At 46.1% G+C, this 144,179-nt stretch overlaps 1 protein-coding gene across 1 annotated transcript; it reads left to right on the forward strand.

Moving 5' to 3' along the window:
- The first annotated feature begins 17,989 nt into the window (after positions 1-17,989).
- LOC146833210 (aquaporin-2-like) lies at positions 17,990-91,233 on the forward strand. Its single transcript, XM_085600865.1, has 4 exons — positions 17,990-18,349; positions 64,081-64,245; positions 65,453-65,533; positions 88,077-91,233. Exons 1-4 carry the CDS (start codon positions 17,990-17,992, stop codon positions 88,290-88,292), a joined length of 822 nt encoding a protein of 273 aa, XP_085456991.1. The 3' UTR covers positions 88,293-91,233.
- Positions 91,234-144,179: the final 52,946 nt, after the last annotated feature.

Genomic DNA, 144,179 nt, shown 5'->3' on the forward strand with positions numbered 1-144,179 from the left:
TAGAGTGAAATGGAGTGGGGTATATTGGAGTGGAGTGTGGTATATAGGACTGGAGAGCAGTATATTGGGGTGGAGTGTGGTAGATTAGGATGGGGTAGAGTGGAGTTGGGTAGATTGGAGTGCGATAGATTGGGTGGCTTATACTAGAGTATATTGGAGTGAAGTGGGGTAGATAGGAGTGTAATGGAGTATATTGGAGTGAGATAGATAGGAGTGGGGTACTTTGGAGTGGGGTACATTGTAGTGGAGTGTGGTAGATTAGAGTAGGGTATATTGGAGTGAGGGAGTGGGGTAGATTGAAATGGGGTAGATTGGGCTGAAATAGATCAGCTTGGGGTAGGGTGGGGTAGGGGGAGTGGAGTTGATTGGAATGGGGTAGATTTGAGTGCGGTAGACTGGGGTAGAATGGAGTTGGATATATTGGGGTAGATTGGAGTGGAGGGGCGTAGACTGCGGAAGAGTGGAGTGCAGTGGGTTGAGGTAGTTTGGGGTGGGGTAGATTGGAATGGAATGGGGTAGATAGGAATGGAGAGGAGTAGATTTGAGTGGAGTGGGATAGATTGAGGTGAAGTAGAACTGATTGGGTTGGAGTTGCGTAAACTGGAGTGGAGCGGGGTAGAGCGGAGTGTGGTAGATTGGAGTGCAGTAGATTTGAGTGGGTTAGAACAGGGTAGAGCGGAGCAGGATATGTTAGGTAGAGTGGAGTGGGGTAGACGAGTGGGGTAGACCGGGGAAGAGTGGAGTGGATGCATTGGATTGGGGTAGTTTGGAGTAAAGTGGGATCATGGTAGGGTAGATTGGAGAGAAGTGGATCATATTGGAGTGGAGCTGGAGATTGGAGTGAGATAGGAGTGGGTTAGTTTGGAGTGGGGCAAATTAGGGAAGATTGGAGTGGAGTGGGGTACAATAGCGAGGCATAGATTGGAGTGGATTTGGATAGAGTGGTGTTGGGTAGATTGGAACGGGGTGGGGTGGATTGGAATGGGGTGGGGTAGATAGAGTGCGGTTGATTGGGTTAGGGTAGTGTAGATTGGAGTGGATTCGATTGGAATGGAGTAGATTGGGGTAGACTGGAGTGGGGAAAACTGGATGGGGTATACTGGAGTAGGGTAGTTTGGGGTGGGGTAGGGTAGATTGGAGTGGGATGTAGTGGGGTGGATTGGGGTGGAGTGAGTTAGATTGCACTGGAGTTGATTTGGGTGGCATGTGGTAGATCGGAGTGAAGTGGAGTAGGTGGATTGGGTAGAGTGGAATGGAGTGGGGTAGATTGGGATAGAGTGGAGAAGGGTAGATCGAGTGGATTGGACTGGGATGAGTGAAGTGGGGTAGATTAGGGTACAGTGGAGGGTGGTAGATGGGAGTGAAGAGGGGTAGAGTGGAGTTGGATAGTCTGGAGTTGACTAGATATGGGAGTTGAGTGAGCTAGATTGAGGAAGAGTAGAATGGAGTGGGTTAGATTGGAGTAGGGTAGATTGGAGTAGGGTAGATTGAAGTGAAGTGGGTTGGGTTGGAGTTTAGTGAGGTGAGGTAGGGTGGGGTGGTGTAGATTTGCTTTGGATTGGGGTGGAGTGGGATAGATTGGGGTAGACTGGAGTAGATTGGAGTGGAGTAAACAGGGGTAGATTGGAGTGGGATAGATTGTGGTGGGGCAGATTGGGGAGGGATAGATTTGAGTAGGGCTCATTGGGGTGGAGTGGGGTGGGGTAGAATGAAGCGGGTGGAGTGGGTTAGATTGGAGTGGAGTAGGGTTGGTGTGAGTGGAATGTGATAGATTGGAGTGGGGTAGAACGGAGTGAAGTAGAGTGGGGAAGATTTGGGTAGAGTGGAGTTTGGTAAAGTTGAGTGGGGTAGATTTAAGTGGACAGGACTGGGGAAGATTGGGTGGATTGGAGTGTAGTAGATTGGAGTGGAGTGGGGTAGAGTGGAGAGGAGTTGGATAGACTGCAGTGGCGTTTGGAGTGGAATGGGGTAAATTGGAATGGAGTGCGGTATATTGGACTGGGGTAGTTTGGAGTGGAGAAGAGTACACTGGAGTAGAGTGGAGTGGAGTGGAGTGAATTGGGGTACATTGGAGTGGGGTAGATTGAAGTGGGTTGAGTGGCGGGGGTAGATTGGAGCAGCACGGGAAAAATTTGAATGGAGTGTGGTAGTTTGGTGTGGAGTGGGGTAGAGTGGAGTGGGTGGGAGTGAATGGGTTAGATTGAGTGGAGTGGGGCAGATTGGAGTGGAGTGGGGTAGAATGTAGTGGAGTGGGGTAGATTGGGGTAGAAATTATTTGTGGAGTATAAGATTTGGAAAAACAACCTTACGTGTGAAGTGCACAACTTTAAGACATTATTAATTGAAAAACATAGTATTGTGAAAACAACTATATGTAACTTGTAAACAGTCTGTGCCAATTGTATTTTTAGATTGGGGTAGAGTAGAATGCAGTACTGTAGATTAGAGTGCAGTTGAGTGTGGTGAGTTGGGGTGGATTGGATTGTAGTATAGGGGATTGGGGTTAATTGAAGTAGAGTGGCGTAGATTGAAATGGGGTAGATTGGAATAGGGTGGGGTAGATTGGAGGTTGGATTGAGGTGGGTAAATTGGACGTAGAGTGGAGTGGTGTGTTGTGTTGTGTTGTGGAGTGAGTGACGTAGTTTGGAGTGGCGTGGAGTCGAATGGCGTAGCGTGTCGTAGAGTGTGTGAGAGTGGAAGGGCATGTTGTAGAGTTGAGGGGAATGGCATAGAATGGAGTAGCGTGGCATAGAGTGGAAGGGAATAGAGTGGAGTGGAGTGGAGTATGAATGGTGCAGTAACGCATTACCATTAGACACAATACATTCTCAATTGAAATTCCCATTACATTTGCACCGAAATACGGTTTTACTGCATACAAACGATAATGTGTTCAAATGTCATCACCTTGCGTTTTGATGTGTTTTGATCACATTCAAATATTTGTTTCCACCACACATCAGAATTACAAAGTGCTTCATTTGCACTAATTCTATTATATTCTGAAACATCAGCAGAGTTCATTTTTGTGTGTGTGTGTGTGCTCAAAAAGAAAAACATCCTACACCCTCTCTGCTTACATGGATACTCAGAAACATTGCCACATAAAATCTCTCACTTTGAAATAAGAAAAGAAAGGCAAACACCAAGCTCCCTCAGAAGAGATAGCTTGACATTTGACCTCAGTCTCTGAATGCACAGCAAATGTGACAAGAAAAGAACAAGATTTAAAGGCGTGTTTGCAGAAAGTGAGTTTGTGGAAGAATACAGTAAACAAGGTTTGGGCAACAGAAGGGACAAACTAAAGCTTAACAGCCTAAAACAAATAAAGCCAGCAAATAGAAAGCCAGAAAGTGTGAGTTACAAACCACAAGGTCAATGATAAGCAAGAGGAGGAATGCATTTCTCGGTCAGTTTTCTGAATATCCCCAAGATGTCTTTAAACCAGACAGCTGCTCTGTCGGGTGGCACTCACGTACGTTTGCTGGCATACATGTGCAATTAAGCATGCACGCACACACGTCATCACACATGTGCATCCCTACAAAAGGACAGGGTGGCTGCACCCACATCATTACATCGTTTTTTGCTTTTGTTTTCTCTGAGCCAACCAGCGAAACATTGTGCCAATGAGTACAGTATTGCCAAAAGGCATTGTCAAATACAATTGGTTCCAAAGGTGAGACGTATTGGTTTTGCCAATGTTTTTTTCTGTCATCAGTGCATGAGCATTTAGAAACTTGTACTTTCCAAGTGATCTACGAGTGAAAGAGCAGAGGTCTGCATAAGGTCAGCCAAAAATGGCTTTCAAATGCTAGATCCGTTTCTGTTAGCTTTCACTGTCTCAGCAAACCACAAGCTCATGAACTGTAAATAAAGTAGACAAATCAACTTACAACCCGTTCACCTCCTACACACATGCAAAGTGGGAAGCATTAGGAGAAATAAAAGCATTTCTCCTTTTTAACTCCTGCTTCAAAGAAGCGTTATTTTTTGGCGCAAAACCCTGTCTACTAATGTTAGTAGATAGAGTTTTGCATCAAACAGTATGGGTGGTTGTATGGAAACGTCCATGTACCACCATAACGCAAAGCACTGGGAAGTAAATAACAACCAAAAAACCTTGGTGCTGGTTTATGTCACTTTTATGATGTAAAGACAGCACAAAATGTTCGTAATTATGTAACTAGGAGCCTGTGTATGAGCCGAGCCATAAAATTATATTTGGCAAGAAAATCATGCAGCAAACATCAGGTTAGAATATAAGATGTCTTTAAAATTCAAAAAAACTATTTCTTTAACAGGCAGAAGCATCTCACCTGGTATATCAGATTATATCACTGTAATGAGAGCATATATTAAAAGTGAGAGTTTTTAAACATGCGCTGTGAAACAATTCGGCCACTTCCCTGATGACAATGCTATTAATGAACTGAGAGGCAAGTTAGTTGTCTTGTGTGCCCTTTATGTGGCTCGGTTGATACGCATTAACCAATATTCTAGGCTAATAAATTGAACTGAAGAGGGTTTTGTTCAGCACAAATCCTGATCTCATGTTTTTGAAGGTGCTCTTATCTGTGATAATGAGCAAAAAAGGAGGATAACCAAAATAATATATTTGCCAGGTCCCACCCAGTTTGGTCAAGCAGGGAAGCCGAGATTAGTCCAAGATCTTCCAGTCTCATATTGCACAATACACCCACTAGATGGCTATCTCTTTCTGATATCAAAGGTTAATATTTTGTCCTTAACTCTGGTAGGATGAGATTAGAGAGTGGCAGAATCCACATTTTATTTTTAGGAGTTTACTATAGCGTGAAAATTGCCCAAGAACTGAAGCATGTTTCAAACCAAACACAGAATATGTTACACTTTTTCTTTGTTCCAGCACAGGGTGGATTCACAGGCTGGGGAGCCGGGGACAGTTGCGAATCTGGTTCCCCATGCTGCCTGGGCAGATCTGTAGCCACTAGCCTCCTAAGAAAGCTCAGCTCAGTTTGGCTTGATATTCCAAGATGAACTTGAGCTGGACCCAAGCCATGCCTGAATGTCAAGCCTGCTTCTAGCTTTGAGTGGCTCACCTACCTCTACTCTGCCTCCCCTCACACCTCTTCAGCTACCATTGGTGAGTTCTGAAGTCAGGAGGATGGTCTCCTTCAGTCACTCCCCTTTCCTTGCAGCCCTTCCAGAATCTTGGCAGCAGGTCATCTGCACCCTCACCTACACTTAATACAAAGGGTGCATCCAACCTACATGCTCACACATTCATACAGTAACTAAAAACTGAAATCTTCTCATAAAAATGGCCTCATCAGTGCCACACTGCCACCAGGCCGCAAACTACACTGCAGAAGGACCTCCAGAGCCCCATACATTGAAAACAGGCAGGGCACCACCCAGAATTTGAACACTCTCACTCAATAACCCCATACTGAGTAAACACTTGAGCAACATGTGCTACAAAGACCTCCAGATGACCTCCTGATGATAAGATGCTCTATTTTTAGAACAAAAGTACACAGCATGAAGCCCTTGCACACATACAAAATGCACACTAAGCACTACCAACTTTGCAACCTTTGCTTACTCTGAACTTAAGCTAAGCCCTCTCTAGAAACACAGAACATTTGGTTTACGTAATTGATAACAGAAAGCTGTGTGCTCCATGCTACAATCATGCATAGGTGCTACAGTGTAGTTATGCATAGGAACTGCTCTCGAGCATCCGTAGTATGGGCTTCCACTTCTCCATTGCTGTACCAGGGATACTTCCCCATTTACAACTTTCAATTCTTATGGGGAAATATTATTTACTTATCCCCTAATAAGACAGGAAAATGGTATACTTTAAATGAGTTTGCTTGGTTCATCTCCTTTAGTATGGGGCTTTTTGCTCCTCCTTACAGTATCCCACTGTTGAGGGGAACCTCAAAACAAGCAATGATAATACCTTCCTTACTGAAATGCCATGCATTCTTGACCAGCGTGGGGGGAGGCCTAAAGTTGACATAGGATTTGGCAGGAGATAGGTTGGATTAGTTTAACTTAAAACATGTAGGGAATGTGCTCCAGACGAGAACCATTGCTGCAATTTGGAGATCCCTGCACCTTGTGGCAAGCAGGTGTCTGCCATGGAGTGCTGGGATTAACAGCGCCTTCCATTTCACTATGGGAGCATGTATTACGGACGGTTTATGGTCGTAATGCATGCTCCCATAGTGAAATATAGGAATGTGATCGAACTGTGTTTGGTCGCATCCTAATGGGGCGGTTGGGACCGACGACTGGGTTTTGGTCAGTCCCGCGACCGAGCCGGTGTCAGGCAGAAGTGATTCCCGACATCGTAATGAGCCCCTGACTGTACTCAACAAGGTTAAAAAAAACTAATCAATATAACGCTGATAGAAAAGAAAGCAGACGCATTACAAAAATAATTTTACAGGTGTCCCTTCTCTATTTTTACTAAATGTCTGTATTCATTGACCTATCAAAATGGCTGCCAAACTAACCATGAAAGAAAAAAACATATTTGTAAACATTACCTATTAAATATAGTTTTTGTCAGAACTAGGTTCACAATTAAAAATGCAATCCAAATCATATTTTGTTTTAAATTACCATTCACCACACAAACACTTATAAATGTAGCCGTCCCCCATTTTGTGCTCAGTGGATCACTGACTTCCGTGGTGTCCACATGCATTGGAGTGCAGAGAAAAAACAGACAGATCACTTTTGAACACTGCCACCTACAGATCAAGTAAGTAAAACAATTACACACCTACAGATAATACACTAAAACCCCTAAACATTTAGTAATAATATATATTTTTTAAATCCACAGACTTTCATCTGACTCTCGACAGGACACTCACAAAATTAAGTGTATGTTATTGAAATCGATTGGTATTAAAAAAAGTTTTCGATTTTTTTTTTACTTTAAACACATCAGCTAAATTACTGCAGTGGTTTTAAAAAGTACTAATAGTATGCCAGGGAATGTCCTTTAGAAAATGTGTTCTCAAAATTTACCTCAGGGCAGATGCTGGAAAGTGAAGGCAAGCTAAATTACTAATCCAACTCAAACAACGGTTTACCTCATGGATGGTGCGGGATAGTGGTGGGGGGCTAAAACTGTTATTCCTACTCCGAAAGGTGTATGCCACATGGAAGGTGGAGGATGGTGGTGGGGGCAAAATTACTATTGCTATCCCAACAGGTTTTTGCCTCAGGAAAAGTACTGGATGGTGGTAGGGGGAAACATTTGTATTCCTACTCCGACAGTTGTTTGCCTCAGGGAAGGTGCTGGATGGTGGTGGGGGGTAAAATAACTATATCTACTCCGACAGGTGTTTGCCGCAGGGAAGATGCTGGATGGTAGTGCGGGGCAAATTTACTATTCCTACTATGCCAGGAGTTTGCCTCAAGGAAAGTGTTGGATGGTGGTGGGGGGCAAAGTAACTATTCATACTCCGACAGGTGTTTGCCTCAGGGAGGGTGCTTGATGGTGGTGGGGGGGCAAAATAACTATTTCTACTCCAACAGGTGTTTGCCTCCAGGAAAGTGCTGGATGGTGGTGGGGGACAAAATTACTATTCCTACTCCGACAGGTGCTTGCCACAGGGAAGGTGCTGGATGGTGGTGGGGGGGGCAAATTTACTGTTCCTACTACGCCAGGTGTTTGCCTCAAGGAAGGTGTGGATGGTGGTGGGGGCAAAATAACTATTCCTATTCCAACCGGTGTTTGCCTCACGGAGGGTGATTGTTGGTGGTGGGGGCAAAATAATTATTCCTACTCCAACAGGTGTTTGCCTCAGGGAAAGTGCTGGATGGTGGTGGGGGACAACATTACTATTCCTACTCAGACAGGTGCTTGCCTCAGGGAAGGTGCTGGATGGTGGTGGGGGGCAAATTTACTATTCCTACTCCGCCAAGTGCTTGCCTCAAGGAAGGTCCTGGGTGGTGGTGGAGGGCAAAATAACTATTCCTATTCCGACAAGCGTTTACCTCAGAGAGGGTGCTAGATGGTGGTGGGGGCAAAACTACTATTTCTACTCCAACAGGTGTTTGCCTCAGGGAAGGTTCTGGATGGTGGTGAGGGCAAAATAGCTATTCCTACTCCAAAAGGTGTTTGCCTTACGGAAGGTGCTGGATGGTGGGGGGAAAAATTACTATTCCTACTCCAGCCGGTGTTTGGCTGAGGGAAGTTGCTGGAAGGTGGTGGGGGGCAAAATAACGATTCCTACTCCAACACGTGTTTACCTCAGGGAAAGTGCTGGATGGTAGTGGGTGACAAAATTACTATTCCTGCTCTGACAGGTGCTTGCCTCAGGGAAGGTGCTGGATGGTGGTTGGGGGCAAAATAACTATACCTACTCCGACAGGTGTTTACCTCAGTGGCGGTGCAGGAGTGTGTTGGGGGCAAATTTACTATTCCTACTCCACCCGGTGTCTGCCTCTAGGAAGGTCCTGGATGGTGGTGGGGGGCAAAATAACTATTCCTATTCCTACAAGTGTTTGCCTCTGGGAAAGTGCTGGATGGTGGTGGGGGGCAAAAATAACTATTCCTACCCCAACAGGTGTTTGCCTCAGGGAGGGTGCTGGACGGTGGTGGGTGTAAAAATAACTATTCCTTCTCCAACAGGTGTTTGCCTCAGGGAAGTGCTGGATGGCGGTGTGGGACAACATTACTATTCCTACTCAGACAGGTGTTTGCCTCAGGGAAGGTGCTGGATGGTGGTGGGGGGCAAGATAACTATTTCTACTCAGAAAGGTGTGTGCCACAGGGATGATGCTGGATGGTGGTGGGGGGCAAATTTACTATTCCTACTCCGCCAAGTGCTTGCCTCAAGGAAGGTCCTGGATGGTGGTGGGGGCAAAATAACTCTTCCTATTCCGATAAGCGTTTACCTCAGAGAGGGTGTTATTCCTACTCCAACAGGTTTTTCCCTTACTGAAGGTGCTGGATGGTGGGGGGAAATATTACTATTCCTACTCCAACCGGTGTTTGACTGTGGGAAGTTGCTGGAAGGTGGTGGGGGGCAAAACAACGATTCCTACTCCAACAGGTGTTTGCCTCAGGGAAAGTGCTGGATGGTAGTGGGTGACTAAATTACTATTCCTACTCCGACAGGTGCTTGCCTCATGGAAGGTGCTGGATGGTGGTTGGGGGCAAAATAACTATTCCTACTCCAACAAGTGGTTGCCTCAAGGAAGGTGCTGGACGGTGGTGGGGGTCAAAATAAATATTACTAATCCAACAGGTGTTTGCCTCAGGGAAGGTGCTGGATGGTGGTGGGGGCACTAAAAGAAAGTATTCAACTGTACTTAATTATAAAAAAAGAAAGAAAGCATGAACAGGAAATAATACTCACTTTTCTTTTCTTAATCAGAACTGCAAATGTTTACCTTTGAAATTTAAGGCTTTAAAAACACAGCATAACATAATACAGACAATCCAAAGAGTTTATGAACATTGAAATATCTCAACAGGTAAAAGATTTATACAAGAAACTCTTTCATTCCATAAAGTTTAAAAAATGTCCACAATATAAGAAGGGAAATATAACATCACTCCTAATCTAATCTCACTAAACTAAATTAAAAACATATATCTGAATAAATGAAGTATATAAAATATAACCAGAGAAAAAGACATTGGGCTTCATTAAGATTTAGGTCAGAAAGGCTCTGAACGGCATTCGGTTAATCTGAATCCGTGTCGGAACCCGCGTTGCTGACCGACACTGAAACATTTCCGACCGACTGATTATGATGTTAGGTAACCATTCAGTCCTACCAACCCAGCATTTGGAGCAACCCAGTTGGTCGGAGCCGACTCGTACTGCTCAATGGACCGCGTTTCCGACTGACATATTACGATGTCAGATTCAGACAGCCTTTCTGACTCGGTTTGTCCGACACGGATCGGCTGTCGGAAACTGACTTCGAGTGCCCATAGCAGGCCCCTCTTCACCCAGAGGCCTCTGGTTCGAGCCCATTGGATACTCATGGGACCACCTTTTGCAACCATTAGTGGCCCACCACAGGGTGCAAGGTTTTCTGCAACTACACCTTTCTTCAATGGGAGCCTGTGTTTTCGGTCGGAACACCGGCTCCCAAAGAAGTCAGTCAGACTCCCCGAATCTGATTCGGTCAGAAACCATTCCAACACTAAGTTGGTTGGAATGCTTTCCAACCGACATCGTAATGAGGCCCATTATCTCTTTTACAGGTCTAATACAAACCATCCATCCGCTGGAAAATGAAAAAATAATATACAGCCATATCTTCACATTTCTCTATGGATCAACCCATATCACACGACCAGTGTGGAAGAACACATCCTCAAAAAAAAAATCACTATCAGAAGTTGCTGATCACACAACAAGCCAACCCATTAAAGGTAAAACTGAATTCAATCACAGTTATCACCAATATTATCTTTTCACAGCTTTAAAGGAAAAAACTTCTGATTGCAAACATAGCATGGCCTAATGAATATGAACTTTATAATCAAAAATTAAAATGTAGAATCTCAAATAAATAATTTCTAAACATTTTCCCTTGCAGGATAATATTGAAAGAACATATGTAAACCAAATCATGAACACATTTTGCTTTATTTTCCTTTCTCTACAGATCAACCCATGCCACACCCCCTATCTAGAAGAAAACAATCTCCACCAATCCAGAAAAAAACACACCATCATATTTGAAAGTTACTTTTCACAGAACTGAGAAACCCATTCAAGGTAACATACAATAAAAACTCAATTATCACCCAAAATAATTTCTTTTTCACAGGGATCAACCCGAAAAAAAATTACAGCAAACATAGCAAACCCCAAGATAAATGACCACTGTTATGAAAAAGAATTGTAGATTGTGAAGTCAGTAATTTTAAAGTGCTTTTCCCTTCCAGGTAACATTTTACAAAAACGCATTCAGCAACCAATTCACTAAAACTTTTTTTATCTTTTTTTCTTTCTACCAGCAGATAAAGAATGACAGCAAGAAAACAAGCAAACTATATTAAATCAAGCAGGGGAAACCGACTACTGAGCTATGGTGGCTACCTTTACAGAGGGATTATTCTTGATACACTGTTGAAAAAACAACGGAGCAGAACCACTCTGCCACTGCAATGGAGTTTGAAGTTTGTTAAAATATTGAACAAACGAATCCCTTGCATTCAGCTCCAATGAATCGTGGCTCAGTTTTGAGAGAGGTTTCCCAAAACATACCTATGCATGTAGCAAGTTCTATGCCTACTATTCCTGATCTACGTCGTATTATACAGAACCAAAACAGGCAAGTAACCCTCAACCTGTAACACCCCCAACCTACTCAGATATCAACATAGCTAAAGAATTGACAGTAAACCTTTACTAACATCTTTCCTTTTGCATGACTACAAAAAACCTCTAAAACTAATACTAATTCCCCCCCCCGTAACCATGCTTAACTGGAGAAAAGTGATATTTGGATGATGGAGGGTACCTTTTAGTACACCCCTATTCCTTCAGCAAAATATACACTATTCATCCCAACATTAATAACTACACTGTTCCTTTAGTGTACAATATACTGCCTAATAAGCAAGCTTCAACCTATATTGAATTTTTGTCAGTAATAAAAAATAAAACTCTAAATAAAAGTCCTAGAAAAGTGATTATTGATTTTGAATTATCAATAATTAATACCATTACTAAATTATACCCAGAAAACCAGATTCAAGGATGTTTTTTCCGCTTTTCACTGGCATATTGGCAAAAAATCCCAAAAACATCCTTAGTTGAAGACTACATATCAGACAGTGAACTACAATATCAGTTTAAGAAACTAACAGCCTTATGCTGCGTGCCACCTAACAGTGTATAGATGAATACTACCCAGCAATTACAAAATCTGACTACTTTACACAAAACGATAACAAATTGGGCACCTTACTAAATTATTTTGAAGATACATGGATGGGACATCTAAGCAGGTCAGGTCGCAGTAGGAAGCCAAGGTTCCCAATTGATTGGTGGAACTGTTACATGACCTGCTTAGAGGGTGGCGCTAAGACTAATAATGCCATTGAGGGATGGTACAACTCCTTCAACAAATCTATTAGAAAAACCCACCCAAACTTCTATCATTTTTTGGAAACCTTGAAGAAAGAGCAAAATGAGAATATCACAACCTTTCACAGGTAGTCTGAATCCACGAATTTCTCATAAAGTAAATAAATGTCAGAACGAATATTGGCACAAATGCAACAGTTTATGTTGTCAATGGATTCACACTACCTGGAAAATATTGCAAGCATACTACATTTCTAAAACAAGCTAACCCCTTCTTCTAACTTATTTGCCTGTTTTAAAAATAAAAAAATAATTGACATTTTTTAAATTATTTTTGAAAAATTATTAGGAATGTCAGAAATCCTACCTGCAGAAGTCTTCTTTCTTCAACTTTTGGTGATGCTTCAATTCATCCTGTCACCAAAAGTCATCTTTACTCAAATAACCCACAAGGTTTAACCATAAATGTCCAAATGTCCCGATCAAAAATGTAAAACACAAGTGGAGTAAACCCCAGTACCAACAACTTATTAGTTGGTTTAAAAATCTGTGTTCTAATTACAAAACACAAACCCAAAACAAAATATAAAAAACCCAAAAACATAAAGTTAAAAAATAAAATGGCAAATCTAATCCATTACTACGATCCAGGTTCCATTTTGAATAACAAAGGTCCAAATCCATCCATGTTCACCCATTTCCAAAACGCAGTAATCCATAAAAAAATCTGTTCCAAAAAAAACCTTCTTCACCCTTTTGAAAGGCCTGCATCTGAACCCACGAATCCTTTTCCTTCTTTTACAGACATAACGTGTATTGTGGACAAAACTCAAAACAGTGCTAAAAAAACACGCTATTATTACAAATATGGGGCTCATCATGATGTCGGTCGGAAAGGCTCCGAACGGCATTCAGTTTTTCCGAACCCCTGTCGGAACCCATGTTTTCGACCGGCTCAGAAAGATTTCCGACCGCCCGATTATGATGAAAGGTAACCGGTTTTTTTTTTTCGACTCTGTTCCGAGCGGTTGGAGCCAACTCGTACAGCTCTATGGACCGTGTTTCTAACCGAGCTATTACGATGTCAGATTCGGACAGCCTTTCCAACTCGGTTAGTCCGACACGGATCGGCTGTCAGAAGCCGACTTCGGGGGGCCTGTAGCAGGCCCAACTTCACTCGGAGGCCTCAGATTGGGGCCCGTGGGGGTACCCATTGGCCCCCTTTTTACAACCATACACAGTGTTGCAGGCACCATGGGGTGCCCGCCATAGAGTGCAAGGTTTTCTGCAACCACCCCTTTTTTAAATGGGAGCCTGTGTTGTCGGTCAGAACACAGGCTCCCATAGAAGCTACACGCACAGGAAGAAAAATGGATTAAAATATACATAACATTCAAATTTTAAACTAAACACCTTCCAGCTACCTCCCTTCTCTCTCCTTACAAAAAAGTTGGCCACCTACAGCTTTAAATTTAAAATATTAAAAATTCTTACCGGAACGCAGCTCTCCCTTAAATCCAATCTTGACCGCAACGCTCCACCGACTGTAGAAACAGACATTCAACCGCATACGTCAAGGCTAAAAGTAAAAATGAAAAAAGGACAATTATTACCATTAAATATAATAGAAAAGTGAGGGGAAAATATGTTTTTACTGTTTAATAAAATATTAACACATGTTCAAAATTGTACAAACATTTTAAAAAAATTACATAACTATCTTTATTAAAAAAAAATATTACTAACTTTTGAAAAGTGTATTTCATTTTTGTTATTATTTATAAAAGCTATTGTTTGTTTTTAATGATTAATAAAATATATTTAATACTTTTAAAAACTATTAGGTGTTATGCTTCATTTATTATTTTTATATTTTTTTACATGTTATTCTAAATTATAAATGTTTTATGCTCTTTTTCTATTGTTATACTATTTCATATTAAACAAGTAATCTTAAAAAAGTAATACCCGGGTATTAAAATGAATACCTGAGCATTAATACACTTCCCCAATCATCACCCCCTAAATCCCTCAAGCCCTGTGCCTAAAGGGTTATGTTACACACCCTTTTGTTTTTATAAATGATTTAATTTGAAAAAATATAACATTGTATGTATTACGGGCATTAAAATTAATACACAGATATTAGAATTAATACCTGAGTATTAATACACGTCCCCACCCATAACCGCTAAATCCCTCACATCTTGTGCCTAAAGGGTTACTTTTTTTCCTCAAAAACATAAGTGTAAACATTTTTAAAAATCACACACTATATACGCCCACCTGATAATATTACAATAATTATTTTTTAAAAAACAAATTATTACATTAAAACTCACCTGAACACTTACCTTACCAATAATTGCGATGTAATGGCATACACTGTAATGGCACCCCCTCGCTGAGCCATTTATAAGCTCCAGGGACTCCATCCCCCAAGTCCGATGTAATTATTTGAGGACGGAGCAAGGTGCCCTCCTGCCTGAGGGCCCATTTCACAAAAGTAATCTGAGACAAAATCCTAACTTTACGACTTTCGGTATTCACAAAAGGCATTAGGAGTACTAAAGTATTGACAAAAGGCATTAGGAGTACTAAAGTTAGGATTTTGTCTCAGTTAAACGTAAGTTTCGGTGTTACGTTTAACTTAAGACCAAAACTTAAGATTAACTGAGACAAAATCCGAACTTTAGTACTCCTAATGCCTTTTGTGAATACCGAAAGTCGTAAAGTTAGGATTTTGGCTCAGATTACTTTTGTGAATCGGGCCCTGAGACTTTAAACGGCCCCTGGGACCCCACCTCCAGGGCCAAGGTAAATATTTTTGGGAGGGGGGCGAGTGACCTCCCTCCTTGAGCCATTAAATGGCACCAGGGACCCCATTCCCCGTGATCAATGTGAAATTTCAGGAGAGGAGTGTGGGGCCCCACTCACCAAGCCATAGCACAGTCCTGGGGACCCACCCTTAGGGCATGAAGAGAGCCAGTGTCCCAGGGACCACATCCCCTTGGAGACTGCCCTGTTCCCTGCCTTAGAGAGAGTGCAGGATTACAAATCCAATTCCTTGTCTGCAGTCTTTCGGCCAGGGAACACAGGTTTACACCTGCCCCAACGAAGCAGAAACACAAGCTGTTCCAACCTAGCGGGAGCAAACCAATGGAGCTGCCTCCCGCCAGCACCCAGTGTTGGTGCTGCCAAGGGAGCCAGCAGGGCCATAGAGGACTGGGTTGTGACAAAAGAAGCATTGCTGGCTTCTGCCGGTACCCAGCATGGGGCCATGGGCCTCCCCGCTACAGCCCCTCATGGTTTAAAGTAGGTGCCAGAGGTGTGACACGGGCACCCTTACAAACATTGTGTGGCCGGCTCCTGCTCGCTGGTGAGTGGGAATCCTGTTGGGCCACAGGTGCCTCTGGCCTCCCCCTTGGCCTCCAATGTATGGATTAGCTCTTGAGTACCCTGGGTGGGACTGGGGCACTCAAAAAACTAGCTATAAAACAAATTATTTTTAAAATACAGGGAGGTCTCCGAAATGGGCAGAACAGCAGCTCCTTTCATAATCACTATTCCTGGCAGGGAGTACACCATAATGCCCTGCAAGGGCTATTCACCTATATTTATAGATCCTTTTGGGGACCCTAGAAGGGGAGGGGCACTATGTAGCACGTTATTAAACGTGGGGGTCTGCATCAAGCGCAGCAGCCCCCTAGAAACATTTTTTTTAAGTTGCAGTAAGTCTCCTGGGTTATTGAATACTTGACTCCGGGAGAGCTTGCCTTATATTCTATCAGCACTCCAGGCTGAAGCTGTACTTTTTTCAACCAGAGTACATGAACACTATGTGGTTGGTACTTAGGCTACAATTTGCGGCATGAAGAGTGTAAAAAAAAAAAGATTCAACACACAATTTTGGATTATCTTGAATTACAATACTTTATTTAAACTTATATTTTTTAGACAGCAATAATTATTAATCATCGTAAAGTCATATATTTGAAAATACATGAGATTATATGGTTATTGATAAATGGTTGTTGTAATTTCTTGACAAAACCAATAGGTCTGCTTTTAAAAACTCAGAAATTAACAGAAAGAAAACAAAGGTTAATGTCACTTTAACCTTTGGTTATTTCAGTGATTTTTCCACATGCACACATAAACACACACACACACACACACACACACACACATATATTAGATATACATGTATAGCCAATCATTGTAAAGTATATATATGAAGATACATGAGATTATAAAGTTATTGATAAATGATTGTTGTAATTTCTTGACAAAACCAATAGGTCTGCTTTATATAAATTGCTGTGTTAACCAGTTGCTAAAGCACTAGACCATATTTTTATACTTTTGTGGTCTGCCTTACTTAAAATGACATTATATATATATATATATATATATATATATATATATATATATATATATATATATATATATATCCACTAAAAAACAAAAGTTAAAGTGGCATTATAGTTAGGTCTGGCAGGATCTTATATTAGGTTGGGAAAACAAATGAAATTCACTGAAAAAAAGGTGAACGTAATGTCATGGTTAGGTCTGGTGATAATGTCTTACTTAACATTTTATTTTTTAACTCAGAAATTAACAGAAAAAAACAAAGGTTAATGTCACTTTAACCTTTGGTTATTTCAGTGATTTTTCCACATGGACACATAAACACACACACATATACTAGATATATATGTATAGCCAAATATATACTTAAATATAATTAACATTAAACTTTAATGATGTGAAGTAAAGGCACTCCCAATGTAAATACTCCTAATGAAAAGGTACTCACAATGTACAAACTCTGAATTAATGATTCATGATGTTAAAGCATGCAAAGTAACGACCTATATTCATGTTCGGGCTGGACAGTTCCCATGAGGAGCAGGGTCAAGACTGATTTGCATATGGCTGGGTCCAAACTGGGATGATGTGGCGAGCAAAATAATGGTGGATTAAACCCAGCTCTGTGACTGGGGGTGAATGTTTGAAAAGTTTAAACACTCCGCCCATCTTTTTATTTTGTGATGTTGCTATATTCATGTGGCTGCTTGGTCCCTTTCGCCTCTCAACTCACTGTCAACTAGAAGGGTGTCACTCTCCTTGGACTGATTTACTGTACAGTAAGTAATTAGCTCCTACTAATTTTTTTCAAAGTTTCACCCTTGTGTAAACGTTTTCCTGCTCGTAAAAACTGGCGATTTCATTCACTTCAAGGGGCTCTCGGTTCAAAATCAAAACCAGCTGACCATACCATCCTTGCCCCCTATGGTCTCCCGCTGTGTTGGCATGTATCTACATGCCCTCAGAAGGTTAAGAATGAAATGCTCTTGGTCAGAAAATACCTCTGTGTGGTGTGTTACTCTGACGAAACAGAAGAACAGACGGCAACTATCAATCAAGGAAAAGTGAACTATTACCTATTGCAACACCAGGTTAGCATGGTGCAATCAGATATCACAAGCTTTATTGCAGTTATTTCCCTACATTAAAATGCAAATTAGCACATTTTTCGGTTACGGGTGATATATGCTGATTTTAAATGTTTCTGCTCCTGTGAGTTGCAGATACCAAAGGGTAGAGGAGGTAAGGGCGGTAGTGCTTCATGGGAACGAGGAACGGTGAGGGGGTTCAGTGACTGGCAGAGGAGCGAAACATGCATTATCACGAGAATGCAGTTCATATCTTCAGATCTAAAACTGTCCAGGCCTCAGGTTTCTGAACATGAAAGCCCGCCTGTTGACCCTGGGCAACCCTTAATTTCCCTAGCACGCCTATATATATATACACATATTAACACAACACATTGCAAGGATAGAAGAAGGTAGTACTGCAGGCAGAAAAAGATCAAACAAAGGCCTGCACTCCTCTGGACCATGCCAGCACCAGCCATGTGGGAGCTGAGATCACTGGCCTTTTCCCGGGCAGTGGCTGCCGAGTTTATTGCAACGCTCTTCTTCGTTTTATTCGCCCTAGGGGCGGCACTGAGCTGGCCAGCCGCTGCTCCCAGTGTCTTACAGACCGCCCTTGCATTTGGCCTGAGCGTTAGCACCATGGTCCAGTCGGTAAGGCACGTCAGTGGCGCGCACCTTAACCCGGCAGTGACGTTGGCCTTCCTGGTCGGGTCGCACATCTCCTTCCTGCGTGCTGCGTTCTACGTGACGGCGCAGCTGCTGGGCGCCGTGGCGGGGGCCTTCCTGCTGCACGAGCTCGTACCCTTGAACGCCAGAGGAAACCTAGCGAGGAATGCTGTAAGTATTCTACACACAACCTATATTCAGACGTGACGAGACAATCAGAGCCAATGTATAGTTGGCGTGTTACTGCAAATGACTCTTCCTCCTCTGTGTAATTTTGCACTTTATCTGATTTTGGTGGCAAAAAGTGTGGTGTGGACACTTCCATGGACATTGCATCTGGTAGTTTTTTTCATTCACCAAATGCCATGAAATGTGGACAACTAATAGGCCTGACACCACCGCATGGCCTCTACAACATGACAGTGTCAGAGTGCACCTACTTTTGGCTACGCTTTTTGGGGTCAACATTACAATACTTAATTAACACAACGCCACATTGCTTTATCTTCTTCCACTCAGTATTCTAGCATGTTTCTTACAGCACTTTGGGAGGATATTTACAATAAAATGTCAGAGCGGGGTGTTACGCCAAAATTGGTAACGCTGCGCTCAGACATTGTTTGAACGCAGGGATGCGCCCTATTTACAAAAATATGGCGTACCGCTGCGTTTCCCCTAGTGCTGGCGTTAAAAAGCTGCCTAACGCCAGTGCAGGCACCCTTGCGCCATGTTGCACAAGTGCCTGCGCTGCAGGGGCGATAGTTTATTTGCAGGAAGGGACATCTTCCAGCACATTAACAATCTTTAAAGGCGATTTTCTGTTTCTTAGTGTGCTGCAGAATGAAGAAAGAGCAAAATATGAAGAGAAATTATTAATTTCTCCTCGTATCGCCATCCTAAGACCAGGTTTTACCTGGCCTTAGGTTTTTGGCACTGCCCCATCCTTGTAAATCGGAGGCAGCATCAAAAATCAATGGGTGTTGCGGTGGAATGCCCACAGCAACACCCTTTGCCCGCTCCTTTGCCGTCTGCTACGGCAAGGAACATATTTATAAGGTGGTGTTAAGCCATGTTAAGTGGCTGAACCCAACCTTGTAAATATGGGAGAGAGAGCAACGCTCCAGAGCATCAGAAAAAGTGATGCTCCGGTGGCGTTTGAGGCTTGTAAACATGCCCCTCTGTTATTGTCCTTGGGTGTAATATTGCGCCTTCTCTCAACTCAGTATAGATTCTTCCCAGCATTGAAGCCGTCAGTAGTGCACAGGTGCACTGGCTCAGTGGTCCATGGGCCTACCCACGAGCATTCAAGCGGTGGCTGTATATTACTAGCCCATTTATGCCATGGGGACAAATTCTTTGCTTGCACTAGGGCCAGTGGCACCTTCGCTACGCCACTCACTTTTGATATTTAACTCACCCTGTCCCTGGTCTTTGTTATGCTTCATTGCCGGTCTCTCTATTTTCACAATGTGAAAATGGGACATAGAAGGCTCTTTGAATGATAAATGTCGGTACAAAGCCTGTATGTGTTTCAGGAATGTGCTGCCGGAGATGAGCTCAGATGGACTGTTTCTGTCACGTTCTGTGTAAGTTGTACTTTCAGATAGTCCACTAACTGGTGACATTTAAGGGCGGTTTTGTTTGAGCTTGTCAGTGTTTGGTTAGAGTTTAAATGAGTCGCTCCGTTTGTATTTTTTTAATTTTTTTTGCAAATGGTATGTACTAAAAGGATTATATTCAGGGCCTCTGGGAGGACCAATTTAAGCGAGAGGGTTGGCTGAATTATGCTACCAGAAAAGGCAAATTATGCAGTGTAATACGGCACATTTTGTGATAAGATTACTTAATTTATTTTGTCATTTTTGCACATAAAGACATTGTTTGAGAGAAGGTTTCACTTCATTAGTACCAGTTTAACACCCAAATACTGTATTAAGCAACCGAAAGGTGACCAGTCAACCTTCGCGAAGGGTCTTCTGCTGCGCAGCAACGTGTACATCCATGGTTTTAGCAGCTTTTGATCTGTTTGGTATAGAAACATTTTTTTGGGATGTGGATTAAGAGTAGTTACTGGGGGCTTATTGTACCCAGTGGGAACAGCATGAGTTTGAGCATGAACGTCAATTCACCTAAGTGCCAGGGGTCGCAGAGGTGACATTACATGTCATGTAACCTTTACTTTCACTTATGCAGGCATGCTTTCACATACACACACATTTACTCATACACACACTCTCGTTCTCACGTGAACACACTCTCACCCATAAGCACACACAGCATATATTAAAAATAATGTTTTACTTACCTCTGCTGCTAGGGAGGGCCATATTCCAGCAAATTGTAATTTGTTCTTCATTACACTATGTGTGAATAATAAAATATTATTCACTATGTGTGAATAATAAAATATTATTCACTGTTAGTGTAATGAAGAATTGACAAAGAACAAGGAACGTGGAGCTGCCCTTGTGTTTTTGGCACTGATTTTGCCTCCTCTGATGCCAGGAGTCACAAAGGCAGTGCAAGAGGTGTCAAGAGGCAAGCCAGGAGTCGCACCTGCAACCCCTGGCGACCCCTAAATGACATCCATGAGAGGGAGCTTCCCTCTGGAACAGTCTCAATTTGTGTGCATCTCTGTGCATGATGGTACTGCGAACTTCTCTCTAATACAGTGTCACTGTGGAATCTTATGTGGGTTCAAGATGAATACGTGCATGTATCACACAGTAGCACAACGTGACACTCTCCACAAAGAATCACTGCAGGTCGTTGTACAAGTGCACAGTCTTATTGTACAAAGAAAGGAGCACACACAGGCTTGGACCCAGTGCTTTTTTTTTTTTAAATGCTGATTTATATAGCGCGAAGTCGACCCTAAGGAATTGGAGCGCTTTACATGAGTCCCAGTTACGTTACACAAGGACACATTCAGGCACGGGGCATTACCTCCTCGTTAGTCTTCCTCGCCACATGACTAACAAAGTGAGCTTCAGCTCCACAACAGAACCCTCCAAAGCAAAGCAAAAAAGAGTCAGCATCCCATGCCTCCCATCCCTTCCCAATATGGCCGACCCAGTCACCCATGACCCCTATAAGAGGCGGGCCGGCCCAACCCAACAGCCTGTTTTTTTTTGTTCTGCACTCTCTCCAGAGCGCATCAGGTGAGTGGTGCCTCCGTCTTGCTTCACTTCGGGGTCGCCGGCGTTGCTGTGTGCGCGCTGTTGTTCCTCGCGGCTGTGGGCCGGCTCGGGGTCCCGGGGGCGGGGCTTCGTTGTTTGTGTCTCCCGCCTTCCTTGTTCGCCGGAGGTTTTTCTTCTCTGCTGTCTCACAGCCAGGCTCTGGCGGGAATTTTCATTTATCCCCCAGGACGGCGGCGGACCTGTGTACTGAGTTTCACGTTAATGGGGACTCCACACAGGGGACTTGTGCATTCGTTGCTTCAGTTGGCGCGCATTCTTTTGGGCCCCGGGTGGCTTTGTGTGATGGGTGCTTTTACTGTTGGTCTCTCGTACTCATGCTGAGTCCCCGTGCTCGGGCAGCCCTGCTGGGCGAGTTTTGGACAGCCCTGCTACTGCAGGCTTTTATGAAACATTTTGCAGGTGCAGTTTTCTCGTCGCATTTCACTAAATGGCTTATTTACTGCACGCGTTGATAATATGCCGGTGTAAATGAACTCTTTGTATGCAGCACTCTATCTACATACTGTTATTACAACTCCACAGTAGCTGTACGCTATGTATTAGCTCCCTGGTGGCCTCCTTGGTATATAACCAGTTCGTTCTGTGATTTTCTTTTTCTGAAACGGCTCCTGCTTGTATGTTGCCCTGCTCTAGCGGTGCCCTTGGTAGATACCTCTGAAGCATTTGATGTCAGAGGCTCTAGGACACGAGTGTGTGTTCACTGACCTGCCTTATTGTGGCGGGCGCTTGTGCCCCTGCCGTGGTGCTCCCGTTCCGTTGGGTCGCAGTCGGGTGTGGGGGCTGCGGGCGCGCTACTCTCCGCCCCAGTCCCGGGAGTGGCGTCCTGTCACCTGCCGCTAAGCCGGCTCCCTTGGCTGCTGCGCAACCGGGACATGTATCATTTTGGGGTTCGTGACCCATTTTTTTGGCCGACTCCTGTGAGATCGTTTGTTGCACTCCAGTACCGTATGTTCTGCACCGAGGGTGTCCTGATGCGCCAGCTTGCTGTGCTCGCTGTCTGCAATTATGGCGGTGTTTTTGTTTTTCCTGTCATGCTACACCTCACCATGTACAGTGTGCGCTTCGTGTCTCCGCTTCGCCTAGGCGCTTGCAGCGCTGGCCCGCACTGTTGGTTTTGCCACGGTGCTCGCGACTGATCCCTGTGGTTCCCGCCACCCCTGCTCCTTGGGGCGTTTCTGCCTGGCTCTGGCTGGGGGGGCGGGATGGGCGGGGGTGGGCTTGCCTTCCTGGCCCGCTGCTGCCGTTGCCTTGGTGGTTCCCGGTCCCAGGGGTTGCCACATGTTCTCCTGTTCCTATGGCCTTCGACTGCTGTTTCCCGCTCCGGACCGGCTCGTTGCCCCGGGGGCGGGGTTTGTTTTGTCCCTCAGTCGCTGTCAGCGGCTGGCTCTCCATTTGTTTCGCTGCCTCTTCTCTGCCCAATCGGGGGGGGGGGTTTGCTACCATAGTCTTGTGCCTCTGGTTTTCGGGGATCTCCCGGGTCTGGGTTCAGGTCCCACATGCACTTTGTCATTTTTTGGCATACTTCACACTCTTCTGGGTCCGGCCTGGTGCGGTTTCTCGTTGTTCCGTCCGGTGCCTTGGGTTGTTTCGACTCTCCGGTGAAGGGTTTGAGTTCCGCAGTCGCTGTCAGCGGGTCTTTGGTTGCATTACTTTCATTGTCGTCTTTGTGTTCGCGCATTTGCTGCTTGGTGTCGTCGTTTTACTGCCTTTCTTGCTCTTCGCTTCATGGTGAAGTTTGTTGGGTGCTGGCCTCGCTGCTTGCCTTTTTCACGCTGCGGCTATCCCTGGACTTACATGGTTTCGTCCCTCTGTGGGTGTTGTAGTTGTTGTTTTGTCCTTCTTCTGGGGCTTCTCGGTTTCCATGGCTTGCTTCTCTTTGCTGGTAAGCATGTTCTGTGCTGGTGGTTGGGGGTGCTGGCTGGGTGCTTGCTCTTCCTCCTCCGGTTCTGTGTTGCTCCGCTGTCATCCTTCCTGCGCACAGGCAGTTTGTTGCCTTCTACTCTGCCCCATTTGGTTGTGGGTGTCCCGGGTGGTGGCCCCACCTTGTCGGGCTCACTTTCTCGTTCCCCCTCCTTCTGGCCCTCGCGGCCCTGCCCTGCACTCCCCCCTCCCCCGCCGCCGTGTGCTTGATGCCCTGCTCTAGCGGGCTCTGGGGTTTGGGTTTTGACGTTTGGCTCCCCCTCTCTGTGGGGGCGGCTGTGGGCTTCTCTGTGCCGGTGTGCGTGTGGGTCGCTCAGCCCCCTCTGTTGTGGCTACTTGCCCCTTCGCGGGCTTTAGTTGCCTTTCGGCTTGCCGACAGTGTCCGCTCTGTTGGTGTCACTCTGGCCTTATGGTTCGGGTCTTAGACTCTTACCCTGACGTTTGGATGTTCAATCCGTGGTCTGTCGCTGTCAGTGGGTGCTCAGTCTCAAAAGTGGGCAATGGCCTTTCTTTCAGTGAGGTTGGGAGATGTGTTTTAATGTTCCCGCGGTTGTTTTGCAGGGTCTGTCCCTGTCTGTTGCTGTCCATACTCCGGGGTTTTCATGGGGCTGTGGGGCTTTCGGCATTGCCTCCCTGTCTGCACCTGGCCGAGTCTGCTTTCTGCGGATGTGCAGGGTCGGGTCTGGTTGGTGCCCGGGTGGGGTGCCACCTGGGACTTCCGGGTGCTGTGGACTATGGGGTCCTTCTTGGACTCGCCCTGTCTTATTCGGGTCTGCGGCTTAGCTGCTCCTTCCTCGTTTTTGTGTTGCTCACTACGGCTACACGTTTTCTCCGCCTGGTGCGATTCTGTGGCGTTTGGCCGACGCAGGGGTTACTCGCACTTTCGTGTGGCGTTCCATGCAGTCTTGTTGCCTGGCTGTTTTTCTTCTGCCAGTTGACTCTGGTCCTTCCCTGGCCCGGGCCCTTCCCGCTCCTGTCCTGGTTCGGCTGGGGGGATCGGGCTCTGGTGGCTCTCTGGCCTAATGCGTCTCCTGCATGGGTGTCCGGGGGTGCCGCCGTTGGTGGGTGCTCGCTTCGACGGCTCGCTTGGTTCCTTTGGGGGCCGGTTCGGTCCGTGGGGTCTTTCGGGTTCTCCGCTTTCTACGGTGGCCTGGTTGAGTTCCCTTGGTGGCCGGGTCTCTTCGGTGTCGTTTCCGTCACCTTCCTGGGTCTTTTTGTTCCGGCCTGGGTTCTCTCCTTGGGGTCGCGGTCCCTTCCGGGGGGTCATTTGTGTGTCTGGGTTTTCTTTTCCCTTTCTGTTTCTCTTCAGCGCCCCTTTTCCTTGTTGCCAGGAGCTTTAGCTCGCTGGTGAGTCTTGTGACTGTGGTCATGATGGATCTCACAGGTCGAGGGTTTGAGTCTCGCATTCGCTGTCGCAGTGTCATTTGTTGGCCTACGGTCGCGCTCTTCTTTTAATGCGGTTCTTGCCGGTTTGCTTCCGACTGGTTCCGCTGCCCCGTTCCTCTGGTGGTTTCGGCTCTCTCGCGGGTGGTGTTCTCCCTTGCGGGGTGGTTGTGTTTGTCACACTGCGTCTCCCTTTCTGTTGTGCCTTGTCTGTTGGGTCGCTGTGGCGAGGTTGCCCTCTGTTCCTTCGGTTTTCCTTTCTCCTGAGGGGGGTTGATGCCCCTTTTCGGAATCTCCGTTGGCCGTTCCTGGTGTGTGGGTCCAGCGTACTGTCTGGGCTCTGTTTTCTGTGGCGTCTGGTCCGGAGCTTTTCTCTGTCCCCCTTTGACCTTTGCTGCGGCTGGTTCCTGCCGGCGCCTCGTGTCTCTGGGGTCCGGGTTTTTGTTTTTCCCGGTGTCGTTTGGTCCCGGGCTGGTTTTTCCTGCTCGTGGTTGCCTCTCCCCTGGGTGGTCCTTCCACTCGTTCTGGCCTGTTGGGTTTTGCCCTCTGGTTTGTTGGTGTCTTGTGAGTTTCCATGACGCCGTTTGGCTTTGGTATGTGCTCACTTTGTTAGTCATGTGGCGAGGAAGACTAACGAGGAGGTAATGCCCCGATTACTTACCGGTAATCTTCATTACTCCGAGTATAGTCTTCCTCGCCACATGACTTCCCATCCCTCCCTCCCTGTCTGGCTATCGGCTTCATGTTTTGCTTGGTAGTTTCAGGCTGTTGGGTTGGGCCGGCCCGCCTCTTATAGGGGTCATGGGTGACTGGGTCGGCCATATTGGGAAGGGATGGGAGGCATGGGATGCTGACTCTTTTTTGCTTTGCTTTGGAGGGTTCTGTTGTGGAGCTGAAGCTCACTTTGTTAGTCATGTGGCGAGGAAGACTATACTCGGAGTAATGAAGATTACCGGTAAGTAATCGGGGCATTACGTGATTTGCCCAGAATCACAGGATGTGGACGCGACCGCGAGGCTCGAACCCTGGTTTTCAGCACCAAAGTCGGCAGCTAGCCGTCAGACCGCATCCTCTCCCAATTCTTAATTCAATAGCTGTGGCTGTTGGCTTCTGAGCACAACCTTTGGCACCAGCACTTACTGTTTTTCAAATTAAGCACTGTGTGGTTCATATTCTGGACCCAATGCCTGTAGGTCAGGACTTACGTCCATTGGTAGAACAGTGTACTTACCTGCACTGGCAGGGCAGAGTGCTGTACAGTCATGGCTGTAGGAACATTTAGTAAAGGATTCTAGGACTAAAATTTAAGGGGGTGCTCAAGGTCAGCTACTAGAAGCTTTGGCAGGGCTGGGTGTAGCTCAGAATTACAACCGGAGGGCTTCACAAATCGCGATTGAGTGGATGTGTCTTAGTATTATATGGTTCCTAGTAATTAGGAGTAAGGTGCACTGACAGAGCTGTGTACACTCAGTTATAAAACAGTAGAGGGTTTGCACACCAGGAATGAGGTGCGTTAGTGGAGCTGTGTGTACCCGGCATAACAATAGCAGGTATGCTGCTTTCAGCTGACTACTGAGATGCCTGGGGACACCTGCACGAGGCCATATCGACTGATATCATTGGAAATCTAGAAGTAGTTTGAAGGACACAGGAAGGTTTCTGGATATGGCACTCAGCCGCGGCTGCTCGTACTGGAAGGGTGCTGAACACAGGTCAGTACTGAGGTGCTTTGGAAGAAGGTCCTAGTAATGCAGTATTGTGTTACTCTAAAATTTCAGCACTGTAAAATCACGGGGTGCTCCTGTGTTTGCACCACCAACACACAACCCTGCAGGAATGTTTGTGAGAATAGTGTTAACAAAAATATTTATTGTCTGACAAAATCATCGTGTCCTAAACGTTATTTGCAGGAACATTGCTCCACTGAAGTGCAGAATTACTGTCGTTAACTACAATGGCAGTAGGTATGCATAAGTGGCTAGAGCTGCTGACATTGGAACCCGGGGAACCAGGTTTGTATGTTGGCCTTGTGTAAGCCCCACTTGATGTACAAAATCTTGTAGATCATCTCTCAAGCAATGTGCAGAGCTCCGTTGCTTCCTATCTATCAATACATATATACAATAGAGTGGTATTTTTGTAAACAATATTTAGGACACACAGTGGCCGCGCTATTTACCGGGAGTGGCAGGGCTGGGGAGGGGGAGTGGGGGTGCTGTAAATGAAAATAAATAATTTTAAAAAACACTTACCTTCAGGCTGGCCACCCGGCTGGCTTCCGACTCTCAGTCCGCTCGCTGCTGCCTCTCAGAAGCAGGAACCAGGAAGCAGCCAGGCTCCTGATTCCTCTTGCCAATCAAAATGCTGCAATGCAGCGTTGGGATTGGTCTGAGCGCCGTGGTTCCGCTCTCAAGCAGGGAAAGGGGGCCTGGGCGTGTTCTGCACCCAGGCTGTAATGCAGCCTGGGAGCAGAACATGAGGTGTACATGGCCCCCCGATGATTGGCAGGTGGAAAAAGGCCATTGATGATTGCATGAGTGCTGAGATTGCGGTGTTTCAAGCTCAAGGTCGCCCCAAAAGCACAGGAAAATATGGTTGCGTTGGGCAATTTACCGGGGCATAAAGTTACCCCCCCTTCCATCTCCAGACCCCTGATAGGTTGTGTTCCCCTACTGATATTGGTCTTTGAGTAACCCAGACTACCATCTAAAAATCTCCGGGATGTTTATCCAATTAGGATATTATAGATTTGGGAGATTTGAGACTAACTGTGCAATGTTATGTTGTTGTACCTGCAGGTTTTACAGGAGTTACAATTGTACGTATATACTGACATATATTGTTTTTCAATTGACTCCGTCGGGCCATCGCTCGGTATGTACCATGCAAACTTAATAAAATATATTGTTAAAAACAAAAGTGTGCATGACTGTTTGGCTGGCCCGAGAGGGCTGGCCTAACAGCTATGCAAACTTTAGTGTGGAGCAACCACTCCTCCTCCTTGCCCCAGCTCTGGCAGTCCAGCCCCACCTGCACCAGGAAACGGAAAACTAAAATGATAATAACTACTGCTTGCAGAGAAGTGGAGCGACGCTCCTTCGCCTTAGCGGAGGATCCACCACTGAGGACACAACATTTTGCTCTCTTCTCCCTGCAGATTTAGCAAATCCAAAGTGGTCATGAGATGGGCTCCATTTTCCCTTGGCAGACGGAGTGTGCTGGGTGGGGGCATCCATGGAAAGCTTCACACTTGTGCTTGTGAATCTCAGTGGTTTGTAAAGGAGTCCGCATGCATAAGTGATGAACACTTACACCGGCATGCGTTATTGAGTATTCACAACAAATGAACTTTTCTACACATTTAATCTCTGTAAATTACAACTGAGGGATCCAAGAATGAGGACCACTGAAAGGGTGGGAAATTACACCAATTACAGTTTTCACTGGGAGGTGGGCGAGTGAAAGGAAGAGATGTTTGTTAAAAAAAAATATATTTTTAAAAAACTGAGAAGAAAGTATGATTTCAAACATTAAAGGAAAACTGTCAATAATGTTCCAGCCCTAAATATGTTTAATATGTAAAGTATAAAAAACCATTGAGGCGCTAGGAAAACAAACGCAAGAGTATACTTCATATGTGTATTCCATTCTATAACATCTTTTTTATCTGACTGGCTTCGGTCACTCCTTAGGGAAGGGTTCCAGACAACCTAATTCCTCACCTACTAGTGTGTAACGTAGCCCAGGTGAAAATGGACATCAATCGAGCCTGCATTGGTCATCTTATGGTGTTTGGTGGGAATAGTATCACTGATGTTCTGTGATCCTCTCCCCAGCCGTAAAATTTATTGGCAAATTTAGTACCCTGGAGCAGAGCCTTTCACTATTCCAGAACTTATTACTGCCACAATGTTGCAAAGAGCTTCACTTGCCCAGAACACAATCACTGACACAATACTGACTGCCGAGTAGAGTTTCACCAGCAGGACACTGTTGTAGTGTCCTGATGGACACGTTCTACCGTCACAGCAGGCACTGAGTTTACCAGTCACCCCCTAGAGGGCTGGACACACATGCACCTGACACCCATCCATCACAGGCGTCATGAGTGACGTGACCCTTTTAATAAAATGGCCCGGGTGCACGTGCTTCTGGCCAGTTAACCATCTATCACCCAGTGTCTGTATGCATTATTCAGTAGCGTGAGGGCCTCTGGCCCACAACACCACAACTGTGAACAGAAGTGCTGCCTTCCTGTTGCGGAGAGCTGCACCAGACCTAAGTACAATTACTACCACGAAGCTATGAGCGGCTTTACTGGATCTGGGCGCAATGAATGTCCTGGTGCAGTGAGGAGCTTCTGAGAATACCTGCTGTGGTGCTGACTGCTGAGAGGTACCTGGCTGACTTGACATTGTGAAGAGATGCATTACGCTTATGTTGCACAGGGCTTCAAAAGCTCAATGTACCATTACTGCCCTTGTGATGAGAGACCTCAATTAGGCCAAGATACATTGATTGCGTCAAATGGTAAAGAGCTTCACCAGACCTGGATGGAATTAATATTTAGTGTTGTGAATAGCCTTTTAGCCTTAAATACGATTACTAAAGCAGCGTTGTGCAAATTCCAGTAGACTTTAATACAGTCATGACCCAGCTGCAGCAAAGAGCTTCACTAGCCCTGAATGCAATTTCTGCAATGGCAATGGTGCTGAGAACAGCTTCACTGGCATGATGTCGGGAACTGATATACTATACTGGTGCTGTCAAGAGGCTCACTAGCCCCAATTGCAAGCATTGCCTTAGTGTGGCGACCAGGTTCCTTAGCTCTAGTACAATTTTTGTAGTGGTGCTGAGAAGGACTTCATTAGCCCAGAATGCAGTAAGTGGCCTGGTGCCTTGAAGAGTTTCACCTCCACGCTGCAATGAACTTCTTGCCCACTCTGGTGCTGTGAACAGCCCCACTGTCTCCACAAGTGTCAGTCAGTCAATAATACTTTTATTAATTCTTTAAAAATCATAAAAGGATGGCAAACCATCATAAAATACAGATTCTGAACATTGAATAAGCATATGTATTGTAAAAGATATTATTATTAAAAAAGATTAAAAAGTTATTATTATTTGTTTTTTTTATTATTTTGAAACATTAATCTGGAAGAGATCCTTGGGAAAAGAAAACCATTATCACAGTAAAAAGTCAATCAAGGTGTTGTGTAATTGTTTATCATGAAGAAATTTTGTCCAATTCTTTTGCCGCTATTTTCCAGAGTTTTATGGCACTACAGGAGAGTGGGATTGAGCGCCATCCAAGACACCTGATGACTGTAGCTCTACATGTTCTGATCTGTTCTTTCCTTAAAATCTCCCGAAGATTGGATTTACGTATTTTCAATAAAGTAGGGCATATACATAGTAAATGTAATAGTGACTCCTCCCCTTGACAACAAAGGCGACATTCCTTCGATGGCCATACGTGTTTCCATTGCGGGGTTAAATCTTTTGAGGCGAATGAACCCAGTCGTAATAACATCAAGTAATGCTTTTTATAGTAGGAGGTGTGTTCAGTCAAATACCGTTGCGGTTTTAACCTCTGATATGACTGAATCACGGCCCAGGCGTGATGTTTTTTTAGAAAAAGTCTTTTTGTCGGTTAGTAGGGAGTTCCTCTTGATTGCGGAATTTGCTGCGTTTTTAAATCCAGAATACGTTACAGGTGTTAACCAGACCTCCTCTAGCTGTAACGCCGACAAGCATTCCTGCAGTATTCTCATCGTCGAGTTAGCTTGTCGAGCTTGACTTTCTATCTCAGCCCAACAGCGATGGGCTAGAGTGTTATCTGCTGCCTCCCTCATCTTCCAATAGTACTTCACTAAAGCACCTTGTCTGGCCATGATCTGATTTTTTAGTCCAAATTCTAGACGGATTTGGTCTTGTGGGATGTGTAGCGGAATTGTAAACAATTTTTTGAAAAATACGGATTGTGTTGTATTTAGGATGGTTGCGTCTTTGATATTCAAGATTTCTGAACCATACGAGATGGAGGGAAATTTTTTTGCAGCTATCACTTGAAGCAGGTGGCTGGTAGAGCAGCCTATGAGCTTTTTTTTCAAGACTTTGAAGGCGAACAACAGTTGTTTTGCTTTTGTACTTCCTTGTTCCATGTGTTGTTTGAAGTTTAACTTGCTATCTAGCAAGAAGCCTAGATATTTATAGGAGGTAACGCTGGCCAACTGTTGTTCGCCCAATTTCCAGGAGGAGGTATGCCTGGACGATGCTTTGTTGTGTTTTGCAAAACGCATTACTTTAGTCTTTTGATGGTTGATCGTAAGTTGGTTTAAGGTGGTATAGGCTCCTAGTCCCGTGATCAGTTTCTGCAGGCCAGCTGGTGTTTGTGCTAACAGTACTATGTCGTCTGCGTACTGAAGGCATGGCGTTGGTATTTTGACCAGTTTTGGGGGGTCAGCTGGAATTGACTGGAGGTATTTGTCGAGATCTGACGTGAAAATATTGAACAAGCAGGGTGCTAAAACGCAACCTTGTTTTAGCCCGTTCGAAGTTGGAATCTTGCCGGTGACCCTTGACCCATCTCCTTTCTTAATTTGCACCCAGGTGTCAGATTACAGATTGATGATGGCCTCCAGGAGTCTGGACGGGACCCCCCAGGCCTGCATCTTAGCCCATAGGGAGGCTCTCGAAACTTTATCGAAGGCCGCCTTCAGGTCCACAAAGCAGGAATACAGGGGCCTTGATTTTTTGAAGGCCTGATTGGCCAAGAGAGTGACGGCAGAGATGTGCGTTAAGGTGCCCATCCCCGCCCGAAATCCTGTTTGCGTGGGAGGTATTTGGTTTTTTAGACTGACCCAGGCCTCTAGTTCTACTAAGAGGTTAGATGCGTACATTTTCGCCTCTACATCTATTAATGCAATCAGTCTATAGTTAGAGGGGTCCGAACGTGGACCCGACTTGTAGATTGGATTGAGGATACTACCTCTCCAGGATTCAGGGATCAGACGATCTGCTATAACTTTGAAAAAAAGAGGGGTCAGGACTTGAGACCAGAATGTAGGGTCATGTTGAAACAGGGCGTTTGGTAGGCCGTTTGGGCCTGGTGCTCCCTCCGATTTTAGTTTTTTTTATAGTTTTTAGCACTTGAGTTTCTGTGAGCAGCACTGAATCCCCAGATGGTTCGGGGTTATTGATACCGTTAACTTGGTCTCGGGCTCCTGCCTCCTTCACTGTTAGTGCTTCACAGTTTGGAGCCGATCGAGGTACTGCTTCGTTGTAAAGGAGTTCGATGTGGGCTCTCCATGTGGTCTCCAGTATGTCCGAATGATGGTGTTGATTCCGGCCATTGATTAGTTGGTTTATTTGTTCCCAGAAGAGCCTGGAATCCCCCAATTTACAAGCGTGATGGAGTTTAGCCCGGATATGTTCTTGATGCTCTCTTTTTGTACGTTTTATATCATTTTTTAACTGTTTTCTAGTTTTTGCAATTGACGACAGAATTTCCTGGTGGAATTCTGGGTCCCGAGATTGTAATTGTCTGAGGTATTTATTTAGTTGTTGTTTTTGTTTCCTCAGGTTTTTATTGAACCAAACCGCCCCTTTTGAATTGCCGGCTTGGCGGACATAGGTGTTTTTAGAAAATGTATTGTTAATTTCAATAATAAACGACTCCCAAGCATTTATGGTTAGTGTTTCAGGATTAAATTTTTCGAAAAGGCTGGTATAGATGTTTACGATGGCCTTAATGTTGTTCTTATTCCAGCGAAGGCGTTTTAAATTATAGCATTGTGTTAAAGATAATAGCGCCTTTACTTTTGCTGAGGTTTTAAAGGTTAGTAATAATGTAAAGGATTGTAGCTGATGGTCGCTTTCTGCCCGATTTTTAATCTGAAAGTTCGCAATGTGCGGAAGAAGGTCGTGATCTATAAAGGTATAGTCTATGATGGAACGTGTTTTTTGTGTAACCCTAGTATATGCTGCAGGCTTGTCGGCCGGACCTTGTCCATTAAGTATGCACATTGAGAGATCTTTCAAATGAAATGCACATTTCTTGCCAGAAGTGTCCTGTCGGTTGGGGGCTTGTATGGGCCCCTTTATTCCCTTACTCTTTTCGTATAATAAGTTCATATTGAAGTCGCCCGACAGAATAATTTTAGCATCCAAATAGGCGAATTTTAATGTTTTTATTGAAGTAATTAGTTGTTCAATTTTTAACTTCTTTGTTTTAGATGCAGGGTGAATATAGATGTTAAGGATGAGTAGGGTATAGGTCTCCGGGACGTCTATTTTGACGCACAACATCCAAGAGCAGTCTAGGTCTACACTGGAAGCCTGTCATGGAATTTCTGTGGAAATGAAAATAGAGAGACCTCCTTTGGCTCTTCCGTATTTGGTGACTCTCTTAGCTGGATTTAGAAATTCCTTAAAACCTGTTATGGGGGATGAGGTTGTCTGCCAGGATTCTTGAAAAAGGAGGATGTTGTATTGTGTGATAAAATGCATGAAATCTGGGTCTTCTAGTTTTAAATGCAGACCATGCACGTTCCAGGAGCAAATGGTACATCCTTGGTGCAAATGGGAGGCTTGTGTTGAAGATGTTCATGCCTTTCCCGAGGATATGCCCTCTCTTTTTAGTACCCAGGGTGTCAAAGGTTTACCAGCTTCGGGCTAATCGAGAGTGATAGTTATTTTCCTGGCCTGATGCTCTTGATCCCTTGTTTGGTTTTGATTATCTGGGCCTTTTGCCCCTTTTAGGAGACTCGTGGTGTAGGAGGGTGGTTGTAATGGACTGGGATAACGCGGGGGAATTACCTTTTTTAACTCTATTCCCCATTTGGCGAATGTGGCCTTCTGCTGCCAGATGAGGTCGACATGCATTTTATTAGAAAATGTAGCTATTGTGGCTTCCTGGCCGGTAAGACACAGTTTTTTTTTAATTCAATACTTTCGATGTCGTTGGTGTTTATGTTATTTAAGGATGGAAGAGCTTTAAATAATTTTAGCAAGACATTTCTATTTAATACGTCATGCATTCCCCTTGAGACATATTGTGGGTTGAAGACGACTTTGTTATTGACTGGGGGATCGTACTCCGATTCATAATCCAAGATATTTTCAGTATATTTCACCACCGTTGGCTCTAGTGGGGTCTGAGATGGATCTCGGGTTTCTGGTCTATTTTTTTGTTGGTTGTTTGCGCCTCCCCCCTTTGTTTCCACTAGTCGCCTTACATCTGTGCCAGTTACTTCTACCGAGGTGGACGCGCCCTGGTTGGTTTCCTTTCTGCCAACTTAAGGCAACTCACTGGTGCTTGTGTTGCCTGAGTTCTAAGATTATTTTTTTCCTTCTCAGCTCCATTTTTGAATAAGCTGTATAATTTCCTTGGCGGAGGCGAATCCCTTAGATTTTGGTTCGATGTGTTAAGCATGATTGGTGTATTTAGGGAAAAGGTTGATTGCTCCTTGGGGGTTAGTGCTTCCGTACTGCTGTGGATTGTTATTACTTCTTGCAGTGTTATATTTTGGATTGATGTTGCCAGGGACTGGTCTGATACATTGCTTGTTTGTTTGCGCTTTCTAGATTTTCTCAGTCGTTTACGTTCCCGTTTCGATAGAATCGTGGGGATTTTTGGCTGTCTTTCCAGTATTATATTAAGTTGATCTTGAGGTGGAGAATCCTGGATGCTTAGGTTTTCGAGAGCACTTTTTGGCTTATGTATGGGTACTGTTGACTCAGTGAGTTTAATCTGTTTGGGAGTTGATTCTAGTGCACTACTTTTTTGGCCTACGGAAGGATTGGGGCGTTCTGGATTAGAACCCTTGAGCGCTTCGTTTACTTGTTCTGATTTTTTTATTACATCATTCTTAGTTGGAATTATAGGCTTGGTTGCGACTTCCCTTGTTGAGTTCAGGAGTTCAGTAAGTAAGGTTGGAACTGAGGCTTGTTTGTCAATTATTCTCGTACAGTGGCAATGGCACGTTTGGAAGGTAGTTTCCTGATCTTGCTGAACCTTTAGGATCATCTCATTGAAACTTTGCAGTTTTTGTTCGACCCCTTGAACGTGGATTGCAAGGATATTTAAAAGGTCTACTTGAGTGTCTAATTTGTCTGCGTGTAAAATCATTGCTTTGCCAATTGTATCCATTGTACTTAGCAACTGGGGCCATACAGTGAATGTTGATGAGGCTGGGTTAGCACTGTCGATCGAGTGAGGCCATTCGCCTAAGTGAACTGGGGAATTGATGGGTGAAGTCTTATTTTGGTTTTGTGATATTTTGAGGGCTGGATCCGTGTAGTTTGAAAGGCAATTTGTTGAATCATTTTTTATGTCCTGCCATGGGTGATCTATCATTTCCGACGTAAGGGGGAATAGATCAGCGAGGACTTGAGTGTCAACACTTAAATTGGCTGTCGCCTGACTGGTGGAGTTGTCACCCCCCTTCTGTGGAACGGTCATGCCCTTGGGACTAAGGGTGATTTTATTGTGCTGGTTTTTTGAATGTTTTGAGTTGCTTTTGCTGTGGTGATTGACTTTGTCACTGTGACCGTTGTGAACACTGTGTTCTGGTGGGGTTTGATGTTCTTGGGACAGAAGTAAATTATCCAGATGAAATTGGGATTGATGGTGATGAATTAGAACCTCAGTTACCTCGGAATTTTTTCTTTGATAAATCTCCAGGGAAGGGAGTTTTTTAAATTGAAGACTCTGGTTTTCTTGATTTTCGGCACCCAGGATAACTGGGCCCACATCTTTCTCTTCTTTCCATTCTATCTCAATATTTATTATGTTGCTATCCCCAGGTGGGGTCAGGTTTGATTCTTTGGTGATTTGTGATGCTTTGTCGGTTTTTATTAAATTTGTGTGATTGGTTACTTTCAAGGCTTGACGACTCCGAATTTCCTCCGATGTTTTAGTTGCTACTTTTAAGAATTCCGTTATTAATGCTCGTTTGCTGCTATTCGGACAGGAATTATGCCTATTTAGGGTCGTACGGTTTACCTTCTTGCTGTTGGTACACTTTGCTTGTAGGGCTGCCTCTGTGGAGATTGTTTCTATTGTCTCCAAGGTTTTTGCCATTGGGTTTGGTACGTCCGTTGTTGGTCCGCAATCATGCCGTGTTCCTCCTGCTTCGATGATGTCTATTGCATCTTTGCCCACTGTATTTTGTGTACCCAGATCTACCAAGGAGTTATCAGAGGGGTTACACGTTTGAGCTGGGATAATGGTCAGAGTTCCTTCCTTGTCCTCGTCTTTTCCATCTTTGGCTGGAGGTGGAGGTTGTTGTTCTTTCTTATATCCTCCTCTTGTTTTCCCTGACCGCATAATTTGTTGGTTATATGGGCCGACACTCTGACGCTCTGACCGACAGTACGGTCTGGCCGGCTGCAATGAACATTTTTTTTATTTATTTTTTTAAACAGAGCGGAGTATTACGGAGTGTTTGCGTTTTGAGGAGAGAGGCCACCAGGTTTGATGTTTAGAGTTGTTATGAGCTTTTATGAGCTTGAGCCCATTAAGGAATTGAAGGCTAGGATGACTAATTTTTGCTTGGATGCGATCGTGCAACTAGGGACGACTGAGGGCTCTAGGACGATCCCACGATGTGACGCGGCTTCTACTGTTGTTTACTACTGTTTACTACTGTTCTTTATGGTTACTTTCTGACCCCAGCTCGCTTTGCGCTTTTTGATCTTTGCTCACCTCAGCTCAGCTCACCTCAGCTCTTCCTCAATCCGCGACTTTCCTGGGGCCTTTCCTGGGGCCTTTAGCTCACACGCTTCCCTGGACTGCTCTTGTGGCAATGGCTCTCCACCGCCACCACCACTTCCACTCGTGTCCGAAGTCTCTCGCCTCCGATTCTCCGATTCTCAGCCGGGTCTCAACTTAGCTCTCGGCCCGAGCAGCTCGTCCGCGGCTCATCCTCAGCACCCCTCACCTCCACCACCGCCCTGCTCACAGCTCCGTAGCTCCGCTTGTAGCTGCAACTGGGGTCACAAGGTGAGGGGACAAGGGCGAAGGGCAAAGGGCAAAGAGAAAGGGTGGTCTGACTGCCACCACACCCCCCTCCAGGCCACAAGGGAGACGCGGCCGCAGCACACCGCTGCCGACCGCAGTTCGCCGCAATTCACCGCAATCCGCAAATCTGCCTCTGCCTCTGCCTACCCCCGCCAACCGCTAATGAGAGTGGGGGCCGAAGCTGAGGCGAAGCTGGGGAACAATGCCGGGAGCGGGAGCCGTGAGCCGTGAGGTGTCTTCTTCGTCCTCGAACAGCAGGTCGCGGTTACAGTGAAAACACGGACTGAACCACAAGTAGTAATCAAAGAGCAGCAGGTGTCCGATCTGTCTCCACAAGTGTTGTGAGTGTCATAGTGAGTGTTGTGTCCACCCTCAACTTTTAAAAAATGGGAAAGTGAGCGAATGCTCAGGGCCCCCAAACATCCAGGGGTTTCCTAGTAAAATGATTGGGAGGAAATAGTCAGAAGTTTCACTATAAACACCATATGCATAATTACATTATGCACGTGTTTTTTCACTCGCTTTATTTACACCATCAAGACCAGGCAACTGAAGTGCCTCCAAGCTGACCAGAGCGCTACATTGCCATGTTCCGCGGGATGGGTATGCACACTAAGCTTCTGTTAAACGTGAAGTGCGCATGCCCAGCAGGCAACAATATTACATGTGACAATTAGCACAGAAATACAGCAGTGGATCAGGACAGAGAGTCCCACATTTGTGGTGCCTCATGTCATGTACCATTCACGTGTCACAATGTGGACTGTGTCCTGGTGCGAGCCAGTGGGGTCTGCTCCACTAAGGCGTAGGAGTGTCGTCACACTGCTCCAAAGGAAAAATACAATTATAATAACATATCGTTATTATCATTTTTTTTTTCCTATGGAAGTCTGTGGCTCACGGGCGGGGCTGGGCAGCACAGGGGGAGGAGTAGTTAGCACTCCCTAAGTGCGCATGACTGCTTGGCCGGATCTCTTGACCCGGCCAAGCAGTCCTGCGCACTTTGCATGTTCCCCACCAGTTGGCATTACACAACCTGGTGAGGAACGCCTCCCTGTACTCATCTGAGCACTGAACCACAGCGCTCAGACCAATCACATCGCTGCATTGCATGTTGTGATTGGCTCAGGAGAGCCTGCCGCCCGGTTGCTTCCTGCTGCCGGCCGTGACTGGGACCGGAAGATGAGGAGGACGGAGCAGAGGTGGCCGTCCATCTGCTTCAGGTAAGTCCTTTTTATTTCCGCCCCCCGCCCTACCACCACCATCTGGTAACAGCCGCTACTGGTGCGAGAAGAAGACACCGCTTGGGCTGGCTCACTTGCAACTCAGTATTGACACTTTGGTAGCTACTGCCAGTAAACTAAACTTTATTCCGGTTAAGTTCTGTTCCTGGGCTAAAGTGATAAGCCCTGTCTGCCATTGCTCCCCGTTGCTAGTGGTGGAGTGGACTGGAAGGTGTAGCGAGGTGGTTGGGGGCCGTTACATTTGAACTTTTTCATTATGCGCAAGACCTCAGGCCAGGCGAGCTTCATCTTGAGCTAGGGTTACAATTTTAATGAATACCAGTAAATAGTTATGTGAGTTAATACACCCGCCATATAAACCTCGCTGTAACCTTCAGGTTTCGCATTTGAATCTCATTATTGCAACTCACTGTCATAGAGTGGTTGCTGCAGAAATGTGTCTGTGCCTGGTAGGTCACCTGTTCGAATCCAAGTGCAACAACACATCCACTACGTTAGGACGAAGTGGGACTGGCTGATGCAGCCCGTCAAAGTGACAGAGTAGCCGCTTTTGAGCTCCTTACGCAAGGGGATATTTACAACAAAATGTCAGAGCTCGATGTTACGCCAAAATTGGTGATGCTGCGCTCCAATATTTTTAAAACCTAGAGATGCACCATATTTACAAAAATACAGCTCACCCCTGTGTTTCCTCTAGCACTAAAAACAGCCGCCTAGCGCCATTCCAGGCACCCTTGCGATATGTTGCTAGGGTGACTGCCCTGCAAGGGTGATTGTTTATGTGCAGGAAGGTGTCCCTTCCTGCACATAAACAATCTTTAAAGGCGATTTGCACTTTCTATCTGTGCTGCAGAATACAGCACACATGGAATGGGCAAAAAAGCGAGTAGAAATTAATACTTTTTCCTTGTATTGCCAGTCTAAGACCAGGTATTTCCTGATTTTAGTTTTTGGTGCTGCCCCAGCCTTGTAAATATGGATCAGCATCAAGAAGCAATGGGTGTTGCGGCAGAACACCCACTGCAACACCTATTGCACACCCCTTTCGCACTAAGTGAAGTGTGAAAAGGGGCCTTCTTTACAAGTGGCTTACCGCTGCTTTGTAAATAAGGAGAAGGGGATATCGCCACCAGAATGTCGCTAAAAGTGACGTTCTGGTGGTGATATCCCCTTGTAAATACGTCCCAAAGTGTCTCACATTCTCTACTGGCTGCCAGGCAATTGGGCTATCGAAGAAGAAGAAGCGAGTTAGCCAGCCACAAGTTACAGACTTATCCAGCTGTATGTTTCTCCCGAACTGAAACATGTATTACACAGCAATACTGACCCCTGTGTTGCCGCTTGTGTTGAATGACAATGAATAAAAAATCAACATATCATAGACCTGGTTTGGTAAGGTACACATAGTTTCATGTCATATTTAACATAATTTATTAATCAAAACAATGAGCAATGCCTTATTTTGTGGGCTTTACATACCAGCAGCACCAGATTTTCAACCTACACACACACACACACACACACACACACACGAAAAAAGGAAGTAGGGAACTCTGGGTTTTCTAGGTGGAGAGCAGCTCCTTTAAATGGCACACTCTACAACACCACCAGCACTAAAACTGCTAATCTCAAATGGCTGTTCTTCTAGCAGAGATTTTAAGCATAGGTTTAGCATAGTGTCATCTTTGTCGAGCTAGAAAAGTCTGTAGGAAGGTGGAATCTGACTATATGGTTGCCCCCACTTTTTTCCTGGTGTTTTGCTGGTTTATGACTTAGTTGGACTGGGATCCTGCTATTCAGGGCCCCAGTCTATCTGCTTTCTCTGTAAAATGGTTTCCATGTACATTATGTACATTTCGAATTTGGATTCTGGTGTGCCTTATAAGCCCCTAGTATATGGTATACTATGTACCTAGGGCATAAGTACCTCAGAGGCCTACCAGGGGCTGAAGCATGTATTATGCCACCCCTGGGAAGCACTCCAAAATGACACCACAGGTCTGCTACTGCAGCCTGGGTAAGGTGGTGCTTGCACCCCTTACAGTGGTATAGGCTACCTAAATCCACCTATATATACAGACACATATAAACCTATAAGTCACTCCTATGGCAGGTCTTAACAATCCTGAAGGCAGAGTGCTTGGTTTTGTGTGAGAGGGTGCCCAAGCATGAGCTGAGCCCCTCTGCAGCTTTTGGAAATCCTTCCTTATGGCTGTTCTGTAATACAGCCATACCATATACTCTTAAGTGCATTATAACCTCGCGGTAAATGCTAACTTTGGAATGGCTGCATCGAAACATGTCGTGTTTGGTGTCAAACGCTTTGGAATACTACCCCCCTCCCCCACCAGTTCTGGCGGCGGGGGTAGCATTCCACCCTTCTAGAGGGAGAGACATGTTCACACTGGTCAAACCCGGTAGGACTTTCACAAAATGGATGCCTCTGCCACAGACATGGGTCTGGCCTCCTGCTGCTGACCGAAACTCCGGCAGGGGAGGCCTGGACAATAGGTTTCCTGTCGAAGGGAGGTGTAACCACCTCCCCAGACAGGCAGATGTGTATTGGGGCTGGGCGGGAGCACTCTCTGGTGCTCTGAAGTCCTGCACTGGGGGCACACTTGGTGTCCCTGTGCATAGTCCAGCTCAAACCAGTTGCACGGGCTACCTGCCCCTGCTCTGGCTTGAAACTGGACAAAGGAAAGGGGTGTAACCACCCCTGTTTCCAAGCCCACCCATAGGTGGGGCCTTAGAGTTAGTCCATCCCGTAAACTTCGTATAAGTATAGGAATCCAGTCCCTAGGACTTTAGATTATCCTGGACAAAACTCTACAACATATATCCTGGACCTTCGAATTTCTATCATGACTAGAAGATGGAAGAAATCTCCCTTGGGGTCAAGGAGTCACTCCCCTGCTTGGCAGGCACCAAAGAAGCAATTGACCGGTCTGCATCGCTGAAGCTCCCGCCGGACGTCGAAGTCTTTGCATCACCAGAGGTGAATTTCCAGACTTCCCCGAGGCTACCCTGAGTCCACAGCAAAGCTAAGGCCCATGGCTATCGTGGGTGACGTGGAACCGTGACCCCTGGACACCGTGACCTTTTGCAGCAACAGCATCTTCCTGGTCCTCCTCGAAGTTCTGCTTTGGGCTCTGAGTAGCCCCAGCCTTGAGCACCTCCTGCACCAAGGATTGCTGGCCTCCACTCCACGAGTGACCCATGGGCCAGTTTCAAGTGCAACTGCTCAAGGCTCCTTTACGATCACTAACCCGTTGGCTAGCAGGTACCCACGAAGGCAACTCCTCTTCTGCTTGGGCTTCCCTGGTTGCTCCAGATGTGCCCTGACTTGCCCTCGCTGGGTGAGTCCCTCAGACCTTGCTGGTCTGCACCGCAGTCCTTTCTCTGAATTCCTGTGACTTGCCGTTGCCAAGGCTTGTTGGGTCCAATCTGGTCGCCGACACCGCAGCACTCGACAGACTTCATCGGACAGCTCGAATCTGGCTCATGGACTTTGTCGGTGCCTCCTGAACCCCGAGGCTGAAGAGTCAAGACACCCATCAACTCACCTGAAGCACCCGACATCTGTGGGCATTGGTCCATCCTGCCCTCGGTCACTGGCTAGTGACCCAGACTCTGTCCCCTCTGCTTTCAGGTTCCTTACATCCCAGATCCAGGCTTGGATCTCTTCGGACACTTCTCCTCTTCACGGCAGCAGCAGTTCTATGCAGGCTTCCATTGCAATCGACAACGCGAACCGACACCAAAAGACACCTATGCACCCGGCTTCCCTGGGTGAGGTAACTCGAGTACTCCAGTGCTCCCGTGGCTGCTAACCCTAGAACTTCTAAAGTCCAAAAGGGTTTGGTCCTGACTCGATTCTAAGTGTCCCTAATCTTTAAAATTCCAACCGCGACATTGCCCATAGAAGATAACGGGAACCCGCGGTTGTGTTCTTACACTGCATACAGTCCCCGTGGGTCCCCTGTGTCACTACCTTTGGTGGTTCCTTGGGGTCCCAGTGATTCTACAGGCTCTAGGCCTTGTGTCTAGTTCAGTCGTGGTTCTTATACCACTTTTTTGGTATATGGTTTGGAACGCCCCTAGGGCCCAAACGTGTATTTGTGCTATTACTGAGAATTGCTGACTTGTAAACAAAGAACTTCGAACTCCAGTCTCATAAAGAGACTAGAGGGGTGTGTGTTAACCTAAATACATATATTTTAAATATATACCTGGTGTGGTTGTCCTTTCATTTGATCATTCAAGAGATTATAGAATGGTAAAACAAGCTGCTTTACATTCCTTCAAGACTTAGCCTGAAGGCTGCTCTCCATAGCTACCACTAGGATAGCTTTCAATAAAGGTTGTCTTTAAGCTGCTCTCCACCTAAAACTTAAGAACTACCCAGAGTTTAAGGGGTTGTTTGGACTGATACAAGTTGCCCACTACAACCAGTGGACAGCATATATCAGGCCATCTTCTCACAGAGTCCAAGAAGCAAAAAAGGGGTTTGGGCTCCAATCAGTAAGGCTGAGCCCTATTCAAACAAGAAACAACAAGATGAATTGAAACAATGTCACCATGAAACCTCTTTTTCCGTATGAATTAATCAGAATTTATTCAAAACATCATATGTATAAATCAGGTGAAAACAATTTAATCCATTTAGAATCTTTGGACAAACACCAAGCTACCTACTCCCACAAATAACATCTTTAATACATCCTTAGACCACAACATCTTCTCTTTCATACCCAAAACTCTCCACCAATCTCTACCATTCTTCTCAAACATCCATTAATTACACTTCACACACATTCCAGCAAACCCAAACCCTGCCTACATTTCAATAGTTCATAATTATACAACAACAAAATAAGATCGCACCTAAACAAAAAAGGCTAACAAGAAACAATTAAAAATTAACAAATAGGAAAATTATAACATTTTTAACAGCGATTTGTACACTTGATTGACCACAAAAAGGTCGACGCCTTTCGAACCCCTCCAATTGCGGGATTCTCTTCAGGACCAGAATGCTTAATTGATGCTGCGAGATCAGCCGATCCCTGCTTCACTATATTCCAACAGCCTACAGAACAAACATTTATTGCGGCGGCCGGTCGGAGACCGATAGCCATTGTATCATGGGTATATTTGTGGATTTTCAAGCGTAAATCCTAAGCCGCACTTTTCTATTTAATCAGTCCGAAGACGTCAGATATCGTTTGTGGGAAGGTTCGCGTGCTTCTTACTTTGCGTTTCCTTAAGCGCAAGCCTTTCTTTCCACGGTGCGCGTCTTCACATGCCACCGGGGAGCTTGGCGAGCTAGAAAAGTGGCAAAGTTGTTAAAGCTGAAAGATGACAAAAGCTTTTTTCCACTCCAACCACAGTGTAACAGCTTTGGATTGGTAAAACATCATCCAAGCCAACCTGGAATTGAATATAAGTAGTCCCTGACACATTTGTTTCACTCTTATTGGAGACAGACAGACATGGTTTTGTTCAGATACAGGGTGAAGAACCAAGACCTTAGGGGCCTGGCGGCGCAGGGTACGCCTTAATCTCCTGAGTTCACCTGCTTTGTCGAACAGAGACACGGGACACTCCGTTAGGCATAGAAGATAGGGTTTATTAGCTGCAGCTAAGTACAGTTGTCCCAGAAGTACACTCGGTATGTTCTTAGGAGACTGCCACTTTACTTTGTGGTGCACAATCTTTTATAACACACATATTCACAAAGAACACTCCCAATGCATACAGGGTTAACGAATGAGAAGAATGCGAAAACAAGATATTAAGTAACTCAAATAAGCCTCTCTCCCAACTGTGTTTGTCACCCTTCCCCACAAGTTAATCAGTGGTAGTGTTTATAAGTCGACTTGCAGGTGGCAGGACATATTTGTATGCCCCAGAGGACAGTTGTGAAATGAGAGAATACGAGTAAAGAATAGCGAAGGCCAGAGGATAAGATAAAGTCAGGAAAGAATGGTGCGAACCAACAGATAGTTGAAACAGGGATCAGTCAGACCAGACGAGGATTAGTGGAGTCGGCCGGACCCTGACACCAGCTATAAACAGAGGCAGGAGGTTATTTGACACTTTACAGTAGGATGAGGGAAAACAACACTTCGTTCACTGTGCCGCCTGAGTGAGGGCAACACGAAATGGCAGAAAGACACAAAATGGTGGCTAAATACGAACGGGATCGGAAACTGAATTACCTCAGACCCTCCTTTTGCCATTACTCAGGCAAGACACACAGACTCATTTTAATCTGAGTCGACGTCAATGGCCATGAGGTCATCAAGCTGTTGCTGCAACATCATTTTAATGCTCTCCGTCTTCCGTGGCACAGGCCTTGGGACACCTATAGTGGCACAAAGACCACAGATGGCGGGGCCACACTGCATACAGAGACAACAGGAAAAAATGATGGCCAAAACCACTCCAAGGAGTGTTAATACCTTCCATCCCCATTTGGACAGTAATTCCCAAAACCATTCCACTAAAGACCAATCTCCTTCGTCCTGATGAATCGACTCGGAGATCACATGTAACTTGGAGATGGCTTGGTATACCGTAGGGGCGTTGTCAGGTATATAAATGCAACAGCTAGATCCGATCAATTTACAAACTCCACCACGATCCGCAAGAATAACATCCAAAGCAATCCGGTTCTGCAATGTCATGAGACGATCCGCCTGAAGTTCAGCTGTGAGATTGCTCAAGGCTCCCACAGTGACATCTATGGTAGTCTCAACAACACAAACCAATTGTCTCATGTTTCTACTGTTGGCCATTGGGCACCAAAAAGGAAGAAATCCTTTAAGGAAATCACCTCCCTCTTGTCCTGCCGTGTCTTTAGAATCGATAATCCCTCTGCCATATCTGTTTCTGTGATGTGCCGAAGGAGCAGTGTATGTAGGGGGGAGAAGAAAGGCTATATAGCATGTTCCTGAAAAATCCGTCGGTAGCCACGTGTACGCTCTATCATGGCAGACAAAATACGTGCCCTGGGATGGCACTAACGGTGGTGAATTCTGAGATGTGTGAATGTATGTATGGGAACAAACACTCTTTCCTTGTCCAGTGTCAGTAGTCTGGCCATTTATTTGTAAACAAAAGTTACCTCGATGAGGCACAGTCCAAATTGGTGGAGATTTACCCTGTTTAATTCTATCTGTAAGGCTAGTGGCGTAACGAGTCACGTTCCAAGCATCATATGCCCGTTTCTCATCAACAGGAACCTTACTATTCTCCACAATTCTAGCCATAGCCACTATTCCTTTTATCAGAGAACTATGACTGAAATCTTGTCCACTACCATATGAACCAGCTGGACGTCTAAATCGGTTCTGATATGCATTTGAAAACATCACAAAATAGGCCCAAGCGGAACCTTCATAAGAAAATGGAAGGGCTAAATATGGCATCCCTTTTTCTTTGGAATGAGGCATAAGTCCACACACCCGACAGTCAGTTGTGTTGACTACCAATTGGTGTTGATGCAATAACTGGACAAATGAATTGTTAAAATATTCTGTTCTCCTGATTAGTTCATGTTGGGGAAGCGTATATAATTGATGAGGGGAGATAGTAGAATGAAAAGGCAAAGAAATAGAAGTAGGAACAGATTTGTGCTGCATAACATGAACAATCCAACCTATACAAGCCAATAAGATACTAGAAAACATAAGAACACACAATGTTATGCCACATTGACTGTACACTAATTTACAATATTTCTTTTTCATCTCTTCCATCTTATTATTCTTTCCGAATTTGACATCCATCCTCTAAAATTGTTGCTCATGGCAATCTTCCTTACTCACTTGGCTGTGATTATTAGCCGTCCTATGACACTGCAAGTCCTGGGGGTCTAGCCACTATACAGGTCACAATCCAAGACTCCTACCGTGACCCTGCAACCTGGACAGATGATACATGGCACAAAAGAGATGAAAATCTCAGGTGTCCTTGACCAGTCTAGGCCTTAAACTATATCGAGTTCTGTTCAGTACAGTTTGGTCCTGAAATAGTGTCTGTGGATCTGTAGTGTTCAATCGCAGATGTGGCGGTACTGCTTCTTGTAAAACGTCGTCATCTTCTTTTTCAGACCGAGCTTCATCTGGGTGTGCACTACTGAAAGGTACAAACCGAGGGACCCTTTCAAAATCACCTACACCCTTACGGACCCACTGGTCAAAAGGCAAGGGCAAGGGCACCTTTTTGCAGTGCATGCCATGGATCCAATTCTTTTTCCCTTCGACCTTCACTGCTGTACGCGTTACCAGACGAACCTGTCAAGGTGCCCTCCAACGAGGTTCCAAATTCCTTGTCCTCTGAAAAGTTTTCACACAGACCCAGTCTCCCGGTTGGATAGAATGGCCTGGGTCTGTGGAGGCCTCTGGTAAAGCATTTTGAACCTGTTGGTGGAGAACACGTAATTTAGTGGTGAGGTCATGCAAGTTGTCAATCAGCATTGGATACTGTACGTCAGAATACTTTTTAGGGCGAGGGACTCCCTAAACATTAGTCGGGTGCCCAAAAACAACCTCGTATGGGCTGAGTCCCAAATGAGAATGTACAGCTGTTCTAGTGGATTGGAGAGCCAAAGGTAAAGCATCGGGCCAGGCAAGTCCCGTGCTAGCCTGTACCTTTGCAAGCTTAAGTTTGAGAGTGCCGTTATAGCACTCTTCCAAACCCGCTGATTGGAGAAGGCACACACCACCACCAAAACATATTTGAGATTGTTGCATCGTTCCATGTGAATATAATCAATTTGCAACACCTCAAAAGGATATGTTGGGGGAGCAAAATGACCTGCTGGAGTTGGGGTTCCCTTTCCTGGATTATGCATCAAGCAAACGATACAATGCTTCACTAAATTATCTGCACATTTTGGAATCCCTTCGTTCAGCCACACTGGAGCCAGAAGCTTACATATTCCTTTCGCACTGATGTGGGCTGGACCATGTGCCATAGCAACTACAGGCAGTACATAGGCATCTGGTAACAGCCAATGCTGATGTTCTGACAATTCTATCCAACATCCCATCGCGTCTAACATTCCTGTACTCTCTCTCCACTTACTCAACTCTTTCTCTGTAGCCTCTCCTTGAATCGATCTCACACTTTCTATTGTATCCTCACACATTCCTTTTTCCTTGACCCAATTTGCAGGGCCTGCAACATACATGCGACTTATAGCATCTCTGGCTGTTTCTTTCGCTACCTCATCCGCAAAAGCATTCCCGCGACCAACATCATCAGTAATCCTCTTATGTGCACTACACTTTATGATTGCTATCTGGATAGGCAAAGCAAGTGACTCAAGAAGGTCAGTTACTAACGGACCATGCTGTATTTTAGTACCGTGGGAGGTAAAGTATCCTCTTTCCTTCCACAAACGACCAAAGCTGTGTGCCACACCAAACGCATACTGGCTGTCGGTATATACATTCACTCTCTTCCCCTTAGATAACACACATGCTCTGGTCAAAGCTATCAGTTCAGCCGCCTGAGCTGAATTATGTCTGATGCGTGCTGTCTCCACGATTGTATGCAAGGTGGTAACAGCGTAAGCTGAAGTCGTTTCACTATTAAGGAGTTTAAAACAAGAACCATCCACCCATAGGATCCCATCCGGGTCCATTAGTGGTGTAGCCTTCAAATCAATCCTACCTTTTGTCTCCTCCTCAGTACGGAGAAAACAATCATATTGTTCCTGAATACCTTTCTCTTCTGGAAGAGGTAACAATGTGGCTGGATTTAAAGTGTTTGATGTGCACATGACTAGCCAAGAGCGTCAGTTCATACCCAGACAAGCGAGCGCTTGTAAGATGCTGCGTTTTTGTCCTATTTAGCAAGGTATCCACTGCATGTGGTACCATGACAATAAGAGTGTTATCAAACACCACTCCAGCAGATTGACTAATAGAAATTGCTGCTGCTGCTGTAGCTTTAAGACAACTAGGCAATGCTTTGGCTACTGGATCTAATGTGGCCGAAAAGTAGGCACATAGCCGCTGCTTGTCTCCAAATCGTTGTGTTAAGACTGACAACGCACAACCCTCTCTTTCATGGACATAGAGCGTGAAGGGCTTACTGTAATCCGGAGTACCCAACACAGGAGCAGAGCACAGGGCAGCACGTAAATCAGAAAAACTCTTCTGACATTCATCAGTCCAAGGAAGGGGTTGGGGTGTGTCTTTCAAAGTGAGTGCCAACAAAGGTTTAGTCAACCAAGAAAAATTTGGAATCCACTGTCTACAATAAGAGGTAATGCCCAGAAAGGCACGCACCTCTCTTTGTGTGGATGGCACAGACATTTGTGCAATTGCTTGAATACGTTCTGGGGTCAGTCGCCTTCCCTCCTTCGACAAGAGATGACCTAGATAGGTAACCTCTTGGCGGGCATATTGTAATTTAGAAGGTCAAACCTTATGGTGAAGGTCAGACAAGTGACGCAATAGTGCAATAGTCAAGTTTTTGCAAATATCCTCTGAATCAGCAGCAATCAATAAATCATCCACATACTGAATAAGGGTAGCACCTGGCGGCAAAGGAAAAGCATCAAGCTGGCATTTCAGAGCTTGGCTATAGATGAAGGGACTTTCACAATAGCCTTGGGGTGCCCGCTTGAACCGGAAACTTCGGCCTCCTAAAGAGAAGCCAAAAATATCCCTACTCTCTTCAGCAATGGGGATGCTGAAGAAAGCATTTTTCAAATCGATAACAGAAAACCAAGCTGCCGAGGCAGGTATCATAGTTAACAGGGCAGTGATATCTGGAACAACAGGAAACTGTGATACAACAATTGTATTAACCTCCCGGAGATCAATAACAAAGCGATAAACAGGAGGCTGAGAAGGATCAGTGCATTTAAGAACCGGGAGAACAGGACTATTGCATACATTTCCCCTCGTCTCCTCGACCACACCCTTCTGAACCAAATCATAAATAATAGCAAAAAGTGCTCTTTCACCATCATTGGGAATTTTGTATTGAGGGATGCGTGGCAATTTAGCATTGGGCTTGAGGGTAACAACATAGGGTGGGATCTCAAGACAACCAACATCATTTGGACCCGTATCCCAAAGTGTTGCAGGGAGAGAGAGCAATTCAGGTGGAAATTGATCTTTAGACAAATACATTGGAGAAGTCAGTTTCTGCCCCAAAACGAGATGTACACCAGAAGGAGAACAATATATCATTGTATGCAGTCTTTTCAATAAATCCAAACCCAACAGATTTTCGCCGCAACCAGTCATTAAAAGAAGCGGAGCTTCCCAATTATAAGAACCAATTGAAACAGGCAGAGGACAAGAGACCGGGCTATGAACTGGGGCGCCAGAAAATCCTACGGATACGTTTGTTAAGCCAGACAAAGGTGCCCCAGGGAATTTGGAGTGCATAATAGAACTTCTCATCGCACCAGTATCTAAAAGAAATGGCTCTGAAACACCCATTGTAGTGACATTAACATAAGGCCCATTCTGATCTACTAGAATCGATACAACTCCCTCACTTTGTCTATGGCTGTCCTAGTTAGCGTGAAGACCGTCATTCTCATCTTCAACATAGTAATCATCATTGTAATACTGTGTAGACTGAGTATTTTGCTGATCAAAGTAGTTCATAGAATGTGGAGGTGGAAGGGAACGCTGTGTCTAGGGCGACATACCTCGACCTCTACCCCTGGGCGCTAACTGTGAACCACCACGACCTCGTGGAGTAGATAGTCCTCCATCACGCTGTAATAAAACCGGGCAGCTATTCTTAAAATGACCTTCCTCCCTAAAATAGGCGCATTGGTTAGGACCTAACAAAGGCCACGGAATATAGGGCTCAGGCTTTTAAACACCCTCTGAAACTAGGGAGGCTGTTGAATCTGGCGTTGAGCAGAGTGAGGAGGATAAGTTTGTTGCAGAAGAACCTTTGTTTTTAATTCTTTAGTCTTTTTCTCTTGCTTGTCTTTTTCCTCTTTGTCCCTGTTTTCGTAATATTGAGCAGTAGCCAATATCTGAGCCGAAGAAGACACAACCCATGAACTTTCAGAGTCTTTTAACTTATGTGACAACTCGGGGAGCAAATTGAATACGAATTTATCTACAAATAATCGCTGTCCACCCTCCGTAGTCATATCCTGACCACTGTGATCAATAAACGTCTCCTCAAAACGAGTGAAGAAATCGGAGACACTCTCATCTTTCTTCTGCTTATACGCGGCTAATTTATCCCAATTAACTCGTAAGGCGGGCATCATTGTTTTCATTAAAGTCATAATCCTACCAGGGAGTTCTGTGATCAAACCATCAGGCTTAGCACCACCCACTTGTGCTCTATCCGAGGCAGTTATAGCATCCCATGTACCACCCAATTCTTGAACGTGATCCTCTCTACGAATCCGAGCCCATACCGCTTGTGGGACTACATTTCCCATCAGCATGTCAATATCCGCTAAGTTCATAATACAGGCATCAACAGTCTGAGAAAATTCTTTATAGTAACCAGCAGGGTTTTTACGGGGATCCGGTAAAGATTGTTTGAGGGCCAAAACATCAGATCTCTTCCAGGGCACATGTACCCATATACGCTGGAAGTGATCGGGAATAGCTGGATTTTTACCTGCTTGCGCAACATCTTCCCTCCATATCGGAGGAACCTCTCTCATTGGGTAATGTTTCAATGTCTGCCAAACAGCAGGATCAGAATCAAGAAAAGTTTGTGAAGAAAATAAGGACCTAAAAGTAACAAGTGTCCTTACGGCGTCCTCAACCTTAGAACCCACAATGAGTCCTTTATTGAAATTAGCCTGAACATCCAACAAACCCTGGCGAAGTAAACCCAAATCCATATCCTCCCATTCTTTAGCGAGAGTGTCACACATAACATTAAATACATATCTCTGTGTGGGCGCCTCCCACTGATGAAAGGTGATGATGATATCTTTCACACTATACTGGAGACCCTTCTCGATACATTTGCGAGCGAGAGAGTCCAATACCACCTGTTCGTCGGAACCTGGAAGTTGACTATGAGACTGTCTTCGAGAAAAAGCCGGAGAAATGTTCAGAGTCTCAAAGAAAGGGGACAAGAAACCAGATATTCGTTTGCGCACAGTAGGAGAATTAAGCGGTACAAAAGGGGGTGGTGATAGACAGAGCATCAGAACCAATCAAACACTCACACCCAGTCAACAGATCTGGGTTTGATCCATCACCGTTCTTTAGCCCACTCTGCCACCCCAGTTCAGACATGGCCATATGCAAATCAGTCTGACCCTGTGCCTCATGGGAACAGTCCAGCCCGAACTGCTAAGCCATGCCTTCCCTGGACCGGAAACAAGCTTCCTAGGACCGGTTTCTGGCATTTCAGCCGTCTTCAGCCAGGCTTGCTTGAATCCAGTGGCAAAGTGTGCAAGGGACTCACGTCTGAGCATACCCTGCCAACTTATGGCGAACAAAGCGGTACAAAAGGGGGTGGTGATGGACGGAGCATCAGAACCAATGAAACACTCACACCCAGTCAACAGATCTGGGTTTGATCCATCACCGTTCTTTAGCCCACTCTGCCACCCCAGTTCAGACATGGCCATATGCAAATCAGTCTGACCCTGTGCCTCATGGGAACAATCCAGCCCGAACTGCCAAGCCATGCCTTCCCTGGACCGGAAACAAGCTTCCTAGGCCTGGTTTCTGGCATTTCAGCCGTCTTCAGCCAGGCTTGCTTGAATCCAGTGGCAAAGTGAGCAAGGGACTCACGTCTGAACATACCCTGCCAACTTATGGTGAACAAAGCGGTACAAAAGGGGGTGGTGATGGACGGAGCATCAGAACCAATCAAACACTCACACCCAGTCAACAGATCTGGGTTGGATCCATCACCGTTCTTTAGCCCACTCTGCCACCCCAGTTCAGACATGGCCATATGCAAATCAGTCTGACCCTGTGCCTCACGGGAACAGTCCAGCCCGAACTGCCAAGCCATGCCTTCCCTGGACCGGAAACAAACTTCCTAGGACCGGTTTCTGGCATTTCAGCCGTCTTCAGCCAGGCTTGCTTGAATCCAGTGGCAAAGTGAGCAAGGGACTCACGTCTGAGCATACCCTGCCAACTTATGGCGAACAAAGCAGTACAAAAGGGGGTGGTGAGGGACGGAGCATCAGAACCAATCAAACACTCACACCCAGTCAACAGATCTGGGTTTAATCCATCACCGTTCTTTAGCCCGCTCTGCCACCCCAGTTCAGACATGGCCATATGCAAATCAGTCTGACCCTGTGCCTCATGGGAACAGTCCAGCCCGAACTGCCAAGCCATGCCTTCCCTGGACCGGAAACAAGCTTCCTAGGACCGGTTTCTGGCATTTCAGCCGTCTTCAGCCAGGCTTGCTTGAATCCAGTGGCAAAGTGAGCAAGGGACTCACGTCTGAGCATACCCTGCCAACTTATGGCGAACAAAGCAGTACAAAAGGGGGTGGTGATGGACGGAGCATCAGAACCAATCAAACACTCACACCCAGTCAACAGATCTGGGTTTGATCCATCACCGTTCTTTAGCCCACTCTGCCACCCCAGTTCAGACATGGCCATATGCAAATCAGTCTGACCCTGTGCCTCATGGGAACAGTCCAGCCCGAACTGCCAAGCCATGCCTTCCCTGGACCGGAAACAAGCTTCCTAGGACTGGTTTCTGGCATTTCAGCCGTCTTCAGCCAGGCTTGCTTGAATCCAGTGGCAAAGTGAGCAAGGGACTCACGTCTGAGCATACCCTGCCAACTTATGGCGAACAAAGCGGTACAAAAGGGGGTGGCTTGGCAGTTCGGGCTGGACTGTTCCCATGAGGCACAGGGTCAAGACTGATTTGCATCTGGCCATGTCTGAACTGGGGTGGCGTAGTGGGCAAAAGAACGATGGATTTAACCCAGATCTCTTGACTGGGGGAGAATGTCTGCATTGTCAGCATTCAGTCCATCATTTGTTTGTTGTAACGCTTTTCACCCTAAGTGGGATGGGTATGCCCAGACGTCGGTCCCGTGCTCACTACGCCACTGGAGTCAAGCTATCCTGGCTGATGACGGCTGATAGCCAGAAACCGGTCCTAGGATGCTTGATTCCGGTCCAGGGAAGACATGGCTAGGCAGTTCGGGCTGAACTGTTCCCATGAGGCACAGGGTCAAGACTGATTTGCATATGGCCATGTCTGAACTGGGGTGGCGTAGTGGGCAAAAGAACGATGGATTTAACCCAGATCTCTTGACTGGGGGAGAATGTCTGCATTGTCAGCATTCCGTCCATCATTTGTTTGTTGTAACGCTTTTCGCCCTAAGTGGGATGGGTATGCCCAGGCGTGGGTCCCGTGCTCACTACGCCACTGGAGTCAAGCTATCCTGGCTGATGACGGCTGATAGCCAGAAACCGGTCTTAGGATGCTTGATTCCGGTCCAGGGAAGACATGGCTTGGCAGTTCGGGCTGGACTGTTCCATGAGGCACAGGGTCAAGACTGATTTGCATATGGCCATGTCTGAACTGGGGTGGCATAGTGGGCAAAAGAACGATGGATTTAACCCAGATCTCTTGACTGGGGGAGAATGTCTGCATTGTCAGCATTCCGTCCATCATTTGTTTGTTGTAACGCTTTTCGCCCTAAGTGGGATGGGTATGCCCAGACGTGGGTCCCGTGCTCACTACGCCACTGGAGTCAAGCTATCCTGGCTGATGACGGCTAATAGCCAGAAACCGGTCCTACGATGCTTGATTCCGGTCCAGGGAAGACATGCCTTGGCAGTTCGGGCTGGACTGTTCCCATGAGGCACAGGGTCAAGACTGATTTGCATATGGCCATGTCTGAACTGGGGTGGCGTAGTGGGCAAAAGAACGATGGATTTAACCCAGATCTCTTGACTGGGGGAGAATGTCTGCATTGTCAGGATTCCGTCCATCATTTGTTTGTTGTAACGCTTTTCGCCCTAAGTGGGATGGGTATGCCCAAACGTGGGTCCCGTGCTCACTACGCCACTGGAGTCAAGCTGAGGGAGAATGTCTACATTGTCAGCATTCCGTCCATCATTTGTTTGTTGTAACGCAGTAGGAGAATTAGACATAAGGACAGGGGACAAGGTATTTGGCGATACAGGAGAGGAACTGGCAGTTATAAGGGGAGCCGAAGGCAAAGAAGATTGAGGTTCAGGAGATGGAGACAAAGGAATCGGTGGCACGAGAGGTGGGAGTGGCAATACCGGAAGAGGCAAATGTGGAAGAACCGGAACAGGTGGGGGGACAACAGGTAACTGATTAGGTTGTAACAACGGGGGTGAATTAGCATCTTGTACATAGGGTGGAGGCAATCTCAATAGGTGAGACATCAAAGGGTCTTCCTCCAGATCCTTACTTTTATCAGAAGGGGGATTAGGCAACACCGGATAGCATCTATCTATTGCCATACGATGCTGTCTCTCTGAAATTTCCATTGCATTGTCAATCTCATTATCTTTAAACTGCTGGGCAGCCTGTATAATCATCATATTTTGTGCTTTCTTATCTTGTTTTGCCTGCTTAATTTCTTTCTGTTTGGCTTCCTTACGGCAGAGGCGGAAAGAGTCAAACATAGCCGGCCGGGCTTGTCTTTTGAACAATATCGCTTCCAAATTGTCTAATATGTCCGGCTCAAAACTACCATTTTGTGGCCACTGTAGAACGCCATCGTTCTTCGTGTATCGGATCCATGCCTTATTAAACGCAATGGGGCTGACACCATGTTTTGAATAAAGCTCATAGGTGGGAGTTCCAACCGGAGGAATCGGACAAGAGTCCTCCAGCCGGGAATCCCTATTACAACCAAAGCAACAGAACTTCCTAAACTTATTCAGAACAGGCATCGTTATTTCACTGGACTGTTCACAAACATCAAGGGGTTAAATCAAATAATATAGCACAAACGTACTCACCCCTCGGCTTCGGCTTTTGCAATAGCCGAATCAAAGACCCAAATCAAAACAAAATAGTGGGAGCTACCCACCAATACTTAACTAAGTGTCTTCTTACACCAACAGAGGCCTGTCTAATGTCTCGCGATACCAAACATCGTCAAAGGGACCAAAGCAGGGCGGCAGTCAGGGCAGCAGTCGTCAGCAGCCGTCAGAAAGGAGAAACCGCGCTGCAAAAGACCTTCGGACCACTTCGACATACAGGGGTCGCTTGAAGTGGTTCGCGTTTCCTCCAGAAGTTTCCTGCGGGGCTCCTCACGATCCTCGGGCAAGAACTGCTACCTCTGAAGCCACCCAACGTTGGGCGCCAATTGAAGAACCAAGACCTTAGGGGCCTGGCGGCGCAGGGTACGCCTTAATCTTCTGAGTTCACCTGCTTTGTCGAACAGAGACACGGGACACTCCGTTAGGCATAGAAGATAGGGTTTATTAGCTGCAGGTAAGTACAGTTGTCCCAGAAGTACACTCGGTATGTTCTTAGGAGACTGCCACTTTACTTCGTGGCGCACAATCTTTTATAACACACATATTCACAAAGAACACTCCCAATGCATACAGGGTTAACCAATGAGAAGAATGTGAAAACAAGATATTAAGTAACTCAAATAAGCCTCTCTCCCAACTGTGTTTGTCACCCTTCCCCACAAGTTAATCAGTGGTAGTGTTTATAAGTCGACTTGCAGGTGGCATGACACATTTGTATGCCCCAGAGGACAGTTGTGAAATGAGAGAATACGAGTAAAGAATAGCGAAGGCCAGAGGATAAGATAAAGTCAGGAAAGCATGGTGCGAACCAACAGATAGTTGAAAAAGGGATCAGTCAGACCAGACGAGAATTGGTGGAGTCGGCCGGACCCTGACACCAGCTATAAACAGAGGCAGGAGGTTATTTGACACGTTGCAGTAGGATGAAGGAAAATAACACTTCGTTCACCGTGTCGCCTGAGTGAGGGCAACACGAAATAGCAGAAAGACACAAAATGGTGGCTAAATACGAACGGGATCGGAAACTGAATTACCTCAAGGGGAGCACCCAGAATATGTCAAAGCAACACTCTTCAGGCTTAGAGTGTTGCATAAAGTATGCAATAAAAGAAGTAGGGAGCTCTGGGTAGTTCTTAAGTTTTAGGTGGAGAGCAGCTCCTTTTTATAGAACACTCTACAACACCACTGATACTCTAAAACTGCGCACATCAAAGGCCTCTTACTGTAGCAGAGATTTTAAGCATAGCATTAGCTAATGCCATCCCTGCCGAGTTGAAAATTGACAAAAGCTTTTTACCACTCCAAGCACAGCATTACTGCTCTCCACCTAAAACTTGGGAACTAGCAAAGCTAGTAGGTCTGGCCTTGGCAAGCCTGCAATTTCGTTATTTATTCATTTTTGCAAATATACACAATATACATCAAAAGTGTAAAAGTAATAAAAATGAAACAATGTTTAAAGGTGGTTTGCATACATTTGAAAAAAAAGTAAATTAAAACCATCCTCTGCAAAACAATAAAATAACATGTTAAGCAACAGAAATGAAAGTGGAGATGGGCCCACCAGCCCTAGTGCTGAAGGAGACTACTTTCTAGGAGAAGAGCATGTGCAACAACAAAATGCCAACACACACAGAGAAGAAAGCTAGTGGTTGATGTGAGGTGACCCACTTCCTTCTGCTGTAGTGGAGGCTAAATATGAACGACTCGAACAGATAGATGGCTGACCAACAGCCCCCTATATCTGCATATATCTAATAGTATTTTTTTGTAAACAAAAACAAAAGGCTGGTGAGAGAACTAAAGTTGTTTCTCAGCCAGACCTAAAATGTGATGCAGGTGTTGAATTTTCGCAATGCATTTTTCTTTCAGGGGCTTCCTCTGCTCTCACCCTTGCTATATGCTATATATACTGTGTGTGAGAAGGGAAGCGGGCACTACTGATGTCCACACTGTACTTTTTTGCCTGCGTGTATGTGTGTGTGTGAGAGAGAGAGAGAAACTTGCACTGCTGCTGCACCTGGCGTTTTCCAAAGTTTGTATTAATGCTGTTAGTCTGTACCCATTTAGAGGATGTTTCAATAGTTATGTGTGTGTTCCAGCTGACGGTGCCACATCTATTCTGTGTGCGACGGAACTCTGGACCACCCCTGCAGCTGCTTTGCATTTTGTGTGTGTAAAGAAAGTGCATCCTGCTATTAACGATGACATAGCATTTCTGCATGTGAGTCAAATGTATGCTGCTGCCGGGGCCTGTGTTGTGCCTGTCCTGTGTATGGCGTAAGCTGCCATCGCTGGTGCATAAGGTTTTGATGCCCTCTTGGTTAATGAACTATGAAAGCTGCCACCGCATTCACCTGTACCCAGTTGTAACATTGTTAGCGCATCAGCTGTTGTTGCCGGCCTGCGTGCCGGAAGTGGCCGATCCCCGCGCTCACGCCAGAAGGCGGAGCGCGTAGGTTAAATAAAGAAGGCCGGGACCGCGTTAGGCAGTCCTCGCCAGAACGGCAGCATTGTGTGTGCGTGTAATTGCTTGCGGCGGTCTTGATAAGCAGCGCGCCCTCAAGAGGTTGGACCCTCGCTAAGGTACGAAACATTGGCGACGAGGAGTGGAGCGGCCCACGTTCCCAGCAGTACTCAGCAGGGAGGAATAGTGGTCCTCTCCTGCACTGAACAGATTTAGCACCTGGTCCACCAGGCAGCAGACAACGTGGCACAGACCCCCCACACACACCAGAGAGGCCTTCCCCTTTGTCTACATGGGTCCCTGCCATTAATACTGCACCAGATTGCGGTGTGCAGAGGAGAATCACGCCCACGTCGATGCGAGTGAGTCACGCGCAGAGAGGGCAGCCACACGTGCTTGGCGCAGCAAGACCAGCCATATGCCAGCAGAAGGCCGGGCCAGAAGGTGTCGCTACACAAGGCCTCACGAACTCCGGCTCTACTCATTGGACCCTCAGCACAGTCCTTTGAAGCACCTTCTCCCGCCTGAAGCATGGGCGACCAAGATGAAGGCGTCCAGGCCCCAGCACGAGCCGCAATACAACACCCCCCCACAGGTGTCCTGCCACAGTTCCGTAAGTCGGCGGACCCCGCCAAGGCGTCGCCGAGTTGGCAAGTATGGCTCGGCCGTCTGGAGAATTACTTCACCGCCACAAGGGAAACAGACGGAGCCTGCAAGCGCTCCTTGATTCTTCACTATGCGGGGGAGGAAATATACCTTCTTTTCAAACATCTCCCCAACACAGGCCCCCCGGACGATTTTGCGGCAGTGGTGACAGCCTGGAATGCGCACTTTGATCCTCAGTTGAACCCGGACTTCGAACATTTCAAGTTGAGGCAGGCGAAGCAAAGGGAAGGTGAATCAGTGGATTCCTTCCACGCAAGACTGAGGGAGCTCGCCAGCACACATATTGTCGAGGACAGGGCAACAGAAGAGATCAAAGCGCAACTGATCCTGGGGATCTGCAGTAAGGTCCTGCGAGGCCTCATCCTGCGGCAGCCGAACATACCCATGAACGATATATTGGTCTTGTCACGTTCCCATGGCCTCTCAGCTCCACGAGCAGAGGAAATGAACCTGGCACTAATGCGCAACACAGAGAAGGGTGCGACCGTCAAGTTTGAACGAGTTGACGCAGTCAGAACGGGCAACAAAGCCGCCAAACCAAGAGACCACCCGCCGCCGACCCCGAAAGGCCAATGTGGATACTGTGGGTATGAAGAACACCCCCCAAAGCAATGCCCAGCCCAGGGGAAGACGTGCACCAACCGTGGCATCCCAAATCATTTTGCATCAGTCTGTAGAAAGAAGAAGCAGCAGAAAGAGGGGAGGCGGCCCAAGCAAATGCGGAAACTAGTCTGTCAGCTGTTGAGCGCCTCATTATCATCGACACCAGGACGAAGGAAAACGGAACAAACCTTCTACCAGGCAGACGACACCTCGTCAGAGAACGAAGGAGAGACGAACTTAGTCTCATTCACCCAAGCCCTGAAACAAAGCAAACGCCCCCTGCCCCCTGCCCCGATCCACGGTATGGATAGCTGGGTCAGATGTCAATGCAGTGATTGACACAGGCGCGTCAGTCACGGTCATGGGGATTCGACAATGCCACAAGCTGAAACCCCACCCAGACCTACAGCCAGCCAAGACGAAGATCTTTGCCCTCTGAAGTGACTCACTGTTGCCCCTCCGAGGCAAAATGACCGTACCAGTGCGGTCAGAAGACACCGAAATAATGATTGACATCCACGTCATCAACAAGGAGGCAGACACGCTGCTAAGCAGTCATGCAGCAGAGGACCTCGGGCTCGTAACATTTGCCAGAGGCATGCAAATGGAGCAAACCAAAGAACTGATTGACCATTTTGAGAGCCTGTTCAAAGGGTTAGGGCAAATCAAGAAGGCCCCAATCAAGATAGACCAAACCATCACGCCAACAGCGTTGAAGCACCAGAAGATTCCCTTCCACCTCCGACCGCTGGTGGAAGAATAAATACAAAAACTGGAAGACCAAGGGGTCATAGAAAAGGTCTCAGGGCCCACGCCTTGGGTATCACCCATGGTGATCGCTGAAAAGCCCCGCCAGCCGGGGAAGATAAGACCCTGTATCGACATGCGCCTTCCCAACAAGGCCATTCGGTGCGAACGCCACATCACGCCGACCATGGATGATATTGTAGCCGACCTGAATGGAGCAAGGTGGTTCTCGAAATTAGACCTGAACGCTGGCTACTACCAGCTGGTGCTTGCCTAAGAAAGTCGCTATATTACTACGTTCAGCACCCATCTTGGACTCAGGAGGTACAAACACCTACATTTCGGCATATCATCTGCAGACGAAATTTTCCAAAATACATTCAAAGAGATCCTGATCTGGCTGCCCAGCGTATTAAAAGTTAGTGACGAAATCCTCATCCACTCGCAAACAGCTGGAGAATACTACCGACACCTGAGGGCTCCCCTGCAGCGGCTTCAGGATCACAGAGTCACCCTACATTGGGAGAAGTGCCTACTATTCCAGCAGCAAATAGAGTTCTTTGGCTACACCTTCACGCAAGAAGGAATTCAGGTCGACCCCCGGAAGTCTCAGGCCATCAAGGACGCGCCAGCACCACTGACAGTGGCAGAAGTCCTCCGCTTCCTGGGGATGGCCATGTACTGTGGTCGCTTCATCACAGAGCTGGCCACCATCGCAGAGCCCCTCCGGAACCTCACCCGAGCGGACACTGCATGGCAGTGGGGCCCAGCGGAAGAAGCAGCATTCTACGCAGTCAAGGATGCCCTCCTCTACCACACCACGCTCGTATATTTCATTCCCACCAAGCGAACCGAGATACTAGTGGATGCCAGCCCTGTAGGCCTCGGGGCCGTCCTCACTCAGGAGCAAGAACCCGGACAGTGGGGGCGATGTCCCCGACCAAAAAGCGATACACCCAGATTGAGAGGGAGGCCCTCGCCATCCGGTGGGCATGTCAGCACTTCCATTTGTACATATGCGAACACCCATTCAAAATCATCATGGACCATCAGCCCCTAGTGCCATTATTCAAAGGTTCGGTGCCCCACCCGCCACCACGCATTGAACGGTGGGCTATTGGGCTCCAACAATATGAAATGGACGTTGCATATCGGCCATGCGCCAAGAACCCTGTTGATTTCCTCTCAAGGCACCCTGCCCCAGCGGAAGCCACAGGAGTAAGAGCTGGAACTGACCCTACCTAGGCCCACCTTAACATGATCTTGACTCTTACATGTCCCCAAGCACTGACACTCGAGGAAGTTTCAGCAGCAGCGGACGCAGACCCAGTCATTGCCAAAGTCCGAGCAACCGTCCAAGGGGGGCACTGGCATTGGTTTCTGCAGTCGGCCAACGAATGGACTTGCCCAGAGAGGGAAAGCCTGATACACATGTGGCGAGTTAGGAACGAGCTGAGCATCACCCAGGAAGGAACACTGCTGAGAGGGTCGAGGATCGTCATCCCAGCGTCTCTCCAAGAGCGAGCGACGCAACTCGCCCATGGAGGGCATCAAGGAGTAGAGAAAATGAAAGCCCGCATGCGGGAGAAGGTCTGGTTCCTGGGAATGGATGCTCGAGTAGAAGAGACCGTCCAGAAGTGCCCGTCTTGTCAGCTGACAAGTGGCCCCGAGAGGCCCGCCCCCATCTGCACAGAAGAACATGGGAGGCGTCCATGGAAGAAACTGAGTGTGGACTTCGGGAGCTTCCCGGATGGCAGGGTCACCCTAGCCCTGATTGACAGCTGCTCGAAGTACCCTGTTGTGGAGGTGCTCAACTCGACGGATTTCTCCCATGTCGGCCCTGTGCTGGAGAAGATGTTCGCTATGTTTGGGTGCCCGGAAGAACTCCAGAGTGACCATGGACTCCCGTTCCAGGGGTACAAATTCCACAAATTCCTCCAACGCCCCGGTGTCTGGCACAGGCGCATCACCCCACAATGGCCCCAAGCAAACGGCAAAATCGATCGCTTTATGAGAACCATCAACAAGGCTCTTCGAATTGCCGTTGATGAGCAGGCCGACCCCGAACAGCACCTGCAAAAAGTACTGCAGCACCCCTCAGAGCTCCACGCGCCAGGCACCATGGGCGTTAATGTTTAACGGGATTCTCAGAGACAGCCTCCCTACCGCACCGGGGTGGGCACCCCAGCCATTTGACGAAGAGAGACCCCTTAGGAGGAGGGAGAAGCGCAACCTCACAGGCAGCCAGGCCAGGAGAGTGAAGCCTTGTCATCTGCACCAGGGAGACACCGTTATCATGAAGACCGGAGGCCCGGAGGGAAGTTCCTGGCTCGGTACGAACAGGGGTATTGGACTGTAACAGACGTGAAAGGAAGTATGGTGACAGTCAGCAAGGAAGGGGAGTCCGTCACCCGGAATATCTCCTGGTTCAGGAAGGTGGACAAACCCACTCCAGATGCCGAAGCCGCCAGCGACTCGGGGGAACCGGGAGCCAGCCAAGCTGAACCTGGAGATGGAGAATGCCGCAACCTCAGGGCCCCCTCCCCTTCTGGCCCGCTGGAAGTAACCCCTGAACCCCCAGAGACACCACCCTCACGTCATGAACCTGCTGCGGAGCCCCAGCCCAACCGGGGCCAGTCCAGGTATCCTCTGAGAGAGAAACCCCGACCGAGCACCCACCTGAAGGACTTCGCCTGCCCAGTAAGTGACCTGCGCGGAGCACGTAGGTTAAATAAAGAAGGGCGGGACCACGTTAAGCAGTCGGCGCCAGAACGGTAGCTTTGTGTGTGCGTGTATTTGCTTGCGGCGGTCCCGATAAGCAGCGCGCTCGCAAGAAGTTGGTCCCGCGCTAAGGGACGTAACAGCAGTCTCCTGCAATGCTGTTTACAAACAGATCCTAGTGCAATATTCTGAGCTGAGATCAGCCTGTCCTCCGCTGCCAACCGGGCTAACCCGGCGTGCCCCGGGTGAAAGGGGTGGACCCCTGAGGTATAGGGTCTGGTCAGAAAGATGCAGCCGTTGGGGAGACGCTATTTGGTAACAGCGCCACTGTGATAAACATGAGCACTCCTTACTCAGGGTTGCTGTGGAAAACATTCCAGAATATTCCTCAATATAAATGCCCGGATGAAGGCTTTACGTCACAATGTTTGTAAAATGTTTTACCGAGTTGATACTTTTGCTATTTACGTTCCCGTGCTTCCTGGCATGCAGCACAACTAGCTTTACTTAAACACGTCATCGTTTGTGCATAGGATTAATTAGAAGTTGAGTGCCTCTAGGATCATTTTTAAAAGTTAACATACAATTCAGTAATGTAGGTCATCAGAAGGGTTTGAACTAGCTGACAATGGGTAACCAATTCAAAGTTGTTCCGAATAGGGCACACCAAAATATGTTTTCCTGAGTCCCCCTAAGATGGTGATGGTCTTGAACAACACTGGGCATCGGGCGTATCCCCCGGAGGCCGGAAGGCTGGAGGGCCGGTTTTGTTACTGGGGGCTGGTTTTGTAGCAGTGCAGCAGTTTTAAATGCACCTGCTGCAGAATTCCTTGCATATCCAGCAGTTTTCAGGCAACAATAAAGGTGTCACGATAACTCTGGTGATTAATGTACCTGCTGGAGCGAGATCAGAGTTTTGTCTAGTGGATGTTTTGACTCATCCAAGGTAGCATAGAGGGTTAACATGCCTGCTGCAAAGAACATGTACCATGCAGATCACAGAACAGCAATTTTTGCACAGAGCTCAGAGGGTAACTGCTTTTGTCACAGAGATCCTTTTGTTACTGTGCAGTTCGTAAGTTACAATCGTAATCTATCAGAGTTAGATATGAACTAACATCAAAGAGATGCATGCAGACTGCATGTTACAGGTTAGAAAGTAATGTTGCTTCGTAGTCTTTTATTATACTAATATGCAAAAAATGGTTTGTATGCATAGAAATACATTCTTATTAGTAAAGCCAACCCCAACCAATGTGTTACCTTCTGAATCATGAGTTTGTGGTTCTCAAAGACAACGCCTCTTAAAAAATGCCTATCAGTATGGATGACATGTGAATCCTACTCCTTGTGCTCCTCTTTGTCTCATGTGACATTTTTTATAGACTGATTTCACATGTACAATTCATCATCTCTGAATGTGTGTATGATGTAAAGTGCTCCAACACCCTACACTGGTATGAGAGGTGCTATAAAACAAATCAATACATGTGAGAGAGGGGCTTTGGAGAGATGAGCGGCATGGTGGGAAGGTGATAGTGAGGTAATCATTGAAGAGCCCCAATAAAGATTGCTGTACCCTGGTGCAATGTAAGGTCATTGTTTGCTATGCTTTAAAAGATAATACAATTCAATATATAATGGAAAATGTCTTGTAGAATGTACAATTTTTGCCTACATTTACTTGGGGGGGAAAACACCCCAAACCCCACTTGCAGTATTCAGGCTCGCTGCACCTGCTCACTATGCACCATACCTGGGCTTGTCTAACAGAATCTGCCAGGGCCGCTTTGGGTTCCCAGCCCAGCCCTGGTCATGAACAGTTTCATTATTTGGGGGTTATGATGAGCACTGCACATCTGCTGTTATGAAAGGCTAGACTGTCCTGGTGTCCAAATAGTCCCAAAACACCAGTTGTTGGTAATTTTTTCTATTTTTTTTCTTTCCTTAGTTGTTAAATGGCACTACGGTGGGAAAAGCCACAACTATGGAGGTGCTCCTCACCCTGCAGCTAGTCCTCTGTATTTTAGCCTCGACAGATGACCGGAGAACTGACAACGCTGGACTCCCGGCTCTATCCATCGGCCTTTCTGTGACTCTAGGACACCTGCTGGGAGTAAGTATTTGCAGGAGACTGTCAACAACTACCATCTACCGAAGCAGGCAAGCACAATACAACCTGACTGCATTGATACTGTGCGATGACAAGATAGATGCAACATACATCCACATCCTGTGCTGAACTGGAAGGCCAAGATCAGGGCACCAACAGGTACTCTCAGCCCAGGATCACTGTGGTGAAGGGTTGTAGCACCCAGGGTTTCTGATCGAGGAGAGGCCAGCGTATATAACCGGATCAAAGTGCCGGTGGAGCCATGACCAAAGAACTTGGGGGCAGGGGGCCTGCACTACGTGTTCCACAAAACATAGTGTTATTAGGGGAAGTGGTTCTTCCAACACTATTCTGGACCATCACATTGAAAGGTTCTGTCCTTCAACACAAGGAACCTTCAGCCAATGCTCAACCTGAATTAAAACACCTGGGGCCAGTGCTTAATTTGTTCCGGTGGTTTCCGGTGCTCGGCACCGGCACTTAAATGTCGACATTGGCACTTATGACAGCTGAAACATGGTGGCGCTGTTTGTATAATTTGGAGATGAGCAGAACAGCTGTTTATTAATTCTGTACTCATTAAAAACAACTACTACCTGTATTTGTATAGCTTTGGAGGCCTGGAATAGACTGAATTGTCACACTTGTAGTGTGCTGGTCATTTGCAAAGAACGGCTGTGTAAATGGGTGGGGCAAGTTGCAGTGGCCTCCTGACTAGAGCCCTGGCACTCATGTTTTTTTACAAATTAAGCACTGCATGGGGCCATTGGTGGATCTGCTTCATCAATGGATGCAACAACCAAAAATGCCAATCGGTGCGATAATTAGTTGGTCATCTTGCAGATGTGTCCCACAGACAAGCTTTATGACAATAGTTGGCTGTTGTCACTGAGCTCACAGGAGATTTGAGTCGGTGTACCCATGACTGCAATATTTACGTTTTTTTGTATCATCCTGCTAGAGGTGTCAAATCACTTTCACTCCTGGATGGTTTGGATGCGCATAGGACTTGCAAACGCTCTTGGCTTGCATAGCCGGGCGTGATCCTTTGCCGGACAGATAGCATTGTGGCATTGATATTAAGTTCCGTAGGTATGCCCAGCAGAATGAAGCCTATATTTCCCCACAACCTTTTGCTGATAATTACATACTCTGTATTAGAAAACGTGACAGTTTCAATTAACAAAATGTTCACACTTTTGTATCTTAGATTTACTACACTGGCTGCTCAATGAACCCCGCCCGATCATTTGCGCCAGCTGTGATAACACGGAATTTCGACGACCAATGGGTAAGGATAGGGTAAAGCCAGGGCTTTAACTGAGATGAAAAAAACTGGGGGGTCTCTTAAAGGGGCGTGGGCAATGTATTTGAAGGTGTGGTTTAAAAAAACATAAGCTAAAAATCTATGCTTAGCACAGTGTGCCGCCCGACTGGTACTTTGCGGCTTCTGTCTTTGCTTCCAGATATGTAATACAACAAGTATCATTACACCTACAATAAGCCAGGACTATTGGCTTTTCCACTGGTTGTTAGTTGCATCGTTGTAAATATTAGGAGAATCCTTCAGTTCTGTAATGAGGAGACTTTGAATAACGTTAACGAGACTCTAAAGTTACATCAAAGTTAGTGAAGGGTGGTGCTGCTGTAGAGTTAAAAAAAATTCAGCGTGAGGCTGAGGGGAAAACATTTAAAGTCCGATAGGGACCCGTCTCAGCATCTCCTTTTTAGAACTGCCGGTGCTGAGCACCTCCAGGACCCGGCCTACTGAAAGCCCTGGGTATAGCCGAATTTCAAACGAGTAAGAGACTGGAGGCAACTGTGCTACTAAAGTCAGATGAACTGGCTGAGCAGGTTCACTCTTGTATAACCTGTCAGGAGACAAGGCCCCAAGGGTGATGGAATAAAACAATCACACTCGTTCATGCGGCGAGAAGCGCGGAATGACTGCTGTGAGAGGCTGCAGTACTCAGATCTCCGCCGGGTGGCAGCAGAGAGCGGTGAATTGTAGCCAGAGGACGAAGTGAATGAAGCAGATAGACTGCGTGAAATGTCACTGTGAAAGGAATGGAGGGATGCGAAGCAGCAGGTGGGTAGTAGTGTCAGAACTTAGGAGGAGTGTAACCTTGAAAAGACTGTGGTGAAGTGAAACAGCAGATACACTGCAGTTAAGTGATACAGCAGAGCAGAGGACCCGAGGAGAAGGGTGGGAGGCGATCCACTTTGCAGCATCACAAGGGATGCAGGAAGCAGTTGTGTATCACTTTTTACAAGTACACGGACATTTTATACCGATTAATAAATAAGCAAATACGTAAAAGTTACTGACTGCACTCGACAGCCAGTTTCTGACTGAAGAACGGTTTGTGAGTGAGCGCTTTGTTGCCAGGAGAGGATGCCGGTTATGCACTCACTTTGCGTCGCGTCTCTCAATGTTGATTTTGCCCGTCTCAAAAAGACATTTCTGATGTGCAGAGTTATTTTAATACGTTCTGAATTGGAGTTTTGCAGTCACAAAGATAGCCAGTTTGTGCAGAGCAGGCTTTGCAAGGCCTAAAAGACCTTTGTGTCTGCCCTGTAGTGAAGTAACACAACAGACTCAGGGGCAGATTTACAACTTCTGGCACATCTCTGCAAATCAGCAGGGATGCGCCAGAACAGACGCGTCACGTAATCCCCCCCTTGCGCCACCACGGATGCGTCGCATTTACAATGCGGTGCACCATGGTGCACGGAGGGTAAGATGCGTGACACATCTTGTGGCGTATGGGTGGGGCATTGCTGGAGTCGCGTCGCAAGCGCGACGCAACTCCTGCAATGCACAGGGGCAGCCCATACTTGACGTGGTGCGTCACTCCTTACGCCTGCTTCAAGCAGGCATAAGGATTTGACGCAGCAGCATTGTAAAACTGACCCAGTGAAATCTTGTAGATTTCACTGCGTCAGTTTTACGCGGCTTTCCTGCGAGGGAACGCCACCCTGCGACAGAACGCCCACATGAAACTTGAAGCAGGTTTCATGTGGCACAGTGCTTTACAACGTGACGCATCTGCCTAGATGCGTCACGTTGTAAATAAGTTGCAACGTGGCGCATGGTTTACGCCGCCGCTGCGTCACAAAAGTGATGCAACGGCGGCGTAAAAGTGTCGCAAGGAGCTTGTAAATCTACCCCAAAGCCTGGTAAAGTAGCTGCAAGGTTGTTTTAAAGCATAACAACAGAAAGACTCTAGTGAAGCACAGCAGCAGGTTGACTGTGGCGAGTTCTCACTAGAGAGGGAGTGTGATGAAGTGAAGGAACAGAAAGACTGTATGTAAAGTAGGGGCACTCTAGTGATGTGGAGCACCGGGAATGCGTTAATGAGCTGCAGCACAAGGACAGGGGCAAAGCGTAGGAGGGGAAGGGCTGTGAAGTAAAGCAGTACATGAACTGTGAGGAAGAACAGGTGATGAAAGACTGTAGTGAAGTGTAACAAGCAACAGGTGGAATGTGTTAAAGTGTGACAGCAAAATGTCTGTGATGAGGTCTAGCAGAAGGATGGTGGTGCCGCAAACAGCAGGTAGATTGATTTAACAGCAGAAGGACAACAGTGTAGAGCAGCAGGCAAAGGGGTGTAGTAAAGTGTAGCAGTCGCAGTACTGCCCATGCACTCTTGTAACTACATGATGCTGGTAGTGTGTCAGTGGATAGATCATTGTTAAGTGACACAGCAGGCAGACTGTGTTGAATTTTAACAACAGAAGGTCTGTGGTGAAATGTTGCAGTTGGATTGTAAAGACAAAGAAACTGGGGGGACTGGGGCTTGAGAAAGGTCCAACATACGTACCCCTATGTGAGGCTAGCAAAACAAAGAGTATGCCCTTTCCGAAGGGGAAGTCTAGGTCTGTCAAGAAGGGGGTTCTCCTTTCTGGAGCAAGGGCCCTCACACACCCCAGAGGGTGTAATGCTTCATCATCGGGCAGCATCTCGGGTCGGCGCAGCAATGCCTAGTGGGCCCCCCAGGAGGCTTTTTGCCTGAGGTCTTTTCTTTTTGCCGATGTGGATGGTGGGGTGTGGTGGTTCATTCTGAGTAGAAGTGGAGGGAGGGTGTGTCCATAAAAATAACTAAAGGGGTCCAAAAGACTCTTTATTTACTGGGTTCCTTTGTTATGATTAAAAAGTTGAAAAAATTGTGTTTCATGCCTTTCCTGCTCAGCGATCCTCAACAGCATGGGGCCACTTAGGCAGAGACTCTGCGGTACAAAGGAATAGAAGCGATCACCACGCGCTTCCTCCAGGCTTCCTTTTCATGATGAGAAACAAAGCGGTTCACGTGCTGGACTGCAACAAAAAGTGCTCCTCATGCGCTTTGATTTTTAAGGTGGAAAAAAAAGCGCTCACCATGCACTGTCTTGAAGAATGTGTGAAAGAACAGTCCAGTCCTTTCCCTGTTCCAGATATGAGCCATCTGCAGGCCGTCCTACCCCACACACCTCAGGGGCAGGGCTCCTCACTCAGCTCCCAGCCCTCCTTTCACGCAGGTTACTCTTAGATCCAGCAAGGATCTTTTCTGAAGTCTTTTATCTCCCTGAGTCTTCCAACAGAAGGTAAGTATACAAAAGCCCTTGGAGATTCTTCACAAGCAGGTTACCACAGCAGTCCAAAAAAATGCAGTCCCTTTCATCCACCACAGAGAGAAGGAGTAACTGCCAGCCAACTCATCCCTCACACAGAAAAGGTAGTGTCCTCACACAGCTCACACAGCTCTTAATCTTTTTTTTCTTGGCAGGGTCCTCTTGTTTCCAGAAGTCATCTCAAGTCCTGGGGCCTAAGGTCTCATATTTACACCCCATTTTCTCATTGTTTTCTTTTTGGCAGAGCCTCTGAGCTCAGTCCAAACCAGTTCTGTCCTCCCTGGTCCAGTTTGACCACAGGGGGTGGAGACAGCATTGTGCAAAGGAGACAAAGCCTATTCAGGAGGTAGCAAAACTCCTCCCACCACTCTAAATACAGACCAGGCCTATTCAGTCTACCGACAAGTCACCCAGGCAAGGCAGGGCACACCTCAACCCCCCTTGTGACTGTCTAGAGTGAATGCACACCCCCAGCTCCTGTCACTCCAAAACCAGATGGTGAGTACACAACAGGTTGAGACACACAGAATGGTAAAGGAAGAAATTTCCCACTCTCTCAAAGTGGCATTTTCCAATGCACAATTTAAAAGCCACCTTTACTAAAAGGTGTGTTATTTAATTCTGAGTTTGAAGAGCCTAAACTCAATTTTTCTATCTTGTCCCAATGGTACACTTGTAAAATGTTACAAAGCAGCTTCCATGTTAACAGATGGGACCGACAGCCTTTCCATTTTGAAAAACAAAGTATTTCACTATCAGGACAGGTAAAGCACACCAGCACATGTCCTACCTTTCACAAACACTGCTTCCTGCCCATGGGGATACCTTAGGGCTATATGCAGGGTGCCTTACATGTAAGAAAAAGAAAGGTTTGGACCTGGCACGTGGGTGCACTTGCCAGGTCAACATGGCAAGTAAACACTGGAGGTGCAGATACTACAGTGGTAGATCTGAGACACATTCACAGGGATACTCATGTGGGTGGCACAACTAGTGCTGCAGGCCCACTAGTAGCATTAGATCTACAGGCCCTGGTACACTCAGTGCACTTTACTAGGGACTTACCAGTAAATCAAATATGCAAATCATGGATGACCAAGCATAATCACAAGAGAGTATATGCACTTCAGCAGTGGTAAAGTGCCCATAGTCCTATAATCAACAAAAACAAGGTTGGAAAATAGGAGACAAAAGGCAAAACGTTTGGGGATAAACCTGCAAAAAGGGCCAGGTCTAACAGTGAAGCATAATTTAAGTATAGTAGTAAATTGAAGCAGCATATATACTGTGGTCAATTGTAGTAGTAGAAGGACTATGTCAAATTGTAGCTGTAGAACAACTGTGGTAAAGTGTAGCCACAGAAGAACTGGTAAGAAGTGCAGCAGCATAACAGCTGTGGTGAAATGCAGTTGAAGATGTGTGGTGAAATAAAGCAGAATATCAACTGTAGTGAAGTATAGTAGCGGGAATAGTGTATCAAAGTACAGCAGAAGGACTAAAGTGAAGTGAAGCAGCATAGTGATCATAATGAAGTGAAGCAGACGATGGAATTTGGTTAACTGTAACAGCAGGAGACCTCTGGTGAAGCATACATTTTGGAGGACAGTAGTGAAGGGTTAAATGAGGTTCTGGGGACGGAAAGCAGCAGAATGATCGTTGTGAAATAGGACATCCCATGTAATTTAGTCAAGTGTTGCAGATAAAGAGGCGCTATAATATATACAGGAGTGGATTGGGGTGATTTCTGTGAGGTAGGAATATGCATAAGTGGTTCAGCAGAAGATTTATAGAAAACTGCTGCTATGGAGGATGTGAGGCGTGTGGTGTATTGTATGGAATGGTTGGCGGACCTTACAGAGTAAATCAATTGCAAAAATGTCTTGGCGCAATTCAGGCTTGTTTGTAAAACCTTTAGGTCAACCCTGGGTAACCGTGCCTATGAGCAGCATGGCTTACACAAAAGAACTAGTTTAAAGCATTTAGAATCACTAAACCATGAAATAAGAAAGTCACACAATACTAAAGTAATCCAACACCAATTTATAAAAATAGATTATATTTGTGTACATTTTTAAATGCCAAGGTGAGCAAAATACACCAGAGGGTTCCAGAGATATAGATTTTTAAGTAAAACGAAACATCTCACTTTTGTAGTCCAAACAGCTAACAAGCGTAACTGCGTAACTGTCAAGTTTAGAAACTTTTTAAAAGTTTGGAAGAGTTGTGTTTGGCTACTCCAGCCCAAGTGAGATGACCAATTCCAACAGGAAGACAGTCAGGGGTGCCAATAAGGAGCAATTGGACAATTACCTGGTCACCAAAGCAGTCCAGAGTCCAGTTCCACACTTTAGTTCAAGACCGCCATAGACTTCAATGGAGTGCTGAAGATGCTGAAAGATGCTCTGGGTACTGTGCGGTCGACGGGGGTGTTTTTGCGATTATTCCTCAGTCTCCGGGTAAGGCGAGGTGGCTTTGGCCACAGGGAACAGTGTCCCTTGAAGTCCTCTTTAGCCAGTAGAAGTCCAGCTGCAACTGGGCTACCAATCTCTGTACACTGTGGGTCCAGCGATATCTGTCAGTGAAGGCTGGTTTCTGTCTTTGACGACTGATCTGGACTTAGATGATGCACCTCACTCTAGAAGACTTGGGTGGAACTCCTGGCTGTCAAGAATCGGTATCTTGCGATCAGCGATGATTTTTAGAAATTTGGCTACTGACCGGCCGGACTAGGCTAATTCAGCCTTGATGACCCTGGTGCTGGTTCCAGGGGGCAGCCAACTGACCATTGAGTCATGTCTTTGATCTGGGGCTCAAGAGTGACTTTTCCAAGAACCAGGAACCACAGCCAGAGCCGTCTTCTTGCTAGCCCTAGACATGGCAGGTTCACTCCAGCCTCTGTCTGCCAGGTCCAGGAGTGAGCAGGGCAGCCATTCTTCATTACTGCCTCCAGTTCCATCATGATCTGAGGTTCAGGGAGCCTGAGGTGCCATATTTATGGCCAGAAAGTGCCTTGTAAGATGATGTGGTCACTAACTCTTTTGGCTATGTGCGGCATCTAGTAATCCTTGAATGCACTATTCTGCCCACTCTCAAGATGCCTGCACCCATCATTGGATGTTAAGACCTTCGTAGCCCCCTTTAGAGGTGTGGCTACCTGTGGGCTACAAACTCATGGTGAAACTGGTTCAGGCACTGTTTTTCCCTCTCTGTTCCCACCGCCAGCCTCTCTACCTGAATAAAGGGTCCGTACTGCATGAGTGTGCTTTGTCTGTGCTTCACCTTTGGAGATCACCTTTTGGGCCAGCACCCTGGGTGACTTCCTGCAAGGGGGAGGAAACACCTCCATCTCTAGCAGGTGTCTTTTGTTCCTGGGTCTGGGAGTTGTTCACACTACCCCAGGAGGTTAGAAGCCTGTCTGGTAGCCAATACCTTTGCAAGGTCACTGGACAAAGTGGGCAACAAAGTAGCAACTTTCTAAAAGTTGCCTTTCCTTAAAAGTGACATCAAATTTGACTTGGGCACCAAGTCGGGTTTAATTCCATGATTAACTTGATACATTAAAGTACCCATTTTAGTAGTCCAATTCAGAAGTTAGCCAGTCTGAGAGGTCAGCTGGTAGCTCTGTCTTAGCCATTGGGGCTATTAACTTTTCCACAGGAAAAAAGACAATATGGAAGTTTTGTTGTTAGGACATATTAAAAGTATATGTCCTACTTAATAATATACTGTTCCCTGCCATAGGGCTCTACAGGCCTTCCTTGGGGAGAATTACATATATTGTTAAGAGAAGTGAGAGCTTTGCCATTGGTTTAAATGGCAAAGTTGAACTAGCAGATTAAAAAACACACCCAAATACATACCCACCAACCAAAGCTCAAAGCCCAGGGGGAAGGATATGGCAGTTCATCCCGACCTTAATCTTGTAGCCTCAGTATGCAAGCCTATACTATCGGGGGACCCAACTGAAGACAACAAACAATTCACACTATGGTTAACCACCCTGAAGGATCACTTTGCTTCTCCGAAAAGAAAGGCCTGTTAAAGAATCCCTCGGCCCCATGGTATACTCAAAACCTAAAAGAATCGCATATCCACTGCAGAAAACTGGAACGTAAATGGCGACTCAAATACAATCAGACAGACCAAACCAATTTCAAGGCCGCCCGTAAAAATTATCATCAAAATATAAAAATCCCTAAGAAATCCTATTTTACTGAAACGCTCAAGCTGGCTAACTCCAATCAAAAGCCAATCTTTAAGATTGTGAGCTCTTTTTTAAACCCCACATCACTCAAACAAGAAATTCCCCCCTCACAACCTCTCTGCGACTGCATAGCGGAGTTTTTGGAGGAAAACATCAAGCTGCTGCAAAAAGACTTTCCCCCTCTCCTGACACCTCATACACACCAAAATTGTCCCTGTCAGAAACAGACCTTCCCTTCAAGTGTTCCAAAACGTTAGTCCTGATCAAACCCATCAAGCAATCCTGGCTGTAAAATCCAGGTCACCTTTTGTCCCCGGCCCCCCTCTGATCTTACATGCCCTGATAGATATTGTCACCCCATCATTAATAACATAATAAACATCTCCCTATCCACAGGAAAGGTTCCTGATGAGTGGAAACTTGCGGCTGTCAAACGCTTGGAAAAGAAACAGCTGTCCGACTCTACCAACTTTACGAATCTCCGTCCCATCTCTCTCCTACCCTGCCTAAGTAAGTTCACGGAAAAACTGGTCAATGCACAACTTATGACCTACCTGAAAGGAGCAAATATCCTAAACCCAAACAAATCAGGTTTTAGACCACAGCATTCTACAGAATCAGCCCTCCTGTATACGAGTGAATCCCTAAAAGCTGCCCTTGACTAGGGAAAGAGGGCTCTGTTGGTCCTATTGGACCTATCAGCCACGTTTGATACAGTCTCGCATGAAATTCTCCTTGACTGCCTCGAAACCTATGGCATTTCCCATCTTGCTTCGGCCTGGTTAAAATCTTTCCTTCAAAACCGAAGGCAAGTCATTACCCTCGGGCAATACCAGTCAGCAGAAAAGCCTCTGCTCTCCGGGGTCCCACAGGGTTCAATCCTCAGTCCAGTACTTTTTTAATGCCTATATGGCCCCACTGATCAGCTTAATATTGTCCTTCAATATTGAGACCATCTCATATGGGGACGACACCCCACTGGTACTGGTCCTAGACAAAAACACTACACTGGCTGAGTAAAACCTACGTCAATGTCTCACAGCGGTCTTTCACTGGATAAAGACCAACCAATTGAGATGCAACTCAGAAAAAAATGAAGTTATGCCATTAGGGAAAGGGAATAATTTCTGCCCCTGATGATGGGGGCCGGCTGACACCGCCCCCCCACACACAGTAACAGAAATCTGGGGGTCAGATTTGATTCACCCTGTCCATCTGTGGCTGGTACCTGCTTTCACCTGATCAAATCATTACTACTTCCCATTACGGCGAGGCAGACAGTTGCAGCAGCTTTAATCACATCCAGAATCGACTATTGCAATAGCCTCTATGCTGGAGTTAATAAATCAATCCTACACAAACTTCAGATGGTTCAACATTCTGCAGTATTAAAATGGCCTTGGAAATCATCTGCATCAGCCACTCTGGAGGCACTGTACTGGTTACCTGTCCATAAAAGAATCCTGTTTAAAATCCTGATAATCACTTTCAGAAGCTTCTACTTCTCTGGCCCCCAATATCTTCAGTCCAGGTTCACCCACTATGGTCCACGCCACACTCTTAGATCCTCCAATGGAAACCTATTAAAACAACCAGTTTTAAAACGTATCTCAAGAGGGGGGAAATCCATTGCAGTGTTAGGAACAAAGGCCTGGGATTAACTCCCTAGCAACCCCCGTCTCATTCAATCAGAAACCCTCTTTAGGGAGACCCTGAAAACCTGGATTTTCACCGCCCCAGTTGCACGAGGTAGAACACTCATTTAACCCAGTTATTCCAGTTCTCAATATCTTTCTGCCTGCAACTCAATCTAATATAGCGCCATGATACTCCTCGGAGTGACAGTTGTGCTGTACAAATACTCTCTAAAATAACATAACAACTACTCTTCCAGGCTGCAGTGGCAGGCTGGGAGACATGTCGTACTTTGTCGCACACAGGGTGGCACAAAGAGTGCTGAAGCCCTGGGTAGACACTCCAACTTACATGCCCTTGATACAATTTACTAGTTACTTATAAGTAAGTCCTTTTATGCTAATTGGGGGTAGCCAATTCAACTCACACTTTGTAATGGATTAGAACACTGACACTGAGGACTGGTAGCAAGCCTCAGTGCACTCTCAGGGTCGAAAAACCAGCAGCATCAGTCCAAAACTTTGGGGGTGATCATGCAAAAAGAGCCATTTCCTTATAGAGGACTCTGGTGACATTTAGCAGTGAAGAACTATGGTAAAGTACTGTTGTAGAAAAGTTGTGAATGAATGCTGCGGGGGAAGGACTTTGAAGATGTGCTCCTTAAAGGTGTGGAAAGAATTGCTACCAGAGTAAACAAGAGGAATAGTTCTAACCAAGCAGTGCGTTTGTTGTTACACGTTGTCTGAAATGAAATGAGAGGAGTAGGGCCATCCTTTTGGTGAGGTGTTGCACTTGCAAGACTGGAATGGTGGGTTACTTATTCTTGTGTGTTATTGCAAAAATGTCTACCTGGAAAACACATTATCTTTCCTTTTCACCATCTTTAATAAAACGCTAAAATTAACAAATAAGCTGAGACAGATGTTAAATGTTGTTATTCCATTTGGAAAATTAAAGGAAAATTAGGTAGATCGCCATTAAAATTTTACATGAAGACAAAACAGCACCATTCCACTAAGACTCCAGGTTCATCCTGCAGATCCGCAGGGTACATCTTTGGCAAACAACGTTCAGCTCACTTTGGGGATAAGGGAAAGGGTAAGCCCTGTAACTCATGTTGTCCAGAGAGCTCACTGTCCTCGTTTCCTGGGCAGGAGTGAGGGTTGTCTATATGTTCAGTGAATATTCCCGTTATGGGTTACTAGAATTGCAAGTCACATTTCCTTCCCCATCATGGGATCTTCCGTGACATTATTGAACAGTGAATAGACACAAACACATCCTCGAACTCTGAAGAGGGAAGCAAAATATTAATAGACTGACCGAACAGTGGTCAAATATTGGTCACTGCCTTCTAACCAAACAGGTTACTCACATAGACCTGGTGATTTGCAGCAGCCCTCCTGGAGATACACAATACCCAGGAGTGTCTTTGAAACATGTGAATCGATCTCTTTAAGCTTCACCTGCAAAAGTTATGTTTCTAGCGGACTGAGCTCTCGCTCAGGGTAGCAGAGACTAACTTGCGGTTACATGCAAATCTATTTAACACCATAGGATCCAATGAGCTTCAGACTGTTTTGTTGTCTCGGCCCGTATCTGGATCACCCATTATAAAAAAGAACAGATCAGCGTACCCTTACGTTTCTCTGAGGGCCCTCTGACATGCCCATCCTCTGAAGGGTCTTTGAACCAGAGGTGAAGGATTTGGAAAGAATACAGGGAGTGATATAGTTTGAGTTGCATAAAAGGCTGAAATAGCCATATTAAGCAAAGAAGGATGGACTACATAACCCAACCTTATTTTGTGAAATATGGCGCATGGCATCTGGGAGAAAATGACTGGATATTGTTAGCTTTGCAGGCCGATATAATGACAATCAAAATAATTCCTTACCAGCTAAAGTGTTGAATGTAGTTCAAATGTCGATCGATGTTGGCACCGTCGAGATAGACAGGACCGCATTAGGTTCCACCAGGGGCAGCTCCTCCACTAGGGCAGAGGAGCGTCGCCCCACAACATAAAAATGGTAATAACTAAAAGTTATTACCATTTTATGTTTGCTTTGCGCATTGTGGAGCTTCTCTGCTTTTTAAGCAGGGCAGGGGAAGAGTGGTTTGCCCACTCCTGAGTGTACAAAGACTGTTTGGTCGGCCCTCTCAAGCCGCCCAAACCAGTAATGCGCACTCAGCCCTTCTCCATGCAGGCTGCACTGCAGCCTGCATGGAGGACATGGCCACCTCATTAGCACCTGGCTGGGCGGCGTCAAGCAGCGTTGTGATTGGCTTAGGGGAGGGAGCATGGTTACCTGATTCCTGTTCCTATAGGAGGCAGGAGAGCAGGAGCAGAGAAGACGCAGGACCCAGCAGAAAGGTAAGTTTAATTTTATTATTATTCTTGTTTTAATTTACCCGTGATCCCGTCCCCCTAGTGACACCCCCACAAATTCCTCCCAGCGACCCCTCGCACCCACCCCCCACCCATGAGCAATGCCCGCGCTACTGAGTTCCACGTGCGAAGCCAGCCTTTTAATTGAGGAAAGTATTTTCTGAAGTCTTTACAAAACATCTTGCTCACCGGGATAGGAAAGCGAAATATCTGAGAAAGGCATTTTCTTTATGCTTTGATAGTCATTAAGAGTACAACTATGGGCGAAATCTGTAAGTCAAATACAAACTATAAATACAATCTTTTGGTACATATTCTTCAAAGGAGAATAACCCTGCTAGATTGTCACTTCACTGCTTCAATCCCTTGACTGCCTTATTTATGTAAATATAGGTCATAAAAGTTGCACCAAGTACGCCTTTATGGCATATTTGTAGATCAAGGAACCACGCCACAAATTATAAGGGAAGCGCCTCTCCATTGCTGGTACATGTTGTGTCCAAACATTGGAGAACATATCTGACTCAAGAACGTGTAAACACCTCTGCAGTCGAGGTATTAAGAGTGTATAAGCACACACTGATGGAAGGTTTAAGGGTCTGAGAACAGGGTCAGCAAGTTTAGCAATGGAAAGTAGTGATGAAGGATGCTGCCCCGCACCCTGGACAACTGAGCCAGTTTCCTGTCTGATTGTACTGATAAGTGGAGCAGATTTGTGGCCATCTCTAGCCAGGCACCTTTGGCTCTTAGAATCAGTTAGACCCTGGCTTGTTTCAGTCTAATGATCACCTTTGGAAGGGGAGAGGAGTCAGTGAAAGGCATATGACAATCTCTTTGACCAGCTAATCAAAATGTCACCTCCATTTAGACCACGGTTCCTAATACCTCAAGGCAGTCTTGACATTTTGTGTTCTCTGCCTTTTCACATATGTCTACCTGACACTGATCTCAGCGATCAAAGAGGGTCATGACATTATTGTCACAGAGGACTCACCCATGGCTTTCTGGGATGTTTCGGCTTAGAGTGTGTCTCTGTTATTTCTGTACTCAAATTAAGTGGATTGTTGTTCAAATGATATTTCTGGTAATGAGCCAATCCCAGATATGGCTTTCTGGGATGTTTCGGCTTAGAGTGTGTCTCTGTTATTTCTGTACTCAAATTAAGTGGATTGTTGTTCAAATGATATTTCTGGTAATGAGCCAATCCCAGATAGAGCAAATCTCCTTTGAGTGAGCTCTCAACCACCATCCCCCGTCTCTAAGGTAACATATCTTCTCCAGTATTGGGGTGTCTTTCATAGATTCACATGCTTGAATATTCCTCGTCGTCGAAGTGGGAGTCCCACGGTATATAAAAAGCAATAAGTATCATGTATATACATATACATACATAACCACATAATAGCATATACATATCCAAATAAACTTTATATATATATAATTCAAATAACATATCAAGTGAAAATACCATAGGATAGTATTGACACATAGGAAAGCATTGAGAAAAATAATCACTTTACTGACATATCCTTGTCGTTTTACAGTCCAAACTCTAGCCAATCAGGCGCAAGCACCCTCTAGAACCTTCTCCTCAGAGGCTCAGGCCCTCAGATTTTCTACCGCACGTCGTGTGAAGGGAGTCTCCCTGAGCTCTGCTCAGTCTTTGGTCTGGTTTGAGTTTCTCTCATCATGTCTTCAAGTAAGAAGTCTCTTTTCCGTCCCTGTTCATCTTGTGGGAAATTAAGACTCTTTTCTGAGGACCCTCATGAAAAATGTGTCTATTGTCTTTACCCTGACCATAAGGTGGCCAACTGTAAAATTTGTAGAACTTTCTCTCATAAGACTTTGAAGGACAGGGAGGGTCGCCTATTATTGTGGCTACAAAAACTGAAGGATACGGATAACCCCCTTTCTGAGGTGGAAAGTGAGTCTCCTCCAAGCGTAGTAGTGTTCAGGACTTGCCATCTCCCTTTTTGAAAAGGAAGAGACTTCATCTTGAGGAAGTGTCTGCAGGCCAAGTCTCTGTTACTATGCCAGCGCCCCCGAGACCTAGCTCTCAGGCGTCTCTGACCCCGTCAGCGCATGTTTCTAGTCAAAAACGCGCAAAACCGTCTACGGGCCCGTCGACGGCCCCTCCGTCGACGAGATCTGCCACTTCATCAACCTCGTCGATGACGGTGATGACGGTGTCGAGCAGATTTCCTGCATCGTCGACGACGACTTCGTCGACGTTTTCACCATCGACAGTGGTGTACGTTTCCCTAAAGACTATTTCGACGACGATTCCTCTATCTTCTTCGTCGACGACTAGGAAGCTGGCGCTTCCGTCGACGTCTACAGCTTCGTCGATGATAATAAAGAAAAAGAAGAAGAAGTCATCGCCGCCGACGGTCACAGCATCGTTGACGACGGCGTCGTCATCGGCGGGCTCGTCGTCGACGACAGTCTCGTCGGCACGAGCTTCGTAGACGGCACCCTCGTCGACGGCGTCGGCAGTAGCCTCGTCGATGGCAGCCTCATCAACGGCAGCCACGTCGACGGCGACTTCATTGACGATCGCCTCGACGACGGAGGTGTCAAATTTTGCAACCATACCTTTGGTGCCAATGACTACACCAGCACCAGGGTCGGTGGACAACTCCTTGATGCAGCGTCGCCATGCTGTGCTGGACTCTGTCATGATGCCACCGGCCACTCAGCCACCTCATCAGCTCTTCCCCTCGGTTGATGAGGAAGTTTCGGATTCTGATGACGATGTTCAGTCCTCTTATGGAGATGCTCGTAGTCCTTCTGAGCTTCATATAAATTGCCAAGATTTTGAGGAGGATGAATATTCGCAGGACTATTACTGTCAGGAGCAGGAGCAACATCCCCCTGCACAAGTTCCTATGGCGCAGTTCCCTTTGTCGCTCATCTCCAACCTTCAATTTATGTTGGAAGACTACAATCGTCGCTTTCCGGCCCCCTCTCATAGTTCTCCACGTGAGACGCCATCTGCCGTTCTGTCTACTCCTGGGTTGCCAACGATGCCGACACCATCCACACCTGCATTGATTCCCCCTGCAACAGATGACGTTGGGGATAATCTGGATACGGAGGAGGGAGAGCCTCATGATGAAGACTCTATGGCGGACTGGGATGACTATCAAATCAATTCACCCGCATCACCTCCAACATCGCCAGTGAATTCACTACCTGTCGACATAGCAGGATTCCATCAACTGATGGAAAGGGCGGCTCAACGTTTTCACCTTCCCATGGCTTCAACAACAGTCCGAGCAGCAAATTCTTTGGCCATCCTTGGTCGTTACGATCGACAAATGTGGTCGGACATGGCAGCTTTGGTTAAGCTTATCCCGGAAGATTCTAGAGCGGACGCTCTAAAGATCCTGCAAGAGGGTGAGAGGGCATCCTCCGAAATCATCGACTGCTCCGTCGACATTGCCTCCACGGGTTTTCGTCAGTTGGCTGGAGCGGCTGTTTTAAGACGACAGGGTTGGCTTCGTTCCACCTCGTTCCGTCAGGAGGTCCAGGCCAAAATTCTGGACATGCCGTATGACGGAGAATCTTTGTTCAGCCAGCATGTGGAGGACGCTTTGCAAGCCATCAAGAAGGACACGGAGACGGCTCGCTCCCTCGGCACTCTCCAGTTCCGGAAGCAGCCCTTTCGGGGTGCGCGCGGCCGCGGCACCTCCTCTTCCTTTCGTGGGTCTTCTTCCCAGTACCGCTCCTACAACCAAGGACAGCAACGTTATTCCTCACAGCCACAGCAGTCTTACAGACAGCAGTCTGGCAAATCTTATAGAGGAAAATCTAATTACAGGGGAAACTCTTCCAAAAAACAATGACTGTGTACATCAAGGGTCCCCTCTTCCCAGTTTTTCCCTCTCTCCAGTTGGAGGACGAATCTCCCAGTTCTTTTCGAATTGGTCCTCAATCACTTCGGACCGCTGGGTTTTAGACATTATTTCAAGGGGCCATGCCCTAGAGTTTGTAAAAGTTCCCCCACACACCTCTCCATCCGGACCTCCTCCCGCTCACCTCAAAGAACTTTTCAACCAAATCCAGATAATGCTCAAAAAAGGGGCCATCGAAGTGGTTCCGAAATCACAAAAGGGGTTGGGGTTCTATTCCCGTTTTTTCCTCATACTAAAGAAATCTGGGGAGTGGCGCCCCATCCTCGATCTAAGGTCTCTCAACAGATTTCTCAAGGACCAATCATTCCGCATGCTCACGCTAAAGGACATCCTTCAATTCTTCTCTCAGGGCGATTTCATGACGACAATCGACCTTCAGGATGCTTACTTCCATGTGCCAATAATTCCACGCCACAGGAAATACTTACGTTTTCGTGTAGGTCACAGGGATTTCCAATTCAAGGTCCTGCCCTTCGGCCTCCGCTCAGCTCCGCGGGTCTTCACAAAGATCCTGGCCCCGGTGGTGGCCCATTTGAGGCTAACGGGCATACAAATATTCCCGTATTTGGACGATTGTCTCATCAAATCTCAATCCTCCCACCAAGCGGCCCTCGATACTCAGCGCTGTCTCACTCTGTTTCAGTCTCTGGGCTTGTCGATCAACTTGCAAAAGTCTCAGCTCACGCCAGCTCTGTACAAGACCTTTCTTGGCGCCACCATCGATACGAGCAGGGCTATTGCCTTTGCCTCTGCAGAGCGGCAAACACGAATTCGACAGCTCGCAAGCTCCATCGCAGCAAAGCAGTCAGTTTCAGTCCGCATATTAAAGTCCTTTCTGGGGATGGCGTCCTCCTGCATCGCTTTGATCCCACATTGCACACTGAGGAGTCGTACCATTCAGGAGGAATTGGACAAGCAGTGGCGTCAGGTCTCCGGTTCCTTCAATGACCAGCTCGTGGTGACAGCCCGCATGGCTCAGGCGCTGCATTGGTGGACTCGTCCTTCCAACATCGCAGCGGGAACATCTTTTCTAACGACAGCCCCAGAGCTCGTTCTTACCACGGACGCATCCATGGAAGGATGGGGCGGACATCTTCAAGATTTATCCGTCAAGGCAAGTGGACAATGGTTCAGCGTTCCTGGCACATCAACAGATTGGAGCTGATGGCCATTTTCTTGGCGTTGAAATCCTTCTGCCTCAAGCTCCAGGGGGAGTCAGTCCTCATTCAGACGGACAACACCACCTGCATGCACTACCTGAACAAGCAGTGCGGGACAAGATCTCCGCTACTTTCCCGACTGGCTCAGAGGATTTGGAGTTGGGCCATAGTCCATCGGATTACGCTCCTGGCAGTTCACCTGCCCGGCATTTCCAATATTCTAGCGGATGCACTCAGTCGGTCAACGTCATCGACCCACGAGTGGGAATTGCACCAGCCGACTCTAGACTTTGTCTTCGGCCTTTGGGGTCGCCCGACTATCGACCTTTTTGCAACCCCACAGAACAGCAAATGCCAGTCCTACGCAAGCTGGTTTCCCCACAAAGGGTCGTGCGGAAATGCCCTTTCGATAAATTGGTACAGGATATTTGCGTACGCTTTTCCGCCGATCCCTCTGATTCCTCGAGTGTTGCGGAAGATGCGGCAACAACCGTGCCGGATGCTCCTCATAGCTCCACGGTGGCCTCGGCAGGCATGGTTCTCGGAGTTGCTCCTCCTCTCCCAATGCGAACCCATCCTTCTTCACCTGAGGCCAGACCTTCTAACAATGAACGACGGGCGAATATGCCATCCGAATCCCAGTTCACTCAGCTTGTCGGCTTGGAACCTGAGCACCTTGAATTTGCTCATTTGAACATTCCACCGGCCTGCAGGGAGGTGTTAGCTAGGGCGAGGGCGCCCTCCACAGTGAAAACTTATAAGCTAAAGTGGAAGCGATTTTGTCTTTGGTGTGCGTCGGTCCACATACATCCAGTGCAAGCCTCCCCAGAACACATTCTGCCGTTCTTCCTGCAGTTGGCGCAGTCTGGACTGTCACACTCTACCTTAAAGGTCTTTCTAGCGGCAATATCTCGCTTTCGGCAGGACGGCTCGTCTTCTCTCTATTCATCTAGAGTAATACAGCAATTTTTCAAGGGTCTCTTCTGAATGTTCCCTCCCATTCGGCGTCCTCCACCCACGTGGCGTCTTAACATCGTATTGGCTCAGCTCATGAAGGCGCCCTTTGAGCCAATCCATTCGGCGGATTTCAAATTCTTAACTTGGAAAGTGGCCCTCCTCCTTGCACTGACTTCCTCCCGCAGAGTCAGTGACATTCACGCCTTTACAATACAACCTCCGTTTCTTCAATTCAGATCGGACTGTGTAATTCTCCGCACTAATCCGGCTTTCATGCCTAAAGTACCATCCGATTTCCATCTCAATGAACCAGTAATCTTGAAAACCTTTTTCCCGCATCCGCAGTCTCCAGCGGAACAGAGTCTACACTCTTTGGACTTAAAGAGGTGCCTTAAATTCTACATCAGCAGAACACAATCCTTTCGCAATTCGGATCAGCTGTTTGTGGCCTATGGACGCATTTGTAAAGGACAGTCGGTTACCAAGCCCACGATTGCCCGTTGGGTTATTTCAGCAATCTCCTTTTGCCATCAAAGGGCTGGAAAGCCTCTTTCTTCTGGAGTAAGGGCTCATTCCACGAGAGCAATGTCATCTTCCACTGCCCTGTTCGCTGGTGTACCCATCCATCAGATTTGCCGGGCAGCTACGTGATCCAGCAGGCACACGTTCATGAAGCACTTCTGCCTGGAGTCGATTAATGAAGCGGACACGGCTGTGGGACAGGCAGTTCTGCGGAATCTGTTTAAATAAGGTGAGCCTCTGCTACTTCGCTCCTCCTTGGGTATTCTCAATTACGTATTAAATACATTGTCATTGTATTTCATGCAATTTTAATACGGCCTTTTCAGCCGGTTGCTGCTTACTGCTCACTATTCTATTCAAGCATGTGAATCTATGAAAGACACCCCAATACTGGAGAAGAACAAATGTTACTTACCTGTAAACTGTGGTTCTCCAGTATTGGTGTCTTTCATAGATTCACATGCGACCCACCCTCCTCCCCTCAGAGGCTCTCTTCTCCTCATTAAACTCTTTTGTCACTCTTGTGCTATGAAAATCTGAGGGCCTGAGCCTCTGAGGAGAAGGTTCTAGAGGGTGCTTGCGCCTGATTGGCTAGAGTTTAGACTGTAAAACGACAAGGATATGTCAGTAAAGTGATTCTTTTTCTCAATGCTTTCCTATGTGTCAATACTATCCTATGGTATTTTCACTTGATATGTTATTTGAATTATATATATATAAAGTTTATTTGGATATGTATATGCTATTATGTGGTTATGTATGTATATGTATATACATGATACTTATTGCTTTTTATATACCGTGGGACTCCCACTTCGACGACGGGGAATATTCAAGCATGTGAATCTATGAAAGACACCAATACTGGAGAACCACAGTTTACAGGTAAGTAACATTTGTTCATCACTTATCATTTTGGACCCATACCTCTGTGTTACTGCGAGTCGACAGGAAGATGCACTGCTCTGAGATCTAACATTTTGATATGGTACAAGGGCTCCTTCGGAAATCATGGTTTTTGGGATTGTAGTTTGCCAAAATAGATGCCCCATTGTAAAAACGAAGTATCTACCACTATCACTACCACTATCGAGTGCAATGCTGATGTCTTCGCCAGTTCTGTGCGTGCTTACTGTACTCGTTCATCCTCCAATGAACTAAGAGGATGCAGTATGCCATTGACTTGAGTATGTATGAGATGAGTTAAGCCATTTGGTGAGGGTCCATATACAGAAGTTTGCACATATCTATAAAAGTTGGTGGGGTATTGCGGGTGAATAATGAAAGAAAAAAAGCTTATCTGCCACTCCCGGACGCCTCCTCAGTGCTCCTCTGCTCCAACCGCATCGGTGCTCCTCTGCTTCTCTCCATACCCAATCCAGAAGCTGCTCTGATGCTATTACCCAGCATAAGAGAAGTGCCAGGTTTGGTCTGAGCGGGCTGAAATGCCGCTTAGTTAGGGACAGGAAGCCTGTGCCTCTTCTCCCACCCGGCTTTACAAGACATCTGGGTTGGAAAAATGAAAGTGCACATGTCGTAGGCCATCCTATGATGGTTGGTCAAACTGACATGCGTACTTACTGTACACCTATCACTCCTCCTCCCTGGGCGTGGCTGCTGCTGAGGCATAGCATTGCCCCACCCCAGTAAACCATATTAGGGTAGGTGAAATTTCCTCATCTCCTAAAGTGTGTTGCCATCACTGCCACGAATTTTGAGAATATTCTCAGCGGGATTATGAGGCTGATTGGGAAGTCCCTGATTTAGAAATAGGCACTCTTTATCGTGAACGCAAGATGTTTCTGAGTTTTTGAGCCACTGCAATTTGAAAATACACATTTTGCAGATCTACGGAACACATACAGTCTTGCCGTGGTTGTTAAAGATAACTGAGTGTATTTCCAGTTTCATTATTGCTTCATTCTTTACCCACCTGTTCGTTGTGCTGAAGTCCAAATTTGTTTATTTCTGAACTTCTTTCTCCCTAAGAATTATTCTTAATGATGCATTTGCTTTTCATTATCTTTACACTCTCTCCGGTGCCTGCATTCAGTGGAAGAAGCAAACTTTCTTCCTTAGTTTCTTAATTTGGTATTGCTTAGACTGTTTTGGAGATACCATTTAGAAGTGATGAATAGAGCATTAGGACAGAACTATTCATCAATAGATAGCAACTATCTGGAATTGTCTCTGCTCTTCCAGATATCAAGGAATCCTTCCCCATCCAGAGTGTGTAATGGTGAGACCAAAATGTGGAATTCATTAGTTGTTCAGGAGTGGAACTTCCCAATGGAGGCTGATGGCTTCCTCTCCCTTGATGATGATCAGGTTTCTGCTGACTGTATTATTTGTGCATTAAGTGCTGTTAGTGAAACTGATGGATGTATTAACAGTACCAGTGTACCACAAACGTCTAGTGTGGAAATACAAATGTTTTAAATCTCATCATCAGCATAAATAACACAGGATTGCCAGTAAAAGGCAGATTCGTAAGATTTTGGATTGATTCCAATTTAGAGTGGTTATACGTGCCTAGCAAGGTGGTGTAGACGGCAACTTTCATGGGAGTTGCTGTCGCTCTAAAAATCTGCCTATTAAATTGATGACGAAGACATTATGTAACGTAGACAGAATTTCAGCTTCACTGATCCAATAAAGGAATCAAACAATTATCTATTGTTAGCAAAGCTTGAACTAGTATTCCTTGAGGAAGTGTTGTGTTGTAGATTTTGATGTAGTTGTGTTTGGGGAAATCCCATATTTGTTTCTAGAAAGCCGGGTAGACCTGGAATTAAGAATCTATAATTCCCTTTATGGTGGCGTGTTTCAAAGATCACTAATTATCTTGTATACAGTACTTTAAAGGGATATTCAGATCTATATCTAAGACCTCTTAAAAAGTCAGGATATCGTCGGCTGAGGAAATATATGGTGGAGTCTTGAAAGGCGATGTAGAATTGAAGGTCCTCCTAACATGTCAAAGAGAGTGATGACAATCCTTCAAAGTATGGGAGATTGTAGTTGTGTTTGGGGAAATCCCATATTTGTTTCTAGAAAGCCGGGTAGACCTGGAATTAAGAATCTATAATTCCCTTTATGGTGGCGTGTTTCAAAGATCACTAATTATCTTGTATACAGTACTTTAAAGGGATATTCAGCTCTATATCTAAGACCTCTTAAAAAGTCAGGATATCGTCGGCTGAGGAAATATATGGTGGAGTCTTGAAAGGCGATGTAGAATTGAAGGTCCTCCTAACATGTCAAAGAGAGTGATGACAATCCTTCAAAGTATGGGAGAAGTTTGCCAAAATGAGACGTTGTCGGAAATCTTTTTCCTAGCGCCACTTATTAGCGCTAAAATTCATAGAGAAAATGTAAAATAAATATACAATTTTATTTGATTTTGATTATGTACATAATGACATTTCTCTGGTCCTCATCCCCAGATCCCCAGTTATTAGATGGGGAAATGCAAGGTCCTCAGTTAACAATTCTGGGGCATATCAGCAACACCCGGCGATAATTATCGCTCAGCCCTCTTAGCGTGAGAATAATTATCTCCGGGTAACGAGGATTTTTATCACTGAGATAGCGTGCTATTAGCAACGCTTATCTCCTCAGCGATAAAAATGCTCCCGCTAACTGCCTAACATGAGATTATCGCTGGAAACCCAGCGATAATCTCACGCAATGTGGTGTTAGCTTGCTGATAGGGACTTACAAACGTAGCCATAATATCCACCCTCCATAGGATATCATGGCTAAGTCAGTCCTGAAGCAGGTCTAAGGAAAGTAGCGATAACAGGGGTTATCGCTACTTTTCCTGATGCTATGCTTCATAGCGTGGGGCTTGATGATAGGAGAAATGTCGCTTAGCGACATTTCTCCTGTCATGTTAGGTCAGGAACGCCCACTTTGCATCTCATTAGAGATACACAGCTGGGCGTAAAGAATCCCCACGCTAAAGCAAGGTTTCACGCATTAGCGCGGCCTTGCTAATTAGGCGATAACATTATCGCCGCTTTTCGGCCGAAAGCGGCCGCAAAAGCGGCGATAATTTTTTATCGCCTGCTTGTAAATATGCTCCTCTGGTCGGTATCTACTCCCATAACTGGCCAACGCCAGTTTTTGGTTCTGCAAAGAGAACTAAAATGCAGAACCAGGAACTACCTGATCCTTAATTGCTTGTGGTTCCCAAATCTAGGACGTTATATGTGGTCATTTGCACCTTCTTCTAGCAGGCGGAAAAATTTCAGTGGAAACGGTTTTGGTTTTACATGGTACGGTCCCACACCAAGTAGAACTTGGAATTAGGCACTCTGGTATCCCCCAAGTGTACCACTTTGCCTGACTCATAATGGGACCCATGTGACTTGTATTAAGTACATTGTTCTGCTTGGTGTAAGTAAAATCTCACAAAAACATCTCTGTTTCTACAGGTCTTCTGGGTGGGACCATGTGTTGGTGCAGTGCTGGCCTCGCTCATCTATAACTACATTCTGTATCCCAACACAAAAAGTATGTCCGAGCGGCTGGCGATTCTAAGAGGAACTTTAGAGCCAGAGGAGGACTGGGAGGAGAGGGCCGAACACAGAAGGTACTCAGTAGAGCTTCATTCCCCACAGACAACGACCAAGACGGCAGACAGAGCTTGACGTTTGGCTCTTAAACAAGAGAAGCAACTCCTGGGGAAAATTTGAGGAATTAGGAGTCTCGTCGGATGCTGCTTGCAAAGACCACAGAACATTTCAAGATCACAACTGCGTATGAACCTGAAATAGGCAGCGTGCCTCATTGCTTCTAGCCGTGATGGATGACATGACATGAGGCCCACTTAATGGGCCACAGATGAACTGGCAGTCAAATAAATTAATTTCATTCAATTTATAGGCACTGTAAACAGAAAGGATCATGCACCTTAAGCGTTAATCTGAGTTGCGAGGTCAATACGAAACTGATAGCAAATGGAGATTGTGCGGTGCCGGATTTAGAAATATGCAAGGGGGCAAATTGCTCATGATTCTGAGGTTTTGGAGGTGCAAATTGTTCCAGGTGCCATTTGGTGTGGCCATAACAGCATGCAAAGTGGAATACAGTTACATGTTACATTTTATGGGTCAGACTCTCCGCGACCGAAAACAGGTTTCTTTGCTTTCTGAAAAAGTATCAGGTGCATTACGTTCACTTCTCTAAAAATCACTGTGCTTGCAGTGGGTGGTAAAATGTGACTGTTTTGCGACTGCATTTCGGTCACAAAACATTCCTACATACCGCTGTGATTTGGTATTAGGAAGGGACGCTCTAAGCATGCTTTTTCCAAATACTGAATCGGTATGTATTCGCAATTCCAAATTCCAATTTGGTAACGTTATCGAATCGCAAATTGGAATTCATACATACCAAAATGTATTTTACTGGTCGCAAATTACTCAATTCTGCAAATTGGGCCATTTATGACCAGTAAAATGCATGATACCTGTGGTCCTTACGGTGCTATTTACTCCTCATTTTAAGACATGAACTCACCTCATCAACTTCTAAGTAGCCAGATAGTGATGCTTTTATTTACATGAAATAAATGTAGAAAACTTGTTGACTGGGTCCATGTATTTTTAGTCAAACTCTACACCACAACATGCTGTGAAGCTAGCGAGCACGCTGATAACATCTCAACAGACTGTGCCATATTGAGGTCGCCAGCCTCATTAAAATGGAAAGGAAAACATTGGCAGAGGCTTTTTTCATTAAATCCTGGTCATTAAGCATCAAAAATGTGTTACTACTCCAACCAAATAAAAAGACACACTAAGCAAAATCTCAATAGATCTAGCTCTATCGTTATATTCTTCTTCCAAAGTATACAAATTTTCTTTTAAGCTTCCCAATGATCATATCATTTATTTCCTCATGTTCTTCGTATTTAAAGACCTTCCCCCATAAATTCTTACTCCATATTCTGAATCACAATATCTTAAGATCAAAATACTCTGGTGAATGTGCCTTATTTTTGTTTGCTCCCCGGTTTCCAAAGTTTCCAAACCTTTACTCTGGTGTGCTGAATGTGAATTTTGGTCCATTCCCTAGTTCTTTGTGCATTCCCTTTAACTACTAGGTCCACGTTCTCAGAAGTTCTTCTCTTCATCTTAGCCACTGAATGTCAGCTAGTTTCCTTGGGAAATCTGTTCTACAATATTCAATTGTTGCAACATTGTTCACAGTTATGGCTCTGACTTCTTCAGTGTTAGTCACTATATACCTAAAAGTCAATTAAGGAAAGATTATTTTCTATCACTATGACACATTAGTGACTTGCAGACCAGTACTATCCCATGCCCAGCCGCTGGTTTTATCTTTGCTTTTAAGGACTGGGTGGACTGTCACCTCTAATTCTTATACCTGTTGCTCTTCTTATTCACACTCATGGTGAGAAACAGAATCTCCCCAAGCTCTGCACTACAAAGATTATGATACCTATGCACCAAAGTCTGTGACATGCCACAAGACCCACTGTAGGTACATGACAGAGCTACCCTAGCTAACACTGGTGAGCAGAGGGCCTGAAGATAGGAACTGACATTCAGACCACCATGCATAATCCACCCACTCAAATTTTGTACAGAATAGGCATGGTCTAAAGACCCGCCCCTTAGAGAAGACCTCCACGAGGATGTCTACGCCAATGTGGTTTTAGAAGTGGTTTTAGAAAGAAATCTCCAGATGGAGAGTCCCGGGGGATAAACACATTCGCCTGCAGATATCTGCACGTACCTACATGGCATCAAGTAATTGGTGATCTCTGCACCATTCAAATACCAATTAGCAGGATGTTCTGTGATCAAATTAAGGTCAGCAAGCAAATAAGTTCATGCTCTCCCCATTTGTCATTTGGAACTCTCTTTGTAGTTGTCGGAAACCTTCATGTTGACACTCGTTTACAGGGTTCTCCTTTCAATATCCCCTGCTAGTAATACAAGAAAGGCAGGTAGAAGAACATTTCAAGAATTTGCATACATGACAAGGCAACTCTGTACCTTCAAGATCAAACCAGATATCACTATGGTCCAAATCTCTATTTTCCTACACTCATTTATTGAAATTAGGAATTATTTTTGTACTGACAGGCATTTAAACTCATAACATTAAAGAAGCACTATCTCCATATTTTTCCACCATGGTTAACTATTTAACTCACATGTACACTGTTACTGGGAGGATGATAAATTTTGTTTTTTTTGTTTCACTTGTATAAAAACCATACCTAAGAAAAGCTAAAAGTGATCACATCATTCATAAATCCACCTTCGTATGTAAACATTTACTCAGTGTCAATGAAATACAAGTACTGTTCCGGGTGTGGTGCATTAATAATGGAAACAAAATAGACTGATTTAAACAAACATCTAAAACAACCCTGTTCTAAATACTGATCAATCTTAAGAACACCTTCATCATTATAAAAATAATGCAGGGGCTCATGGGTAAATCTTGAATCGCATTCAATATCAAGCAAAAGTGATTGTAACGACTACAGTGGCAAAACTTCCACCAGCTTTGATATTATTTTTACTGATTTTTAAATTTCAATAAACATTAAAACAGAAACAGACTCTAAAATCTCACCTTTGTATAGACTTGAAAATTGGATCTATGAGTTTTGTCAGCATTATTTTAAGTTCACAGGATGGGCCTGGATTTATAGTAGGTGTGGGGGTAAGGGGGGATGAGGATGAATTTGCCTTCTAGGTCCATCCAGGGAATCTTGGCTAATAAGTATGTGGTGAGATAGGTTCATGTTTTTTTTCACCAGACTCATTTGCAACGAGTTTAGTTGTCATGAAGAGCAAATATGTATGTGGAGATGAGATCGCAATACCTGCAGAGCAAATCCATGAGATTTCCACCCAGCCCCTAGGAGTGGGTCACAAAGATGACCAATCAGTCTGCTGACTCTGACAGCTGATTCTAAACACTTGCCCCACCACTGAGATACTTCCGACTGGCAATCTGTCATTCCAGGATCAAGGCAAGTAGTAGCAGTCCATGATGCGCCCCTTCAATGGCTTTGAGATTCTTTATCTACATAGATGAAGGAGAGATTCCATCAGCAGAATCTATCAATCTTTTTGGACTATTGAATAATTGTATGATCTTTTAATTGCCCAGTGTAATGAAATTACTCTTTTTGCATGATCAGCCATGGTCATGGCCTAGCTGGTTTCCACAGCGCCGATTATACTTGATGAGGTGCACCAGATTGTTAACTCTGACGATGTTACAAATTCTCATCCCATTGCTACATTAGACTTTGATTAGGGAGGGCTTATTGGCCCTAAGAAAGTAGCTGGGTCCCCTGCCATCGCAATGGAGTGTTTGCAGGACAATGACCTTGAAACTTCTGCATGGGCAGAAGTGAAGAGAAGGACTCATTCAACAATGCTGGGTCTACTCTTGTGAACATGTGTCTCCACTAGGGTACAGAAGACGTAAAGGGAAAGTCAAGCAACCTAGTACCAAGAGAAAGGGAAGGAAGTCTGTCAAGGCCACTTCCCAAAGTCCACAGGCCCAGGAGGAGTCTAACCCTAAGAGGGAAGGCCCTAGTGTCTAAAAATGAGGCTGCTTCTTTATGAGATTTTCCTGACCTGACAGAACTCCAAGGAGCAGGTGGACCCTCCAGGGAGGACTTAGGCCTGGAACAAACGATTTCTCCTACTCAAGAGGGCCTCAGACAGCTAATTGTCAAACAATATGAAGGAGATTTCGCTCAAACCCATAAGCTGCACTAAGAGGAGAAAGTCCTGTAAGGTGAGGCATTGGACCCCAAACCAGCGACAACCAAAAGAGAAGTGGCCCCCCAACAGTACAGAAAATTACAGAAAGAGTTTTGTTGCTTGTGTGTCACCTGTAAAGCCAGTGGCAAGGCAGGTGGCAAGCCAAAGGCTATCCTTATACCACTGCCTGTGGTAGGGACTCCCTTTGAGATGGTGGGGATTGGCATTGTTGGTTTCCTAGACTTTCCTACTGCCTCTCGCAATAGGTTAATCTTGATGATAGGGGACAATGCCACCAGATGCCCTGAAGCTATTCCCCTCAGGACAGTTACTGCTCCTGCAGTGGATAGAGCCGTAATTGGCATCTTCACCAGGTCTGTGTTCCCAAATGAGGTAATTTCAGATAGGGGCACACATTTAATGTCTGTTTGTCTGAAAGCCATGTGGGAAGTGTGAGTGTGGAGTGACTTACACGTTCACTATCCATACCATCCCCAAGGAAATGGTCTTGTTGAGAGATTCAATAAGACCATTTAGGGGATGCTTATAGTTTTACTTGAGAAACTCAGAAGAAGATGAGATGTCCTCCACCATGCCTACTGTTTGCATACAGGGAGATTCCTCAGAAAGGAGTAGGTATAAGTCAATTTGAACTGCTCTTTGGAGACCCTGTAAGAGGTCCTTTAAGTTTGGTAAGAGAAGGTTGGGAGAGACCTCTCAAAGAACACAAACAAGATTGTACTACGTACTAGGCCTTCACTCTATAATGGATGAGTGCATGAAGATGGCAAACATAAACTTGGAGGCCAGCCAAGAGCATGTCAAATACTGGTATGACCAAATTTCCCCCATGGATAAATACCAACTTGGGCAACTGCTTTGTGTCTTAGAGCCTGTGGCCCCCAGGGCTCTCCAAGACAAATGAACTGGGCTGTACCCTATCTTGGTAAAGAAAGGTGATGTTAAATATCTGGTGGTCCTAGGGACTCCTCGGCTCCTGCACAGTGTGATAGAAGCCAATAGGCTCAAGCTCCATCATGAAAGAGTAGACATCACTATGCTGATGCTGACATATGCGGCAGAAGAGGAGATGAACCTCCTTTCGACCTGCTGTCCACCAATGTCAAAGATAGCTCAGTGAAGGGAGTAGTTCTCTATTCCACTTTTATAGAACAACAGAAAAAGGATTGTTATAACATGCTCAGTCAGTTTGCTCGTCTGTTTTTATTGACCTCAGGTCTGATAACATGGTGTGCCCATGATGTTGACACGGGTGGCAGCTTGCCTGTCAAAGGTAGAATTTACAGACTTTCAGGCCAGGTCAAAGGTAGCATTAAAGAGGAAGCTGCAAAAAATGCTAGAGTTGGGGGTGATTTATCTCCCTAGTAGTCCATGGTCTAGCACAATAGTTCTGGAGCCCACATCTCACTCCAAGGGAGGGTAACCTGAAATGAAATTTTGTGTGGACTACAGAAGCTTAAATGGAGTCTCCAAGACGAATACCTACCCCAATCCAAGAGCTAAACAGCTCATTGACAAGTTGGGGGGGGGGGGGCTGCACAATATCTGATCACCTTTGAACTGGCATCAGGTTATTGGCAGATAGCATTCACACCAGGAGCCAAGTAAAGGTCTGCTTTTTCAACTCTAGAAGGCCACTTTCAATTCAAAATGATGCCATTCAGGCTGAAAACATGCACATACTGCTTCCCAGAGGTAGGTAAATTGAGTGCTCTCAGGTCTGAAAGACATAAGTATAGCTCATCTGGATGATATTGCTGTATTTAGTTCCACCTGGGAGGATCACCTGGTCCACCTCAGGGAAGTGCTTCAAGCCCTACAACAGGCAGGGCTGACTATCAAGGCAAGCAAATGGCAGATAGGGCAAGGTTCTGTTGTGTACCTGGGCCACAAAGTGGACAATTCTGGCCTGAGAAGCTCCTAAGATCCAAACCCAAGTCTTGACCTGAATGGGTACTACGAAAGGTTTGTTAAAGGCTATGGTACCACAGTGACATCTTTGACAGAGCTTTCAAGAAACAGCCCAGAAAAGTTATCTGGACTGACCAATGTCAAAAGGTCTTAGACATACTAAACAAAGCTTTGTTCTTAGCACCTGTCCTAAAGGAGCCTGATTTGAGCACAGAGTTTGATGTCCGAACTGATGATTCAAAACATGGGATTGGGAAAGTACAATGACAGCTGAATGACCAGCGTCAGGATCAAGAAGTTGCCTTTATCAGCAGTCGACTCCGCCCTAGAGAGCAGCGCTGGAGTGTTATTGAGAGGGAAGACTTTGCTGTGGTTTGGTCCCTGAGGAAGCTTAGACCCAGCTGTTTGGGACTCACATCAGAGTTCTAATTGACCGCAGTACTCTCGGGTGGTTGATGCAGATGAGAGGAAAGAACCCCAAACTGTTGAGGTAGTCCATTTACCTACAGGGTATTATGGACTTTACAGTGTATAATAGACATGGGACTGACCATACCAGCACAGATGGCCTTTCCAGGATCTTCCACTTAGGTGATATGAACTACCAGGGCAAATGTTAGTTGCTCATCACTTTTCATCTGGAAAGGGGCCTTGTAAGGAAATGCCCCTTTTTGCAGGAGCACCCTCAAAGGTTTGGACTAATGCTTATGGTTTTATGACTCTGAGAGTACACTGAGGCCTGCTAACTAGACCTTAGTGCCAATGTTCTACCGCTTTACAGAATGTATGTTGAATTGGCTACTCCCAATTGGCATAAGTTAACTTACTTATAAGTCTCTTGCACATGGAACCAAGGGTAACCAGGGCATGTGAGACCGTGTTCCCCCACCCCCCAGGGCTGCAGCACTCATTGTGCTACCCTGTATGTGACAAGGTACAAAATATCTCCCAAGCCTGCAATTGTAGCCTGGAAGAGCAGTGTTAACTCGTTTAAGTTTGCCATTCTAACCAATGGCAAAGCCTCCCATTTACTGTATCCATATATGTAAATCTCCTCTAAGGAAGGCCTATAGAACTCCAAGGTGGGAAACCTTAGGGTCCTGACAGCAAAACTTACAAATTGGTGTTTTTGCTGTGGACAAGTTAGCAGCCCCATTAGCTAACACAGAGTTACCAGCTGACCACTCAGCCTGGCTAACCTTTGAATGGTACTACTAAACTTGGTACTTCAAGATATCAAAGGAATTGCCGCATTAAACCTGACTTGATTCCAAAGTCAAATTTAATGTCACTTTTAAGGAAAGGCAACTTTTAGAAAGTTGCCACCCTCTTGACCAGTTTGCCAAGTGGTTGCACACAGTTCTGGCCAAGAAACATCTTTCAGCCCTCCTGGGGAGTAGTGTGAACAAATCTCAGGCTCAGGAAAAGCAGAAGCCTGCTACAGGGAGAGGTGTCACCTCCCCATTGTAGAAAGCCTCTCACGGTGTTGGTTGGTGGGCAAATGGTGATCACAATCTTGAAGGGTTGCCCCTGTTCGCAGATGGACAGGCTGGAAGCGGGAACAGAGAGGGGAGACCAGTGCCCAAATTGTTTTTTCCGTTGGCGTGTAGCCCACAGGTAGCCACACCATTAGGGTGGGCTACCAAACATCTAGCATTCAAGGAAGTGTTCAGACATCTTGGGAATGAGCAGAATAGTGCACTCTGGGATTCCTAGATGCCATACATAGCCGAAAGTCGTCACAGGATGAGACTGATCCTGGTAACTCATTGGTTGGTGACCGCATCATCCCCCAGGGCACTTTCTGGGCATATGCATGGCACCCTGACCCTCAGATCACAATGGAACTGGAGGAAGGAATCAAGAAGGACTGCCCTACTGATCCCTGAACTTGGCAAGAGAGTCTGGACTGCACCTTCGGCTAGCAAAGAGAGAACTGCCAGTGGCACCTGGTTTGTGGAGAAGACACTCCCATGTCCCAGACCAAAGAAGTGACTCCAAGGGTCAGTCGACAGACCCCATGAAAGCAGCACCAGGGCTATCAAAGTTACAGAAACCCACTTTCGATAGTCAGTAGCCACATTCTGCGAATCACCACTGCCTGCCGCTGGGGGCCCCAATAGACTGATCCTCAACAGACAAAAGTTGCACCCAAACCAGCTCGATCCGAGAGTGTCATCTAAGTCCATATCGGTCACCCAAGTGGGACACCAGCCTTCACCAAAGGATACCTCTGGACCCGCAGTGTTCGGTGTTTGGTAGCCCACCCCCAGCGGACCTTCTAATGGTTCAAAGACGGCTCTGAGGGACCCTGGCCCCCATGGCCAAAGTCAGTCCCACCTTACCCATGGACCCAGGAGAAACCGCAAGGATACACCTGTCAACCACATAGCACGCAAAGCATCTTTCATTATCCTAAGCACCCTGCATCCCCAAAATCAGGGACACTGCAATTGAGTCTATGGCGGTCTTAATGTAAAGTGTGGAACTGAGCTTGAGACTGCTTTGGTGACAAGGTAACTGTCCAACTACTCCTTAGTGGCCCACCTAGCATTCTCCTTGCTGGATTTAGTCACCCCACTCTGGCCGGAGTAGCTGAACACAACTCTTTCCAACTTTTCAAATGTTTCTAGTCTTCAAGATTACCAATGCTTGATTGCACTTTTGATTAAAAAGCTGAGATCTACGTTTTACCTAAAAATGTATATCCCCAGAACCCTCTGGTGGATTTTGCCCATCATGGTGTCTAAAAATTCATTAAAATATAATCTATTTTTATAAATTAGTGTCAGATTTCTTTTATGTTGTGTGACTTTCTTAGTTTGTTGTTTGGTGTTTCTATATGCTTCTCACTAGCTCCTTTGTTTAGGCCTTGCTACTCAAAGCCACAGCTGTCCAGGGTTGAGCTAAATATTTTACCAACTAGCCTGTCTGGTCCCAAGAGAGTTTTGCGAGCATATCACGGGAATAGGGATCTGCCTTCTAGGCTAGTCACACTGTCTATCTTAACCTGGAAGTAGCCAGAGAAAGTAGCTCACAGTCTCAGCACCAGGTCCGGCTCACCAGCAGCTGCCCCCTATGTTGCACTCCCAGCAAGGCTCCTAGAGCACCACTGGGTTTGATCCCTCTCTACTGGAACATTGTGACTGCCACTTAGATAGATAGCAAGCAGGTTCACAGGCAGCTGTTATTGTAGCAAGCTATCCGTGAATTAGTGTATGAAGAATTAGATGCCCTGAATGGGATCCAGTCAGGGTCCCCTTCCAAATACAAAACAAGCTACTTACCTAAAACTACAGTTCTGTAGCATTGGTATCTTTCATATATTCACATGCTTTAATCATTCCCTGTCATCGAGCTGGGAGTCCCCACTGTGGTATTTCAATGGCAGTAGCAATAAATTCCCATAGAAAACATAGCAAAAAACTTTTAGTTCAGTAGCCTAATCAGCTCATTGTAGAACACCCGAAGTTCAGCCAATGAGGAGAGAGCACTCTTACCGCCAATCCCCCAGAGGCTATAATAGTTCAGATTTCTATTGCAATGTGTAAATGCTTATGAATTGTGAGGAGTTAAGGTCACATGTGAACCTATGAAAGACACCAACTAAGGAGAATTTTTGTTCTATGCTTGTAACTTGTTTCTTCACCAGGATTGAATATTTAATAGATTCACACACTTGAATCGGTATATGAAGCAGTGTTCATTTCATAATACATTTCAACAAGAAATAATATATCATTATAGCCATGAAGGGGGTATTCAGGTTTACAGAAAGAAGCTCACCATAATGAAAAAGATGGTATAGGGCTGCTTAGCCATTGTTGATTCCCTGATTGAGTCTTTTCAAGTGGTTATCGTTGTGAAAATGTGGCAGCTCTTCCACATTGCTGCTGTGCATGCGTCTGATGGAAGAACACCAGCGTAGAATGTGACCTCTACTGCCCTCATAGAATGGCCTGACACTGTAAATTATATGGGATGGCCAGCTATCATGTGGCAAAATGAAATTGTCACTACACCCTCTTGTTTGGAGAGCAGACAGCCTTTTTGTCTGTTTCTGCAGACAATGAAAAGTTAATCCGTCCACCAAAAAGACATGGAGCAGGGAAAGTCATACTTTCAGCATCTCCATTTTTAGAGTGTGCAGGGCCTTTCCACACTTGTTGAAGTATTTTGGAATAAGACCTCAAACAATTGATTAATTCATGTGAAAGTCTGTAGGTTACCACTAGAACAAACTTTGTCTTGCTGTCTTTTCAGAAGATGCCATAATTGTGAAAGTTTGACTCTCATTTACTGTGAGCACTAATGTAATGATATCTTCCAAGAAATTAATTTTATTTCTGCTGTGTGTATTTGCTCCAATAGTTCACTCATTAGTTGTCCAAGGACAGTATTTAATTCCCATTGGTAAGTCAGAGCTTCTATTGGTGGAAATGATCTGAACAGTCCTTTTAGGAATCTAATAAAAAGTCAACACCACCAAATGGAAGTGTACCAAATAAGTCTTTATTGACATCAACCGGAAAACACGGGGCAGTGACCGGTAATAACAAGGTGTTTACATTTCTGTTTCCCCAGCACTCCCGGTTATGTACCTAACATTCTCTTAGGAACAATACACTTAAAGGGACAAGATACAACACATCTTCCCTTCACAAAATAACAAAGAAAAGGAAGAGAGAAAAGAGAACAAAAGGAAAACATAACAATCAAACAAGAAAAATAATGCAGTATAACAATATTAAATAAAAGATGAACATGATTAAATACATCCTACCACATCAACTAATACACTAAGAAAAGTTACGGTGCTATGCTAAAATCATTAAATGGTAACATTAATTTAAAACAAAATCATTGAGACACGATGGACGTCTCCTCATCCTTTTTTCTTCAGGCGGAAGTTCAGAATAAATTCCAACTTGGGTAGCATTATGAGTCAGCAAATCCTTTTTGGGAACACTAGAGTCATGAAACAAGACATCATTATTGGAACCTCCCACCACACCATTGCATCTGGAAAGTCGAGACATACTCCAAACATCACCACCATCCAGCATAATCACATTCTTCATGACTTTGATGATGCGTTTAGCACCAAAAAAATGTGATTGCCCTTTAGGGGACCAAACTGCTTTCTTCACAAACACCATATCACCCACATTCCAAAGATTTTCCTTTGCTCCATATTTGGCATCTTACCTTTGTTTGTACTGATTTTGATAATGCGTTACTCCAAAATTGGACTCAGAAAGTAAACCCTTCTTCCCTCGTAACCATAACGGTGTAAGTTTGGATCCTGCTAATCTATCTCTGAGTTTCTTGAAAGGAGATACGCCAGAAATGCTATTGGGTATATTCCTGTGAGCCCACAGTTTTCCCCTTAAAATGGACTTCAAAGACACATTTGTTTCCACAGCAGACTGTACGCTAGCTCTTACAAGTCTGTTCATGCTCTCAACGAGCCCATTCGCCTGTGGAGCATAAAGAGCAGTGCGGTGATGAGTGATAGATAAATCTTTAAACAATTCTTCCATCTCCACAGAAGTAAATTGGACCCCATTACCAGTGACTATGACATCAGAATCCCTTCACAAACAAAAACATCTCTAAGAAATTCAATTATGTTTTTAGTAATCACAGAACTCATACAGCAGGCAGACACCCACTTAGATGTATAGTCAACAAGAACAACCACACATCTTTCAATAGGCGCTAAAATATCAAAAGGACCCACAATGTCCATAGCTAACTTAGTCCAAGGCTGTTCAGGTAATTCAACATGAGAAAGGGGAGTTGCTCTACTTTTCTTTGATTTGTCACTAGTAGCACAGGAAATGCAATCTCTTATGACATCCCCACTTGTCGGTCAAGCTTAGGCCACCAATAAAACTCTCCGACTCTGGACTTAGGTAGACTACGTCCGAGATGACCTTCATGTGCAAGATTAATTATTTTCTGACATAGAGAGGTAGGGGGAACCAACGTCTCACCTCTGTTGAGATTCTCCCCAACTATGCTCAACTCATCTCGAACACTCCAGAAACCTTTAACACCGTGAGGAACATTGGAAAAAACAGACCAACCATTTACTACAAAGTCCATCACCAATCTCCTGGATTCATCATTTCCAACACCCAATTTCCACTCAGACATTTTGGGAGCTGGTTCCTTGACCCAAGACACAGAATTCTCATTATCAAAGTTCAAATTGTCTAAAGGCATCCTAGAGAGAAAATCAGCAGGAACGTTCTTCAACCCAGATAAATATTGTAAACAGAAATGGTATTCCTTCAATCCACCTCTTAATCTTTGGTGTAGTGTTTTCTGTCTTCCTGCATGCAAACATGTCGACTAAGGGTTTGTGATCTGTCCTTACTAGGAAAGGCAAGTCACAAAGGTCAAATCTGAAATGGTTAATGGCCCATGTACATGCCAACGCTTCATATTCAATGACGGAGAAACATTCTTCAGCTCCCTTGAGAGAACGTGAAGCGAAACCAATTACTCTCTCTATGCCATCAACTATTTGAGAGAGTACAGCACCTAAACCACGTAGGCTTGTGTCTGTAGTTAAAAAATATTTTTTTTGTGAAATCAAAATGTCCTAAAGTTGGCATGCAGGAAATTTCTTTGTTGACTTGTTTAAATGCTGCCACACACACTTCGGACCATACAAAATCAGCGGCTTTTTTTAACAATAACCTCAAAGGTTGTACCACACTAGCAAAGTTTCGAACACATTTTGAATAGTATTCAGAAAGACCAAGAAACGTTTTGACTTGGTCTTTGTTCAAGGGTGTTGGAGCTAGTAAAATTGCCTCTGCTAAATGAATATTTGGACTGATACCTTTACTGGAGATGGTATGACCGAGATAAGAGACTGAACTCATACTAAATTTGCATTTCTCTTTCTTCAAAGTTAAACAATGCTCTTGAAGTCTTGACAGAACCTTGTCTAAAATCATGTCATGGCAAAGCTTGTCTTTTCCGAAGACAAGAATGTCATCTTGAAAAAATCGATGCCTGCTTGGACCTCCTTCATCACCCTCTGGAAGCAAGCAGCAGCCGAAGCTAAGCCAAAAGGCATCCTGATGAATCTGAATGCTCCCAGGGGAGTGACGAACGAGGGCAAAGCCCTCGATTCTTCATGTAACAGGACTTGGTGATAAGCTGACGATAAATCCATCACACTGTATACTCAAGCATCATTAAGCTTGGCCAAGGCTTCATTGATATTAGGTAATGGTTATCTGTCCACCCATATGCAATCATTTAGGCTTCTTAAGTCAACACACGTTCTAATTTTTTCCCCATTGTCCATTCAGAGGACTCGATTTCCTCAATGATTCCAGATTCAAGTAATCTGTTGAGCTCTTATCTGAGTTGACAAGAGTGAAGAAGAAATTGTGGAACATCTAAACCTACATATAGCTGCAAGATGTACTCTGATCAAACCATATTTCAGGCCTGTCCGGGACCATTGCTGAAGATAAGGTAAGATCTTACAAAGCTGAACACTGACAGAATGTCGAGCTTTCTTAAAACACCAGATGCAGAAGCACTTCCACTTGGATTGCTAAATTTTAGAAGTCAATGCAGCCCTGGTTTGGACTAGAATAACCCTGCAATCTGGAGGAAGGTTAGTAGAGTGAGCTCTACCTGATTAGGAGCCATGCATGTAAGTTTGAGGAGGTGGGGTCTGGGTGAATATTCTGTCTATTCCCTCTGGAAAGAATGTACTGGTGTCTGCCTAGAGCCGTAGGGGGTAGCTCCATTAAATGCTGGAGATCAGTGAATCAGTATTGACGGGGTGAGAATGGAGCTATGAAAATTAGCTGACAGGGTTCTCTCTGCTTTGCTGAGCACTCTTAAGATGATGGCAAGCAAAGGAAAAATGCACGCAAAGGTCTTGAACCACTATATCAAAAGTGCATCTCCCCTCAATCTTGGATGCCACTTCCGTATGGTGAAGTACTAAAATTATTTGCTCTATGGTGTTGAGCGACAGATCTTGTGCAAGATAACCTCACTGTTGAAAGGTTATGTTGACCATATCTTGATTTAACTCCCATTAGTAGAAGATGGGCAAAGTGAGTGTGTCCGTTCATTTGTTAACGATTCATAAGAGATAGAGATGCTGAAGACGGCTGAAATGCCAGAAACCGGTCCTAGGCAGCTTGTTTCCGGTCCAGGGAAGGCATGGCTTGGCAGTTCGGGCTGGGCTGTTCCCATGAGGCACAAGGTCAGACTGATTTGCATATGGCCATGTCTGAACTGGGGTGGCAGAGTGGCCTAAAGAATGGTGATGGATTAAACCCAGATCTGTTGACTGGGTGTCAGTGTTTGATTAGTTCTGATGCTCCGTCCATCACCACCCCCTTTTGTACCGCTTTGTTTGCCATAAGTTGGCAGGGTATGCTCAGACGTGAGTCCCTTGCTCACTTTGCCACTGGATTCAAGCAAGCCTGGCTGAAGACGGCTGAAATGCCAGAAACCGGTCCTAGGAAGCTTGTTTTTGGTCCAGGGAAGGCATGGCTTGGCAGTTTGGGCTGGACTGTTCCCATGAGGCACAGGGTCAGACTGATTTGCATATGGCCATGTCTGAACTGGGGTGGCAGAATGGGCTAAAGAACGGTGATGGATTAAACCCAGATCTGTTGACGGGGTGTGAGTGTTTGATTGGTTCTGATGCTCTGTCCATCACCACCCCCTTTTTTACTGCTTTGTTCGCCATAAGTTGGCAGGGTATGCTCAGACGTGAGTCCCTTGCTCACTTTGCCACTGTATTCAAGCAAGCCTGGCTGAAAACGGCTGAAATACCAGAAACCAGTCCTAGGAAGCTTGTTTCCGGTCCAGGGAAGGCATGGCTTGGTAGTTCGGGCTGGACTGTTCCCATGAGGCACAGGGTCAGACTGATTTGCATATGGCCATGTCTGAACTGGGGTGGCAGAGTGGGCTAAAGAACAGTGATGGATTAAACCCAGATCTGTAGACTGGGTGTGAGTGTTTGATTGGTTCTGATGCTCCGTCCATCACCACCCCCTTTTGTGCCGCTTTGTTCGCCATAAGTTGGTAGGGTATGCTCAGACGTGAGTCCCTTGCTCACTGTGCTACTGTATTCAAGCAAGCCTGGCTGAAGACGGCTGAAATGCCAGAAACTGGTCCTAGGAAGCTTGTTTCTGGTCTAGGGAAGGCATGGCTTTGCAGTTCGGGCTGGACTGTTCCCATGAGGCACAGGGTCAGACTGATTTGCATATGGCCATGTCTGAACTGGGGTGGCAGAGTGGGCTAAAGAACGGTGATGGATTAAACCCAGATCTGTTGACTGGGTGTGAGTGTTTGATTGGTACTGATGCTCCGTCCATCACCACCCCCTTTTGTACCGCTTTGTTCGCCATAAGTTGGCAGGGTATGCTCAGACGTGAGTCCCTTGCTCACTTTGCCACTGGATTCAAGCAAGCCTGGCTGAAGACTGCTGAAATGCCAGAAACCGGTCCTAGGAAGCTTGTTTCCGGTCCAGGAAAGGCATGGCTGACTGTTCCCATGAGGCACAGGGTCAGACTGATTTGCATATGGCCATGTCTGAACTGGGGTGGCAGAGTGGGCTAAAGAACGGAGATGGATTAAACCCAGATTTGTTGACTGGGTGTGAGTGTTTGATTGGTTCTGATGCTCCGTCCATCACCACCCCCTTTTGTACCGCTTTGTTCGCCATAAGTTGGCAGGGTATGCTCAGACGTGAGTCCCTTGCTCACTTTGCCACTGGATTCAAGCAAGCCTGGCTGAAGACGGCTGAAATGCCAGAAACCGGTCCTAGGAAGCTTGTTTCTGGTCCAGGAAAGGCATGGCTTGGCAGTTCGGGCTGGTCTGTTCCCATGAGGCACAGGGTCAGACTGATTTGCATATGGCCATGTCTGAACTGGGGTGGCAGAGTGGACTAAAGAACGGTGATGGATTAAACCCAGATCTGTTGACTGGGTGTGAGTGTTTGATTGGTTCTGATGCTCTGTCCATCACCACCCCCTTTTGTACCGCTTTAGATAGAGATGCTTCACTGCTGGTGAGTTGCTGTGCTATATTTCCCAATCCTAAATGAGCAGCGCTTCCTTCAAGAGTGGTAGGGTCCTTTTGCCCCCTCCCGTTAATGTGAAACGTGCAAGTGGTGTTGTTCTTCTGACTAGCACTGGTGAGTTCTCCAGCTTTGCACAGAAGACTTCCCTGAGTTTTGCAAAGTGAAGATGCTTCTCTTGGGTTAACCAGAGACCTTCTGCTTCAATTTCATAAAAATGGACATCTTAACCTACCAAAGATGCATCCGCAGTCATGATAAAGTGCATTGTTTGAGGTTGGAAATTCGGTGCTTTTGAAAGATTGATTTCATTTAGTCACCATGCTAAGGCATCTTTAATTTTGTCTGAAACCAGAATGTTACAGTAAAAAAACCCTAACATTTGGTGCCATTGAGAGTGCAACTCTTCATTTAGGGGTGTATTTGCACCTGCAGTGGGGGATCAGCAGTATCCAGGAGAGCATCACACGCAATAATGACCCAAAGAGGTGGACAGATGTTGAACTCAATTTCTAAATCTGCAAGTGCGATTGTAGGGGTTGAACTATTTCTTCTGATGGGAAACCCTTGCCTGCCTTGGTGTCCAGAATGGCAACCAGGTTTTGCATTGTTGTTGTGGGCTGAAGATATCATTTTGGCATATTGTGTGAGAAGGCCGACCTGTTGAACTGGTATATGCACTCATGTGTGGATGAATTTGCTATGCCAAACGTCTTTCTCTTTGCACTTTGTCAAAATTCTTGGAGCCCACTTCAGAGCAAATGCCAATACCTTGAAGTTGTAGCGTCACCTGGCTACTTCGCATCTCGGGTACATGCGATGCTTGAGGAACATAGGCGTTCTGCAGCTCTACCAAAGTCCTATATTATCTTCGCTAAAATAGCAGGTCTGAAGTTGTGTGGGTGGGGTGATAGGCTGGGGAGAATGTTTATGGACTCCAGGAGGCTGTGGTGTGGGAGCCAACTAAAGCTAAGCCGGAGGTGTGGTAGACTCTGGAGTAGGTGGAAAATTATGATTATAATCTTCCATCATCCAATTGAGGTCTTTTATAAGGCTGGTAGAGACATTAATGAACAACTGCCTGATAGCTTGATCCTTCATAATATTATCATAATGCCCATCATAGTAAGGTTGTCTCTAAGCCCAAAGTGGCTCAATTTTCTCACTGTACTATCACCTTTGTCTCCTTTGTTATTGGTCATGGGCATTTTGGTCATCATCGTCTCCATCCAAATTGTCCTTTGCCCTGGGACTCACCTTCTGTGTCAATGATTCTTGAAGGCAAAAGCAGAAGAACCTTACTAGGAGACATTTCCACTGGGAAGAGTGACACAAGGATGCCCCATATGGCAGTGTGGCTGACTTATCCTCAGTGCTGTCCACAGAAGGGACGTCAATGATGGCATTTTTGACAGTGAAGCTGTTGATAGTATTGTCATGAATTAAGTGGTCACTGATGGTTGGTGCATCACCAATGGTGATTGTGTTATAAACCATTGCATTGTCTTTGGTGAAATTGCGGCCACTGATGGTGAAGTTGTCACTGGAGTAATCATGAGTAGTGTATTGAGAATGAGGCAGTCACCAACTAGTTAACACAGCAGTGGGCATCAATGGTGCTTTTAAATCAGATAGGCTGTCCACTGGACACCCGTCATTGAAGGATCCACCACTGAGTAAGTTTTTGATGTAGTGTTCCCTTTAGAGTGTTCCTCAAGAGATGAATAAGCAGCCTACCTGACTTTCTGCTGGTCTCATCTTGATTCTCTGGAGGTGGATGGTGGATTCTCTTCAGACTTCACTTTATGAAGGGGGCGGTGTCCCTCAAGTTTCATGTAAGCAGTGTCTTACCTTCATGGTTACTGCCATAGGGGAACTCTTCATCTGAGGAGCCCTGGCAACTGGCCTTCCTCTTCTGGGGTCCATTAACCAAGATTTTTGCCAATAATTTCTTGCATATTTTGCAATCTTTAGCCTTATGCAAATAATGGAATATATGTATATATTTATTTTCTTGTTCATATTGAAATAGTGTCTTCTTCCAACAAGAGCCACAGATTCTAATCATGGCTTTGCTTGTTTAATCAGTCATCTTCTAAAGAGAAAAAAATGATTTCCTAGGACTTCTAAATAAAGAACAGTGCGTACAGAAATCTGTGAGCAGAGCTCAGAAGGGGAATCCCTTCCACGCAATGTGGTAGAAATCCAAACTATTGTGAGTGGTTGGAGAATCGCAGTTGAGGGTGCTCTCACTTCACTAGCGGATGTTTGGGTGTTCTTTAATAGGGTAACTTGGCTATTAAACTAAGAGTGATTTGGTCTTGTTTGTTTGGAATCTCTTGATACAGCTATTGTAATAGCACAGTGAGGACTCCCAGCTCAATGACATGGAATGAATAAACCATGGGAATCTATGAGAAATCTAATGCTGAGGTATGTGTCTTACCTGCAAGCCATGATCAACTATCCTCAGGAGTCACAGTGGATGCAGTTCCTCCACCATGTGGTGGGACAGGACCTCGGCAGCTGCATCGGCTGAGACACAGGATGGAATGGCCAGGTGGGCGCAGTAGTATAGAAAAGGTGAACAGTGAAGCTGACAGACAGAAAACCACTAACCTAGAAGAGGAGGGAACACTCTAAGTGAGGATTCACTGGAGAATGTGCTGTATCCGTTTGGAAACACCTAAAGGGAACTCACTCTACACCTGAATTTAACTGTCCAGATATTTCCAATGGGCGTATCAAGCAAACCTCAATACTCCTGTTGTTTTAAGAGTACACCCCAAACTGCACGATTCCTTGGTCTGTCATCTACCATAAGTATGCAGTGCAGGCACATGAACTTTAGTAATGTGTGAGAGGTGGGGGGGTCCTTGAAGATTGCTTCATCCCCTGCATCCCCAAAACGATGTATGGAGCCTATCGGACACTCGGATATTCAAATGCCAGGAAAAAGATGCAGTGGTAATTAGCCGAAGCAACATTGTTGGGGTTCAGCTATATGACCTCCTGCTGTGGAATCATGTAACGGTGACCACCTGTCACTCAAAGACCAAGTCACTGAACAAGCAGGTGTTGCGAGCAGATATCCTGGTTGTTGGAGCTGAAAAAGCAGATATGACTGGATAACACCTGGTGCTGTTGAATCAACCACGTCCTTGTATGAGATTGATTAAGTTCATGTTTGAAACGTTTAGTCAAGTAGAAAGTGTCCCCTCAATTCTAAGTGCTCACAGATAACTCACTTGAAGTGAAAGCGAAATCTTAAGTGTTGACTCTCCTGTCTGTACAGAAACTTTATAGGTGGTTTTTAATTTCCTCATAGTTGTCACTCCTCATCAATGAAATATTATTCTGCATCTAAATGTTTTCCATATTAGCATTGTAATTCTGTTGTCTTCAATTGTTCTTTAGTTCCCATCTTAGATAACACCTCTGCATGATGTTTTAAAAAACTGTAGACCCCTACAACTCCTGAAGTGGGGTAATATAACCCAAATGTATCTACTGATGCACAGATGGGTTTGTAAAAAACCCAACCTCCACTTCTTCAACATGTTTAAGTTGGATTGCTTTGACCCTATGGTAGCATCACTTATCTCTTTCAAATCCTTCTCCACTGTAAAAGAAAACTCAGACATCAAAAACCTCAGTTTCGTTCCTAAAGTGCACAGCCGCACTTCAACCTACCTCTCCCAACTGTTTGTTCCTTACTTTCCATTCGGAAACCCATTGATGGCCGATCCAAATCTACATACCAATTAGCTACAGAAAATTGGTTGAAGATCTCTTCATGTTGAGGCGTCTCTCTTTGGAAGCCTTTACATATACAACTCAGACTAGAAAATGAGGGGCTTATTTAAAAGCCCCTTGCGCCACTGGTCCGTCACTTTTTATGTGATGAAAATGTACACAAAGGGGGCGCAATGGGCTTGTAAATAAGCCCCTGAGTTTGTTGAATTCTGGACTCATATAAAAAAATTCAGGAACCTGGTGAGTGGTTAATCATTTTTCCTTTGGTCTAAATAAGATGGTTACTGTCACTTGATCCTAGACAGGCTGGTCAGATGCCTAAGAACAGCTATTGCTTTCAGCATTCCAGGTTTCTCAGAACATTGATGAGCCATCGAAGACTTATCATATGAGTTTCGCCCTTTTGGTGTTGTACTTTCTACAGCTGTCATAATATTTTTGGGCTGATTGACTGCTCACCTATCATCATATTGGAACTTTATTTATCCTCAACCTGCACCCATACAAAAAGCTCTCTCATGCTATTGCTTGGTGCCATGCAGTGGCTTACACTCCACCCCCCCCCCCACAAAAAAATAGAAACCAGATCCTTCTCTATATTGACCTGGGGTATATCTACAGTGATAAGACATGGTGTTGTCAGTGCTGGCCTGGTGCTCTCTCCAAGTCGTATGCATGTATCTTTGTGTCTGTGGATAATTCTGCAGCTTTCTGTGCCTTGGTGCCAGCAGCGGCCCATCTGTGAACCTGTACTTTAGATCTTGTTGTGTGGTCTGTGCTGGCTGTGGTGATCTTGCTAGTTCTCCTCCTATGTCATGGTATTTACCTTTAGTCAGGGTTCTGATGACAGCTAAGCATTTTCTGAGCTTTGATTTTCATTGCTCTTCATCTCCAGGATACTCCCCACTGGGCCTGGTGCCTGGATTTTAATGAATTGGTGTTGATTTTCATGTAGCTGATGTGACAAGACATTTATCTGTTCAGTCTGTTCCAGCGATTCTTATTTGGGCTGTTTATTTGACCTTCAACTATTTTATTGGTTGTCTAGGGCATGCGGAGAGTCTGGCTTTGGTTCGTTCCCTCAGGGCCAATAAAGCTGAAGAATACTGATTCTGCCTGGGTCGAGACTTTTAACTGTTTCTCCCTTATTACACAAGGAACATGGATTGTGCTATTCTGAATAGGGTTTGATTTTTGTAGTTATTCTGCATTATATTTGTGAGATGCTGTTCCAGGCATCTTAGTTCTTGTGGGACTCGTCTTCCTCCTTTGCAATGTGTTTTAGTCGTCAAATCAAAATAAACATTATTCAGCCGAAGGCCATCAAAGCCCACATAAAATGAAAAAAAACATAGACAAAAAAAAAATGTAATCTAATATAAACAATATTTTCAAATAACATTTCTGAGATAAATATTTAAAAGAGTCAAGTTAGATGGACTAAGTCAAATCTAAAAAATTGAAAAATAGCCCTTTGAATTCATATCTCTTCCTAATGTAAAACACTGATATTATAAAATGTAAGACTGCAGAATTGATTTCAGGCGAGCCCAAAGACTGCATGAATATGGAACCATCCATGCGCCATCTCACATTAGCCTGGCGCAACAACTGCACCAAAAAATGGTGTCTTGGATCCTGATACAGTGGTCAAAATAAAAATAAATAGACAGTGCTTTGGATTAAAGGTTGTCACACACACACAAAAGATATATCCTGCTGCCATGCCCCCGGGACGGAAAAGCAAGTTTAAAGTGCAAAGTCTAAGCAAAGTCAGCCAGTGACGATCTGTAGGGGGAACACACCGCCTCAAGTAAGCCTGTAAGCACCCAAGTTGTTGAAACTGTGGCCTAGTTTACAATTGATTGTTTAGCCTGAGCAACAGCCAAACATTTATTTATGCAATGCTCTAAAAACAGTTCTTTAACGTGTAATTTGTGATTGGGACCAAATGTTTGGGGGAATTATAAAGATCAAGGAGGCCCAATCTTTCAAAGGTGACCTTCAAAAACCTTAGCCATTGTATCTGGTCTATCCCATCTAATGGCAAGCAATCTGAAATGCAAGATCTAATCAGCCCAGCCTCTGCAGATGACCATATTTTGACCCACAATAATAAAGGGGCTAATCCAATATGATCTTCCAGGTAAGGCATCCCAAGCGCCTCATGGCATATTAAGGTAGTTGTGCCCCCTGGGACTGAAAGTAGCCTACGCAAAAATTTATTTTCTTTGCGTTGTAAGATATCCCGCCCTATTGTAGCTCTTGGAGCCCACTTGAGAGCAAATGGCAGTACCTTGAATTTGCAGTGGCAACTGGCTTTTTCGAATCTCGGGTGCATGTATGCTTGGGGAACATATGCGTACTGCAGCTCTACCAAAGTCCTATATTCTCCCCCCTCAACTAGCAGTATAACATTGTGCAATGTTACTAGTCAGAAGAACTAGGGGCATATTAACAAGCCAGGCGGTAAAATTATCGCCGCTTTAGCGGCAGAAAACTGCCGCTAAAACGACGATAATGGGCTTGATAATATGCTCTATGGAATTCCAATTGAAGCCCATGTTAGATGTGAAGGACATCTAACATGGGCTTCAATTGGAATTCCATAGAGCATATTATCAAGCCCATTATCGCCGTTTTAGCGGCAGTTTTCTGCCGCTTACGCGGCGATAATTTTATCCCCTGGCTTGTTAATATGCCCCTTATTTCTTCAGATACTTGTTGAGCTGCTGAAAATCTAATGTGGATCACCATTCTCCAGATATTGTATGAAGAAAAATCAGGAATAAAATCCTTTACTTTTCTAGGATTTGGGGATGAGTTCCAGGGCCACTTGTTTGACCACAGACAGAATAGCAGCCTGCAAACTTGCACAGAATATATGACGTTATATCGCATACCATTACAACTCGGTTTTAACAAAGCAAGTGCTGTTACAATGCTTTACCATTACAGTACACACTTTTACATCGCATATGCCTTTATCACGCATGCCATTACAATGCAGAGGCATGCGTGGTAAGACATATACTTGGTAAAAGTGGTTAAGGTAAGTAATGAACAAGGCTGTCTCAGCCAAAATGCGTAGACATTTGTCTGTCTACACGTCACCTGCAATAAAAGAAAATTTCCGGTCCTATGAGTACCGTCTCCGACGTTATTTTTGTTTTGGGAGAAGTTTCATATATATATGTACAAATATTTTATATATGACATATATAAATGTATTTTTAAAACCGCAAAATTACCCATTGTACCTCAATAACCATAACCCCCTAAAATTCTAAAATTTCCTTTACCAACCCAATATCCATACCCCTTAAACCCTAAAATTACCCTTAGCACCTCAAAACCCATACCCACCCTGAACCCTAAAATTACCAATGTCACCACAAAACCCCAACCAACCCTGAATCCTAAATTTACCCTGGACACACCAAAACCCATACCCACCCTGAACCCTAAAACTACTCTTTGCACCCCAAAACCCAAACCCTCCCTGAACCCTAAAATTATCCTGGGCACCCCAAAACCCAAACCCACAGTGGAACCTAAAATTACCCAAAACACCCTAAAACCCAAACCCACCCTGAACCCTATAATTACCTTTGGCACCCCAATACCCAAACCCACGCTGAAACCCTAAAATTATCCCTACACACCAAAACCCAAACCCACCCTGAACTCTCAAATTACCCCTACCCTGCAAAACCGAAACCTATATTAACCTCTAAAATTACCCTTGGCACCCCAAAACCCAAACCCACCCTGAAACTTAAATTTACTCTTATCACCCCAGAATGCATACCCACCCTCAACGCTAAAATTACCCTTGGTACCCCAAAACCCAAACCAACCTTGAACACTGAAATTACCCTGAACACTCCAAAACCCATACCCACACTAAACCCTAAAATTACTCTTTGCACCCCAAAACCCATACCCACCCTGAACCCTAAAATTACCCTTGGTACCCTGAACCCTGAAATTACTCTTAGCACCCCCTAAACCCAAACCCACCCTGAACCTTAAAATTGCCATTGCTACCTCAAAACCCATACCTATCCTAAAACCTAGAATTACCATTGGCACCACAAATCCCAAATCCACCCTAAATCCTAAAATTACCCTGGGCACCCCAAAACCCAAACCAACCCTGAACACTAAAATTACACTTACTACCCTAAAACCCATACCAACCCTAAAGCTTAAAATTACCCTTTGCACCCCAAAACCAAAATCCACCCTGAACCCTAAAATGAACCTTGGCACCCCAAAACCGATACCCCTACAGCCCAAAACCCAAACCCACCCTAAAACCTATACTTACCTTATACTTACATGTAAAACACATATGCCTTTACCATTCATTTCTTTACAACAAAATTTGTTGTAAAGGCATGTGCGTTGTAATGCCATGAGTTGTAATGGCCTTGCAATGTAATAGTAGTTGCGCTGTGTTGTCATGCGTTGTAGTAAATTCGTTATAATTTTTTTTTTTTTTTGCATATTTATATAGCGCAAACTTGACCCGAAGGTATTGGAGCGCTTTACACGAGCACCGTATTTACATTACACATTCAGGCACGGGTAGATTAAGTAATTTGCCCAGAATCACAGGATGTGGACGCGACCCCGAGGCTCGAACCCTGGTTTCCAGCACCAACGTCGGCAGTCTAGCCGACGGACCACATCTCCTCAAGGGTAATGGCTGTTTCCCACTTGCACATGTTGATGAGATATCTTCTCCGATAGTACATGTACATTTTGCAGAAACTTGCCATACCCTTAGATCCATCAGTCATGGACACTAAAGCTCTTTCAGCTTGGCGAGGGCTTCTACTCTCTTGCCAGCTGCTAAAATTTCAAAGTAGGGAGTCATGATTTGATGATCGTGCAGGTGGCAATGGCCAGAAAGTTAGGAGTCTTTTTTGATGTTGCTACTCGAGTCAAACTCTAGCTGAAATTATAAATTTTGGATAGCTCTCTATCCAGATCAGCCATTCTTAAAGACAACGGATTCCGTGAAGATTGCTGTCTTGTGCAGCACACATGGAAAAAGCAAAATGCCATGGATTGTTTATGTACAGGAAGGTCCCCCTTCCTGTACATAAACAATTAAGCAGCACACGTGAACATCACAAAATGGCATTTCAGGATTGTTTATGTGCAGGAATGGACACCTTCCTACACATAAACAATCCTCCCCTGCACGCAGACACCCTTGCACTACGGTGCAAGGGTGCCTTCGTTGGCACTACATGGCTAAGTGTAGCACCAGCACAGGGGGGAAACACAAGGCAGCACCATATTGTTGTAAATATTGTGTAAACTTGCATTTCAGAAGTGTTGAAGTGAGGCGTTAAGCCATGACGCCTAATGCCTAACTCCGCCACTTCTATTGTGCATATTCCCCTATATTCCTTGTGAAGTCTGAGAAATAAGGTTGATACCGCAGCTGATGCTCGTTTAATTTCGTGACACTCTATCCATGCATGGTAAACAATAGGAAGTGACCTTACTAACTTTCTGAGATCTTTCTTAGATTTGAAAAGGAAATAATCTGTTTCATTTACAAGCAAAAGTAGATCAAAGTGCTTGGTTGCTTTCCCCACTAGTGAATGGGTTTTTGCTTTGTCATGTGGAGGAGACTCTGGAAGAGGTGGAGCAAGTGCCCTGGTGTTGACACCACATAGTCATCCCATTCATCTGTTACAGAATGAGCGTGATGGGAAAGTTCTCCTTCCAACTGTATATCGTCATCATCGGAAGTATCAGTATTGTCTATGATTTATGATTTGGCTGAGTCTGAAGTTGTGAGTGTAGGGGATAGGCTGGGGTGGATGTTGATAAACTCTAGGAGGCTGTGGTGTGGGAGCCATCTAAAGCTAAGCTGGAGGTATGGAAGACTCTGGAGTAGGTGGATAATAATTATATTATTCCGTCCTCCAATGGAGGTCTTTTATAAGGCTGATAGGGACATAAATCATTAATTGCCTGATAACTTGATCCTTCATAATATTCATCATAATGCCTATCATAGTGAGGTTATCTCAAAGACCAAAGTGGCTCATCTTTCTCACTGTACTATCACCTTTGTCTCCTTTGTTATTGGTCATAGGCATTTTGGTGTTCTTCGTCTCCATCTGAATTGTCCTTTGCCCTGGGAGTCACTTTCTGTGTCAATGATGCTGGAAGGTAAAAGCAGAAGAATCTTGCTAGGAGACATTTCCTCTGGAAAATTGACACAAGGATGCCCCAGATGGTAATTTGGCTGGGTTATCCTCAGTGTCTCCTCAGTGTGGACGTTAAATGTGGCATTTTTGACAGTAAAGCTGTTGACGCATTTTCATGAATTGAGTGGTCACTGATGGTTGGTGCATCACCAAAAGAGATTGTGTTATAGACAATTGCATTGTCTTTGGTCAAATTGCGGTCACTGATGGTGAAGTTGTCACTGGAGTAATCATGAGTAGTGTATTGAGAATGAGGAAGTCACCAGCTAGTTAGCACAGCAGTGGGCATCAATGGTGCTTTTAAATCATAAAGGCTGTCCACTCAAGCACCCGTCATTGGAGGGTCCACCACTGAGTATGTTTTTGATGTAGTGTTCCCTTTGGAGTGCACCTCAAGAGATGGATTAGCAGCCTACCTGACTTTCTGTTGGAGTCAGCGAGATTCTCCGGAGGTGGATGGTGGATTATCTTCAGACTTCACTTTATTAAGGGGGCGGTCTCAGATGTCATTTAAGCAGTATCTTACCTTCATTGATACTGCTATGGGGTAACTCTTCTTCTGAGGAGCCCTGGCAACTGACCTTTCCCTTCTGGGGTCAACTAACCAGGGTTTTTGCCGAGAATTATTTGCATATTTTGCCATCTTTAACCTTATGCAGATAATGGACTATACATATTTATTTTCTTGTTCATATGGAAATAATGTCTTCTTTCCACACGAGCCACACATTCTAATCATGGCTTTGCTTATTTAATCAGTCATCTTCTAAAGAGAAAAAAATGATTTCCTAGGACTTCTAAATAAAGAACAGTGCACACAGAAATCTGTGAGCAGAGCTCAGAAGGGGAATGCAATGTGGCAGAAATCTAAACTATTGTGACTGGTGGGGCAATCGCAGTTGAGGGTGCTCTCACTTCACTAGCGGACCTTTGGGTCTTCTTTAATGAGGTGATTTGGCTATTAAACTAAGAGCAAGTTGGTCTTGTTTGTTTGGAATTTCTTGATACTACTATTGAAATAGCACATTGGGGACTCCAATGGCATGGAAGGAGTAAACCATGTAAATCTATGAGAAATCTAATGCTGAAGTACGTGTATTACCTGCAAGCCATGATCAACCATCCTCAGGAGTCATAGTGGATTTAGTTCTCCAATGTGAGGTCGGACAGGACCTCGACAGCTGCATCGGCTGAGACACAGGATCGAATGACCAGGTGGGCACAGTAGTATAGAAAAGGTGAACAGTGAAGCTGACAGACACAACAACCTCTAACCTAGAAGATGAGGGAACGCTCTAAGTGAGGAGTCACTGAATAATGTGCTTTATGCGTTTGGAAACATATGAAGAGAACTCACTCTAGACCAGAATTTTCCTGTCCTTCCAATGGGCGTATCAAGCAAACCTCAATACTCCTGTTGTTTTAAAAGTATACCCCATACTGCACGATTTGATAGAGCGCGGGTCACCAGTTCGGCTTAAACACACACATACCTAAATACTCACCTGGGCCCAAATCATTCACACAAATGAGATAGCACACCCCGCTGATATCAATTTTTGAGTTTAACCTGCAATTTAATTTCACCTTTACCAAGTCTTACCAATTTTATCTCCTTAATAATTCCTTTCTCGATGAATCAGGTTTCTGATATAGTTTAAGGTAGAAAATGACAATTAATTTAAACTTGAAATAACCACAAACTCAAAAAGTTTTAAGAACTTTATCTAAATCAATAATTGTGTGAGTCAGAATCAATTACAGCTTAAACACATTCTTTCAAAAGGCAAATTAAAGTCAAATAAAACAAAGTCATAATAATGATCAATGAAGACGGTACCTGAAAAAGGAAAAGAGAGAGCAGGTACAATGACAGTTTTTTGCAGAATTTATATTTACCTAATGGTGATAGATGAACCCAACTCTTTGAAGATAAGCCAGATAGAATCTGCCAGGATAGGATGCAGACAGAGGATTGGACAGATTCGGATCTGGGAACGTGACCTCTTCTAAGTGCAGCGTCGCACTCCTCTCTGATACTACTCTCCTCGGGTGTCCCTCTTCCAAAATCCCCTCCTAGATGATTAGATTAGCGATCAGTATCTCAATTTCATGAGCAGAGTTTCTGGCAGCAGCAGGGTCTGAGACAGCGTCTCGGACAGAGTAGCAGCATATGCGTTGGGTCAGTGACGAGTCGGAATGGCGAATCTGACAAGTCTGACAAATTTTCTATTTAACTTACCTCAATTATACTATTCTGTATTCGTGTACCTCCCCCCCAAAATTAAAATTTTTGTGTTTTACCCTATTCTGGTTGGTCAGGGCGAGTAGGTGAGTTCATCACACCATATTAAAAGTAATAATTTTACTGTGGATTATTGTTCTATGTTTCCGCCCCTTAATTTATGATCATTACAAATTATACAATTTATCCAAAATTGTTGCTTTCCTCCGGTTCAAGGGTTTGTGTTCCCAGGTGTCTTCGGCTTATGTGGTCTTGGCTGTGTTTCAAGTGTAAAAACCAAAGGAAATGATGGACGGAGTGTTGAACATTGCAAGCACTCACCCCCAGTCAACTGATCTGGGTTTAATCCATCACCGTTCTTTAGCCCACTCTGCCACCCCAGTTCAGACATGGCCATATGCAAATCAGTCTGACCCTGTGCCTCATGGGAACAGTCCAGCTCAAACTGCCAAGCCATGTCTTCCCTGGACCTGAAACAAGCTTCCTACGACTGGTTTCTGGCATTTCAGCCGTCTTCAGCCAGGCTTGCTTTAATCCAGTGGCAAAGTGAGCAAGGGACTCACGTCTGAGCATACCCTGCCAACTTATGGCGAACAAAGCAAAAACCAAAGGAAATGATGGACGGAGTGTTGAACATTGCAAGCACTCACCCCCAGTCAACTGATCTGGGTTTAATCCATCACCGTTCTTTAGCCCACTCTGCCACCCCAGTTCAGACATGGCCATATGCACATCAGTCTGACCCTGTGCCTCATGGGAACAGTCCAGCCCGAACTGCCAAGCCATGTCTTCCCTGGACCGGAAACAAGCTTCCTAGGACCGGTTTCTGGCATTTGGCAGTTCGGGCTGGACTGTTCCCATGAGGCACAAGGTCAGACTGATTTGCATATGGCCATGTCTGAACTGGGGTGGCAGAGTGGGCTAAAGAACGGTGATGGATTAAACCCAGATCAGTTGACTGGGGGTGAGTGCTTGCAATGTTCAACACTCCGTCTATCATTTCCTTTGGTTTTTGCTTTGTTCGTCATAAGTTGGCAGGGTATGCTCAGACGTGAGTCCCTTGCTCACTTTGCCACTGGATTCAAGCAAGCTCGGCTGAAGACGGCTGAAATGCCAGAAACCGGTCCTAGGAAGCTTGTTTCCGGTCCAGGGAAGACATGGCTTGGCAGTTCAGGCTGGACTGTTCCCATGAGGCACAGGGTCAGACTGATTTGCATATGGTCATGTCTGAACTGGGGTGGCAGAGTGGGCTAAAGAACGGTGATGGTTTAAACCCAGATCAGTTGACTGGGGGGGAGTGCTTGCAATGTTCAACACTCCGGCCATCATTTCCTTTGGTTTTTGCTTTGTTCGCCATAAGTTGGCAGGGTATGCTCAGACGTGAGTTCCTTGCTCACTTTGTCACTGGATTCAAGCAAGCCTGGCTGAAGACGGCTGAAATGCCAGAAACCGGTCCTAGGAAGCTTGTTTCCGGCCCAGAGAAGACATGGCTTGGCAGTTCGGGCTGGACTGTTCCCATGAGGCACAGGGTCAGACTGATTTGCATATGGCCATGTCTGAACTGGGATGGCAGAGTGGGCTAAAGAACGGTGATGGATTAAACCCAGATCAGTTGACTGGGGGTGAGTGCTTGCAATGTTCAACACTCCATCCATCATTTCCTTTGGTTTTCGCTTTGTTCGCCATAAGCTGGCAGGGTATGCTCAGACGTGAGTCCCTTGCTCACTTTGCCACTGGATTCAAGCAAGCCTGGCTGAAGACGGCTGAAATGCCAGAAACCGGTCCTAGGAAGCTTGTTTCCGGTCCAGGGAAGACATGGTTTGGCAGTTCGGGCTGGACTGTTCCCATGAGGCACAGGATCAAACTGATTTGCATATGGCCATGTCTGAACTGGGGTGGCAGAGTGGGCTAAAGAACGGTGATGGATTAAACCCAGATCAGTTGACTGGGGGTGAGTGCTTGCAATGTTCAACACTCCGTCCATCATATTCTTTGGTTTTTGATGTGTTTCAAGTGTGTCATCCCAGTTTCCGGCAAGTTTCTATGCGCACGCGCGCGGGTCATGTGATTTAGGAATTTCAGTCACCCTCCGAGGCCCAAACGTGAACTAATAACAAAGTCAGAAAAAGACACGTTAGAATGTGACAATAAATGATTTCACTGTATACCATTTATCTCTACTCTATCCCCATTTACTTATTTTAATCTTTTGCATTAGTGCTGAATAGAACTTACGAGTTTTAGTTCAAACAGTAGCATATGCGTTAACATGTGAGTTTTAAGTGGCCATATTTAGTGCAATTGCGCAGCTGCAAAGTTTTCCCACCAAGTGACAGAATACGTCATACTACGTAGATGCAGTAGACGCATCCGTAATTAAGTTTCCACGTTTTTTGCAGCCATTTTTAAGACACTTGGGTTACTTGTTAGTAATATATATAGGAAGCTTCCCCTGGATACTGGATGTCGTGTATAATGCAATGTTAGTATTTACAAAACGTGTTGGTTACGTGGTTACATGTTATTTGAGAGGATTGCATACAAGCAAGTTTCTTTAAATACGAAACCTTGCTCCATCAGATTCCATAGTCTGTCATCTACCATAAGTATGCAGTGCAGGCACATGCACTTTAGTAACGTGTGAGAGGAGGGGGTCCTTGAAGATTGCTTCATCCCCTGCATCCCAGAACAATGTATGGATCCGACAGTCAGATATTCAAATGCCAGGAAAAAGTGCAGTGGTAGTTAGCCAAAGTAAGATTGTTGGGGTTCCGATGTATGACCTGCTGCAGTGGAATCATGTAACGGTGACCTCCTGTCACTCAAAGACCGCGTCACTGAACAAGGAAGTATAGCGAGTAGATATCCTGGTTGTTGGAGCTGAGAAAGCAGCTATGACTGTATAACACCTGCTGCTGTTGAATCAACCACGTCCTTGTATGAGATTGCTTAAGTTCATGTTTGAAACGTTTAGTCAAGTAGGAAGTGTGGAAATCAGTTGTCTTCATTTGCTCTTTAGTTCCAATCTTTTATTATACCTCTCCATGATTTTTCAACATTTTTTAGACCCCTACAACTCCTGAGGTGGGGTAATATAACCTGCACAGATAGGCCTCCACTCCCTGATTAAAGTTCAAATGAATCTACCGATGCACAGATGGGTTTGGAAAAATCCCAACCTCCGCCTCTTCAGCATATTGATGTTGGGTTGCTTTGGTCTTCTGGTAGGATCACTTATCTCTTCCAAATCCCTCTCCACTGTAAAAGAAAACTCAGACAACAAAACCCTCTGTTTTATTTCTAAAGTGCAACACAGCCGCACTTCAAACTACCTCTCCCAACTGTTTGTTCCTTACTTTCCATTCGGAAACCCACTGATGGCCAATCAAAATCTACATGACAATTAGCTACAGAAAATTGGTTGAAGATCTCTTCATGTTGAGGCGTCTCTCTTTGGAAGCTTTTATATATACAGCTCAGACTAGAAACTGAGGGGCTTATTTACACGCCGCTTGCGCCACTGGTGCTTCGATTTTTATGGATGAAAATGGACACAAAGGGGGCACAATGGGCTTGTAAATCAGCTCCTGAGTTTGTTGAATTCTGGACTCATATAAAAAAATTCAGTGACCTGGTGAGTGGTTAATCATTTTTCCTTTGGTCTAAATGAGATGGTTACTGTCACTTTATCCTAGACAGGCTGGTCAGATGCCTAAGAACAGCTATTGCTTTCAGCATTCCAGGTTTCTCAGAACATTGCTGAGCCATCGAAGATTTATCAAATGAGTTTTGCCATTTTGGTGTTGTACTTTCTACAGCTGTCATAACATTTTTTGGCTGATTGACTGCTCACCTATCATCATATTGGAACTTTAGTTATCCTCAACCTGCACCCATACAAAAAGCTCTCTCATGCTATTGCTTGGTGCCATGCAGTGACTTACAGTCCGCCAGCACCCCCCCCAAAAAAAAGAAACCAGATCCTTCTCTATATTGACCTTGGGTTTGTCTACAGTGTTAAGACATGGAGTTGTCAGTGCTGGCCTGGTGCTCCCTCCAAGTCGTATGCATGTATCTTTGTTTTCTGTGGATAATTCTGCAGTTTTCTGAGCCTTGGTGCCAGTAGCGGCCCTTCGGATTTTTTGTTGTTATTCCTGTGTACCATAATGTATTTACACATAGAAAGTATGCCTGTCTGCGAACCTTTACTTTAGATCTTGTGGTCTGGTCTGTGCTGGTTGTCCTGATCTTAATAGTTCTCCTCCTATGTCACGGTATTTACCTTTAGTCAGGGTTCTGATGACAGCTAAGCATTTTCTGAGCTTTGATTTTAATTGCTCTTCAGCTCCAGGATACTCCCCACTGGGCCTGGTGCCTGGATTTTAATGAATTGGTGTTGTTTTTCTTGTAGCTGATGGGACAAGACATTTATCTGTTCAGTCTGTTCCAGCGATCCCTATTTGGGCTGTTTATTCGACCTTCAACTATTCCAGTGATTGTCTAGGGAATGCGGAGAGGCTGGCTTTGGTTGCGTTCCCTCTAGGGCCATAAAGCTGAAGAATATGAAGAATATGACATGGTCCGTGACTGGCTACCCTCCCCTCCCAGCTTCCCACACCACCTTGAAGGAGTAACATAGGCAAGTTGTCTTTGGAAGGCGGGGGGTCAAGGACCCCCCGGCCGTATTTATTATACAAAACAATAAAAGAATGAATAACAATATTACATCAATTATGTTAAACAACGCAAAATTCATGACATTAGATTTACAGTATTGAAGACAAATATCAAAGGCTAACCTTAACAAAAGTCTAATACAGCGTGTTTCCTATCCGAATCTAACATCCTGCCTGAATTTTGCATTCTAACATTTCTGGCCCGACGGCAAGGTCGCTAACCGGTGTCAAGTCCTACTAACCACGCCCTTACTCACAGGTGCGCATGCGCGACAGGGGACCGCCTACCCCGTCGGCATCGTGAACTCCATTTAACCAACAAGGAGGGCCCTTACACTCTGCGTCATTTGCTGACGTCATGATGTATGTGCGGGTGGCTACCAGCCCAAGGAAAGCGTGACTCCCTCCCCCGCATCTTTAGCAGCTAGCGGAAATTCCTGCATCTGAAGTTCTAGGAGGGACCAGTGGCCCTTCCCCCTGGGCCGCCCCCTCCGTGGATGGTGACGCCCCCCCCAGGACCTTAAATTGCTGCTCACCGATCATGACCTTACCGCCACAGGCCAGCATTGTTTCCCGACGATCTGGCCCCCCCACAACTCCCGCCTGAAGGTCATACCTACCTCTCAAAGCCCTTCAACCAAGCTAGGATATTATCACACCATATAATATTCCCTGCCTCGGTCAAATGGACCCCATCCTGTAAGTACAATTCAGGCCCCCAAATAGTCCCATGTGGGATGGTCTGTAAATGCGTGGTTCGGAAAAGTTTCTCTAACTTGGTATTGATCCTCTTTACCGAGTGATTCAATGCCCTGACGGAATCACCCCCACGCCACTGCAACCACGGTATCAGCTGGGACCATACCACAGTGCAGTCAGGGCACACCCTCCTTACCCAGCCCGCTGCCGAGATGATTTCTTCCAGGAGGACCCTCCTACCAAGTCTAGCAAGGTCATTCCCCCCCAGATGAAGAATCACCACCGCCGGTGGTGCTGCATGTTGGGCGACCAACTCTGCAAAGAACCCCCGAAACTGACTGAAGCAGAGACCCCCCTCCCAAAAAAGGAAATGGACAAACCTTTGTGCTCTAGCTCCCGTCTACCCCTGCCTGCAAAAAAGACATGTTTAGCACGATTAACATACGAGTGACCAACCATCCAAACCCTGCCTGACCGCGTCCTGGGTTCCTGACTGTTCACGCCGCGATGAGTCGCCGATACATCTTGATGATGACCCGAAACAAATTCTCCGCCTGCGTCACAGAGCGAAGAAACTGCAAAACCAGAAAAAGGAAGCCAACGTCAGAAAACTCTAGGTACTTTACAACATGTGTACCCGCACATACCGTTTGTAACAATTGGAATTGGGTGACCATCTCCCAATTCTTTTAACACTGTTCACATGCAGACCCCTTGCGATTGCCTCAGTGGCTGCGCCTATCCTAAAGGAGTGCGTGCCAAATTCCTTCGGGTCAAGGCCCACCCTGGCAATAGTCAACTCCATGACTCTTCTGAACTGGTATTTGGTTAAAGGGGTGCTGTCAGCGTGCAAGAAGAGCGACCCACCCACCAGTCCACCTCTCTGCCTGATGAAAGTCTCCACATGGTGTACCGGGCAGCAAGGATTGGCCCTCGCCCTATGCAGTACCACAGTCTCCCCATGTACCTCCTGATCAGTCTTTGATCTCAAAATTGTCACCCACAATGTGTCACCTTGTATTGTTGTGTTCAGGAATTGTATACCCCCCTGCCTATCCGCCTTGGATGCTGCAACCAACTCGCTCAGCCTCAAAGCTCCATAAAAGGCTAATGTGAAAGCTGCTTTGAACAATTGAGTCTCCCAATCTGAACTACAGACGTCATGCAATGCAGGCAATAATGCCGTCAGCCTCCCCAAGCCTATTGGTTCCCTAGTGTCAGCCGTGCTGCCCTGCAAGCGGCGCCAACCCCTCAGACCCTTCCGCACCACAAAGCTGTTAGTTGGGTCTTTCACTCCCTTTGCCTGTGCGTAGAAGGAGACAGCTGCCCTATGCCTGTTGGCTGTTGCCACTGAGCGACCCTCTTGATGCAATTTCCCCAGATAATCAGTAAAACTATTCTCTAGAGCCCATTTGGATTCCCAGTCACGCCCCAAGAAAGTGCAATATGAACCAAACGCCCCTTCATACGCTGTCCTTGTCTTGGTTGCTAAGCTAGCAGTCAAGAGGTCCTGTAATTTGGGGCACAAATCTGCCAGAGCGCTGACGGGAAGTGTGTCGGTGTAGGCTCTGCCGATGGAAGATGTTCCCTGAATACCTGCATTTTTTGGCGAGAGAGTGCATCAGCTGCATTATTAAGGACACCTGGGACATGTTTTGCCCTGAATATAACATTCAATCTCAAGCATCTCAACACAACGTCAGGTACTGCCTCTACCTTCAGCACGCTTTTACGAGCGCTTTGCTCGCCCTGTATTTTAACTGTTGTTTTATTGTTTTTTGGCTTTTATTGTCACTCCGTCTTAGCAGGACCTGGGTAAAGATCCCCCCCTCCCTCTTACCGCATGTAATTTGTTTGAAACACCGTCACTTGGCGGGTCCGGGTTCCGTGGGTGGTCCGGGACTGCTGCTTTAGGCGCCATCTTGCTTTGGGCTTTAATATCTGTTTGCGGGCGCCATCTTGGAGCGTATTGACGCTCGCTCGGCTCAAAGGAACGCCTATTTAAGGCGGACTCGGTATCTGGACTCTGGTCAGGTACTGCCTCTACCTTCAGCACGCTGTTACGAGCGCTTTGCTCGCCCTGTATTTTAACTGTTGTTTTATTGTTTTTTGGCTTTTATTGTCACTCCGTCTTAGCAGGACCTGGGTAAAGATCCCCCCCTCCCTCTTACCGCATGTAATTTGTTTGAAACACCGTCACTTGGCGGGTCCGGGTTCCGTGGGTGGTCCGGGGCTGCTGCTTTAGGCGCCATCTTGCTTTGGGCTTTAATATCTGTTTGCGGGCGCCATCTTGGAGCGTATTGACGCTCGCTCGGCTCAAAGGAACGCCTATTTAAGGCGGACTCGGTATCTGGACTCTGGTCAGGTACTGCTTCTACCTTCAGCACGCTGTTACGAGCGCTTTGCTCGCCCTGTATTTTAACTGTTGTTTTATTGTTTTTTGGCTTTTATTGTCACTCCGTCTTAGCAGGACCTGGGTAAAGATCCCCCCCTCCCTCTTACCGCATGTAATTTGTTTGAAACACCGTCACTTGGCGGGTCCGGGTTCCGTGGGTGGTCCGGGGCTGCTGCTTTAGGCGCCATCTTGCTTTGGGCTTTAATATCTGTTTGCGGGCGCCATCTTGGAGCGTATTGACGCTCGCTCGGCTCAAAGGAACGCCTATTTAAAGTCGTCCTTTCCCGCGCAGCGGGTACGCGCAGTGGGACGCCGTCGCTTAGCCGGAGTCGTGCCTGAGTCCTGCCCGTCTGCGCCCGTCCGCGCTAGGGGCGCGCAGGGCGCAGCGGGGTTCTTGAGAATTGGTCTCGGGTTCGGCTCTCGCTACCATGCTGGTGTATTCTGGCGACACTTTGCGGGGTATTGGTCGTTCAATTGTGAGTTGTACCCTTCCCCCTATACACCCACTAGTAGGCCCCTTTCACTGTGCGTGTGGTAGGTGGTCTTTAGATTCCCCTACCCTGAGCGCACACGAATATTCTACGGCTGCCCCCAGTAAGATTCGTGCCAAGCATTCTCTTCGCATCTTCAGCCTGAATGCCAGGTCTCTGGTGCTGCATTATCAGGCCGTGTTTGACCTGATACAGGAAGAGGCTCCGGACATCGTAGCCATCACCGAGACGTGGTTGAAGGATGACGATGTGGCCATTATCAACTTGGCATTTCCCTCTGATTTTTCGGTTTTCACCCTTAACCGTTCTACTAGGGGAGGGGGTATTGCGCTGGCCTTGCGACCTGGCCTCACTGGCAGCTGGTCTGGTCTGACCATTCCGGGATGTGAAAGTGCGGTGTTTAAGATCTCGGTCACCCCACATTTTACACTCTCGGGGATGGTGGTTTATCGCCCCCCTGGGAGTGATGTGGCGTTTAGAGCGGCCTTCCCCGACGTGGTTAGTTCCTTGGTGGTAGGTTGTTCTAATTTCTCGATTTTGGGCGACCTCAACTTACATCTTGAGAACCTTACCTCCCCCTCGGTTAGCGGTATTCTTGCCGACCTGGAGGCCCTTCAACTGGTGCAAATGGTTCGTCAGTCTACCCATTCAGGCGGCCATACCTTAGATCCTTTTTTCACCAATTTGGCAGACGCGGTTGTCTCCGCCGTTACACCTCTTGGCTGGACGGACCACTCTTTGGTTACCATCTGCACCCCTTTGCCAGGAATGGTTATTGTTCCCCCGGCAAAGCTGGTTACAAGGCGGCAATGGAGTAAATTACGGCTGGAGGACTTACATCGTGTCCTCGCCGAGGAGCCTTTAGAACCTGCGATGCTGGTTGATTCAGGTTACGAGAAGTTCTGCTCCTGGATCTCCAAGGCGCTTGACGCCCTTATCCCTATTGCCGCTTGTAAAGTCAGCTCCAGGGACTCTAGTCCGTGGTACGATGGTGCCTTACGTACTCTCAAGGGTGGGTGTAGGCGAGCAGAGAGGGCTTGGCGGAAGGCGTACGATAGCGGGAAGAAAGCTTTTTATCTCGCCTCCGTCAAAGCTTACCATCGGGCTGTTTGCCAAGCTCGGGCAGCTTACTACGCTACTGAATTTGGCAACAGCTCCAACCCCTCTAAAACCATCTTTAAAGTGATGAAGGACCTTTTGGCAAAGCGTGCCTGTATCACGACGACTGGTTCCACCTCTCACTGTGAGGCTCTTGCTCGATTTTTCCTGGAAAAGGTCGAAAACATCTATAGGACGTTCCCTTGTACAGGGCCTCTGGCAGAGCCTCCGATCAATATCTATGGTGGTACCACCTTGCACGTGCTGCCCCCGCTGACATCAGAGGGGTTTGACCTCCTGGCCCTGCAGGTCAAATCAGGGTCCCCCGCTGATCCCCTCACTGCGACTCTTTTTAGAGAGCAGTCGTTTGTGGGACGGGCCGTGGTTCACTCCCTGATTAACATCTCGTTGGAATCAAGCACGGTACCCGCTAGCTGGAAGCGGGCAGTGGTTTCTCCCATCTTGAAGAAGCCGTCCCTGGATCCAGAGAAACCTGAAAACTATAGGCCCATCTCCTTACTTCCGTGGCCGACTAAAGTGTTGGAGGCCCATGTCAACAAAGTTCTTTCTGCCCACCTTATCCATGCTAACATCTTGGATCCCACCCAGAATGGGTTCCGTGCTGGACACAGCACGGAGACCGCCCTCCTCTCCATGGCTGAACATCTTCGCACGGTGATGGATGCGGGACAGACAGCAGCGCTCGTCTTACTGGACTTGAGCGCCGCGTTTGATACTGTTTCGCATCCTATCCTGTTGCATCGCCTGGAGGAGATTGGGCTGGGTGGACCTGCCCTCCAGTGGTTCCGGTCTTTTCTAGACGATCGTTTCTTTAGCGTTGCCGTTCCACCGTTCCAGTCCCAATTCCATCCTTTGAAGCAGGGGGTGCCGCAAGGATCCTCGCTGAGCCCCACGTTGTTCAATCTCTACGTGAGACCGCTGGCTGAGGTCGTCAAGCAATGGGGCATGACTATGGTCTCATATGCTGACGACACTCAGCTAGCGGTTACGATCAGCGGGGATGCCGACCGGGATGCCCCCAGGTTTCAGAGTGGACTTAGGGCGGTGGCGAGCTGGATGAGGAACAACTGTCTCCAGCTCAACGCTAAGAAAACAGAGATCATGATCGTAGGTAAGAGATCGGAGCTATGGGGGGACAGGTGGTGGCCTGTGGAGCTGGGGCCGGCCCCCCTTCCGGTTACGGAATTAAAGAACCTAGGAGTATGGATGGACCCCTCCCTCAGCTACGTTGGCCACACGAAGAAAATCGCGGCCTGTTGCTTTGGTATCTTACGGTCGCTTCGCCCTGTTTTGAAGTTCTTTGACCATCGCACCAGGCAGCTGATTGTCCAGGCGACAGTGTTATCTCGCCTGGACTATGCCAGCTCTCTTCTGGTAGGGTCCAATGTGGCTGAGGTCACCCGCCTCCAACGTGTTCAGAACTCTGCAGCGAGAGCTATTGTTGGCCTACCCCGTTCTTGTTCTGCCTCCAGCACATTGAGATCACTGCACTGGCTGCCTATCCGGGCCAGAATTCAGTTTAAAGTGCTGTGCATGGCGTTCAAGATTTTGAGGGGGGTAGGCCCTTCTATTCTTGCGGATCTTTTGTCCTGGTATGTGCCTGCTCGGCCCCTGAGATCCTTGGGTCAGGCACTCACTGTGATTCCCCGATACAGGTTGTGTCGGGCTGGTGGCCGTTCTTTTCGGGTCAGAGCAGCCGAGCTCTGGAACTCCCTTCCTGTAGAGTTGCGCCTGCTTGATGATCTTTTAGTTTTTCGCAAGGCCTTAAAAACCTTTTTGTTTTAATAAATTATTTTTCCTCTTTTCTGTTGTGTTGCTTGTGGTGTTGCATTTTTACCTGCCGTGCGCCTGGACGCCCCTTTGCTGGGGCAGCAGTGCGCATTACAAATGTATGTAACATAACATAACATAACAATCTCCTTCAAGAGGCGGAGTATGAACCTACAGCGTGCCGCTTGCTGATTGATGCACTCCACCACCGTCATGTTGTCTGACCAGAATATCACTGATTTATTACGCAGAAGTTCTGGCCAGACCATTAATGCAACCCATATGGGGAACAGCTCCAGAAAGCCAATGTTGGTTGTCAACCCACTGTACACCCATTCGTCCGGCCACCTGTGGGTGACCCACTTGTTTCCAAGGATGGCACCAAACCCAACAGTCCCAGCAGTGTCAGTCCATAAACCCAACTCTGCTGAAGTAGTGGGGGGGCTGGACCACACAACCCTGCCGTTGAAGTCTTCCAGGAATGCCATCCAAATCTGCATGTCCTGGCATACCTCAAGTGACAGTCTAGTGCGGTGGTGTTTTTCTCGCAGACCCTTCATAGCCTGCGCGATTGAGCGAGAAAAGGGGCGGGCCATTGGTATCACCCTCAACGCGAAATTCAACTGGCCCACTGTTTCCTGAAGCTGTTGTAACGAGACCTTCTCTTTGGCCAAGCATGCACGTAGTGCTGCCTTGAATTTGGACACCTTCTCCTTTGGAAGCCTGAAACAACCCTCCACAGAGTCTATCTCAATGCCCAGAAATTCTAGGCAAGTAGCTGGCCCCACTGTCTTCCCCGGCGCCAGCGGGACCCCAAAAGCCCGCATGAGCACGCAAAATTCCGGCAATGCCCGTGCACACTTCTGAGACCCCGCCGCGCCCAGGAAGAGAAAGTCATCCAGGTAGTGCATGACTTGCTGGTGCCCAGTTGCCTGCCTCATTACCCATTCCAAGAAGGAACTGAACGTCTCGAAATATGCACACGACATCGAACAACCCATGGGCATGCATTTGTCCATGTAATATTTCCCATCAAACTTGAACCCCAAAAGGTGGTGATCCCCCTGATGCACAGGGAGAAGACGAAATGCAGACTCTATGTCAGACTTGGCCATCAAAGTCCCTGGACCCAGGCCCCTAAGCAACACCACCGCTTGGTCAAAAGAGGCATATTTCACACTGCAGACATTCTCATCTATCGCATCATTCAAGGATGCCCCCCTTGGGGCTGAGAGATTATGAATGAGTCTATATTCGCCTTTCTCTTTCATAGGGACAACACCAAGTGGGGAACAAACAAAGTTGGGCACTGGGACCTCATCAAATGGCCCTGCTATCCTACCCAGGCGTAATTCTTTTTCAATTTTTGCAGCCACTACCCCTGGGTTATGCTTTACAGACAGTTGGTTCCTGCACTCAGTCTTACCTGTGTACCCTCTTGCCGGTATCCTGAAACCCAAAGAAAATCCCTCCTGAAGTAATTTAGCCGCTGCGTGATCTGGGTATCTGTTCAGCTAGGGAATCATTGCCATGACATCAATGGGAGTGTGTGATACTAAACCCTCCTCTTTTCTATTCAGGTTTCCTTCTCCCCCTGGAGCCCTGGTTGCCACCCTTAAATCTGCAGGAGGTCTCGGGGTGTGAGGGGTGCCCACACAAGGAACAAGCGTGTTTGAACTTACATGTGCCCGCTGCCCTAGTGCAGGACCGTTTGTTGAAATCCCAACATACTCCCTTTTTATCCCCCCAACCCTTACCCTTTCCTGGTACCTCACTTCCCTGCGCATGCCGAAAGGGCTGTTGGGGCTTGGCCGGGTATATTTTCTGAGCCCCAGTTGCCCCCATCGCTGCTGCCCCCCCAGTTATCTGATTGTACCATGGCAAGGAATCCACCATATCCCATGCTAACGAGGGATTAACTTCTTTAGCTTTCCTGAACGAAATGTCATATTCCTTCCAACCGTTCCCCACTTGTGTCTCGCTCCACATGGCAATCCTGCTCTGGTAGCAGGCCATTTCTGCTTGTAAATTGGGCGACCTTTCAGCTGTAATGGCACTGAACACGGAGAAGGCCCTCATCCAGTTAACAAATGTCTCCTCAACTCTGAACTTAACCAACTCTATTCTCCATTCACTGGGCAACATCCATTCCTTTTGTGACTGGGCATATTCAAGTTCCCTACTATCAATCAGCAAGGAGAATATATTGATATATTTGCCCGCCCAGATCATCTCTTTCACAGCCTGAGACACATGCTGCCCCAGATTCTCCTTCCTTGAGGGCAGAGCACCATCCTTAAGCAATGGCCAAGCCACTTCCTTACCACTGTCAATGCCTTGTGACGTAGCACCATCCTTCTTTGCCGTCTGCTCGCTGGCGGAACCTGTTAGGGGAGTAATTGGTGCCACTGGTGCCCCTGCCCCCGCCCTGGACAACTTAATCATCTCAACCAGTTTCAATGCTTCCACTGAATGATCTTGCGAGGATGGCAATACCCCCCCTAACTGTAACCAGGGTAAAACGGCGGCTATCTGGGATGCCAATTCCACCGGGACAACGTTACTCGGGGGAGATGGGACGGGGGGAATGACCCCAAGTGGTGGGGCAACCGGCAATGCTGGCGTAAGAGGAGCTGTCCCAGCCGGTGCCATTGGGGGCATCACGGGAGCATCCTTAGGCATTCCCCCTGGCATTCCCTCCCCCTCTGCTGTATTCCTGGGCGTTGTGCCTGCAGTTTTCTTGGACTTGCCCCTCCTAGGAGGGGTGACAAAATCACCTCTAGGCTGTGGCGGGTTGATTACCCTTCTTGGCCTGCCTTGTGGACCAGGGGGCCCATCCAACCTCTGAGTAATTTCTGCCACACTCCAACCCAACTCATCTACCTTACCCAAGCGCCTATCAATCGCCGTCATCCTGCGCATCATAGTCTGCATCATTTGCTCCATGCGGGCACTCTTCTTAACTCGTGCCCCCGGCATATTCTACAATACGCAATGCAATCTAATCCTATTCAACCAAGGCAATTGTACCTTCTTTCAGCTGGAGGATGTGAAGCTGGCCGTAAGCACCATGCAACTGTGACCGCAAAACACACCAAGCTAGTCTTAGCGTGTGGGCGAGCGCCAACCCCTTGTAGGAAGGTCTCAAGCCCAGCGGCCCCCCAGAAGCAATGAAGTGCAGGCCTGCCTCACTCCCCTTACCACCAATGCGTCCACCGTCCGATGCTGTGCTCCGTGCCCGTGATCGCCACTGGAAAAAAACCCACAGTCCAGCTTCCTAGAAAAACAAAATATTAATATCTTGCAACAGACTTTGTGTAATCATCAACAACGTTCAGCAACCAGAAACCCTTATCTAATGCATAGGCCACACTAGGACCCTTGCCCTGGAAGGATCTGGAAGCCAATGGGTGCACCTAATTGAGCCAAGTCCACCTTATATATAATTAAAACAAGATGCCTGTAAAACAGCTATACCATCCAGTCCCAGTCCCTGATCAAAGAACGATTAAAACACTCTAAGGTAGCAAATCACAAAACTAGACAGATTGTTAGCATTGGAGGAAATGTTTATTTTTATTACACATGCATCTGGTTGCCATGTGTACCTTCTAAAGGACCAATACGTTACACTGTAAGCCACTTTTAGTATTTGAGTCACGTAACCGAACAATGCCTTTTAATTTTTGCTTCCACCGTGATAAGTACAGGCTGAAAATTGTTGACACGCTACGGTTTGCCATACAAAGCCTGCAGCTAACGAAAGGTTTTATCACGCAGAGCTGCACCGAAGACCCTGCCCCTCCCGCAAACACCTTTGAGGCGCGTGCGCGCGCCTACAAACCACCCACGATCCGGATCAGCCGCACCGTGTAGAAGGGAAGACGCCCTCGTCCTCCGCCTGACGCCGACGCCTGCACAATAAGCCCCGACACCGCGATCACACCTCCTCGTACCGCGCTCCTCGTCGCCGTCGCTCCAATGTGCCCCGAGGACTTAATCCTGCAAAACAAAAGAAAAGTATAACACGCCCCAAGCGAGGGGCACGCGAGGTATCCGGGGAGCGAGCCAGGGGCAAGAGGGCGCCCAGCCCGCTCCCAGGGCCTCTTATGGCGCAGCTGCACCCAGGGGGTCGCCGGACCAACCGGCCCGCCTCCCTGCCCCGGAAGCTGTAAAACCGCCACCGGGTCACGGGGGAGGCATCAACCTATCGGCGATGGGGGCGTGCCACGCGCGTCATCGACCCGCGATGCACCCCCACCACCGAGATGCCGGGGGAGGGGGGGCGCCGCACCGCCATGTGGGCGGGGGGCCGAGCGGTCCCCCCCTTTACACACTGCCTGGACCGAGACTTTTAACTGTTTCTCCCTTATTACACAAGGAGTATGGATCGTGCTATTCTGAATGGGGTTTGATTTTTGTAGTTATTCTGCATTATATTTGTGAGAGGCTGTTCCAGGCAGCTTAGTTCTTGTGGGACTCGTCTTCCTCCTTTGCGATGTGCGGCCTAGCTTACAATTGATTGTTTAGCCTGAGCAACAGCCAATCATTTATTTATGCAATGCTCTACAAACAGTTCTTTAATGTGTAATTTGTGATTGGGACCAAATGTTTGGGGGAATTATAAAGATAAAGGAGGCCCAATCTTTCGAAGGTGACCTTCAAAAACCTTAGCCATTGTATCTGGTCTACCCCATCTAATGACAAGCAATCTGAAATGCAAGATCTAATCAGCCCAGCCTCTGCAGATGACCATATTTTAACCCACAATAATAAAGGGGGTAATCCAATATGATCTTCCAGGTAAGGCATCCCAAGCTCCTCATGGCATATTAAGGTAGCTGTGCCCCCTGGGACTGAAAGTAGCCTACGCAAAAATGTATTTTCTTTGCGTTGTAAGATATCCCGCCCTATTGCAGCTCTTGGAGCCCACTTGAGAGCAAATGGCAGTACCTTGAACTTGCAGTGGCACCTGGCTATTTTGAATCTCGGGTGCATGTGATGCTTGGGAAACATATGCGTACTGCAGCTCTACCAAAGTCCTATATTCTCCCCTTCAACTAGCAGTATAACATTGTGCAATGTTACTTATCAGAAGGATTATTTCTTCAGATACTTGTTGAGCTGCTGAAAATCTAATGTGGGTCACCATTCTCCAGATATTTTATGAAGAAAAATCTGGAATAAAATAATTTACTTCTCTGGGATTTGGGGTCGGGTTCCAGGGCAACTTTTTTGACCTCAGACAGAATAGTAGCCTGCAAACCTGCACAGAATATATGATGTTACATCGCATGCCCACACAACACATCCCATTACAACACGGTTTTAACAATTCAAGTGCTGTTGCAACACGTTATCATTACAACGCACACTTTTACATCGCATGCCATTACAACGCAAAGGCATGCGTGGTAAAGGCATATACTTGGTAAAAGTGGTTAAGTAATGGTTTAAACATATATATGTATATATATATTCGATGAAAAAACCAAAGGTTTCACACATGTTATAGTTAGCTGGACATTTCACTCGTAAAAAACCAATGAAATTCCCCCGTTATAGTTAGTTCAGCTAACTATAACTCGCGTGCCCGCAATGCACTACTGATGACGTCACATATTACATCACTCATGACATGGTCAGTGACATCACTCATGACATCACTGATGACATCTCAAATGACATCACTGATGACATCATCCAGTGAATGTGTGTTTTTCTGAAAATTAAATATGTTTTATATATGTATATCTCAAGGTCGATGGAAGAATAAATGAGTATATAAGTGTCTAAATTGATGATTTGTTTCTGAAAAATTGATTGTATAACTGACTGATTAAGTGTATCTTTTTGAATACATGGCTTAGTGAGTAATGTTTAAATGTGTAAATACCTGTATCAGTCTCTCACTTTGTATATAAGTGGCTGCATGGGTTGGTGAGTAGCTACATGAGTGTCTATATAGGTTAATAGTTGGTTTTTTGAGTATCAGTATGAGTGTCTGAGTGTCTTCATGGTGCGGTGGGGGGTATTACGTAGTGCATAGATGCATGAATGAGTGACTCACTGTTTGTATGTGTTGAAGACAGCATGTGTGCAGGACTGTATGGGTGGATGAGTGTGTGCATGGGTGTGTTAGTGAGTGAATGACTGTCTCAATAGTGTCTTCATAAGTAACTACATATGTTTTAAACTAGTATATGTGACTATTGGTGTATATAAGTGAGTATATGTGAGAGTGAGAGATTGGTAGACTTCCTGTATGAATAAGTATTTGTTTCTATAAGAGATTGTTTAAAAGACATAGGTGCCGATCACAATCCGGTAAAAAATTCCCCCGTGCGACTCGTATCGGGTCTTTTTACCGTACGAATCGTACAAGTGCCGTACGAACTGGCAATCACGATTCGCATGGTAAAAAGTCCATACGAACCGCACTGGGAATCATTCCCCACACGTCCTCGGGTCGGAAAATGTGTCCGACACGTCCTCGGACGATTTACCTTACAAACGTGAAAAGCCAAGTCCGACCGAGGAATCACGATCCATCCCGTGCGTCCGACCGTACAACCGTATGGAAAAAACACCGTCCGCACCGAACACCCATAGCAACCATGGAGACATGTGCCCGCATACGCGCCCAACACTCCCCCCAGCCCCCGTACGTCCGACACGTACCCCCCGTGTATGTATACCCCCACCCGTCTAGGTACACCCCAGTACGTTCCAGTCGAACCCCCACCCCAGTACGTGTCATACCCCCGTCAATGTACACCCCCCCACCCCTGTACGTGTCGTACCCCCGTGTACCCCCACCCCAGTACGTTCCAGTCGTACCCCCACCCCTGGACGTGTCGTACCCCCCGTGTACCTACACCCAAGTACGTTCCAGTCGTACCCCCACCCCAGTACGTGTCGTACCACCGTCAATGTACACCCCCCACCCCTGTACGTGTTGTACCCCCCGTGTACCTACACCCCAGTACGTTCCAGTCGTACCCCCACCCCTGGACGTGTCGTACCCCCCGTGTACCGACACCCCAGTACGTTCCAGTCGTACCCCCACCCCAGTACGTGTCGTACCACCGTCAATGTACACCCCCCCACCCCAGTACGTGTCGTACCCCCCGTGTACCTACACCCAAGTACGTTCGAGTCGTACCCCCACCCCAGTACGTGTCGTACCACCGTCAATGTACACCCCCCACCCCTGTACGTGTCGTACCCCCCGTGTACCTACACCCCAGTACGTTCCAGTCGTACCCCCACCCCTGGACGTGTCGTACCCCCCGTGTACCGACACCCCAGTACTTTCCAGTCGTACCCCCACCCCAGTACGTGTCGTACCACCGTCAATGTACACCCCCCACCCCTGTACGTGTCGTACCCCCCGTGTACCTACACCCAAGTACGTTCGAGTCGTACCCCCACCCCAGGACGTGTCGTACCCCCCGTGTACCTACACCCAAGTACGTTCCAGTCGTACCCCCACCCCTGGACGTGTCGTACCCCCCGTGTACCTACACCCAAGTACGTTCCAGTCGTACCCCCACCCCAGGACGTGTCGTACCCCCTGTGTACCTACACCCCAGTACGTTCCAGTCGTACCCCCACCCCAGTACGTGTCGTACCACCATCAATGTACACCCCCCACCCCTGTACGTGTCGTACCCCCTGTGTACCTACACCCCAGTACGTTCCAGTCGTACCCCCACCCCTGGACGTGTCGTACCCCCCGTGTACCGACACCCCAGTACGTTCCAGTCGTACCCCCACCCCAGTACGTGTCGTACCACCGTCAATGTACACCCCCCACCCCTGTACGTGTCGTACCCCCCGTGTACCTACACCCCAGTACGTTCCAGTCGTACCCCCACCCCTGGACGTGTCGTACCCCCCGTGTACCGACACCCCAGTACGTTCCAGTCGTACCCCCACCCCAGTACGTGTCGTACCACCGTCAATGTACACCCCCCACCCCTGTACGTGTCGTACCCCCCGTGTACCTACACCCCAGTACGTTCCAGTCGTACCCCCACCCCAGTACGTTCCTGGCGCACCCCCAACACAACCTCCTAAGTACGGAGCGCACCCCATGCCCCAACATCACAACCGCATGTACGAGTCTTACAAAGCCACACACAAGGACAAAATCGTACAACCAAATGGCCCATGTACACACCGTACACACGCTCAAAACGCACGTACACAACCAGGACAAAATAAAACAACACAAGAATACACCAGTCGAAAGGCACACAGCCACTAAACATGGCCAACAACCACTTAAATAACACAACACTGACCTGCAACTGCCAAAAACAAACAGAGGCCCAATACACCACCACTCCTTATAACACACCCACCCAAAATTCAAAAACTGCCACACCCACCCATGGACCAATAAAAAGGGCCCACACACACAAACCATGAGCCTTTCCAACAGACTCACTGCTGCCAGACACCACAGAACCAGACTACAAGCTACACCACACCTTACACTTGCACACCTTCAAACGACCACCCTCACAAACACCCTCTCATCACATTCACACACACACACAACCATCCACACCCCCCCCCCCCACATCCACACCCCCCCCCACACCCACACCATCCCCACCCACACCCCTCACCATGCCCACTACCAAGAATCCAAAGTTCAGTCACCGAGAGTTGGAGGTCCTTGTTGATCAAATCCTCAGAGTCGAGCCACAGATCTTTGGAACATTGGTCAGAAGCACCAGCCAGGCAGCCAAAACAGCCATGTGGCAGACCATCGTCGATGCTGTGAATGCTGTTGCGGACACCAGGAGGACCAAGCAGGATTGCCAGAACAGGTGGTACGATCTGCGGAGGAGGGTCAGAGCCAAGAGGCAGGAGGAACACGACCAGGCCAACGCCACCGGAGGAGGGCCCTCCCGCAGAGCCGTACAGTACCATCCCTGGGAGGAGAGGGTGATGGCCATACTGCCGGTGGAGGCAGTTGAAGGAGTAGAAGGACTCCGAGACCCGGGTGAGTACACAAACAACGCACCTCACATGGGGGGAACTGCAACCACAACCAAAATCAATAACAGGCACGCAACCACCACAAGCCATCGCATTACTCAACCACACTCCATGAGCAGGCACATGCCACTGCTGCCACCATGCCCCATGCACCCAGCTGGACAATGTCAAGTCACAGGCCACAGAAGACAACAACACATGACACGGTAACCCGGATGGCGGGAGGCTGGGCACCAAGAATCACATAGTGCGACTCCAAAGCAGACAACAATGCCCTCTGCCCATATGGCCTAGGTCACAGCCAGACAAACACTGTGTCCCAACACAGGAATGACTTGCCAGCAAATGGCGGACGCCTTGCATCAACACATGGGGGTGAAGGCACTGTTTTGCACATGCCAGCAGCTAATGAACAGCCAACAGTGTGAAAGAGTGGCAGCACACACCACCACAGCAGCAGCGCACAGACACACAGCAGACAAAATGGGTGCCTGGAGATCAGAAACAAACTCACATCAACAGGCCAAGGGCCACTCAAAGATCTGCCAACAGTGTGTGCCCAGGAAGCTGGGCCAAGGTGACAGAGGGTGACACACGGAGGGAGGGAGAGGGGGACACAGAGGGAGGGAGAGGGGGACAGAGAGGGAGGGAGAGGGGGACTGAGAGGGAGGGAGACGGACAGAGGGAGGAGGCTGACACACGGAGGGAGGGAGAGGGGGACACAGAGGGAGGGAGAGGGGGACAGAGAGGGAGGGAGAGGGGGACTGAGAGGGAGGGAGACGGACAGAGGGAGGAGGCTGACACACGGAGGGAGGGAGAGGGGGACACAGAGGGTGGGAGAGGGGGACAGGGAGGGAGGGAGAGGGGGACTGAGAGGGAGGGAGACGGACAGAGGGAGGAGGCTGACACACGGAGGGAGGGAGAGGGGGACACAGAGGGAGGGAGAGGGGGACAGAGAGGGAGGGAGAGGGGGACTGAGAGGGAGGGAGACGGACAGAGGGAGGAGGCTGACACACGGAGGGAGGGAGAGGGGGACACAGAGGGTGGGAGAGGGGGACAGGGAGGGAGGGAGAGGGGGACTGAGAGGGAGGGAGACGGACAGAGGGAGGAGGCTGACACACGGAGGGAGGGAGAGGGGGACACAGAGGGTGGGAGAGGGGGACAGAGAGGGAGGGAGAGGGGGACTGAGAGGGAGGGAGACGGACAGAGGGAGGAGGCTGACACACGGAGGGAGGGAGAGGGGGACACAGAGGGAGGGAGAGGGGGACAGAGAGGGAGGGAGAGGGGGACAGAGAGGGAGGGAGAGGGGGACAGAGAGGGAGGGAGACGGACAGAGGGAGGAGGCTGACACACGGAGGGAGGGAGAGGGGGACAGAGAGGGAGGGAGAGGGGGACAGAGAAGGAGGGAGACACAGGGAGAGCAAATCAGTCCTTTGGTGTGTGGGAATGTCTGCTCGTCAGCAGGTGGACTGCGTGCATGTAGACAAGGGTGCCCAGTGCCAGAACCCCCCCCTCTTCATCATGGCAAAACGCAGGGCCATGTTACAACCTGAAATAATAGAGTTGGGGTTTTAGGTTTAGGTAACGGCGCCACAGGGAAATTAAGCATAAATTATCTATTTGTCTGAAGTATTTTGATGGTGCTAGAAGGTGGGAAGTACCGCCTAACTCCCCAGAAAAAAGAGCCAAAGCTCTACAAAATATGGCATTCAATCCTTAGCACACATCCTTTTTGTATCACAAACAAATTGTTAGGTGTTCTCACAAATAACAGTACAGAACTTAAGTTGAACAGAATAAATTAGTCTTCTTTTGAAAGTAGTTCTTTATTCTTAGGTGTCTTCCGTGCGATACACAACATCCAGCCGACACGTGTTTCGTCGCTACATGGGAATGTATGTCCCGCGACTTTTTCAAGGCTGTGTTTTAAAAGAAAATTAAAAACCTGTCTAGTACATAACTTGAATACATGTACTCAGTTGCAATGTCAACCAAAATAGGTGGTGAAACTCACGAACCGGCTACCAGTGGGTGAACAGGTCGTCCAAGATATACAAAATACCAAATATCCTTGACATTAGAGTGTACAATAATCATACTTGAAATAGGCTAATTATGATTTTCATAAGGAATGGAGAGAACTGTGTAAAAGTGCTATAGTGGGGAAATGCGCTGAAGGAATCATGGCTAGTCGTGATTTGTAGTGGTGAAAGTGAACAGAAGCGTGGTGTGATGTGACTGAGTTCATTATGGTGTGTTTAATATCGAAAGTGGTGCGTCTATGTGTGCGGTCATGCATCGATATCTATTGTGCCATTTGTCATATGATTAGATCATGACAGTGAATTCATCATAACGTGCAATCATAGCTACCTATCTTTCGTTCGTTTAGGTAATTCTAAAAACGAAAATACAAGTAATCATAATTAGTATTATTGAGAAGGGCTCCACAACGTTCAGTGGCCAAAGTAAACTGGGCATTATTAATTAAAGAAAGCACCTACTTCAAAAGTGGTGATAATTCCAAACCACCTGGGGTTTCAGTAGTGGTAACGTCAGTATTCCTCTGAGGTTGTTGACCTTTTCAGGTACTATTAAAACCTATTTCCAGTGCTGTAGAAAGTGAATTAAGGACAAGGGTAAATAAGTTTGTTCTTGTATTGTATCCAAAATTTGCGTCAAAAGAAACGCTCAGTTTACTACAAATATATGTTAATACTTGTGTTAGGATATTAGAAATGATGATCCACACGAAAACGCTGGCCTAATATTAATCAGAGCGTTTGTTTAGGAGAACGTTGAATATGTATTACGCGCTATTAAATGTGCTAGCCTAAACAGAAAGGAGCATGACGAGTAAATATATGCCCCGGTCAATGTTCGTCCCCATATTATATTTATCTGCTCCTAATTTGAGAAAATGGTGACTTCCCAAAATTATGTTAAGTCAACAGAGTGCAGACAGCCTGAAAGCAGTCTTGTAGTTAACCGATATTCGAAAGAAGAATACCGGGTAAAGTTATAGCAGTTATATCATCGCGCTCGCAAGCAAAGAAAACGGTGACTTCCCAAGATGCTAAGTGCGGCACAATTTAGTCAGCCAGAAGAACAGTCATGTTGTTAAACATTATTTAAAAGGAGAATGTCGGGTGAGGTTGCATCAATAATCTCACCGCGCTCGCAAGCAAAATTACTCTCTATTCAAAGAAGCCGCCTGTGTTGCAAGAGCTTACCGTATCTGTCTGAAAATCGGGCCGGAAAACCTCCTGTGTCTGGTTTCCCTTTCGGAAGTGTAACAACACGAGTCAGTTTCCCTAGTGTTTATATTTCCGGTTATGTACGTCAAAAAACGTGATCACGTGACTTAGCATTGGGTTCCTTCTTGTCATGCAGTGAGTGGAAGAAGGACTTAGCGTGAAGTGGTTATGGATTCGGCCATCTTAGAAGTATAAGAAGTAATGAGTATTAAAGCTTATATTCTGTGACTAGGTCTCTCCAGCTTATAAAACCAGTACATGATTAACAATCCTGTGATTATATGGAAATATCAGAAGGTAAAATAACACAAAAAAAAGGAAAACTTGTGATCAGAAAAACGTCGCAACATGGAAAAACATACTTTTAAATATGATGTATACAGTAACATATCTTTAGATAAATACAACCTATGATATTAGTCATAGTGGTTACTTGTGCTACTCTGATCAGTGTGTGGTAGAGTAACCGAATTATTTATACTGTAAAAGGTCAAGGTAAACAAGGAACTGTGAGTTCGAACTATGTGCATGCTAACTCGAACAAAAGTACAGAGGGTCTCACCTGCCTAGGAAGTAGTGTAATTCATGGTCAATATTAAGACCATGTTCCACACTACGCATTTTTAAGATCCATTGGGCCTCTCGTTGTCTCAGTATCAGTTCTCTATTGCCTCCTCTCGGACTAATTGGGACATGTTCTATGCCATAGAATTTGAATGTGCGGTTGCCTGTTTGCGCATTGCAAGTAGACATGTGTGCTGCAAGTGGGTATCTCATGTCTACCTGTCTGATTGCTCTTGTATGTTCCCCTATGCGGTCCCGCAAGGGTCTGATAGTGCTACCAATGTATTGTTTGTCACATTTGCATTGTATTATATATACAACAAATTTAGTTAAACAATTGATGTTGGAATTGATTTTGTATTTTCTTCCCTCAGGTCCTAAGAATTCAGTCTTGCGATCATCAGCCCATTTGCATGTGCTACAGTGACCGCATGAGTAGAAACCACATGAATATTGGCTAAGCCAATTAGTCCTCCCAATCGTTTTGGGATAGCTTGGGCTCAGTAAGTTCCTCAATGAGGCCCCTCTCCTGTATGTTATGGCTGGTTTGTCCGTGACGTACTCACTGAGGGTGTTGTCTGCCTTTAATAGGTGCCAGTGTCTATTGAGGATCTTTTTCAGAACTGCCGACCAATTATTATACCCTGTGATCAATCTGATCCTTTGATCTTTGTCATCTTGTTTGGGTTTGTCTATTAATGTTTCCTGTTGGGTCATTTTGTCTATTCTTTCTTCCGCTTTTTTGAGTAAGGGTTTACTATAGCCTCTCCTTCTGAACCTAGATATTACTCCCTTCTTATATGTGTGGAATTCATCATCCCTACTACAATTTCGTCTAGTTCTTGTCAGTTCTCCAAAAGGAATGGAACGTATCTGGTGGTAGGGGTGTGCACTGCTAGCGTGCAACAGAGAATTGCATGCTGTTGCCTTCCGGTACAGTCTACTTTCAATTTTGTTATTGTAAATATATAGTTCCACGTCTAGGAATGATATGTGTGTTTTACTATGTTCCATGGTGAATCTAATATTACACTCATTACTGTTCAGAAATTCAAAAAAACTCAAAAGTTTGGTATTTGTACCTGTCCAGATCATGATACAATCGTCGATATAGCGACCCCAGAATAAAATAGAGTCATTAAATTCTGCACCTGATGGGCCCCAGATTCTCGTCTCCTCGAACCAACCCATAAACAGGTTGGCATACGAGGGAGAAAATCTGGAGCCCATCGCTACTCCCTGTGTCTGTCTAAACCACTGTTGTTTGAAAAGGAATACATTGTTGTCCAATATGAGTTCTATCATCTCAATGAGCATTTCTGTATGGTTCCAGGAGCTAGCTGCCCTTCTGTTCAACATCCTTTTGACAGCACTAATGCCAATGTCCCTTTTTATACTGGTGTACAAAGCGGTTACATCTAGCGTTACCATAGTCATGTTATCTTCCCAGTTTAGATCCGCTAGAACACTCAGAATATGTTTCGTGTCCCTTATGTATGAGGCTAAGTTAGTCACTAAAGGCTTTAGAAAAATGTCTACATATTCAGATATTCTCTCTGTAGGGCCACCTATCCCAGATATTATGGGTCTGCCTGGTGGGAAAGGAAGGTTCTTATGTACCTTAGGTACAGTATATATGCATGGGTATCTCGGTCGATCTACTTTGAGATAGGTGTATTCATTTTCGTCGAGCAGTCCCTGTTCTTGCCATTTTCTTACTTGTGTATTGATATACTTGGTTAGCATCCACATAGGATTACCTATTAGGGCTTCATAGCAATTAGGGTCACTTAATTGGGTCTGTATTTCTTGTTCATAATCTGTGCTACGCATGACCACCATGTTTCCACCTTTGTCTGCTTCCCTTATGGTAATGTCCCTGTTGTTGCTGAGTGTTCTGAGTGCCAATCTTTCTTGTTGTGTGAGATTATCTCTCTTCATGCGTGAGGCCGAGTTCTTGATGTCATGTTTGTCTAGTTCAGCTGTGACCAATTTATAAAATAGGTCTATGTTATTACCTGCTGTGAGTGTGGGTGTCCATTTAGATTTTTCTTTTAGTTTGCTAGTAATACTGTAATCTGGGTCAATATTTAGGTCTCTCATTATTATGTCAGTCGACACTAGTTCGTCTTCACAATCAGTTAAAGATAACAACAATCTGGTGTCTAGTAAGTCCTGTATCGTTTGTTCATTGGGTAATAATAAACCAAGATTTTGCTGCATGTCTTTATTGGCCACTTTGTTCAGTTCAAAATGCTTTTTCAGTTTTAAGCGTCTGGTAAACTTAAACAAATCAATTTTAGTTGTACAGATATCACCAATGCTGCTTGGGCAAAAGCTCATCCCTTTAGAGAGTACGGACACCATATCATTTGTAAGTTCTACATCAGATAAATTCATAACCGTTAAATCATTCATTTCTTCACATTCCAGGACCTTGTCCTTACCCCTGGACGTTCCGTTTCTCGTGCCCCCTCTTTTTCCCCTCCTTGTTTTTCTCCCTGATTTGGTCTGCGATTTTCCCTGTTGCCTTTCTTTATCCGTCTGACCTCTAACAAAAAACTCGACTCATTGGAGACATTACCCGTAGCATCTGTCCTCTCCGGATCGCTATCACTAGTTAGGTCTGTATCTAGTGAGGTAGTACTGGAGTGAACTGATGTGCCTTCCCCTGTTTTGGTGGGTACTGTTTTCGGAATCAGGTGGTCATACTTTTTGGCGAAAGTAAAAATTCTGCCGCTAGCATAGTCCCTTTCATCTCTTTTGATTTTCCTCATTTTCCGCTGTTTGATATCAGCGACATGTCGTTCTATGATCTCATTTAAAATTACATAGTTCTTTGTCGCTACATCTGGTAAATTAAGGTCTTTTATCTCCGTTTCTATCGTTTCAATGTCTTTCTGCAATTTTGCAACCTTTCTGTCACAGTTTTCAATTAGGATCTCCATTAGTCTATTCGAATTATTGTTTAGTTCCTTTTCCCAGTCTGCTAATAGATCTGGTTCCAGATCCTCATACGTGGGTATTATTTGGGATCTTAATCCCCTAGGTACTCTTTGTACTTTTATGTATTGTCTCAAGGTTGCTGCATCCCACCACCTGGACATTTCACTGAGTCTCATCTTTTCAAGTCTCAAGAACTTGTCCTTCATACCCTCTTTTTTAGAGGATTGCCCACTTGTTTGTGGTGTAGTATTAGACCCTTGATTGGTCATGTTATTGAACAGATCATCTGCCTCTTTGTCCCTTTTCTCTTTATCACTCGCAAAAGTATTCATGATGCCTTCCCGGCTGCCTTCTAGATGAGTAAGCTAAAATAATAGAGTTGGGGTTTTAGGTTTAGGTAACGGCGCCACAGGGAAATTAAGCATAAATTATCTATTTGTCTGAAGTATTTTGATGGTGCTAGAAGGTGGGAAGTACCGCCTAACTCCCCAGAAAAAAGAGCCAAAGCTCTACAAAATATGGCATTCAATCCTTAGCACACATCCTTTTTGTATCACAAACAAATTGTTAGGTGTTCTCACAAATAACAGTA

This window comes from Triturus cristatus, chromosome 4_2 (genome assembly GCF_964204655.1).
Source record: "Triturus cristatus chromosome 4_2, aTriCri1.1, whole genome shotgun sequence".
Taxonomy (NCBI): Eukaryota; Metazoa; Chordata; class Amphibia; order Caudata; family Salamandridae; genus Triturus; species Triturus cristatus.

Coding starts and splice junctions, on each gene's coding strand:
- LOC146833210 (XM_085600865.1), top strand. CDS start 17,990: ATGTGGGAGCTGAGATCACTGGCCTTTTCCCGGGCAGTGGCTGCCGAG. Junction 64,246..65,452: donor CTCTAGGACACCTGCTGGGA/GTAAGTATTTGC, acceptor TTTGTATCTTAG/ATTTACTACACTGGCTGCTC. Junction 65,534..88,076: donor GGAATTTCGACGACCAATGG/GTAAGGATAGGG, acceptor CTGTTTCTACAG/GTCTTCTGGGTGGGACCATG.